Below are 144,179 nucleotides of genomic sequence, written 5' to 3'. Positions count from 1 at the left end.
TTGTCATAATTAGCAAATCCAGGCGATTGAAACAAAAAAACACTGGGGAAGACATTTACATTCCGACCCTGTATTTTCCACCTCTGCTCTCCTCTGAAGCGCGTGATGTCGCGTGCCGCCTGCAATCACGCTTGGCTCACCACAGGCCCGGCTTGCGGAGGGACGAGTCGGCGGAGGGCCCCTCCCCCAGCAGCCTAGCAGGAGGATGCGCGTGCTCTCTGCACGTCTGCCATTTTGTAACAACAACAGCGCCTTAACCTGACGAGCCACCCAGCAGCACCCAGCGGCGCAGCTTCGGTTCTCCACAGCCTAGGTTTTCACCGGTCACAAACGCAGATAGAATCACTGCAGCGAGACATCGCTATCTTCGTACTCGCGTTTTAAACACAGCCAAACAGCCAATATTAAGCTATTTTTCAATGATTTTACATTTTAGCAAGATAGCTAATATCTGCCACGAGGCTAACATACATTTGGAGTTAAAAAGTTACCCAGTGACATTGTTTATGAGAATGTTCCTACACTTTAATTGCAAGATACAGTATAAATCTATAGCAGCATAGCTAAACAACTCTGTGAGAAGATATTGGATAGGCGTAAAAAGTGATTTTAGGATGGTCTCCAGCTCTCTCAAAGGCACATAAAGACAGTAATTCACACCATTTTAAAATCTGTCTGTAGACAGTGCATCTGCAAATCACTTCGTACAGCTTGGCTTTGTCTCACCTGGGATTTGGACTTATAATTCACAGCTGCAGTTCTGCACTAACCAGCACTCCATAATTATGGCCGCAAATTGACAGGCTGAATATTGTGGCAAGTTCTTATCAAGGGCCAGACATGAGTCTGTGGATAATTTTATGGCTGTGTGTATATGTATCTGTGAGTGTGCGCGCGCGCGTGTGTTCGTTCTGTGTTTTTGTGCATCTGCAGAAAGCAGCCATGTGTGAATGCGATAATGTCGCATAAGTGGCTGTGTCCCTGCGATTGATAGTCAGCTCCAGTCCGACCCTGCTGCAGGGGCTCATTACTGAGCAGGAGACACACCCTGTCGGTCTCAGTGACATCATCCAGACGCCAGAGTCAACAGCAGGGAGGACAAAACAGGAGGAGAGCATGCTGGGAGATCACGCGGGCCACACAAGTCTGCCTGCAGCTTGAACTGAAAACCTGGCGCCCATATAACCAAAGAAGCTCACCTTAGCTAAGCAAAGTCCAAGTCAGCCGTCTCAGCAAATCTTAACCATGGCTGTCAGGAATAATCATGTTATCACAACACCAGTTACAAACTCGCTCTGTCAAGCCAGGATTTTCCACTCAACCCATCTGCGTGTTCACATAAAAGGGGCGGGGTTTGTAACGAGGAGCCAATCGCACACAACCATTGCAAGAGCAAGAGCCAAGTATTTCACCACCGAGGAGCGAGTCATTCTCAAGTCGAAATCTGACGAGGTAAAGAAACACCATCGATCAAAAATGCAACAGTTGGCGCTGTCAAGGCTCCAGAGGACTGCTGGAGGAAATCTGCAGACAGTGCCAGTAAGTAAGTAAGGGGTTAATCTCTGCTCCATTCCGCCTCATGGAGCATTTTACCCGCAGTCCAATCAACTCAGATTGCATCATTTCCATGAGAAATGATTTTATGGGATAAGCAATAATTCTCTCCCCCCTTCTAACTGAAAACGCCCAGCTATGCCGGGAGGCCTTGGCAGCAGGTCAGGACTAAATACAAGAAGGTAATTCAAAATGGAGAATGCCTCAAAAGCGTCAGTGTCCACTTCACAACAAAAAGTGAAAATTTGGCATGGCTTTGTGACAAATGCCACCAACTGTGATAGAATAAAATAAGCATAAATCTCTTCACAAAAGTGATTTTCTGCATCAGCCCACAAGTTGTGGTTTTAATGGATGCACTGAAGGAGCTACAGTGATGTAGGGATGAAGGATTGTTTATGTCAGGCTTTCCTTGTCAGTGGGCCTTTGAATCTGCGGCCTGAAGGCAGTAAATTCAAAGATGTTGTACAGTGGGTAAGTCTCATCTTTTAACGTACGGTCCAAAGTTAACTGTTAAGTTGACTAGCTGTGGTCCTCCACAAATGACTTTGCATTATTTGGTTAACAGTACCTTTTATAATACTGTATATGTTTCAATATTATGCACAAGCTGAGTTTCAGAGTCGGTATTGTTTGTAGGCAATAGATAAAAAGCAGGGGGGAGGAAAACTGGTGGTGTCCATAGTCACCCTCTCTCCTGTAGTACTATGTGCCCTGTAGGGTGTAAAATAGTCACTGGCTCTTCTGTAGTACTGTGTGGCCTGTAGGGTGTAAAATAGTCACTGGCTCTCCTGTAGCACAGCGTGGCCTGTAGGATGCAATACAATCACTGGCTTACTTCTCTCTTGAGTTGGTTGCACATGGGAAAAATACTATACTGCTCCTTTTCTACACTGCTTTTCAAGGGCCACCTGAGAAATTCTTCATGCACCTTTCCAATCTAGAGACACATTCATGGCAATGACTCACTGAATGAAAAATATTTCCGATTACAAACACAAAACCATTCTCTCAACAACAAAACTCATGCACATGTCAGTGTATTTTATTGAAATAAAAGTCAACATACACTGAAATTTCAATTTTCAGTATCAAACTTAGTGTTGGCAGAGAAGAAAAACATCAATATTCAATATTCCACCATAAAAAGGGGGAACCAGAATTTTTAAAAAGCAGAAATAGAAAAGATTATAGAAATAATAATGCAGTAAATAAATTTAATGCTGAGAAGCTATTCAGTCATTTATAAAATCATACTGCAAAAGAGCATAAGACTGATTGATCCCTGTCATGCATAAAAATGACGCATGTATAAGTAGTTTTGTCACATGCTTTAAAGTCTTGATTGAAATATTACCACGTATGTTTATGATTACCATCAAAGTCCTTTGGCCTCTTTTGCAAACTGTTTGATTTTGTGCTCTTCTTTATATCAAATACTGTTGCTTTTCCCAAAATACTCTTTAGCAATACTTCTAAGATGTAGAAATGTTGATAGCACCGGTTTTTTACAAAGTGTTTCTGCCTATGTCATCGGTAACAATAAGAAGCCTTAAAAGGTATAATTGCGTACGCTGCTTCAGGATTAATACCCGTTTCAGTTGACTGGTCAGTCCTTAACCCTGAGCCTGGTATCACGGTAGTTTTACTAAGCATGAAATATTCTCCTCATTCCTTATGAATCCGGGTACTTAGTGGATAGCTTTTTTCCAAAATGGCCGGCATTTTTGGGAATGCTATTCTCACGGACCGGGGGGGGGGGGGGGCATCTTACAAGGGCCAACAGGAACCGGCAGAGTCCACTTTCCGTACTTCTCCCGGCTCACGAGAAAAGGTCACATATTTTCCTGAAAACAGAAAATTCCAAACCTTTAATTACAACAGAGAGGCCACCACCGAACATTCTGACGTCAACCTCGGTCACGGAGGTCGATGCAACGTCAATCAGCGGGGCGGAAATGAACGTTTTTTTTTTGACATCGGCGATTCGACGAGCACAAAATGCGGATCTGTTACAGGTGGAAAAGCGGTCGCCCTGTGACTCGATGTCGATCGGCCTTCTAACCGCAACGCAGGTCGGTAAAATAGTTTGGGGGGGCCCGTGCGTAAGCAGCTTAGCTGAGGAGGAAGGCTGAAGCAGGGAGAGCACACGGCCATGCAGTTCTGAACAGTGGAAAATCATACACAAATCAGGGGACAAACACAGCTGAGTACCAGTAGCTGGTAACGCGTAACCTTAGATTTTTGGGTGTACCAATCTTTTTCTATTTAGACAATGGAGGTCCTACCAGATATCATGAAGGTCCTACCCGATATCTCTTTTAGGTCGACCAGTTGTTTGCCTAGGTTCAAGTTTTCATTTTTGGCATTTGTCGGTGTTTACAGTTGTCTACGTATGGGATATTGAAATGTGAACGTATATTTGTCTTTTGTACAAATGTGAACCACTATGAAATGAAGCACCTTCAATAAACGGTATCCGTGAAATCTGCAATGGACAAAATGTGGGGAAGTTGTTCTTTTTGGGTGTACCAATCAAAAACCGGATGTGGCTAGGACACACTGTGCCACTGATAGTGTTGACGGCTGAAATGGCCAATCAGAACTGTAGGTCAGTTGAAGAGAACTCAGACTAGTACAAATCCAGTGACTGAGCTGCAGTCCCCCAGCTGAGCTGCGCAGTCACCCTGCAGACCCCCAACCGAGCTGCGCAGTCACTCTGCAGTCCCTGCGGCTCTCCGGGACCAGGGTTGGGTACCCCTGCTACAACAGCTGCTCAGATTCTCTTTACATTACACTCTGCATACGAGCAATTTGCTGCCTGTAACCTGCAGAGCAGCACTGCCGCTGGAAGTTACCTGGTATCAGGGGAATTGTGGTTCCCGAGTTCTTCAGCACGACCTGCAGGGGGGGCTGCTGAGCTGCCCCCTCCCTCACACACACGGCCACCTCCTCCGCCCTCACCACCCAGTCCATCTTACTGCCCAGGTAGGCCACGCCGCTCACGTGCAGCTCTCTGATGTCATCAGGGAGGAGGGGGGCAAAGGTCAAACAGCTCTTCTGCACCCTGAAACCACAGAGGTATTATGAGGTCACGTTCATTTCACAATTCTAGCTGTACTATATCAATCAATCAGTCAATCAATCAATCAATCAATCTCTGCATTTGTAAAGTGCTGTTTGCCAGCAGTAAGCAGCAAGCGCTTTACAGTTGGTCTGGTGACTAAAAATGTTTTCAAGGCCAGATTAGCCTTATTGCACTATAAGCCTGAACAGTAATATGAACGTGACTGGGTAAACCTTACAGTGCTACGAGCCTGTCAAGGTAGATGCGTCCGGCCAACTTCCAGGGATGTACTTTGATAATAAATCAAGGGTGATTTACTTCTTATGAAGAATCGGATATGCATGGAGTTCCAATTGGAGGCGGCTAGTTCAAACTGGACAAGCTTCTGTCTGACGCGTCAGTGCAGTCACACACAAACCGGTTCAATGCTGTTTTAACCGCTTGCTGGCGATCTGCGCCCTCAGCAATGACTTGCAGGTAGCGGAGAGGCACGTCTCGCCCTCCAGGAGTTTTTTATCCAATCACAGCAAACCTCACCCGCATTCAGACTTCTTTCGCTTCCTTTCTAACTGCTGCGCTGTGAAACCTCTCTGCTGGCCCTCGGAGGCAAGTCAAACTTGGCCGCACCCAGCTTACATAAATTTGCAAAGACAAGAATCAGAAATTGGTTTTTTTTTGGTCGCATTCTTCGGATCAGAAAACATAAGCCACGCGGGCGGGGTTTGCGGTTATTGCATCATACAGTCCGCGGCTGCCCGGAAGTCAATGCCGAGGGCGTCAAAGCGCCTGCGAGCGGCTAAAACCGGCGGGAAGCTTCCCTTCCCCGAAGCTCCGCAGATCACGGGTCTGTCAGGAAGCAAGGTCTGAATCACGCGTCATGTGATCCACCTGGGCAACAGCACTGAGGAGTCATGTGACACGCGAGTCACGCGGCGCACTCTGCCAGACCGGCAGACTGACCTGAAGCCCGTGTACCCAAACAGCACAGCCTGCAGGAAGCCTCCCATTCCGGTCAGGAAGTTTACCGCACCTGAGCCATCTGACACCTCGCTCCACACCTAGAGAGGGGGGTGGGGGGTGGGGGGGGGGGGGGGGTGGGTGGGACAGAGAGAGACAGAGAGGGAGGGAGGGAAAGAAGGAGAAAGAGAGGGAAGAACGCACCATGAGAAGGGTATGAGAAGAATCTCTGGTCACAGAAAGACTTATCTGGCAACAGGAAACGTTAGCAAACTGTTATGGATCTCCCAAAGGAACAGTTTCTTTGCTTTCCGGCTGTGTGTGCGTGTGCGTGTGTGTGCGCATGTGTGTGTGCGTGTGTCTGACCTGGAAGGGACCCTGGATGTTGCTGAAGCACTTGTTGAGCATCTTCTGAGCTTTCCCAGCATCCCCCAGTTCCAGCCATCCCACAGCAAACATGCCCTGCACCACAAACACAGACTGAACACTACCCAACACTGCTACTCAAACATGCCCTGTACCACAAACACAGACTGAACACTACTCAACACTGCTACTCAAACTTGCCATGTACCACAAACAGACTGAACACTACACAACACTGCTACTCAAACATTCCCTGTACCACATACACAGACTGAACACAGCTCAACACTACTACTCAAACATGTCCTGTGTCACATGCATTCAGAGCACTCCATCAAGCACATCCGTCACACACACACACACACACACACACACACACACACACACACACACACACACACACACACACACACACAGTGCGGCGTTCTCACCCATGTCATGGCCGGCCCTTGAGGGCTAGTCACAGCCTCGTACAGTTCCAGATCATTCCGGCGGACCTCTGGGCTCATGGGAAGCCCCAGAGGGTAACCTAGCAACACGGCGTCCGCCTGCTTCACGGGACCACCTGCAGAGAGAGGCCCATCAAGAGTGGGAGTGGCCAAAGGTTCCAGCTCAAGACCCGTTAAGACCCCTCTCTGTGACACACCCCTTATTTACATATTCAAACAAGTGCACGCGCACAGGAACTGTTGCAGCGCTCGTAAAAAGCACATAATTGAATTTGACTGGTGTGAATATTACATACATATAGCATTAATGTATAATATACATATTTATAAAATAGTTTATACACTTACATAATACAGTATACTATGAACCAACAGTTAGTTTCATCCACACACACCTCCCAACCCCTCCTATTATTCACACATGGGTCTAGACCCACTGTTGGGGCTCCTCTGATCTAGAAGATCCACTGCCCAGTGCCTTTGCTTTTTCAAATAAGGCAGAATCCAATGTTGCACATGCATCTCCGCATGCAAAGAAAAACAAGTCATCCAGCACAGTCACAGTGCAGTTTCACATTCAAAACGTTCTGACAAGGGACAATAGACAACAGTGGGACAATAGTCACACAGAAAGGCCAGAAACATGCAGCCACATGTATTCACTCAGAAATAAGTCATAGTGAAACATTCAAATAATTCCTATGAAAAACACTCAGGAAGCATGCAGTCAGCACGCAGAATGTCTTATCTGTGGTAACAGCACATGGGAAGCTGAGAAGCGGAGATAAAACATTTTTTTTTTTTTTTTGAACGAAAGCCAAAAAAAAGGAACAGAGGCGTGCCTTTCTTGTAACCGTCAAACTCGGGGTGGTAGTTGGCCTCGGGGTCGAAGGGGATTTTGATTTTTTCTGCTACCTCCTGCCACTCCGGGGGCACTGGATGTTGGAGGAGGATAGCCAACTCGATGGCGAAAAGGAGGCTGGGGGGGGGATTGAGAGAGGGCGGGAGAGAGAGAGAGAGAAGGAGAAAGAGAGAGATAGCATTTTTCATAATCGCTGTGCTTATAGTACTACTGTGCTATACCTGGATTGCGCTGTCACTCAAACTCTTTCTAAATACAGCAATAATCAATCTATGGGTTTATTCAACAGGGACAGTGTGTAAATCGGCCACAGTCAGACGGGGGGGCTCATTTTCATCTGCAGTCCCTGGGCTACATGATTTGGCCGCGGGAGGAGACCAGAGCACCCGGAGGAAACCCATGCAAAACACGGGGAGAACACGCAAACTCCACACAGAGAGGGCCCAACGCGGGACTCGAACCCAAAACCTCCTTCTTGCGATGAAGCGGTGATGTGCCACCGCGCAGGGCACGCGATACATAGATCCACAGCCGCGCTACGGACATGCTAGGAGCTCGCACAGCCGGCCCTAGACCTTCCATTTTGCTGATGAACAATCATCGTGTCAGAACGGCCAAAATTATGTATTAGCACAAGCTGCATCTCCAACTCCCGTCTTTAACGATACGCTACGTGCTGACGACACTTCTCGCTCCGTGTTCTGCGCGTAGCCTCACATGCTGCGCACGCTCTGCGTGTCCGCGAAGCCGTACGTGCCAGGTACAAAACGAACCTTCGGCTCACCGCTCCCCGTGTCCGCTGACACCGCAGGCTCGGGTGCTCGGGACAGGCACCGTCCGCAGGCGAGGATAGCATTCGCGCGCAGAGCGCAAACGAACAGAAACGGGCTTCGATGGGAAAAGGCGCACTCCTTCGCTGCGATCAGCGATGCGACACATCTTTAAGTCCAAACAAGGATCGCTCCGTATTTACCGAAGGAATGCTGAGCACGCGTTGTACATTTTCCACATGCAGTGCCTCCAGAACGCATTCACCCCTATTGAACTTTTTCACATTTTCTCCTGCCTGCTGTTACAACTTAAAATTAAAAAATACTATTTTTAGATTCCCTTTCAGCAACAAAATGAACACATTTATAATGCAAAATTCAACAACATTTTCTCACAAATTAAAGAAAGCATTTCTGGCTTCCAAATACATTCATTTTCAGGCTTTATTTCTAACATTAATCTGAAGACATCTAAATACCTAATTTCATTTTGACATTATGATGAATTACTTGCAAGAAAAAAACCCATAAGTATATTTTATGAGTAATAGTCAATTAGGGGTGAAAACTTTCTGAAGGCACTATATTTGCTCTATATTTATATTGACAAACAAGATTTAAAAAACTAAATTTTAAAAATGTTGTTGTAAAGAGAAATTATCTTGAGGGCTGCGATCAGTCATCCAACTCCTTAAATATAATCATATTTTCTGGAAGATTCTGGAGGCCTGTTTCAGCTCAGTGACAGTGTTTACTACTTATCCATTTGGTGCACGAGAATGAGATCGGTTTGCGAACCAGCTCACCTGTATTTGGCCACAGTGTTGGTGTAGACGGAGTTGTCAACACTGTAGTAGTACTCATCCGGAGGCATAACCCCTGATACAACACATGCTAGTTAAAACAGCATCATCCCTTTATAAAAATCACATTTATTTCTGCTGCTATAACTCTCTCACTGGATATAGATTTCCATCATTTTAGCAAAGGCCTTTAAAAAAAATGTATTGCAGTTGTGGTCCAGAATTCATTACTTTAATGCGCTTTCTGCTTGCACCGAGACAATGTCATTAGCTAATACGCTTTGGCATTCATCGGCAAATGCAACACTGCTGTAATGTTGATGTACAGATGCTAGTATATATTGCCATGGCGAAACTGCAACTGTGACATCACTGCCTCTGTACCTCTGATGTGGTAACACTGCTCCTCAGCGCTCCATGTAACCCGGGAGACCCAATATTCTGCCACGCCCCATATCACCTCGCTGCCACGCCCTTCTTTGAACATGGCCAAGTCCTACAGCAGGGAGGAGGGAAGGGAGGGGACAGTGAAAAGACAGAGGGAGAAAGAAAGAGAGAGAGGAGACAGCCGGAGAGAGGGATGGAGGGAGAGAGAAAGAGAGAGAGAGAGAGAGGGAGAGAGAATTTCTCAAAAATTGAGGAATGTCTCAAAAACCTGACGTAGTTCTGTCACAAAAACCTGCTGCAGCTCTGTGGAGACCTGGGCCTGGACATTGTCAACTGCAAAACAAGAGGGGCCTTCTTGTGGAGATTATGCCTCCTGGCAACAGCACAGTTGGTGATACGGTCACTGACCTAAATCCATTCTGTTTCAGTGCATTCACAGTCATTCACTGACCACACTGTCTGACCACAGCCAAATTACCTTGTTCCTAAAAAGGACAGGATAGTAACTCGGGCTGTCCAAAATGTAAACTAAATTTTTTAAAAAGCAGCTAAAATTTGAAAACCCAAAACATTTCAAATACGAAAAGTAACAAGGATAAAAAAAAGGATTTGATAAAGAATGCAATGACTTGAGGAAAAATGTTCTAAGGAAAAGACAACTTTCTAATCAAAAGCAAAGAGACCAACAAAATCAAGATTTACACCTTAAGTACTATGAAGAACTAAACCACTGTAAGTACACACAGGTTCTTTCACACCATCTACTGGTGCTTTTTACACCCTACAGACCCTAACTGATAATTATGGTCATCAAAATATTTGGTTGCTTTGTAAATTTTCAAAAAGCATTTCATTCTGTTTGCCACAAATGATTATTTTACAAACTTCTTGAAATTGATGTAGGGGGTAAAATCTATGACATAATAAATAATCAATGTATACAGAAAATAAAAGTGGAGTTACGGTTGGGAACAAGAGAACAGAATTCTTCACTCAGGGGCATGTGACAAAGTCCAACCCTCTTTAATATGTACATCAATGAATTGGCCACAATATTGGAACAATCTTCAGCCCTACTGTCACTTTACATGATAAAGAAATTAAATACCTGATCTGTGCAGGTGAACTGGTTCTGTTGCCACATACAGTAAAAGAACTACAGCAGAACCAAGAGCAGTACTGTCAGACCAGGGCGCTGGCAGTAAATGTAGAAACTCTGGCTGTCCAAAATGTAAACTACATTTTTTAAAAAGCAGCTAAAATTTCTTATTTGAAAACCCAAAACATTTCAAATACGAAAAGTAATAAGGATAAAATAAAAGATTTGATAAAGAACGCAATTACTTGAGGAAAAAATGTTCTAAGGAAAAGACAACTTTCTAATCAAAAGCAAAGAGACCAACAAAATCAAGATTTACACCTTAATTACTATGAAGAACTAAACCACTGTAAGTACACACAGGTTCTTTCACACCATCTACTGGTGCTTTTTACACCCTACAGACCCTAACTGATAATTATGGTCATCAAAATATTTGGTTGCTTTGTAAATTTTCAAAAAGCATTTCATTCTGTTTGCCACAAATGATTATTTTACAAACTTCTTGAAATTGATGTAGGGGGTAAAATCTATGACATAATAAATAATCAATGTATACAGAAAATAAAAGTGGAGTTACAGTTTGGAACAAGAGAACAGAATTCTTCACTCAGGGGCATGTGACAAAGTCCAACCCTCTTTAATATGTACATCAATGAATTGGCCACAATATTGGAACAATATTCAGCCCTACTGTCACTTTACATGATAAAGAAATTAAATACCTGATCTGTGCAGATGAACTGGTTCTGTTGCCACATACAGAAAAAGAACTACAGCAGAACCAAGAGCAGTACTGTCAGACCAGGGCCCTGGCAGTAAATGTAGACACTCTGGCTGTCCAAAATGTAAACTACATTTTTTTAAAAAGCAGCTAAAATTTCTTATTTGAAAACCCAAAACATTTCAAATACGAAAAGTAATAAGGATAAAATAAAAGATTTGATAAAGAACGCAATTACTTGAGGAAAAAATGTTCTAAGGAAAAGACAACTTTCTAATCAAAAGCAAAGAGACCAACAAAATCAAGATTTACACCTTAATTACTATGAAGAACTAAACCACTGTAAGTACACAGGTTCTTTCACACCATCTACTGGTGCTTTTTACACCCTACAGACCCTAACTGATAATTATGGTCATCAAAATATTTGGTTGCTTTGTAAATTTTCAAAAAGCATTTCATTCTGTTTGCCACAAATGATTATTTTACAAACTTCTTGAAATTGATGTAGGGGGTAAAATCTATGACATAATAAATAATCAATGTATACAGAAAATAAAAGTGGAGTTACAGTTTGGAACAAGAGAACAGAATTCTTCACTCAGGGGCATGTGACAAAGTCCAACCCTCTTTAATATGTACATCAATGAATTGGCCACAATATTGGAACAATCTTCAGCCCTACTGTCACTTTACATGATAAAGAAATTAAATACCTGATCTGTGCAGATGAACTGGTTCTGTTGCCACATACAGTAAAAGAACTACAGCAGAACCAAGAGCAGTACTGTCAGACCAGGGCCCTGGCAGTAAATGTAGAACATCCTAGAATAACGATTTTTCCCAAAAGGACTCAGATCTGAGGGCAGTAAATACAGATTTAATTTTAGATCAAACACAGACAGAACATTGTTCTGTGCAGTGTTCAGCTAATGCAGCAGCCCATCCCACTGTCTGTACACAGTAGGTGATTGTCAGCAACTTCAACAGGAGGACGCTGGGAAACCAGTGAAATATAGAGGAACACTTACACAATTTCAGACCATTTGGTTCTGTGCCTTTACAAACAGGTGGCTGCACACATGTGTAAACTTAACCTGAAAGAGTGAACACACCTGTGTGAGATAGAAGTAGTGCTGGAAGGCCATGGTAACATCCCCGTTGATATGGATTTCCTGCTTTCCATATATGTCCTCAGGGCACACCTCTGTTCCAGTCACAGCACTCTCCCAAGGGAACTTCAGCCCCTGTGAAAACATAAACGCACCATTCACTTCCACATCACCGTCTCAGATCGACTATTCTCATTTCCTGGAATCTGTTCTAAGGCCAGTCTTATGCAAGAAGGGCTGGTGTGGGTGCACATTTTTGTTTTAGGCAAGTACTAGGACAGCTGATTCTACTCATCAAGGTCTTGATTTAAAACTATGGTTAGTTAATTAGTTCAATCAGGTGATTTAATGCAGGGCTAATGCAAAAACCTGCACCCACACCAGCCTTTTTTGCATAATATTAGACACCCCCACTTTAGAGAGAGGATACATCTATAAATTGATCAAATTTTGGGCTGACAGGTGAAATCAGTGTGGTCCTAACTGCTAAAAGTGTGGAACTCTAGTCACTGAAACTAAACTTTGTGGAACTCAAAGACCAGTCTGGTGATGAGCTAAACGTGTATTGCCAAAAAAGTGTTAAAATATGGAAGACTTGACCCATTGAATGCAGTCTATATTACGCGGGGGCTGGTGGGGGAGGTTACAGGATCGAGTCTGTAAACCCTTGCAGCAGGCGAACATATGATGCATACCTTGTAGCCTTGCATCTGTGCATTGATTTTGGCGCCCCCTACTGTCTGCACCCTGTATTTCAGCACAGCCTGTGCAAGATTAGGCTGGAAGAGGACGATGCTGGGATACATCCAGGTGTCCTGAGACAGAGAACACAGAGTCACTTTCCCGTCACGTTGCTATGGTCACACCATCCAGCTGACGCCCTCACGGCGTTGCCGAGTCTTCGGAGAGACAGAGGAAATGCCACCTGCTACCTAAGTCTGTCTTATAATCGGACTTAAAATCTTATTTTTTTCCCTCTCAAGTAGAATATTAGCTTGTTTTAAGTGGCTTTTTGCTTGACAAGTGAAACTGCCTTAACATACTGGCAAATCATGAAATGAGTAAAACTGTCTCACCCTCATTGGCAATATTTTTTGTCTTATTTAGCAAAAAAAGTAGTAGAAACAAGATTTAAGTCAAAATATAAGACTAAAATAATTGTTAAGATTAACTTACTTTTTGGCCTTTGTGTTGCGGTAGATTCTGAGCTGAGAGCCTCACTCTGAATAGAGCAAACCCTTCATTCGGTGTACGCGAGAAAACTCCCCTCTATACATTGTTTCATACAACGTTGCTATTTTTTTTTGCAATGCATCTGTGACGTATACCCAAGATCCCCAGTATAGCACCGGCGCAGTTCCCTAGCAGAGCCTCCTGATGTTAAGAGGCAGAAAGGACAGGATTGCAGGAGTTGAGTATCTGGTGTGTCTTTGTAATCTACAATGATTAAAAAAAAGCTGTTATTTTTTTGGCTACTGACCTGGTCCCAGAACACATGGCCCCAGTAGTCCTGCCCCTGCCTCCCATTGGACAGCCCCCCAGGACTGATGCCCCCGAACTGGGAAGGGGCGTCGCGCAGGGGCGGTAGGGCGCTGAGGAGGTAGAACATGCAGCCAATCACGGCGCGGCTGAAGGCGTCGGGGCCGGTGATCTCCACCTTGCTGCCGGCCCACAGCTCCGCCCACGCCTGGCAGTGAGAGGAGCGGAGGTCCCCGCCCTTCATCAGGTCCAGGCCGCGGTCGAAAAAGGCCTCGGCGTTCTGCGCCGTGTCGCCCGCCACCAGGATGAAGCCCCAGCGCGACTGGCTCTGGCCCGCCTGCAGCGTCAGCGACGTCTCCACGGGGATCCAGATCAGGTGCACGCTGGGGCACGGGTCCCCGTGGACCTCCGCCGTTTTGGTCTGCCCCTGGATGTGCCTGCGGAAGGGGTTCAATTCCATCTGTCCGCCATTTTGTTCCTTATATCACCATTATTTTTTTAAATTTACCACTTATTTGATATAGACGGACACGGACATTAAAGGGCAGACGGTCGGCTTCAATTTGAGGGTATTTACATCCTTATCGGGTGATCCATGCAGGAATTACAGCCCTTTTTACATATACCGCCCCATTTCAGGGGCCCAGAAGTAACTGGACAGTTGGCTGCTCAGCTATTTCTTGGCCTTACGTGTGTTGCTGCATCAGTAGTTCATGCACAAGAAAGCTAGCCTTTGGAGTGGAATTTGCATTTGGAGTCTGTTGCTGCTGTCTCTCAATATGAGGACCAAAACAGTGCCGATGCCAGTAAAGCAGGCCATCATGGGGTGGAAAAAATCTGAATAAATCGATGAGAGACACAGCCAAAGCATTGGGTGTCGAAATCAATTATTCGGTATGTGTTAGTACTATCCACAAAGTGAATGCATGTTGTTAGGAGACCACTGGTGCCTAAGAATGGGAGTCAGAATCAGAGTGTGGCAACATCCACGTACTGTACGCACCGTTGCTCAGTAATGACAAATTAAACAGCTCAGATGCTCAGAAGGGATGCTGATCCGCAGCAGTGATACAGGCCTTTCAAGGGTCTACTTTCAGGCCGCTAGTGATGGTCTGTTCCACCCACAAAATTAGCCGCAAGACACCACATGCTAATTACCTAACCTTCTCGTTTCCTAGCAAACCACTCATAACAAATCGCAAACGTGAGACGGTTGGCCCTCACCTCCCACCCCTGTAGTCTGGGGCGGGTTGGAATACGACATCATCGCTGCTGGGCGTGAAGGAGCCCTGCAGCTCTACCGTGATTGGCTCCTCTGTGGTCACCTGACGCACCAGCATCACTTCCATCACCAACATGTTGGAGACGTGGCGGTGGGCGTAGAATGATTGGGTGGCGCTCACGCTGGCTGTAGACACTGTGTGGCTGAATATACCTGAGGTGGAAGCACACACAGCGCAATACAACAAGCGCGGCACAGCGTCACAGAGCGCGACACAGCAGCACAGAGCGCAACACAGAGCGTGGCACAGAGCGCGGCACAGAGCCACAGAGCATGGCACAGAGCCACAGAGCGCGGCACAGAGCCACAGAGCGCGGCACAGAGCGCGACACACAGCGCGACACAGAGCCACAGAGCGCGGCACAGAGCGCGACACACAGCGCGACACAGAGCGCGACGTGGCGTGATATAGCATGACGCAGTGTTACACAGCGCGGAATAGTGTGATCGAATGCAACACAACAGAGAAAGCATGACACCGAAACCTGGTGGAATGAATTTCCTGTTGTGGTCAAGATGGCAGATTCACACAGTGTGATACAGTGTGATTTAGCAGGATACAGTGTACAGTGTGATTTAGGGGAATACAGTGTACAGTGTGATACAGTGTGATTTAGCAGGATACAGAGTACAGTGTGATTTAGGGGAATACAGTGTACAGTGTGATACAGTGTGATTTAGTGGGATACAGCATAGTATCACTCACAGTACAACTGTGGGAATAAGGTCAGGCACAAGCGTACAGAGAGCAGGATGGTGCGTTCATCACAATGGCAGCAACAGAAGCCAACAGCAACACAAAGCAAGCGCAAGACCACGTAAGAGAATCGAACAGTTTACCTGTATGGGTGTCCAGGCTGTAGGCGTGTCTACCTGGCTCCTCCAATTTCAGCCTCACTGCCAATGGGCACGGCAGGTCGGCCCGGTGACATTCCCCTGCCTCCCCATTATAGACCCCGCCCATGTGCATTCTGTCACCAAACACCCTCCAGCCCAGAAGCCCATTGGCCAGTGGAGGCAGAAATCGCTCATCAGAGGGCAGCGTATCAGTGGAGAAGATGTAGGGGTCAGAGGTCATCCTCAAAAAGGCGAAAACTAGAGAAGACATGGTTTACATACATAAATGTTTTTTATAGGGCTATTATTTTTAAACATTTTCAAACATGAGGGAGGGTTCATGAACGCCACAATGGTTGGAGCCACAATTCATTCTCAATCTTCAACTCGATTGAACCAATCAAACGGTTTTACACTTCCACAGCATGACATAAATGATTGAGTCAAATCACCTCCATGCCCAATTTTTGATATCATAAAACCTCACTCTCCCACCAGTGGATTACATGCAAGGAGTTAAATAGCAATTACAGTTTTAGCATTAAATGTAATTAAAATGTAAAAGCTTCGTTTATAATTTGTTCTAGCTGTTATAGGCTATAATAATATAAACGACAAGCTGAAGTGGTAAGTGTTTGTCTTTAGAGTAGCTATCAAGAACAGAGAATTTGTCTGTTTTAGCTGTCTTAACTAAGTCAGGGGTACCTCGCCAAGAAAGGCTATATATTGGGACCTCAATTGAAATATTAAAAATGTAATAATATTGCCAAAAGCTCAATAGGATTCGGACAGTCTTTTTCACTCCAAATTTCTGCACGCCGTCTTATGGATCACGGACAACACAAAGTAAGAATGCCGGAAGCAAAATAGACTTCTAAACTTTTCCATAACACCGAGTAGCTTAGTACGTAGTTCAATTCAAGCCTAATGGTTGCCGCTATACTGTCACAACGGCATAGCGTCTCATCACTGAATTCCCGTCAAACAAAAGAGACAAATCACTTTTCCGTCCGGAAGTAAGTTTTAACAATTCGTGGAACGAATAAATCCACGTAGACAGCGTTTGTAAAACGGAAGGATAAAAAATGAACAATTTTCATCAACTTCAAAATTTATGAAGTACAATTTTCTGAACACATCACTTTAATGTAGAGTCGACGACGTAACTTTTGCTTAGAAAATTCCGACGTAGCCTATTCATTCGCTAATTTTCAAAAACAGAGGATGCAATTACACATAGCATGCATATAAACAACGGAAAAAACCTTAATAGACAGTGAAAATATCTCACAGGCAAAAAAAACAGACAAACAAAAAAGTGCCCCCGACTTGCAGCGCGTTTCGCTCCGGTGGAATGGGAATACAGCTAAGCGCTGCACAACGAAGGCGGAGTTCCACAGGCTGAATGGCGGAGCTAGGAGCAGGCCCTCAGTGGAATTAATACTGAGCCTACACGGAGTCACGTGACAGGCTGGAGTTATACAATTTTACTGAGTAGCGGGCTAGCGGGAGACACATTTTGTAAGACGATACTAAGTAGTAATGCAGCAGAATAATCACTTGTCTGCAGCAAAGAAGTTATGTGCTATTCACAAACGGTGTATTCAGTTTGTCTGATTTGTTTATTTGAAGAAATTCAGCGCGCGTTTATAAGGTTACTCCTGAATCCCAATTTCACTTGCCATGTCATCGCCTTATAATAATTCCAGAAATTGATGGACGGCCATAGGCGTCACAGTGGGGGGAATAATAGAACCAAACGCCCAGGGTCCCAAGGCGGGATGGGGGTGGGGGGTTTAAAAGTTTGCTTTTGTGGGGAAAAACAGGACCCAGCCTGGGCCAGAAGAGCTGGGTGTTCTCCTCACACTGTTGAATACTTCTTCAAAATATACACTTCACAGAGTCTGATGCAACTGGATTTATTGCAGGTAATTCAAAGATAACATGCAAGAACCCGGGCTGATCTGCACCTATCAATACAAAGTGTCTCAAAGCATTCCACAAGACACTTCACAGAAAACACATAAGACGCGCACACACACACACAGACATTCGAGACATACAAGACATACAAGACACACTCCACTCCCCTGGGGCTGAACACTCCCTTTTATCCTATTTTAGCTCCTCCTGTTGTGGAGCTCAAGCTTGGACTGTCCCTCATGCTTACATCATTTTACTTTACTCTTTTCCCACACATCATTGTTTCTCATTTTTCAGACACCATTATTTCCCAATTCTCGGACACCATTATTTATCAGCCCCTTCCTTCCTTATTTTTAAAAAATGATAGTGCTCCTCTCCCACTTGAATCTCCCTCCCCCTTCTATCATAAATCACATTCTGACGACACATTTTCCGGAAAAGGCAGAAGCTTCCGTTAGTTCCACACATATGCTTGTATACAGCTTAATTAGCAGGGCAGAAATTATGTGTGTATTACGTGTTTGTTCTAATCGCACCTATTTTAGTATGAAGCGCTTCCCTGCTGCCGGTTGTTAATCTTATGGCTAAGGTCGACCTTGGTCCACCTGCATCCTTCCTCTTTTGCTAGCCGGATGATACGTCAGGGAGTAGACAGCTGGTGCTCATTAATACATTCCTTTCCCATATACACTGGGCCTGTGCTCTCTAACTACATATCTTTCCCAATGCAATGGGCTTGTGTTTTTTGAGTACATCTATATTTATTTCCCCACATTCCCCCCTTTGGAACTTCTAAGTTCCATATCTATTGTGATTACTTATAAAATAAGCAGTGCAGACAACTTGGTGCAGGAACATAACTTAATGTGGACTAAATTGACCAATACATAGCTTTCACATCAATGCAGAGACTGCGGGGCACCCTATGTGCCGCCTCCTGCACGACAGCCCATGTGGCTAGCCCTTGCGGCACACCCCATGCCTAGCCTAATCCCAACACACATCTTTATATTCCTGCACTAGGACTCTTGCGTTTCTTAGCATTCATTTAATATGTATTTGGTATACGTTGATTAATATGCATTCATGTTACTACGTGAATAGATCACATTTGGCAAACTTTCCCTAAGATCTGTTGTCAGATTCCGTCCGGTCAGACAGCAAAACGCTGTCTCATGACCTTAGCGATCACCAAATGATGACTGTCGCCTGGAGGGAGACCTAACAGCAGAGCAGATCATCGCGTGGAAAACATCCCCTCCCTATTTTGCGGGGAGTGGGTAAAAGCCACACAATGCTCATATCCCTCACAGTTCTTGCCATTTCACCTTGCACACAGGCCAAAGAGATCCAAAGCAATATAACAAGTATAGTCTGCATAACAATCAGTACAACATATTCTCCTTACTGCTAAAATGTTTTCAGCCCACATTGACTCGTTGAGAAGTAAACAATTCAACAGACTCCCTATACGGCCTTTCTGTTGCTTAATATTGCCACTAGCAAACCAGTTTGCCCAGCAGTTGTTGCCCAGTACTCACCCACACAACTGTAGCTGAATATGAGCAGTAAGGCAGAGTGCTGCTCAGGCATGCCCCCGAACATGCATCACGTGACCCCCCTTTCGCACGTGAATGTCGCCTTCTGAGTGCGATGGATTGGATTATGTCTTCGCCGCCTGAATTTTCCTGAATAACACCAACAGGGCAAACCGTGGCCTTTGTTTCACTACGAGGTTCAGTGTGGTCTGATTTTCCTTTTAACTAATACAATATCATGTATACATATTGCGTGTTTATGCCTGAGTACATTAATAATTGGATCAGCCACGGGTTACAGGTGCATACAGTTACATGAGATGGTTAGATGGAGTTCTAACATCATAATTCTGGTTAGTTATTTATTAAATCAGTCAGTCAATTCTACTTGGTTATGTGGGTCTCTTGATAGTAGCCTCTACTTTTGCTTCACTCATATTTTCGTTTTCGGGGCCGTCATCTACTTCCGTCCAGTTTGGCTCTTTGCGAGTCGTAGCCTGGCTCTTTGTATGTTGAGGAGAGGTTGCTAGCACATCACTCAGATACTCTTGCTGCTCTCGATCCTCTTGATTGTCACGCGAGTTGTGCAGTCGGTGTATGTTTCTTCAGCCCAGGTACTTTACGCACCGCAGAGGGTTATCACTGCGGAGAGGTTACTAGAACATTCGATGCACAGTGACTCTGGTCGCTCTTTTCCTCGCAGCGCTGGCGGTCTTTGCTACACACAGAAGGTTCTCCACAGGCGCATCTAGCGTAAGCCTCCCAGAACCCAGGATTGTTCACCAGGCGGGCGACTTGTGGATGGACGTTCCAGCATTCCCAGCCAGCACCTCCTCTCACACCCCATTCGCAAAGAGGGTTTCCATATTGATTGCGATACTTGTTAGGTCCTGTTTGAATGACAGTTACAGCAAAACACCCCACCCCCCTTGCACCGTTGTGCGTCTCATGTAATGGTTAATTTCCTTTTCTTGGGGTCAATTTACCACACCCAACGATGGAGGGGTCATTATTGATTAGCCATACTCCACTTATCTGCATTGGTAATGTCCAGTTGTAACCGGAAATTGCCCAGTGACTGAAGTTACCAACCTTTTGACCAGGGACTGAATTAGTGGAATTACACAACAGGCAAATAACAACACCAACAATACTATCCCTATGATCACCCTTATTTTACCAGAGCCATTTTCCATGTTGACATGTTAAACCAGTCCCACCATGACCACCCCTTAGATTCTCTTCGTGTTTCTAACGTGTTCGTCTCTCAGGTTTTCCCAATGCCTCTAATGCTGTTGTTATGTTACCCCCTCTCCTGTGTGTATTGAAATGACTGTACAACATTCTTCCCCAATCCTTTCACATACCCCCTGTTCCTCAGCTAGCACTGTGTCAAGAAATAGCCTATTCTGTATTGTCATAAACGAAGTGGCATGCAATTGTTCTTTCACCCCAGCTAGGGCCTGAATGGTGTAATTGATAAACTTCTGTTGGTTATACCACAGATGGTTTATTCAATGACTACTCTTGTGTGTTTGTCCCTAGGGAAGCAATGCTGCACCGTAATCTATGGGCGCTTCACTCATTATCTCATGTTCCTCCGGTACTCCCTTCGGCCATCCTGTGTAGGTTACCCACACTCTCTTATCCTCCTCCCACTATATTTCAAACTTGTTGTTGTCCTTGGGAGGTTTGGTGCCTGGAGACAGACGGGCTCTGCTGCAATGCCTAGGAATTTAGTGTTGCTCAGAATTCTAGTTATGCTAGAGAAAACTCTTCTCCCTTCAGTACTTATTCCAGCAATAAGCCTTGACACATATGTTATGTTACTCGGTGACCTGAGGGGTCGACTCATCCCTGCCTTAGGTTGTCTCTTTGCGGAGATCTTACCCGTCATTGGAGCAAGTCACAACACACTCAGTTGTCAACCTCCTTCTGCGATCTGTGGTTCAGATCACAATATCATCATCAGCCATAAGCCCTTGCGTTGCTTCTGGCCATTCCTGTATAATGTTGGGCTCCGATATAACGATTGCAATTGGGGTACCCTTATGAACACATCGGGTGAAAAGGTTAAAAGCACAACTTATTAGCATCACAGCAAAACAGACCATCAAAAGTCCTTACACGATAACAGTACCCATTCCCCCCAGGCCATTTTTCAACCACCTGAACACATCCCAATTCCAAGAAGGAGTTTGATGAATTTCCACTACTTCTAATGGTTCAGCCTTGTCTTTTTATAAAACAGCTACAGAGAACACTGAAGTCACTCAGATACACTGACCCTGACCTTGGTCCAATGAGTAGAAACACGGCAGAACATAACACAAAATAATGAGGCAGTATTTCAGTCGCTGAGACACTATGAACTATTGTTATGGCTGAAATGTCGAATCTTTTCTGTAGTTTAAAAGAAATAGTACAAACTATTTCAAACACCTATCTGGAATTCCAGCATTTTCCTAGCAAGCATATGCAGAGCTAAGACCTGCTGCATTGTGTGGTTGATGAATTTACACCCAGCAATCAGAAATGTTTAAATCCTCTGCATATTTTTATTTATATATATTTTTTTAAATTTGGTGATAGTGATTAAATCGGTAGCTTCGTTTATGTCTTTGATTATTGTCGTTCAATCCACCTCTGTCTTGGGTTCCGTTAATGCCATGAAGGGGGTCTACAGTCAAGGCTAGTCAGCCAAGACCTCCTACAAAGGAAAGTATGACAATCCCCCATGTCAGTAGCAGAACCGGGTGAAATTGAGCTGATTTATTTGAACCTGCAGGCATCATTTAAACTGGAAATAATAAACTATTTGCTCTTAATACAAGTTTATCTGCTCTTAAATGTAACCACCATGTTTTGATAATCCGAACGCATCAAATCCGTTTACTCTTTCTTTGTGAGCAATCCACAAATGACCGTTTTGTCCACTCAAATTGTCACTCTCGTCACTGTCACAGTCACTGTCACCGTCAGTGCCATCCCTAAAAAGGTGTTTTACTTCAACATGGTCTGTATAAAATAAATAGCCGGAAAAGTAATTTGAAAAAGTCAGTACCTTATTTCAAAGGGGCTTTTTGGTTTAATTCTTAATGTAGGCCACCCCAGCTGGCCTTGGCTTGTGTTGCTGCACCCTTGTAATCTGTTTATAATTGCTTGAGGTCGTCTGCTTCTCCGTCTTCTTGGGCCCGTATCTGCAGAGAAACCTAATAATTTTGGTTAGATTCACACAATAATTTTGTTAAAGTATCTTCAATTCACCACACATCGCCACTTCATAGGGACACCTACAAATTAGAAAGGGAAGTTAGTGGATTCTGGCTCAGCTCGTATTAGCTCCAAGTCAACACCCAGTTCCTGTTAAAACAGAGGAAAGATGTTCTGTTAATTTCTAGTCAACCGCTGTAACAGAGAAAAGTTGTGAGCATTCATTTTGTTATATAGCAGCACCTTTTCTTTTCTTTCCATGATCTGTCGTTTTTACTCCATTTACAAAGTATCTCTCAAATCATGTTTACATATTCGTGACCTTCTCAGACACCTGTAGCAAGCTTCTTATCTCCCTTTTGTACCAAAAATTGTTGCAGTTGAAACTTGGCGGGACGCCCAGAACTTTATATATCTGACTCCCTTAGCTCATCCACATATCTTCCTCCTCAAAGGTTGCTCATTCCCAGTATCTTTCTATTTTGCACAATTAGTTACATACATAGTTTTGTTATTAACACATAAAAATACATTTCATATAGTAAAACACAATAAGCAGGTTTGTTTTCTATCACACTTCACTTCATCCTTTTGTTTTTAACAAAACTACTTCCATAGCATGACTTCCTTTTTTTTTCTTTTTTTTTTTTTTTAATGTGAGGTTTTAATTTCATTCTCATCATTCCTCTACTTTTTTTCATCATGCTTCCGGAAGCTGTGATTCAGTGTTCCTACACATAATCTGGTGTAATGCCAAATGAATATCTGCTGCGTTCTATTTCCATACATCTAACATAGGATAAAATTCATTTTGCTTGAGAAAATCACTATTTGTTTTAGATGCATGTTTAACAGAGGAAAATTTATCAGACATTGCAATCATTTCGTATCCTGGTTCTTATTGGGTTCCACACATTTTAAAATATTCCATTTATGACAGAACTCCTCCAAAGTGCGCTCAATTTTTACGGATGTTTGGACTTAATTTAGTCATTTCACCTGACCACGTGGACTACAGAAGATTTTTTTTTTTTTTTTTCTGACAAAATATCAAGGATAGCGTGAGGCATGACAATTTCCACATCTAGTGTTCCTATCAGTGGCAGCGCTTGCCTTAGAGCATCCGTAGCCCCGTCTACTGCCTGTAAGCATGCAGCCTGGATGAAAAATAGGCAACCAGCCGCTGCCGGTCCCCGTGCTGCTGTGTGAGCACCACAGACATATGCCCCCCCAAACCATGAGTGAACAAAGTGAATGGCCACACAGTTTTTGCTTCAAAGTGGCGAATGCCACCTCACAGTTCGACATCCACTCAATTGCATCATGGGGCCCTCCTGCCCCTTGCAATAAATCATTCAGTGGTTATACAATTTTAAAGTAATTTGAAATATGCAACCAACAAAAGTTAAATAATCTCATTATTTTATGTACCCCCAAATGGTGTTTGGGCGACTGCACATGCTTATTGCCTCAGTGTGGTCAGCAGCCAGTTTTTTATTCCCTTGTGAAATTAAATATCCCAAATATACAACTTCCTCTGTGCAATTTGTGCTTTGTGAGGATTACACTTTACCCCTCTGTGGCCAAATGCTGCAGGAGTATCCCAAGGTCCTGCATGTGAGTCTCCTTGTCAGGAGATGAGATAAGCAAATCATCAACATATTGGATCCCCTCAGATTCTAGCCCTGGACATCGAGCCAACACATCAGCCACTGCTCGATTAAACAACATGTGTAAGTTATGGAATCCTTGTCTTAGTTCTGTATTATTTTCACCCACAGTGAAGGTAAACCAAAACTGGCTGTCCAGGTGCACTGGAACAGAGAAAAAACCAAGGCCGCACCCCAATCTCCACAAAGGATTGTGCATTTGTTTTGTTATGCTAGCGTGGTTAAACAATATTATTTATATTCTAGCACATATACTCATATACGTGAAACCTTCAGTAATATAGCCTACTTCCCCTTGTAAGGAACAGCAGTTGTGCTCCTGAACTTCAAACCTTCACACCAATACCATTATTACACATTCCTTTTTTTACAGTGCTGTTGAACTAGTGGGGCCCCTGTTCATATTAACACCCTGTGCAAATTAAATTGTTAGGTCACCTTTGCGCACAAGACAATACACAAGACAACACAACACGTAAGACTGACAAAGCGCTTAAGACTCACAAAACTCACTTCTCATTCACACCAGCGCCGGCGCATACACACATTACTGGCCAGGGTCACCGTCCCGTAGGCTTTTCAGTGACCTACTTTAATTGCCGCTTCCCAGCAATTTGTTAGTACTTGTTGCCGCTTCCCAGCAATTCTCTACTCTACTACTTATTGCCGCTTCTCAGCAATTTTCTACTCTACTACTTGTTAGTAACTGTTGCTGCTTCTCAGCAACCTCTTTTAATTTACTGTTCTTAACCTTCCCCTGCTACACTTCTTTAATACCGATAGAACAATATTTCACACAACACATCACTTTCTGAGCTGCTTTAACGCCAGATGCATCAAACCTCCCACAAACACAGCACAGACAATGATCCAACACACTATCAGGATCTTTAACATACACTCCGGCATATCTCACACTTACGCTTCACTCTTTTCATTCATGCACATAACAGTTATTTCAAACACGCAGCACAAACCCGTAACATTTATCACAAACACATAACATTTAACTCAGACATACAATCACGTCAGACTCTTTTCTCTTACCATAGCTTTTTACTGTAGTTTTTAGATTCTTTGGAGGAGAGGCCTCGCATTTGCTTAGGCCTGGGCGGATATGCACTGCTCTTAGATTCAACCAGTGCATGCAGATTTTATAAATAGGCTCTGCTTACCTCTTTGTTTGGTGGCCAAACGTTGAACCCAAGAGTCAGCAGTTCCGTCCAGGCGTTCAGCTTCCTCGAGCCTCTCCTGGCTGGCTCGCCAATTCAATGTGGGGAAAAACAGGACCCAGCCTGGGCCAGAAGAGCTGGGTGTTCTCCTCACACTGTTGAATACTTCTTCAAAATATACACTTCACAGAGTCTGATGCAACTGGATTTATTGCAGGTAATTCAAAGATAACATGCAAGAACCCGGGCTGATCTGCACATATCAATACAAACTGTCTCAAAGCATTCCACAAGACACTTCACAGAAAACACATAAGACGCACACACACAGAGACAAGACACACACACACACAGACATACAAGACATATTCCACTCCCCTGGGGCCGAACACTCCCTTTTATCCTATTTTAGCTCCTCCTGTTGTGGAGCTCAAGCTTGGACTGTCCCTCATGCTTACATCATTTTACTTTACTCTTTTCCCACACACCATTATTTCCCAATTCTCGGACACCATTATTTATCAGCCCCTTCCTTCCTTATTTTTTAAAAATGATAGTGCTCGTCTCCCACTTGAATCTCCCTCCCCCTTCTATCATAAATCACATATTCTGACAACACATTTTCCGGAAAAGGCAGAAGCTTCCGTTAGTTCCACACATATGCTTGTATACAGCTTAATTAGCAGGGCAGAAATTGTGTGTGTATTACGTGTTTGTTCTAATCGCACCTATTTTAGTATGAAGCGCTTCCCTGCTGCCGGTTGTTAATCTTATGGCTAAGGTCGACCTTGGTCCACCTGCATCCTTCTTCTTTTGCTAGCCGGATGATACGTCAGGGAGTAGACAGCTGGTGCTCATTAATACATTCCTTTCCCATATACACTGGGCCTGTGCTCTCTAACTACGTATCTGTCCCAATGCAATGAGCTTGTGTTTTTTGAGTAAATCTATATTTATTTCCCACACTTTGGTCTACAATTTTAATGTGGTCGACAGAGTCTGCATTTGCATAGGTCTCAGAATTTCGTGCTAAACTGCAGTTGGGGCTAAAGCTGTGGTAAAACGCAGCACTTCGGAACCCGAAATATGTCCGTCGATCGAATATTGGTCCCTCTCCTTTGCGTTAAGATTACCGCTGCTACAGTGGCTCGGATAGGTTTATCCAGGCACCTACAGCATACTGAAATCCACGACTGAAACAAAACTGCAGTGTACCACGGAGCGGGCTTGTTGTCATCACCTTTCGGGTATTAATGCAGTAGCAAATGCATTATTCGCATATTCGGAGCGAGGCTAATTCACATTTAGCCTGCACGTTATGCTATGGCATTTCGCAGACGAAGTGCACGCGTGAATGTTCCGGCAAAGACCAGATTCGTGCGCTATATGCGATGCACCCTGGCAGCGGTCTCAAACATTCGGATCACTGAATCAATTTTGAAAATCTGTAATCACTTATGAACACCACCACGAATGAGCATGCGAATTAAATATTCAAAATGTGTTGAAAGCATAAACGTAATGTCAATTTGTGTTTATTTACAGAGCCTGATTGTCAGAACAAAGCCTTACAATATCAACACAGTAACAAACCAGATACTCCTAGTTACTAATGCAATTAAATAAAATTAGCCCAATTTGCTACACCTTGCGCTGTATTGTGTTATTTTAAACGTATCAGTTCTTTATGGTTAAAGACGAAATTTAGAAAGATGATTTACTTCACCGGAAAGGTTTTTAAAAACAAATAACATTACAGTCCATATTGCACCAATATGGTATAGGCTACTAATCATATAGGTTTAACCCATAACTTTACCTATAGTGCAGCAGTAGCCTATATGTGCACTTGGTTGCGTATTGGCGTCGGCTGAGGTTTGGTGCCAACATATTTTCGTTCCAACCACAATTGCAATCCCATAATTTTAATAAGATGTTAAATTTAACTAATTAAGTGATTTTCATGTTTACTCTCTGAATCAATTGGCTCATAACTGCTGAAATTGTGGACATATGGCCACTGAAACCAACCAATGTATTAGGTAATGAAGAATTCTAAGAAAAAGCTAATCACGAGCCAAACCTGCGTTTGATCGTAAACTGCTTTAAGAATGCTTCCAAGAACATTTAGGCATTCATCGTTTTTTTTCTTAGCTATTTGTTCATGGCTGTTTCCTTATGCAATTCATATGAACAGAATTGAGCATAAAATGTACAAACAGCCACCAATCATAATATCATACACCTGGGATATGCACAAAAAGTAAAGGTCTGCACATTTGTCACGACTCTCATTTTGTTTTGTTTTTTTCGAAGTAACATATTTAAGAACTAAAGTAAAAACAATTTAGGGAAAGTTTTGTGAATAAGGCACAATAAGTTTAAGGAAACATGATGAAAGGTCTTAAACACACTCATATTTAAGAGCATATTGGTTCACCTCAGTCTTCAATTTGATCGATCAGTTAAAACATTTTGTGTCCTCTTTTTATTGAATTGCTTGCAATAAAGCACACTAAGCACAATGTGAACATGCATGGCTATTTCTGACATAATGTATCTTAAGATGGTAAGTAATCTCTCTAAACATGAAAAGCACCTAATTAAGAAAAACATAACAGTTTGTTAAAATTCGGGGGTTGCAACCGTTGGAACGAAAAACGAGCACAGCTACACGGTGGTCCCTCACTACCGAGTTTGGGACCCGTGCCTTGGGCGACGCAAGACCGATTGCGCGCCACCTCCGCAGGGCTGTACACCGGCCACAGTCGGCACTGGCGTGGGCCGGATCCATCATCCATGTATGTTACTTAGACTACTTTTATTTTTCTGAGGGGAATTACACTCGCGTCGCGTAGGCCTACGTGTTTTATACGTGTCTTAAAGTATAGGAATAGAATTGAGTAATAGCTACTGAAAATGCTACATTTTCGATTTAAACTAAAGAAAGACACGTTAACACCAATACCATTCTGCTTATTAATAATAATAATAACAAGCACGACAATAGTAGTAGCCACCGTCATCATCAACATTATTGTTGTGCTCATACAGTGATGACACGATAACATTGTTTTTTATTTTTGTAATTCAGTGTTAAAATTAATTGTCTGCACTCCCAGTTGCCTGATATTGAATGCATCTGCTAATACAGCATTCAGATATGCGGTGTGCTGCATCTTTACTGGGCTTAATGAATCGTGATGAAAACGACACGGTACCCTGCATTTCCGATCACTCATAGATTACCATGTCTAAATTGCATGCTGTTAATCTGTAAAGGTGAGCGGCGTCTGCTGGATGAAGAACGTTTCCATTATTTTTGAAATGTTCCGCGCCCCCTGCCCCTCATTCCCTCAGGCCTTTGAATGAGTGCAATGTTATGGTGCAGGAAGAAATGGGGGTCCTTAAAAGAGGGCTTGAGAATGTATAACTACAACTACGCAACGCAGCGCTTCGCAGCACTAGCTGTAACCCGTATGAGCGCCAAAAACAATCGGCTTTACCGACGCACAACCACAAGATGGCAGGCGGAAACTGCACGCCTGCATCTGGCCGCCTGCCGGAATTGGAGCTGTAAAGCTTGAGAAAAAAGCCGATGCCTCCATCTGGTTTGCCCATATAAGGCCACAGTCCGTCTGCTCCGTCTCCCTCACCCGCTCTCTTTCCCTTCCGCTCAACTCTTCTCAGGCCGAGAAGGTATTTCCAGAGAGAGAAGGGGGCAGAGAGAGAGAGAGAGCGAGAGATAGAGAGAGAAAAGGAGAAAAGAGAGGGGGCAGAGAGAGAGAAAGAGAGAGAGACCTAACCAGCTGTACTGGCCTTATTAGGAGGTTTGGAGAGTATCCACAGCAAAAGGCCAGGTAAACTGTCTCAGCACACTGTCAGACGCATGAACTGACAGGCCAGAAAGATAGAAGGATCCGAAGATATCAGAAGGGATCGTACCATGGCGTCTCTTCATACTTTATGCTCCTGGGTTTGTAGATCTAGACCAGATATCGAGAGAAATGTTCTACATCCTTGCAGCACATAAGAAACATAAACTGTCATGGTAATGTTCACGGACTTGGTGACACTTCCTTCCCATTGGTTTCTATGCTGTTTTTAGCTTCTCTGAAACGACACTATAAATATCTCAGACCTAATGAGCAAACAAAAATGCAAATACAAAGTTAACTGCGTTGGGCCTGTACAGATCCCATTCTTACCTGTTGCGCTCAGTGTTTCGTCTAATCTCACCGCCAGGTCGCCTGTTTATTATGGGATGTGATTTAGCATGTTAAACAGAATGATGGTAACAGCGGAAGACACGCTGTCGATATGCGATCCAATACATGTCACCCTTGGTAACCATAGCATAAACACAAAAAATCAGGTAAGGATCCAAATCGGATTTATGTCGCGTCTACAGGTAGGCAGGTCTGGACGGGATTCCGCCAGTTTTATTTCCGAATATTAAAAAAAATACAGGATACATCTCCTCTCAGCAACATTCTACAGTCACATAGAATCCCGTCATAAGTTTGTGGGAGTCACCAGACAGCCTACGCCGTTGTGGTTCTGGTTGTTTGGTACAATGAGCACAACCAGAAAAATGCGGACTTGCAGAATTGTACATTCGACATGTGAAAAAAACCCACTGCTAACAGATGCCCCTATACATCAGATGTACAGAAATCCCATTTATCAACTTGGCACAACCTCTGATTTCTTGCGTTTAGACAACAATCATGGCATCAACACACATTTGTCAAAAAATCGGACAAATGTCAGGTAAAAATACAAGCGTTTGTGGGGCCTATGAGTAATCACCTTTATGTATGGATGACGTTTATAGCGGGGCTGCTGGGCGGCTCATTTAGTTAAAGTACCGTGTTGTGGTGCAAGGATGTGGATGGAATCCACGCCATGCCAGTGCTGACTGCTCCCGGTTGCTCCGTAGTCAGCACGGTGGCCGGTAGCTCTGTAGGGCGATGCGCAATTGGCAATTGCGTCACCCGGGATGCGGGAGGGCTCAGTCTGTACCATTAGAGGTCGACATTTCATTGCTCTCTAGCGACCCCCGCTGGTCTATTGGTTGCCCCTGGGCTCCACGTCATAACCACATATGAAACAAAATGGCCTTCTTTTGACTCCACTTCGCTGTAGTCTGTGGTGTGAAAATAAGCAGACTGGTTTGGAGGATACCTAAGGGTTTCCACACTCTCCCAAATCAGCAGTGGAGTTCAGTGGCTACAGTTGTAGATAGTTGGAACTTTCCAAATGTATGGTGGGAACTGGACCTGTTTAGCTCCAGGTTAGGGGTCAAATTTATATATATAAAAGAAAATGTTTACATCAAAGGTCATTTTTATATATTTGGGGGGTTTTGAAATTAAAAGTAGGAGCTCATCAGCTCAAAATACTGGTATGTGCTGAAAGAAAGGAATACATTGATTATAATGATTCACAATTCATCAGCCTTTCTATATTTCTGCAACATTAAATGTCTCAGGACCATCGTTAGACAAGGGCCAATAATCAGACACCTGCTTATCTGGATGTGAATGATGTCATCATGTCTTAATCAGCTGACATATTACAGAAAACTATGGTGGAATAAGGTTAAAAGTATAGTTCACCTCCAGGGGTTTTTGTTATTATTTCAGTTTTAGCGACATTGAAATAATATCTAAAATCCCCAGTGGGGTAATTATCCCTGTAAATATGCAAGGATGATTATTACATGTCTGGTGAGAATACAATGCATTTAAAACCGCAACTGGCTTCATGTTTACATGCCACATTCCAGACGTGTTTTTTTATTGGGAGTGAAGTGGGCTTGAACTGGGGTCAAAATAGAGTAAACATTTGGGTAAATGTGTTCTCCGAGTCAGCTTGACTTCTAAATAGATGAATGGGAAAGTGACTTTCTCCTTGGACATGTAGGGTATTGAAGAGGAGCAGGCGATCTCCTGTTCCCTCCTGAGTGTTCTTAGGCCGACCTGCATAAGACTCAAATCTAGGCAGTGAACTCTGTTGACTTACCGTGGGCTCATCCCAATCGCTTGTTTTATCCATCCTTGATTCCTTTTTCTTGTGTCCTTTCCTAGTACGGAAAGCCAAACTTGTTAAAAATACTTGAAACTGACATCTGGAATCATGCGTTGTCAACGTGTCGTTTGCACGTTCTCAATAGTGGGACGGAGTGTGGCACAGTGGGTAAGGAACTGCGCTCGTAACCGAAAGGTCGCAGGTTCGAATCCCGGGTAAGGACACTGCCGTTGTACCCTTGAGCAAGGTACTTAACCTGCGTTGCTTCAGTATATATCCAGCTGTATAAATGGATACAATGTAAAGTGCTATGTAAAAAGTTGTGTAAGTCGCTCTGGATAAGAGCGTCTGCTAAATGCCTATAATGTAATGTAATGTAATGTAATGTAATGTAATGTCAATTTCATGTATATTTGATGCATTTGGCCTTCCATACCCGGAAAGGATGCAAGGAAAGGAAGCAAGGACAGATAAAATAAGTGATTGGGATGAACCCCGGGAGTCTGTAGTCACGGGACACAACTGCTCAGTTAGAGTGTGTCTTTAGCTGGGTAGGTTTCCATGGGTTACCTCTGTATTAGCACCTTCTAGTGACTCACCTGACCTCAGCAGGTTAGTGAAAGATGTGCCTCTCCTCCAATCAGAGCTAGTTCCCCTGCAGTGAACACTGCTCCTCCAATCAGGGCTAGCTATAGTGAACACTGTTCCAGCAATCGGAGCTAGCTGTAGTACACAGTTCTTCCAATCAGGGCATGCTGTACTACACACTTTTCCTCCAATCAGGGCTAGCTCTAGTGCACACTGTTCTTTGAGCCAACTCTTATAATATGTACTTACATAGCATCAAAATGAAAACATACAAGCTTTAGTTCTGAAACCAGTAAGGCTTTCATGAGGAATCATTATGTAACACTAAGAGGGAATGTCCTACAATTTTGTTTTGTCTTTACTGGAACAGACGACCATTTCATATGAAATATACCTGGCTTCTGCCAGCACGGGCCCACTGAGGAGAATTCAGGCCACATGCAGTTCGTCAGCGAGGCTAGGTTCAGCTGCGCGGTTCAGCAGGTGGAGCTGCGCGGTTCAGCAGGTGGAGCTGCGCGGTTCAGCAGGTGGAGCTGCGCGGTTCAGCTGGTCTGCCCTCGCGCAGCCCGGCGGACGCGCGCTAGCCTGCGCTCTCTCTCTCACTGACAGCGCGTCACACAGGCGGACACGTTCCAGACGGGGAAAGAGAAACGGAGACGGAGCGAGACGTCTGCCGCAGACCGTCAGGCTTCTCTCCCCCCTCGTCTGAGCAAAGCAAAAAACACTGAGGGCAGACTGCCCGCTGTCATTTCATAAAATGGCGAATCGATAAAAAGGTAATTATTTTTGTGCCATTCATATCATGAGAAGGCATATTCTGACGAGTGCCACACCTAGCATATTACTAAGTCTCATCGATCGGGGGGCCTGAAAACAGGGTTAAAATCACCTGTGAAACACACATACACACCAGCACACATGCGCACACACACACACACACACATACATATACACACACACACACACCAGCACACATGCGCGCACACACACACACACACCAGCGCGCACACACACACACACGGGAAACTTGAATACAAACACACACAACTTTATTATCAAGTGCTGACATTGGTTTAATATATTATAAAACAACATGTGAGCGACAAGGGTGTGACAATAATAATTATTTAATCTCACGAGATTACTGCTTCAAATGAATAGTAATATTTGTACACATATATATTCATATGCATATATATCCATATACACGTGTTTCCCTGGAAGGAATGGACAATTGCAATGTAAAAAATAAAACAAAAACATCAATACCATAATATCAATAATAACCATTATCATAATAACAACAGTAATTAAAATAATCATTTGCATATTAGTGTCATACAAAACAGCCACTTGTATACTGTGCATTGACCTTTGACCTTCAACCTTTGACTATAGAGGGAGGGGGAATGATTGATTTGCTCCTGTGATGTCACAGGTGGGTGTGGAAGGGTGGAATGGACATTCTTATTGGACTAAGTGTGAGTACGGAGTGTGTATGGGCCTGGACTGCCATGCAGAGTGCATTTGTGATTACACAGATGGGTAGAGTGTGGTTGCGATTGGACAGGTTGGTGGAGTGTGGTGATTGGACAGGTGGGTAGAGTGTGGTTGTGACTGGACAGGTGAGTGAAATATGCTTGTGATCTCACAGATGGGTGGAGTGTGGTTGTGACTGGACAGGTGGGTAGAGTGTGGTTGTGACTGGACAGGTGAGTGAAATGTGCTTCTGATCAAACAAATGGGTGGAGTGTGGTTGTGATTGGACAGGTTGGTGGAGTGGTGATTGGACAGGTGGGTAGAATGTGGTTGTGATTGGACAGGTGAGTGAAATTTGCTAGTGATCACACAGAAGGGTGGAGTGTGGTTGTGATTGGACAGTTAAGAGGTGTGTCAGGTGGGAAAGTACCCTCATGATTGGTCCAGGCTGTACGGGCTTGTGAGATGTGGTCCTTCACATGGAGTGTACTTGTGGTCTAAGGTGTGCTTGTTTGTATGCTCTTGGTTGTGTTTGTATGGTCTCAGGTGTACCAGTGGTCCCCGGTGTCTGTACTTACGGTCACAGGTGTACTTGTGGTCACAGGTGTGTCTGTATGGTCGCAGGGGTGCTTGTGGTCACAGGTGTGTCTGTATGGTCGCAGGGGTGCTTGTGGTCACAGGTGTACCAGCAGTCTCCGGTGTCTGTACTTAGGGTTGCAGATATACTTGTGGTCACAGGTGTGTCTGTATGGTCGCAGGTGTGCTTGTGGTCACAGGTGTGTCTGTCCCTACGGTCGCCGATGTGCTTGTGGTCCTTCACGAGGGAATGTATATGTGTGTGGTCACGGGGCTGTGTGTGCTGTCTCAGGTGTGAATGTGTGGTTGTTCATATGCGTGTTTCTGAGTGCATCTGCGTATATGTGTGTGGGTGAGTGAGTGAGTGTTTGAGTGTGTGTGTCTGTGAGTGAGTGTGTGTGTGTGTGTGTGTGTGGGTGAGTGAGTGAGTGTTTGAGTGTGTGTGTCTGTGAGTGTGTGTGTGTGTGAGAGAGTGAACGTGCGGTTGTGAGTGTGTATTTACAGGTGTACTCTGTATATGGATGCCGCTATGTGTGAGAGAGTGTGTGAGTGTGTGACTGTGTGAGTACGCTCTCAGTACTGGGTCTGTACATGTGTGAGAGAGTGTGTGACTGTGTGAGTACGCCCTCAGTGCTGGGTCTGTACGTGTGAGAGAGTGTGTGTGAGTGTGTGACTGTGTGAGTACGCCCTCAGTGCTGGGCCTGTACGTGTGAGAGAGTGTGTGTGAGTGTGTGACTGTGTGAGTACGCCCTCAGTGCTGGGTCTGTACATGTGTGAGAGAGAGTGTGTGACTATGTGTGAGTACGCCCTCTGTGCTGGGTCTGTACATGTGTGAGAGAGTGTGTGAGTGTGTGACTATGTGTGAGTACGCCCTCAGTGCTGGGCCTGTACGTGTGAGAGAGTGTGTGTGAGTGTGTGACTATGTGTGAGTACGCTCTCAGTGCTGGGCCTGTACGTGTGAGAGAGTGTGTGTGAGTGTGTGACTGTGTGAGTACGCCCTCAGTGCTGGGTCTGTACATGTGTGTGTGAGTGTGTGACTATGTGTGAGTACGCCCTCAGTGCTGGGTCTGTACATGTGTGTGTGAGTGTGTGACTATGTGTGAGTACGCCCTCAGTGCTGGGTCTGTACGTGTGAGAGAGTGTGTGAGTGTGTGACTATGTGTGAGTACGCCCTCAGTGCTGGGTCTGTACATGTGCGTTCTGTCCGTCTCTTCGTTCTCTTTTTTCAGCAGAACGCCGTGAACCTGGAGGCCGGACTGGGTGGCCCTTCCGGACTGTGGACCACAAGACGTGCTGTTGCCACGGCGACCGGCTGCGACAGAGGACCGGGGGAGGTGGGGTGGCGGTGGGGGTGGTGGTGGGGCAGTGTGACATTCTTCCGTTATTCTCTCCTTTCTTTGGCACTAGGTAGGAGCCGGGGGCGCGGAGAGAGGGAGGGAGGCAGAGGAGGGGAACGCTCCCTCTCTCCCCTCCTGCGTTTATTTAGACAGCTTGCTGATGACGCGGATCAGGGCTCCGTTCTCGTCTTTCAGGCGCTGGTTATCAGCCCGCAGGTCACCCAGCACCTGCAGGACCGAGAGCAGACCAGCCATTACCACTTCCTGCCATCTGCAACCATTAACCCATTACTGCTTCCTGCCATCTGCAACCATTAACCCATTATCACTTCCTGCCATCTAAACTATTAACCCATTCCCACTTCCTGTCATCTGCATCCAGTAACCCATTACCGCTTCCTGTCATCTAAACTATTAACCCATTACCACTTCCAGTCATCTGCAGCCATTAACCCATTACCGCTTCCTGTCAGCTGTATCCATTAACCCATGATCACTTCCTGCCATCTGCATCCATTAATAATTACCACTTCCTGTCAGCTGCATCTGCTAACTCATTACCACTTCCTGTCAGCTGCATCTGCTAACCCATTACCACTTCCTGTCATCAAATTGGTGTAGAGTGCTTTATCAGGGGTGCACTGAATAAATTGTGGTACAGTGTTTTATCAAGGGTGCACTGGACAAATTAGGTTACAGTGCTTTATCAAGCGTGCACTGGATGAATTGGGGTAAAGAAAAGCATTATGGGTAACCTTTAGCTCCTCCTCCAGTTCCGCTACACGCCGCTCTAGGATTCGCCGCTCCTGCAGGAAGAGGGAATGTTCAGAAAATGGCTTGGCCAATCATGGTACAGAGATTAGACTGCGAGCCTATCGAGTGCGGCGCTCACCTTCTTCTCCAGCTCCAGGAGGGCGGAGCAGTCGCTGAAGCGCTCCTGTCTCTGTCGGACACAAAGCAGATCATTATTTTACTGTTATCATTGCATCACTTCTTCACAACATCTACTTCCTGCCTTTGTTGGATACACAGCTTATTATTATTGGTAAATGGTAAATGAACTGTATTTATATAGCGCTTTTATCCAAAGGTGTCGTGCTCAGGGACACTTCGACACGCTCAGGGCTGGGGATCGAACCAGCAACCCTCCGACTACCAGACAACCGCTCTAACCTCCTGAGCTATGTCGCCCCATATTCTGTGATTATTATCATCATTTACAAAATTTACTTCACAAGTGAAATAAAAAAAAATCAGGGTGGATCAGTATGCTTCAAATTTCAGCCCGAAGTACAAGTAGCCAGTTGAATCAAAAATGACGGTGGACCTTAGATTGGTTGTTTACTTTTTTTCACCACTTCCGTGTGTATTAGTCCGATGGCTAAGATTAACTTTTCATTCAGTGTTGTGTGCGTGTTTTGTATTGAGTGTGTAGTGTCATGTAAACCGAATTGACCACATGTACTGGTTACTATATGTAGTGCAGTGTTTTTATTTTTTTAAATACATTTTTAGGGCTTTTTCAGATTTATTGGACAGGACAGGAAGAGACGGAAAACATGGGTAGTGAGAGAGAGAGGGAGAGACACGCAACAAGGATCGTGATAAAGGGTTGCGTGGCCAGATTCGAACCGCCGACATCGCAATGAGGACAGTGTTCTACAGGCGATGCCATGAGACACCCCCGTAGTGCAGTGATGAGTGTGTAATGTTCAGTGTGTTTTGTTGAGTGTGTAATGTTCAGTGTGTTGTGTTGAGTGTGTAATGTTGGGTTCTGCGTAGCCTTGTCTAGGTTCATGTGGGTCCGGGGCATGATGCACAGTGGGTGTGTGTTGAGTGTATGGAGTGTTGAGTGTAAGGCCAAACTAAACATATCGGTCGGTCGATAATATCGGTTGACATCGGGCTTCCACAGATATATCTGTACCGGGGGAAGTGCCACCCAAAAAGCACCGATAAACTCTCTCGAAATGTCATTAAAGAAAACTGCATTCATGGACATGGCAGCCATTTTGAATAATAGCCTCACACAGAGGGCGCTACTAAGTCATGTCCCTAATATGGTGTATCAGCATAGAGCGTACATAGGAACAGAAGCGGGCAAAAGAGCTTGCTGCCTATTGAATAACAGTGTGGAAAACCATGGTGATTTAACAACCATAGAAAACGTCATCGGTCAATTTTTTGTGATCATAAATTTCATTACGTGTAGCAGTTTGTGAAACAATGGTTGTTTTGGTCAAGAAGTCTTGAAAAAATATTTATTAAAATGTACATATTTCAATACATATATTTACAATCTGCTTTTTGTGTGAAACGTAACGATCTTTAATTGAGTTTCAGAGTTCAGTTTTATTTTTCCTTCAAATGTAATATTCCCCAGTCATCTTAAAGGGAGCTCCAGTGTTTTTTTCCTCAATATGTGCAGTAAAGTCCTACTTCCGGGACTTCAAAAGCTTAGGTTAGCTGAAGGCGTGCTTGCCTCTCTATTTAAATAAGCATGTTTATGGGTATCAGAGGGTCCATCTCAGTGAACTCTATGGTCTGTTATCATAAAGACACACCTGGGCCAGCACAGTTGCATCACGTGTGACTGCACTGCACAGTTCAAGTGAGTACAGTTTTCTTCCAACTTTAACCAGTAACCAGCGATAGGAGTGCAATCAGTGTGTGTCTGTTATGAAGGGTAGAGAGAAAAAGACAAACTCGCTGGTTGACTCGTTGAGTGTGTACAGTGTTGAATGTGTGCAGTGTTGAATGTGTGTAGTATTTTGTGTGTTGAGTGTGTATAGTGTTGTGTGTAAATGTGTTGCGTGTGTACAGTGTTGTGTGTAAATGTGTTGAGTGTGTGCTGTGCTTGAGCAGACCTGCGTAGCCTTGTCCAGATCCATGCGGGTTTGGGATACTGTGCGCAGGGTGTCCTGAAGCTGGGCCTGCAGCTGCCCGTTCTCCCGAGAGACCTCCTCAAACAGCTGAGAGAGAGAGAGAGAGAGAGAGAGTGCGAGTGGGAGAGACAGAGAGAGAGTGAGAGGGAGGGGGGGGGGCGGAGAGAGAGAGAGACCATGAGGAAATTCACTCACACCAAAGCACTCATTCACAGCAGTACACCACACTTTACAGCAGAACTCCACACTTAACAGCAGTGTACCACAGATATAACTGCAGAATAACCAGACTGCTGTTCCTTCCATGTTCAGTAGTCCTCCAGGACAGCAGGCTATGGTTAGTAACAAGAGTTTCCAGCACAGTATTTGCTTGTGAGAAGGTATAGTAATTGGAATGTTTAACACAATACAAAAGTCGAGCATCTGCTTGATCTATAGTTATATTAAAGACAACGATTTAGCAAAACACCCAATTTTATTTCAATACCCACTCCCCACATTTTACCAGCCCATATATGGTAAAGTCTCCATCAATCCCAATATTCTTTCCAAGAGTTGGATTGCAGTGCATGCACTCTGTGTGCAAGCTTTTTGCAGCCATTTTCAAGTGATTTGCAGCAGTAATTAACTTGGAAAAGAAATACAGCCTTGCTGAGTAATGTGAACTGTATATTTGGCTCTTTTGCTAGGCTTTAAAAGGAAAATGGAGAAAAGGGTGACCCACATTAAACTGTCAAATTTCTGTGAAAACAAAAAATCATTGGGAAAAAATGGGATTTGAGGTTAGCTAACGTTCAGTAATTTATCGTTACATAAGAAATGTGTAAAATGCGTATGCCTCCCATTTCCCAAAAGAAATCCACGGTTCTTTCCTGGTGCAAGTTTTTCCATTTTTGCTGCCTGGTAGCTGAACCTTTTCAGCAAAACAACCAGCTTTGTCAAAAAACACCCGGCACAGAGCTGTGGAATCGATTAAATCTTGCAGTGCGACTTCCATTTGAGGACAGCCGAACCTCTCACCATTCTATACTCTGTTAATATCTGTGAGCACGCTGTACTTTACAGTAGTATACCACAGAAAGTTCTGTAGACTAACCAGTTCACAATTTCCAGAAGTACTCCACAATTTACAATCTGAGCACACTGCAGTTTACAGCAGCATACCACACTTTACAGCAGCAGACTGCATTTTACAGCAGTACATCACACTTCACAGCAGCAGACTGCACTTTACAGCAGTATAGCACAATTTACAGCAACAGACTGCACTTTACAGCAGTATACCACACTTTATAGCAGCAGACTGTACTTTACAGCAGTATAGCACACTTTACAGCAACAGACTGAGCTTTACAGCAATATACCACACTTTATAGCAGTATACTACACAGTTGTTTAATTGTAAATTGTGTAAATAGATTGTTCTGTATTTTTCCCTATTTGTAGTGCATTCATGAGCGACCTCCCACCTCACACCGCAGCCCAAAGCCAAACTTGCATAGAACTGAGTCAGAGGAAGCCTTCTCATATGCGGCTTTGGCACGTGGTCTTCAGGCGCCCGACTGACCAGCAGGGGTCGCTAGAGAGCAATGAAGCGCGGACTCCTGAACCCACCCTCAGCCACGGGCGACACTATCGCCAATTGCTCGTCGCCCTACCGAGCTCACAGTCGGCGCTGGCACACCGTGGGGCTCATCCATGCACCACAGTGCGGCACTTTAATTGAACGGGCCACCCAGCAGTCACCATTGTTATCTCTGCCAGGCGAGAGCCTGGAGGGGATTATGTGTTTGGTTGCGCGCGTGTGTGTGTGTGTTTGTGCGTGTGTTTATGTATCTGTCCGCAGCTAATCTCGCATACTACTGGGCCGATCAGCCTAATACTTGTTGTGCATGCTGGCAGCAGGCCAAGGACATGAATTCTCGAATATTTTGCAAATCGGTCACCGACAAGTATATTATTTGAATTAATTTCCATCATTGTCCATTGAAATACATTGTGTGCTAACTCCTCACTCCTCCTAACCGGTCGGTAGGGGCCGCAAGTGATCAACAACTGCTTCCGTTTGGAATGAAAGCCCAGCGATGTAAAATGTTAATTTCAATGTTAAAACGCCAACAAAATAATCCGCCAACTAACGGGGTACGTTAATGTTTGAATCTGTGGCAATTATTTTGTTGCCATTTTGACATTGAAATTGATATTTTGACATTACTGGTCTTTTTGAATTGTTCCCGTCCAGATGGTTCCTGTCTTGATTTGAAACCTCACTTGGGGTTTTCGACAGACTTATGGTTATACACTTTGTTGTATGTCACTCTGGATAAGAGCGTCTGCCAAATGCCTGTAATGTAATGTAATGAAACGAAAGTGCCAGACTATAACGTCAACGTTAGCTCTGTCTAACACATCGTGGCTGATATGAATGACATTAGCTAACATCTCACCACCTTTAGCGTTACTTCCCTGAATCTGCATTTTTGGGATTTTCAGTGGCACATGGTAAAAACTTGTAATATTGTATTTGTCTGGTTGCATTGATTGTGTAGCCTCTGTTGTTGCATCAGCAAAGCTAACACACCTGGCAGAGACTTGCACTCCACTGAATGCACTCTTCTAGTTCCATTCTGTATTTGAATAACAGGATGGTTCTAACCGCCGACATCTTCCGTGAAGTCCCACTCGCGTAAATATAGGTCATCCTCACTCGGGCTCAAAGGATGTTTTGGTGGGTACTGAAACCTCTCACTTCTTTCGTTAGCGGCACAGACAGACGCGGTGGCAGAGACACTTACCCACAATTACAGCGCAGACCTGCTACGAACAAACAACTCTACACCCACGTGAATGCATGCACTCTCACACACACCCGCTAGTGCACACACATAAACGCACCGCACACACAGACATACAGAGCAAGCGCACACACATTATTGCACATGCACGCACACACACACACACACACACACACACAGAGACACACGCACACACATACATGCAGACACATAGACACAGAGACGCACACACAGACACACGCATACACACACATTCAGATTTGCGCACACACACACAGACACATGCACACACACATACACAGAGACACACACACATACAGGCAGACACAGAGACACACACACACACACACACACACACACACACACACACGCACACGCACACACATACAGGCAGACACAGAGACACGCGCACACACACACACACATTCAGATTCGCGCACACACACAGACACACGCACACACACATACATGCATACCCACAGACACAGAGACACACACACACACATTCAGATTCGCGCACACACACACACACATTCAGATTTACACACACTCATTCAGATTTGCGCACACACACCTTCTTGTAGTCCTTTGTTTCTGATCCTCTGCCGATGATGCGATCATTACAGGACACATCAGACCTGAAGAACATAAAAGCTCAGATCAGACAAGCACATACTAAAGTGAATGAAATGAAAGAGGAAATGGGTTGAGAGAAAGAGTAAATGGGTTGAGTGACAAAGTAATGGGTTGAGTGACAGAGTAATGGGTTGAGGGAAAGAGTAAATGGGTTGAGTGAAAGAGTCATGGTTGAGGGAAAGAGTAATCGGTTGAGAGAAAGAGTAAATGGGTTGAGTGAAAGAGTAATGGGTTGAGTGACAGAGTAATGGGTTGAGTGACAGAGTAATGGGTTGAGTGACAGAGTAATGGGTTGAGTGACAGAGTAAATGGGTTGAGTGAAAGAGTAAATGGGTTGTAGGGCAGACTTACCTGCTGGTGTACCTGTTTGCCTGTGAACAGAGCATACAGACAGCAGTGAGTATCTGAACAAACATGCACACACACACTCACATACACACACACAAGTCAACAAACATGCACACACACACGCACACACACACAAGTACTGTACAGTATACACAAACACACATGCATGTACATGCATATGTATACACACGATCACACGTTTACATACACACAAACGCACATAAACACATACAGTATTCACAGTCACACACACTATCATCTCTCACACACTACTCATACTGTATAACTCACTGAAACCAAACGCCACAAAAAAACGAAGAGACACAAACTCACCTGTCCCCCCGCGACCCCTTCATCCTCCCCGCTCGGTTCGTTATCGTCGCTCTGGAGAACACAGGACATAGAGTGTTGGTCATCGCATCACAAACACAGGACCGTGAGTCTGTTATACACTCAAACTACAGTCAACAGCCACAGCCCAGTCAACGCATCACAAACACAGGACCGTGAGTCTGTTATACACTCAAACTACAGTCAACAGCAACAAGCCGGTCATCACTTCACAAACACAGGACTATGAGTCACGCGCACACGTTCACACTCACACACACACGCACACACTCACACACACGTGCGCACACACACGCACACACACACGCTCACTCACGCTCACTCACACACACACGCACACACACACGTGCACACACACACACACACACACACACACGTGTGTGAGCACGCCACCCTTACCTCTTCGGTCCTGTGAGCTCCTCTCCTGCGAGTCCGCAGCCTCCTCCTCTCCCGGTCCTCTCCGTCCGCAGGCTCAGTACCTCTCCCCTCCGCGGCGGGGGCGCGGGGGGCCCCCGGGGGGCTGGTCAGGCCCAGGAGGTCCGATTTCTGCAGGTTTGCAATTCGGGACCTCCAGCTCACCTCCTGCACACAAACACCACTCATCACTGACACATCATCACATGCTGCGGAGATGACATCATCATCATCACTGACACATCATCGCGTGCTGCGGAGATGACATCATCATCACTGACACATCATCGCGTGCTGCGGAGATAACATCATCACAGACACATCATCACATGCTGCGGAGATGACATCATCATCACTGACACATCATCGCGTGCTGCGGAGATGACATCATCATCACTGACACATCATCGCGTGCTGCGGAGATGACGTCATCATCAGACACATCATCACATGCTGCGGAGATGTCATCGTCACAACAGACACATCATTGTATGCTGTGGAGATGACATCGTCATCACTGACACATCATGCGCTGCAGAGATGACATCACAATCACTAACACATCATCACCTGCCAAGGTGTTAATACCATTTATAGCTCGTTTAAAAGTGTCATGCTGAATTCACCGTCCCGGTGCAAAAAAAGAAAAGAGAACATTTCTCACCCCCTCATCTCCCTTCCTCTGTCTCCCGTCCCTGTCCTCGTCCTCCTTCTTCTTCTCTCTCTCCTTCTGTTCCGTCTTCATCTTCTCAGCCTCTTGCAGGTCTGTGAGCGTCACCCCCTGGTGGAGGGAGGAGGTTTGGATCAAGGCCGAAGCGTAAACAGCGGAGGGGGCGGGGCCTCAGAGGGTAAGCGGCGGCGGCGGTGCGAAGCGGCGGGCCACGGCATTCGCGCGGTACGGCCCCCGCGGGTCTCAGACTCCGTCCTGGGGCACCCCTGGGCGTGCTGGTTTTCGTTCCAACCACGTTCCAACCATTGCGCAATTAAGGTTGCTGAACGCACGTCTACGATCTCTCGTAATTTTACCCTTACGCTTGTAAGCGCAACGCGAGTTTGGCTCATTATCGTTTGCTTTGTTTTTGAATTATCCAACGGTTTAGTTTTCAGTGGCCACGTGTCCACACTTTCACCAATCAGGAGCCTGCTGATTCACCTCAGTCTTTAATTTGATCAGTTGAAATGTAGTTTTTACCTCTCTTTATGTAATTATTTGATATGCAGCACAATGAGAATATGGGACCTTCATTCTTCACGGCATGCATAGCGATTTCAGACGCGATGTGGCTTAAGAGGGTAAATAATCCCTCAAAACATGAAAAGCATAATTAGGAAAAAATTTACAACTTTTGAGAATTCTGGGATTGCAGACGCGGTTGGAACAAAAGACAGCGTTTCACAGGGGTCCCCCAGGACTGAGTCTGAGAAGCACTGGCAGACTACAACTGGCCTGGTGAAAACATTTATTTTTATTTAACCTTCATTTAACCTGGGAAAAACCCCACTGAGATCAAAATCTCCTTTGCAAGGGGGACCTTTGTTACACAAGACAGGAGAAAAACAAGTCACAGACATCAAATAGAGAAAGGGACAGCAGTGAAACTGAAATTGAAGAAACAGTGTTTCATGCTAAGAACATCTCTGTGCAAGCCCACAGTAATGATGAGTAACCACCAGATGTATGTACCAATGACAGGTGTATACGGACAGACTCAAAGGCAGAAGTGTGTGTACTGACGGACGCGCATGTGCGCGTGTGTACGTGTGTGTGCGTGTGCGCTGACTGACGAACGCTGGGATGCGTGCGTGTGTGTGTGTGTGTGCGCTGACTGACGGACGCTGGGGTGTGTGTGTGTGTGTGTGTGCGCTTACTGACAGACGCTGGGGTGCGACGGACGTACCTGAGTGGACCTGCGGGACTGCCGGGCGTGCCGGGAGCGAGCCCTCCGCTGAGCCTCCGCCTCCTCGTCCCGAACCGGGGTCAGGTACGACCTGAGGAATGCACAGACCAGGTTAAACGATCAGGTACGACCTGAGGAATGCACAGACCAGGTTAAACGATTGGGTACGACCTGAGGAATGCACAGACCAGGTTAAACGATTGGGTACGACCTGAGGAATGCACAGACCAGGTTAAACAATCAGGTACGACCTGAGGAATGTGCAGACCAGGTTAAACGATTGGTTACGACCTGAGGAATGCACAGACCAGGTTAAACGATCCCACACGACCTGAGGAACGCACAGACCAGGCTAAGCGATCGGGTATGACCTGAGGAATGTGCAGACCAGGTTAAACGATTGGTTACGACCTGAGGAATGCGCAGACCAGGTTAAACGATTGGGTACGGCCTGAGGAATGCACAGACCAGGTTAAACAATCAGGTACGACCTGAGGAATGTGCAGACCAGGTTAAACGATTGGTTACGACCTGAGGAATGCACAGACCAGGTTAAACGATCCCACACGACCTGAGGAACGCACAGACCAGGCTAAGCGATCGGGTATGACCTGAGGAATGTGCAGACCAGGTTAAACGATTGGTTACGACCTGAGGAATGCGCAGACCAGGTTAAACGATCAGGTCCGAACTGAGGAACGCACAGACCAGGGTAAACGATCAGGTACGACCTGGGTAATGCACAGATCAGGTTAAACGACCCACAGCCGGAGGGCCGGTGTGTATGAAGGCTTTTGTTTCCACCGATTACCCTGGCTAAACAAGTTAATTGGCTGTACACAACAACACTGGTTCACTCATAGATTAGATCACAGTAAAATGTGGGACACAAGAACAGGCTTCAGCTGTCATTCATGCGCTTATCAAGAAAAGTCGCTAAAATGACAGATGGAGTAAATGTTAGGGCTCATTAAGCAATTAAGGCCAAAAGTTAGCATGAAAACCAGAAACAGATGCAGCATTCATTGCCCACCTCTGATGTAAGGCCACTTAAACTGATTCTGAACTGAAATTTCGAAACATCTAAAGGAACCTGATTAGATTGGGGCCGGATTCTGATAATGTAAAGAAAACTGTCAACCAATCAGAGACTCACTTGCGCCTCTGCTTGGATTCCAACTCGCTGGTTGCCGTGGTGACAGAATTTGAGGTGGTCGAGGATTCCGGTTCCTTCTTTTCCAGCTGATCCTGAGCAAGCCTAAGACAAGAAGAGGCACTGCATTTTATGCCTGAGGCGTGTCCAAATGTATGCGCACACAGACTGACACTTCAAGCAACTACATTACCTGGACATTATCTGGACTAATACTGCATATACTGGTACTCCCATTAACCACAACAGAGCTACAATATAGGAAATATTCTTTACACTGTCATTAGTTCTGTTGTACATCTGACCGTCAGTGTGTTAAGCACTTTCAGTGTGTTAATCAGTGTCATTGTGTTAGCAAAATGATACGTTTACACACCGATGTTCTGATCAACAGACTGACACACTCCTGAACACTGATTAGAGCACAGAGTCTGATTAACACGGATTAACACTGAAAAACACGCACATCAACTCTGACTAACTGATTGATTAAAATTCTGTATAAAACACTGAATAACACACACTCTGATTAACACTGATTAACACACACTCTGATTAACACTGATTAACACACACTCTGATTAACACACACACTCTGATTAACACACACTCTGATTAACACTGATTAACACGCATTCTGATGAACACTCTGGTTGGGGGCCACACCTCTGTGATGTGAGGCTGTTGAGGCGGCTGAGAGCAGAAGTGGGTCCCGTGGTTACGGAGGTAACTGCAGGTTCATCTAGTTTCCGTCCGTAAGAGGAGCTGTAAATGCAAACACAGCCGTGAGCACACGCACAGACACACACACACATGCAGACACACACACACACTCACTCACTCACATGCAGGCACACACACACTGACAAGCAGGCACACACACACACCGTAAGATACCACACACTACCAAGCACAGTTTCACAAATGCAAGTAACTAACTCACCTGCGGGTCATGCTGGGGGCTTGGCTTGTCAGATCACTTCCTGTTTGGCTGTTCAGGCGTCGTGTATAGGAGGAGCTACGAGTTAGCCCACTGAGAGGAAGTGGAGAGAGAAATACAGACACACTGAACGTGGAGCCCAGGAACATTGTCTGCCTGTATACCCACACCCACACACACACACCCACTCACACATACATACACACATACAGACACACAAACACACCAACACACCCCCCCACACATGCACATGCACACACCCACACACACACACATTTACACGCGCACACACATACACACACACTCACACACCCGCCTACACGCGCACACACATACACACACTCACACGCACACACCCCTCCACACACACATAGACACACACATAGACACAAGCACACAGACACACACCCACCAACACACACACACAGACACACGTACACACACACCCACCCACCCACACACACACACACACACTGACACATGCCCACGCACACGTGCGCATACACACACCTGCTGGAGAGGTCTGGATTATTAAGGTCTGCAATGGTGAAGAGTCGGCGTGTTGGAGTAGGAGGAACTCGAGCCAACCTTGGCTCCTGAGAGAGAGAGAGAGAGAGAGAGAGAGAAAAGAGAATTATTCCGTAACTGTAACCATGATCCTCCCCCGCTTCCCCAGTATGACAGGCGAGGATAAAATGGCAAATGGCTCGAGCAGGAAAGCTCACTGCTCCACTGGCTGCCAGATACGTGGCCCTGCGCCACCACAAAACATCTTGTGCAGCAGCAACTATCTGAGCACTATCTGAACACTATCTGCAACACTAAACACTACCTGCAATGCTATCTGAATGCTGTCTGCAATGCGGTCTGAACACTATCAGCAAAGCTATCTGAACACTGTCTGCAATGCTGTCTGAACACTGTCTGCAACACTAAACACTATCTGCAAAGCTGTCTGAACACTATCAGCAATGCTATCAAAACACTGTCCTCAATGCTCTGAACACGGTCTGCAATGCTATCTGAACACTGTCTGCAGTGTAATTTAAATGCTATCTGTAATGCTATTTGCAAAGTTACATTAATGCTCTCTGAAATGCTAGTGTCAGTGCCATCTACAATGCTAGCATCAATGCTATCTGCAGTGCTAGTGTCGATGCTCTCTGCAATGCTAGCATCGGTGCTATCTGCAGTGCTAGTGTCGATGCTATTTGCAATGCTAGCATCGGTGCCATCTGCAATGCTAGCATCGGTGCCATCTGCAATGCTAGCATCGGTGCTCTCTGCAATGCTAGCATCGGTGCCATCTGCAATGCTAGCATCGGTGCTATCGGCATCGCTAGTGTCGGTGCTCTCTGCTATGCTATTTCAATGCTATCTGCGGTGCTATCTGTAACGCTGTCTGCAATGCTAGCGTGGGGATGCTAGCGTGTACCTTGGGGTCGGACTCCAGGCTGAGTCTGGGACTGGAGGCCGAGCGCATCATGCCTGCGGCGGACTCGGGGCCCTTGGCCGGCTCAGACCCGGGGGCCAGGGCCCCTGTGGTACTCAGGGCCCCAAAACTCCCCGCCTTACGCAGAGACATCCTACTGGACTCCGGGCCCTCAGGGGCCGGGGGCCTGCCAGGGTCCGACTGCGAGAGAGGAACAGAGAGACAGAAAGACAGAGGGAGAGGAGGGGCAGAAAGAGACCGAGGAGGGAAATGTAGGGGGAAGGGGGGACAATGAGTGAAAGAGAGAAAGAGTAATGGAGAGGGGAGAGAGGGAGTCACCATTCGGTTACCCTTCTTTTTCACTGACATTCTGCTGTCTTCATTCTGATACACATCAACAGGTTAAACACCATTAAACACCAAGACAGAACAGCCTTACAGAACGTTACAGGAAGAACGTTTCAGAAGGATCATTATAACAAGAAGGAGAAAAACAAAGAGAAAGAAGGAGAGCTCCATCGGGGGGGGGGGGGGGGGGTTAGAACCTCCCCCTGAGTAGGTCTAAGGATGCATTACATTACAGGCATTAGCAGATTTTACATTTTGGATTTTATACAGATGGATATATATTGAAGCAATGCAGGTTAAGTACCTTGCTCAAGGGCACAATGGCAGTGTCCAATCTGGGAACCAAACCTGTGACCTATGGGTCACAAGGCCAGCTCCTTACCCAATGTGCCACACAAAGGAAGGCTGAAATGTGTCTCAGATTTCCGGGGTCATATAACCAAATTCCCCAGAAACTACACAAACCCCCTATTCTGTATTCCCCAGTGTCAATGACACGCGTTATCTTGTTCCAAAGCTCCAGTTTGAATAATTATAAAACATTCAAATGTGACAAGTGTGGACCTATGTGCGTCCTGATACACATCAACAGGTTCAACACCACTGACAGAACGGACTCCCAGTGCTTTATGGGTAATTTAGCATGCTTGGTCGGCACCTGTATCAGACTACTCTTTAGCCCTAAGTATTCAATATTAGAACTCTGGTATTTGGTTAGGATGGCCAACTAGAACTTATGCATTGATACTGCTCTTAAACTAATTTGTTTAAGACAATCATTCGCCAGACACTGTTTCTTCAACTCTGGAGGATGCACTTCTGCACCTCCTTTAATGTAATGTACTGTAATGGCATAGGTCCCTCGAGCCTCTAAATCAAACTATAGAATTCTGCACTGCAGCAACCGGATATCTCATTGGCCACTCCCATTTTCCCCATTCCTTACATTATTTTCAAAACAACCTTCCCTCGCTGTCAGGTCACACCCACCTTTTTACCCACAGTTCCTGCTGCGCTGGTTGCCGTGGTGCTGGCAGGGGGGGCGGAGCTGTTGCGCTTGTTGTTCAGGTTGTTGATGATTTCTCGCGTTTTCATTTTTTCTGCGGGAGGAACATTGACCGGCCAGCATTTAATTAATCGCTATCATTTGATAAAAAAGCCAATTAACCAGTCAATTAATCGGTTTTGTTTAAAGAAATAAAAAAAAAACAACAAAAAAAATTCGGTTCACACAGCCATACTAACTGTGCTGTCATTCTACACATCATTCAGCACTGCTAATGCTTCAGCCAATCGGGTTGGGGATGCTGGTCACCTGACTCTCCGTCGCTCTCCGATTCGCTATCCTCCTCGGAGCTCGAGCTGTGGGAGGCCCCGGGTGGCCCCTGGGGGCCCGTCTGTCCCTCCTCTTCCTCCTCGGCAGGGCTGCTCTGCAGGGCGGGGGGGGCGTGGCGCTCCCTCTCGTGAAGGCTGATCTTCTCCTTGCTGCTCATACGAGATATTGAAGTCCTGGGGGGGGAGGGGTGAGGCGGAACAGGGGGCGGGACAGGGGGCGGGGCAGGGCCACAGGCAGCATGCAGGGGCCAGTCAGTGGAGGTGAAGACGCACAGTGCAGCCAACCCGTGAGTGAGCGACCAATCACACACAAACAGTGCTGGTACCGGTCTTTTAAGAGGCGGCGCCGACCAATCAGCTGAGTGTACACGACAGACCCCTCCCACATTCCTTTTAAATGAGCGCTGCCTTCTGGCATCCATGTTTTCCCAGGTTTGCATGTCTGTTCGTTTAGCAAACAAACACGGGAAAATTCTACCTCTCAGGTCTTGCACATAACTGTCCGTCATACCTTTGGGGTGGCACTAAATCATTTAAAGTAAAAAGTGTCTCTGTGACAGTATGAAACAAGTCCAGTCCTGAAGGGCCACTGTGTCTGCTGGTTTTCTGATACCTTTCTGCATTATTAATTTAGGTCACTGATTGGTGAAAGACTCTTTATAGGGTCCAAACTGGGTATTCAATAAAAGGAAACTACAAAACCTGCACACCTTGTGGCTCCCCACGAGTGGAGTTGGTTAAAACACACAGTAATAAATAGTTATTCAAACTAATATTGTTAAGGTTTACGCAGTTTGGTGGTACTTAGAACATGGACAATGGTCCAAGTGAAGGACAGTCGGTCTTCGGGTGGGTTGATACGTGAGGAGTACACCACTCGCTAATGCTATCGCAACACACGTGGGCTACAGCGACAATGTGAGAATGTTTTGTGTGAGCAGATCACGGTGCTGAAAAGCAGTGACATCATCAACACAGCAAACGCCTACAGACTCTACCTTTCGGTAGTGTTGACATGAAGGACAGTAGGGGACACACACACACACACACACACACATACAGACACACACGTGGGGCCTTACCTCCTGGTGCGCACTGGTGCCACGGTGACGGGGGGATTGATTTCGATGATGGGGCTCTGCTTCTGCTTCTCTGTACGCAACTAGAGAAAGAGGAGAGAGAGTGAAAGAGAGAGGGAGTTGGCGGCAGAGAAGGAGGGAGTCAATTATTTGCTTCGAAAGCATTTACGCTATTTTGCTCTTTAGCTAGCTATACGTTAACAAACATGCATTAGCAATGCTGGAACACAAACATTAATCCACATCAGACCATCACATACACAAAACATAACTTGCACAAAGAACAATCTGGCTGCTGTTCTTCTGATCTTGGTTTTATTCGGCCTGTTTCCTGACAAACAAGCTCAAAGGATTCTGGGAGCTGTAGTTCAGTAAGGGCAATGGCACAGAAAATTCCGAATTTAAACAAAATGACACCAAACAAACTCTTAACCCCTCATCTGTAGGCAGTGGGCCAGGATTTGATTGTCAGGTGAAGACCTCCATGCTATTAGCCCAGGTAACCGAGCAGACAGACCCTCTGCTGTGACTTACAGCTTTCTGTTTCTTCATTAGCTCCTCCAGGCTGTCGACCAAATTCTCATCAGCTACGTCCAGGGGGGTCTGTCCCTGAGCAAATAACACATATTTATGTAAGATCAGTGCACATTCAGTATAAGATGAGTGTAAGATCAGACTAAGCTCAGTGTAAGATGAGCATAATATCAGTGTGAGGTCAGTGTATGATCAGTGTAAGATCAGTGTATGATAAGTATAAGATCAGTGTAGGGATCGGTGTATATTGGGCAAAGTGTAAGGATCAGTGTATATTGGGCAGAGTGTAAGAATCAGTGTACATTGGGCAGAATATAAGGATCAGTGTATGATCAGTGTAAGATCAGTGTATATTGGGTGGAGTGTAAGGATCTGTGTATGATCATTATAAGATCAGTGTAAGATCAGTGTACATTGGGAGAAGTGTAAAGATCAGTGTATATTGGGCGGAGTATAAGGATCAGTGTAAATTGGGTGGAGTGGTAGGATCAGTGTACATTGGGCGGAGTATAAGGATCAGTGTAAGATCAGTGTATATCGGGCGGAGTATAAGGATCAGTGTATGATCAGTGTAAGATCAGTGTATATTGGGCGGAGTATAAGGATCAGTGTAAGATCAGTGTATATCAGGCGGAGTATAAGGATCAGTGTATGATCAGTGTAAGATCAGTGTATATTGAGCGGAGTATAAGGATCAGTGCATGATCAGAGTAGGATCAGTGTACATTGGGCGGAGTATAAGGATCAGTGTAAGATCAGTGTATATTGGGCGGAGTGGGCGCTCACCACTTTGTTGACAGCCCCCATGTCGCACATGTTATCGGCCAGCAGGCTGCAGGCCTCCTCCTGACCCCAGTGCGCCGCGGCGTGGAGGGGGGTCCAACCATCACAGTCCCTGCTGTCCACATCTAACCCACACTGCAGCAGCACCCTGAGAGAGAGGGGGGGGAGGGGCGAGGGAGAAAGAGGGGAGAGAAAGAGAGGGACAATATTACATATAAAACTGTTTGTGGTCCAAGCATTTATCACAGGGGTCTAAATCCAAGCTCCAGAAGAACTGAAGAAGGGTTTGCAGCTTCCCATTGTTGCTCAGATCTCCACTGACCAATTAAAGCAGCCGATAACACAGTTAACTTGCCTTGCCAGGTTTCTAAGGTCTAAATGGGTTTGCTTTAGGGTGGAAGGAATAACCAGCAGACCACGCAGCTCACCAGGACCAGGGATGCAGATCTATAGTGCGCCCCCTGGATCTATAGCGAAGAGTTACCCTGTTGCTATCGTTCAAATTTTTTTCCAATTCCTTTTTTTTTCCAGTTGTGAGGAAAGGCTTTAAGCATCATAAAAAATACCAAAACATGGCAGGTTTGTAGATGCCAGTGAGCTACATGCACAGACAGAAAGCTTCGGCTCTCAGATATCAGATTTGTTAAATTCAGATATTTAACAATCGAGACGCCACAAGCTAATTAAATTGCATTCGTTTCTTCATATGCAAAGGAGTTAATTTCATCCACAATGTGGTTTCATATGTAGAGCAGGCTATGCCTTATCCTCATGCAAAATTTGAATTAACTGAAAAACTGTGATGTGATAACATTCACTTCATGACCTGGATGTACTCACTGCCTGAGCTGTACGTACTCACTCTATGACCCGGATGTATTCAATCCATGACCTGGATGTACTCACTTCATGACCTGGATGTTTTCACTCAATGACCTGGATGTAATCACTCCACGACCTGGATGGTCTCACTCCATGACCTGGATGTACTCACTCCACGACCCGGATGTACTCACTTCATGACCTGGATGTAGCCCTTGGCAACTGCCACATGGAGCGCAGTTGCTCCGGTGTTAGGGTGGGGGGTCAGGGTGGCACGCCCACCCAAAACCGCCATGGCGTCCTGCAGCATCACCCTCTCCTCCTCTCGCCTGGCACTGTCCACATCCACAGCTGAGCGAAAGAGAGACAGAGAAATATGGTCAGGAGAAAGAAAGGAAAAAAGTACAGAGGAAAGCTGGACAAGAAGAAAGAAGGAAGGAGAGAAGGACAGGAAAAGTGGGTAAGACAGACAGGGACAGAAGGAGAGGGCAAGAGGCATACATACAGACAGACAGACAGACAGAGAGAAAGGGGCAGGGTGGAGGTCGGTTGGTATGTAAGGGCGTAAGGTCTATGAACACTGCATGGGCCTAATTAGCTATTTAAGCCATTTGGCCACATCCCCTCGGCTTCATGAACGCCTTCATGACCAATTATTTGAGCTAAACTTGCAGCTTAACTGCTCTGTAGTGCGTTTGCTCCCAGGACCGTTACAGTAGCCTCTACCTTGCAGTACAAACGTTAATCACCCTTCAAAAGACATCTCAGCACTATCTCAGTGAGAAAAAAAGATGGACAGTGTAACCGTGCTACTTGGGTAACTTCACTGTCCCCTTCCATACACTGACCAAAAATAAAACATTCAGCCACCCAAAAATGTCATCGCCAAATTTCAGGTTGAGAGTTGTTGAGATGGTTTCTTTAGAGATGTGTGTAGTTCCAGTTAGACATGGACACTAAATTATAACATTAAATGTGTGTAGTTCCAGTCAGACATGGATGCTAAATTATAACATTATGGTAAACCTGATAAGCGCTCACAGAACAGGCACAGAATCATGCCGTTCATCACTACGCCCTCAAAACAATCCAGCACTCTTTCATCTCACCTGTTTAAGCCACGAGAGTGTTAGCTAATAAGGCTCCAAGTTTATAAGGAGTTTGGCAATTAAACACCCTATTCAACGGACATGAGAACAGAATAGGCCATCTAAAGCAGTGGTCACCAACCCTGTTCCTGGAGATCTACCATCCTGTAGGTTTTCATGGCAACCCTATTTTGGCACCCCTAATTCTACTAATTTACAGCTCGACAAAGATCTCTAGCTGTTGAATGAGTTGTGCTTTGTTAGGGTTGGAGTGGAAACCTACGTCCTGATAGATCTCCAGGAACAGGGTTGGCTACCACTGATCTAAAGCACATAGACAACTCAATTTTGTGATGCTGACAGTGTTTGATCTTGTCCCCCTTTGAAGAGGACACGGTGCATTTCAGGGCCAAAGGGGGCGGAGCTTTTCCTCACCCTGCTTCTTGATCTCCTCCTTCAGGAGTCTTGACATCGCGTCCTCCGTGGCCACGTCCAGAGGGAGCTCTCCTTCGCTGTTCACCACCCCCACCCGCGCGCCATGCTCGATCAGGTACCTGCAACGAGGACACAGGCACAAAGGTTCCTACTTCTGCGGTCGGACGCTCACTGAGCATGCTCAGACGGTCAGGGCTCTCACATGGCAGCACTGACTGTAAACTCATTTACAAACACAGGTATACATAATATGCACTACTACACTGCATACAAACATCTGCGTACTGGTATACACTAACCAGCGTAACGTCCAATGATCAAGGTCACTAAACACGAACAGCTACCACACACAACGCATCGATGCTACATGCAATGGCCAACCATTAACCACTGATGTTATGGGCTGCTGGGCGGATTAACCCGTTAAGGCACAGATCCAGTTCCTGCGCACGAAAGGGCCCATAGCCTGGGATCAAATCTCGACCACGCTAGTGCTGAATTAGCGGTAACATCACCCAGGGGTTAAGGAGGGTTCGGTCGGCAGCAATCCGCATTGTGTCGCCCACTAGCAGCCGCCACTGCTCAATTGGATGACGGCGAGTCCGCCTGTCAGGCTGCGCGTGAAATGCCTCCGACTCCTCTCTGCGCGAACCCGACTTTCGAGCCACGACACGGTAGGAAGCGGTGGTTGATGGTTGCCGTTGATGGGAGAGCGCGCACTTGTAAGAAAACACCGACAGTACACATAGACGCTAAGCATTTATTTTACACGCACGCGCGTCAACCATTGACGTTACACGCGCATGCCGACCATTGAGGCTCCACTACGAGCACGACGCACTTAGTGATCTGCAGGAAGCCGCAAGAGGCCGCCGCGTGCAGCGGGGTCCAGCCCTCGTTGTCTCCTCGGTTCACGTCGCTGCCGCTCTCCACCAGGAACTGCACCATCTCCGCATTCTCATCGATGCAGGCCTGCGGAGTAAAGAAAGGGTTAAATACAGTCACTCTCAGGAAAGAAAGGGTTAAGCACAGTACAGTCACTCTTCCCAGACCTGTCTGCAGCATTGAACACGGTCGACCACCAACTACTGATCTCCATGGGCTTTTCTGGGACTGCTCCCTCTTGGTTTGCTTCCAATCAAGCAGATAGGTCCTACCAGGTCACCTGGATGGGGGCTGTCTCTGCATCTCGTTCCCTTGCCCACAGGGATCTGTACTGGGGCCTCTGCTGTTCTCCACTGACACCAAATCTCCAGGCTCAGTCATTATTTTGCATGGCTTCTTTTATCACTGTTCTGCTGATGGCACACAATTCTTCCCTTCTTTCCCTCCCTCTGCCACATAGGCTAATGAGAGAATATCTGCTTGACTGGCTGATATCTCATTGTGGATGGCCAGGCATCACCGGAAGCATAACCTCAACAAGACCGAGCTGCTGTTCATCCCCTACAAGAACTCCCTACTACAGGAGCTCTCAATCACTGTTGATGGGACTATAGTGGCTGCCTCTGGCTCTCTGAAGAACCTGGGGGTGGTCCTGGACGAATAACTGGACCTCATGGAGCACATCAAGGCAATATCACGGTCCTGCAGATTCCTCCAGTACAACATCAGAAGGATTCGACCACACCTGACCACGTGCTCCACCCAGCTCCTCGTCCAGGCCATGGATAATCTCCCGTTCACATTACAGCAACTCCCTTCTCACAAGCCTACCAGCCTGTGTCACACAGCCACTACAACTCATCCGGAACGTGGCTGCCTGACTTGTCTTCAGTCTTCCAAAGTTCTCGCACGTTGCTGCCCTGCTGACGTCACTCCACTGACTGCTGGTCGCTGCCAGGATCAGGTTCAAAGTCCTGACCCTGGCCTACACTGCACCCAACCAGACAGCCCCTTTCGAGCTACAGGATATGATTCAACCCATCACGCCAGCAGGACCACTCCGCTTGGCGGCAGCACGACGACTTACAACTTCCTGCCATCCGGGTGAACGGATCTTGCTAGTCCTGACCACGGCGCTACTCCACCCTAGCTCCCCGGTGGTGGAACTTCCCTCCTGCTCTACAAACCAATCGGCCACGACAGGGCAACCCCCAATCTAGTATCACTTTCATGTAACGCTTGTATCTTCATCTAGCACTTTCGTGTTGCACTTGTTATAGCTCTTTATCTCCTGTAATCATGTCTCACTTCTAGTCAATGGCTTTCCACAACTTGACTTGGCCAGTGCTTACTGTGTGAACTTGGACCTGATGTAAAAGCATCTGCCAAATAAAATGTAACATAACGTAATGTAAGGAAAAGGTTAAATGTGCACAGCAACGCCTTTTTTTGAACTGAAATGCTCAGCCTTCTGTGCCAAATAAACCAGTGACGTGGAGCGATCAGAGAGCTTTGTGCTGTAGTGACCACAACAGTTTCTCTTTTAACTCCGATACCCGATTTTCTGTGGCTTCATTTGAAATGACAGCGGGAATGAGAAATCTAACACAAGCCCTGCCAAACAGAAACGATTGGAGATCACAATCTCTGCGAAGCAACGATCACACTTTTGGCTACAATCGCAAATACCAGTCAGGATCGAGATGACATAAATCCTGCAGATTCACGTAATTTAAACGGACAGAGAATTTAAAAGACAAACTGAATTTACTGCTTGCTGAACATGACAAGCCGAGACGACCGGCATTAAAGATTCAAAAATGGAACGCAATCACTGCGGTGGCCCAATATAACGACCGCAATGACAGCAATGTATTATATGCCATAATAAGTACAGGTCAGGACACGAGTGAACGCTTCATGGGCGGCAATGTAGTTTAATGGATTAGGAACTGGGCTTGTAATATGAAGGTTGCAGGTTCGATTCCTGGATGGGACACTGCCGTTGTACCCTTGAGCAAGGCACTGCACCTGCATTGCTTCAGTACATATCCATCTGTGTAAATGGATGCAATGTAAATGCTGTGTAAGGGTTGTGTACGTCGCCAGCTAATGCCTGTAATGTAATGTAATGTTTCAATGCTACGGCACTGAGTGGAGGCTAAAGCTTGTACAGCACTGAAGGAGCTGGAGGAAACTGCACAGTGACTCAGCTTGTTCCGCGCTGTGCTTTTCAAAGCCATCCTTCATGACGTTGTCCTATTTCATAATGAGAAGGTAGATCTTTCACAGGGAAAGAACTTTGTGTCTCTGTTTTCAAGAGCATGGGGGACAAATAGATTAATGCTGCATGTTCCACGAGGATTGCAGTACTGTGAGCCTGACCAGGTTAACCTTACAGCACTATGAGCCTCACCAGGTTAACCTTACAGTACTATGAGCCTGACCAGAGAAGGCCTGGGGCGAGTGGTGTTTTGGGTACTCTGCCGTTGCCTAAGGATATGCGGACAGACTTTGATTAGTAACGCACTAGAAACGTGTAGGGAAATGGATCTCTGGCAGTAAACACCACCCCAAGGGAGGAGGAGGGTGGGAAAGAGAGGGTCATGTGACGTGCGGCAGAAGGAGGAGATGGACGTGGACTCAAACGAACCAGAGGACAGCCGGAAGAAGAAACACTGCCAGTCAGAGAGGCAAAGGGGCTGTCGCGGAAACGGTCTCCGGCCGGGCGGCTCTCTTTTGAAGATGAGGTCAAGGTGACCTCCTGCTCCGTTATTGGACCGAAGGGAAGGCCACAAGGCCGAGGAACCAAAACGGGCCGTTGGGTTGTGTGGATGGATACACGGTATAGAGATGCACTGGGTATTATGGAAATTCTGGGCCAACGTCAAGAGCACATATTGGCCCATGCAGACACCAGCCTGTTTTACATGACAGTAAAAATGCAAACTGCAACCACGCTTCCACATCCATATGGAAGAAGTGGGTGTATACAGACATGAACCAGCTCACAAAGGGAAAATAAAACCACTTTTAGAAGTGTAAAAATATAGCTCAACTTGGTTACCTTGTCATTGAGCAGAGTCATGAGTTTCGCACTCTCAGGGAAACTCATGTGGCTGTTCTGACGCTGGCTGACCAAGTGTTGAAAGCTCTTTGTCACTCTCTCTCTTGCGTTGAAAGAAATCCCACACAGCTGACATTTTCGGTTAATTTACAGCATCGGCGGGACATGAAATGCGCCTCCTCTCTGCCGCGTGAATGCCGCACTATAATTTCCGTCGGATATGGATTCCAGGTAATCTCGATACCGATAAATCCAATTTAAGCTATTGTCGGGTGATACCGACACCATTTTAAGTTATTGTCGGGTGATACCAATAAGTCAATTTTAAGCTATCAGGACGTTTAGCTCAAAAGACTACGGTTTGCAAAAGAAGAGAGTGATTTGCAATTCAACGTGTAACTGCAAAAGCGCAGTGCTTAAACTAGAGGTAGAGAGATGAGCACAAGATGAATTAGTATCAGGCAACTACGTTAAACCCAGAAACACCTCCCCTGACCGAGATTAATGCCGACATTATTTGATTATACAATAAGTATGAACCATTCACAAATATACACACGTGATTTGTCGCTAACCTGCAAACCGCAAATGCGAAATGGCCTTTGTAAATGTTTACGTCTGCAAATGTACAGCAATGCTCGCAAACACATCTAAAAATAAAAATCAGGATTCAGAAAGAAATAGAGGATTTTACAAGCATGTAATGACTTGCAAATTCTGCTCAACTGTGGTGTTTTACAGATCTTTAAAATATGTGTTTTATTTTATTTGTGAAAGTTCCCAAACATTTACAATGTTTAGAAACATCTCTCACACACACACATCCACACTCACTCACTCCCTTACAAACTCACACTCTCTCTCACACACACACACACACACACACATGCACTCACTCACTCTCTCACTCTCTCACTCTCTCACTCTAATGCCACAGACACTAATCTGACTCTACAGCCCCCCCTGGAGCTGAAGGAGCAGCACTGCTATTGGAGGATGTGCTCTTCTCAGAGGGAGCTGGGAACCGGATCGTTGGCAGGGGCCCAGATGAGATGGGCCGTATGACTGTCCGACTGGCAGTTCCAGAGGCCCCCCCTGTGACATTAAGGCCCCCTCTGGGAGACTGCTGGGAGGATAGCAACGGTTGCCAGATACCTAGGATTTTGTTCCCCCCCAAACATATTCCTTAAAATCCCCCGTCTTTAATGGACTCCCATATAAATCCAATAGGTGCTGGCTTTGTTTGGCTTGTTCCAATAACCAGCTGTTTGATGGGGAGAGACGGGTGTCTGGCTTGCATATGCAGCTAATGCATTCCCTTGCTGCCAAGCTTTCAGCTTTGCAATGTGACAAAAATGAAAAGCATGCTAGAAACAGTAACCACCAAACTAAGCTACTGGTGGACAGTGTGGACAGCTGATTACAAAAGATTTTCCCATTGTTTACACAACAGTGAATTCATGTATTTGTGTATACAGCACACACACACACACACACACACATACATATATATATATATATATATATATATATATACACACACACATATCCAATACCTTTCCCTCATACCACCTTTTAAACCCATCCCCCATTTATTCTGATATATTTTTGAAAGCCCTTACATCTGAGCTCTGTCCCCAATCTGGCAACCCTGTACATATGGCTTTGCTGTTGGACTCTGAAGGATACGGTTCCGGAGGCTTCCGCAGGAGAATGCAGCTGGGATTAAAAGGCTACTCTCATATTCTGGTAAACGATGACAGCCAAGAAGTAAATGGGGAACATTTAATTCCCCCCCCCCTTTCATCCGGTGTAATCGTATCCTACTCGTGATTAATTAACATTTCCCGTAAAGACGGACTTCCTAGACACACAACGCGTACTATCTTCAAAACAAGAACAGAATGAACTCTGCAATCCGCAGCAGGGAGTACAGAGATGATGTTACCAGCGAAGGTACTTTTCAAGTAATAACATACACATTTTATTTCACTTAAAGACGCAGACAGAGACGGCAGTTGCTCCTCTAAATGGTCTTGCAGTCTCACGTGACGTGATGTAAAATCTCATCTGAAGCGTGAAGCGTTATTATGACACTAAGGCTGAATGCACAGCGCATCGAACGCGGATTGAAAGTCGCGTTTAATGGACAACGTTTTGGAAAACGTTTATTGCATTTGAAAAACGCTGAAACGCTCCAATGAGAATCGCCGCCTCGCCGGTCGCGTCACGAGCGGCGACCCGTTGCAACCGCCGTATCGGAAGCCGAGGGAAGCGCTAGCGTCTCGAACGACCTCTGGCCCGCCTCGCGTCAACCTCAGCGTCCAGTTTCGGTTTCCGCGATCCGGCCATTTTGTCATTCGTGAGGAAAAAGTGGACATAAATACCCTTCTCGACAGCAAATGGCACCCGTATGACCCAAAAGAGGCCAAACTGGGTCATTTCGTACCCCGTGACGAACGAGCCGGCTGTCCGCGCTCGTGTTTAAACGTCGAAGCCGTTTTTCGTGAGTAATGAGAGCTTCCCGTCGGCCGCTGGCCGGGCCGGGCCAGGCCGGACCGCCGATCCACGAGCGGACGGCCTCCCGCGCCGCGAAATCCCCGAAGCCCTCTTCCGCGGGGAAGGGACGGCCGAAAGGGGACGAGGAAGGGAGCGGGGGGGGGACGGGGACGGAACGAGGGGGCTGAAGCGGACGGACGAAGAGAGGGCGACGAGGGGAAAAAAAAAAAAACCTAGAGAGAGGAGCGGAGGAACTGCGGACTGAGGGAATGGAAAATTTGGAGTGTATATTTAAACTGGGCTGCCAGGCAACCGCTGAACAACAGGCGAGGCAGGAGGAGGGAGGGAGAGAGAGAGAGAGAGAGAGAGAGACAGAGAGAGAGAGAGAGAAAGAGAGAGAGAGAGAGAGAACAAGGGAGAGAAACGACGACGCGGAAGAAAGAGATGCGATGTGAACCAGGCTGCAGATTCCCTCTTCCCTGGCCGCAGCCAGGTCAAAGGTCAAAGGTCAAAGGTCAAACAGGTGGTTATATTTGGTGGGTCCGCAGAGAGCGAAGAGACAGAGAGAGAGCGCCGCACGTGGTATGGAACCTTGCAGGCCGTGGGAACCCAGCCTTTCCGTGCAGGTTTTCGGGGCCTATCCGCGACACACTTATTTAAGGATGTACCGACCGACTGCGTAGAGAAATCTGCCCGATGTGGAGACCGGTGCTGCGGCTTCAACAAACGCAACTCTGGCCTTAGCCAGCGGGTGGCAGTGACCGTCAGAGTCATCCCGGAAATGAAACTCGCAGCCACCATCTCTTGTAAAAAAAAAAAAAAAAAAAAGGTTCTGTCACAGATAGTTTATTACTGACCAGATATTTAGCTCTGCATTCCCTACATTCATTCTCCGCACTTCCACGTCTGAGCGGTTCTGGTTTCAAAAGGGAGATTTTAGAGCTGATTTGTCAGCAATAAAATCTCTGGAGGGCTTTCTCCATAAAAGCACAGTTTCTCCACCATGCTTTATGCTTTCTTTTAAGGCAAGGACACTCATCAGTGTGTAAAATACCATTTAAAAGTTACAGATTCCATTTTTCATTTTCCAAATCGATTTTACGCAACCACGAGTAAGAGTCTTTGTTCTTTTGGGCACTCGTCCACAATTTTCATGCCTTAATACCACTGTCAATCACCTACCGTTTCCATGACAACATCTTTTAGGTAAGTCCCCTTTGATTTTAGCAATTAGCATAAGAGACAGAGAAGAACATCGCCTTTGGGCATAACAAGAGGAGTCACACACACTTTCACACCCTGACAAACTGAGTTTGCACAGGCACTTCTGCAATGGCGTCTGCGGCCGTTTGCAGATCTTTATTCGGAAAAATTTCACTCCCACGGTGCCTCAGAGCCACGCGAACACGGCGACGCCAAGCGTGCCTTCGATGGCGGGTTCGGTGGGCGGTAGCGCTGGCGGCTAGACTTCGCTCTGTGCCAGATTCCACGCTCAAGAATCAGATTCAGCAGCAATAACCGCCACCCACTGCAAACCACTACCAGTATCACCAGCGGTCACCTGACTACCTCTCAATAGCTCAGGCTATGCTAGGCGTGAGCTGGTTTAGTCCTTGGATGGGAGACTGCTTGGGAAAATCTCATCATTGCTGGTCTTGGCGCTGGTGGACCAGCAGGGGGCGATCTTCCTTTGAACCAAGCAAAATCCAAATCCCTGGTGCAGTGATGGGGATGCTGTGCTGTGCAGCGTGCTGTCCATTGATTGAGACCTTAAATACAGGTTCTGGATCACTGTGGTCAGCAAGGATCCAATTACATTATTTCCAACAGAGTGTTAATTTTGTGGGTGTGTCCTGGTCAAATTCACACAAAACTGACTCTTTACCTCTGTCCAGCACGTCATCTCCCATATCTGATTGGCTGACAAATCCCTTGCATGCCCCACCCACTTTAATTCCCCGGGGCATCACTACCTGGTTAAATAAACATCTGCACCTCTCTTGATAGAAGGGGGCACATAAATCATTGCTAATATCTCATTATTGGTAGCTTGCCTGCAAGGGTGGACCATGCCCATCTAAGCTTCATCCAAAGGTGCTCCCATCCTCCTGTTCCCTAATTATCATTATTATTAGAAGTACTAGTAGGAGTGGTAGGGTCACTAATAATACAAATATGATGCAAATGCATAAAAATAGAAATATGCTTATTATTTCAAGGGCAATCGAAGACTGTTTAACATCAACAAAAATAAAATAAATAAATAAAATATGCATACATGAATTCACTGTTGTGTAAACAATAGTCAAATGTTTTGTAATTAGCTACACTGTCCACCAGTAGCTTAGTTTGGTGGTTACTGTTTCTAGCATGCTTTTCATTTTTGCCACATTGCAAAGCTGAAAGCTTGGCAGCAAGGCAATGCATTAGCTGCATATGCAAGCCAGACACCCGTGCCTCTCCATCAAACAGCTGGTTATTGGAACAAGCCAAAGGGAGCAGGCACCTAGCTGGTCATAAGAGGGCCACTGCAATCAGCTCGTACACACCCGAAAGACTCATCCAGGAAGAACCATCTTAAAAGAAACACCTATTTAAATCCATATTCAAGCTGAAATTCTTCTTTTGTGCAAAGTAATGTTTTGGTCAGTGACCGCGATTGTTTGGCTGAAAATTCTCAAGGGACCGTTCTCAGGAGCATTTTCAAATTTTACAGACATGATAAGTGTTGAGGCCCTCATAAAAGCCCCCTGTTAATCATACCTGGGTCAAATACGTATTTGTTTTGGATTCAAATACTTTCCTGTGCTCTGTTGATCTTGCCTGGTGTGATTGAGCCTGTCAATATAACCAGAAGGCGGGGTTTGTGCTTTTTGAGAGTATTTCATTGGTTCCAATACACCAGACAAGGTCAGTACAGCGTAGAAAAGTATCTGAATCCGAAACAAATACGTATTTGACCCAGGTCTGCTGTTAACAATACAGCAGAGACGAACGCTGTCTCTGCCGCGGGGCAGTGCATTTCATCAGTGAAATCACTTGTCTGTTTCGTGAAGGAGAACGACCGCGACGGAGCTTCCGTGAGAACGTCCCACCTCACCCACGACTCGAGCCGCAGTTTGAGTGAGCGCTCAGGGGATGCTCTCACGGGCGAACGGGTCATTGAGCACCCCTAGCACAGGCCCACGATATCGGGGAGCTCGGGGAACGAGAACAGTGCGGTTTTGGAGGGAAATAAAGGTATCCGTGACAGACGCTAACGGCTATCGCTCTTCCGCCATTCCAGAACAGTCCGATTCTCTCCAGCCGCCACAGAACGATGAATTAAGAGTCATTAGACAGGAAACTGGGATCCCGCGCTTTGCGGGAAACCGCGTTATCAGAGACGCGGTGAGACTGACAGGGCTGCAGGGTCAAACCCTCGGGTCCGGGTCAGTAATGTTTTACCACAGGTTCTGAGACCGCTGGGCGCCCCCCAGCCCTCCTCCACCAGGGCCCGGGACGATGTAGCCGGCCGTCCCGTCCTGACGGTGGCCCTGGGGAGCGATCGGAGCACCGTCACTCCGGCGCTTTCCGTCACATCCGTTGTGCAGGACAGAGCAGGAGCCGGCATTTCCGCGCTACGCGGATCGGAACCAGACGGTGCGCCAGGGGCCAAGAGGCATCTATAAAGCGCTAACATGTGACAACCCCGAAAACTCGCATTGAGGTGTAATAAATGGGCTCATTGAAAACGTATTACTTGGATTTGATTCGATCCTCTCTGCCCTACAAGGGAAAATTGTACATTGAGGGAGGAAAGCTCGCCGAGACGATGCGATTGGTCAGGAAAAAATGGCTAGGTCCTGAAAAGTGGGCGGGGCTTACGGCTGAACTGTGCTGCCTGCTTCAGTCTTACGGTACCGAGGCACGGGCCTAGCGTGCGAGGCTAGGCTCCACGCGGCTCATCTGATTATTTTAGTCTCTGGCACAGCGGCCTCTCCTGTAATCTCCGCTCTACCTCCTCTTTCTCTGACCACCGTGCTCTGGCCTCGCCGTGACTTCCTGTGTCCACTGCAACTCTTCTGACTGGTTCCCCAAAAACATGACAGCAAAATAATAAATGAACTCCAAGAGCTCATTAAACCTTTTCCCTGTCATCCGTGTTCTTAGAAAAAATTGAATGTACTAAGTTCAGCAAAGGACTCGACCAAAACTGAACCAAACACACCTACACTCACCCCAGACACATCAATATATTTTTGACAGAGTTGTTTGACATACAGTTGAACCACTGAGATAGGAAGGGATTAGGAAGGGAGGTCGGTCGTATCTCAGAAACATTCAAAGTGCATCCATTTTTAATGCAATAATTACAGCTTTTAATTGATTTTGCTCAGACCCTTCCTTATATCAAACACTGTCTACTTTCTAGCATTGTATTCCTTAGAGATAGGCCTAGTTCTAACACTTATTTTTGTAAGTCGCTTTGGATAAAGGCATCTGCCAAATCAATGTAAATGTAAATCCAGTATTTCACATTATTGGGCAACGCAAAGTGCAATTAATTCCAGTCACAGTTCCACCTTTTTCCATCAGCGATACGGACCTCAGTAAGACCGAACTGCATACGCTACTGTTCTTCTGGGTTCACACCCGTTTATCCAGGCCAACCCATAACTCAGAGGTTCTATTATACGGCAAATGTTCACCCATGAGTCATCTTTCCCTACCGTTTTCTTCCTGGCTGATCACATCAGACACATCTCCATACTCTCCACATTTCTCAGATTTTAACTGCACTTGCGATGGAGAACAAGGCAACATCAACCACTTGCTTTCCCAGTTTCGTCCCAGCTTTATCTATAAGACGGCATTGGATTTCTTAACTTTTGGTCATCAGTTAGCTTCTGGAAAAAATTAGCGTACCGTAATCAGCATATTACCAGTTTTTTTCACAGCGAACGTAATGACTTCAGTAGTAGTAGGGGCCTTACTACTACTGAAGTCATTACGTTCGCTGTGAAAAAAACTGGTAACACTCCTGCTGTATGCATTTTTATGATTGTCCATACTGCCATTACTTACTCATTGGGAAAAGAATCAGTTTGAAGCTAATTACTGTTATCGCGCTGTGCTTCTCCCTGCATGGGAGTATTCTGCACTAGTCCCAGCAGAAACCATTCAGGTGGGGATAATCACCTAAAATTTTTAATCAGGCATGCTGATCTGTTTATTTACATGTTCCTTTTCCTGGAGCACATCATGCGTGAGCCTGGCCCACATCGCCCTGGTTACTTTCAGGCCGAAATCAAATCCCTAGAAGCAGCACAGGACAGGAAACATCCCGTAAACTACCAAGTATTTGTGGTTGATGTCACATAAACAAGGTCCAAGAACAAGCTTTATGGTATTAGTTCAGAGTGAAAATATGGAAATTCAGGTGACACTGAATTTAATATCTTAAACCGTTCCTGTGATTGCACTAACCAACAGATGTAGCATACTTTAACTGGATAGCTAGCAATGTATTAGCTAACAGCAGGCACCTGTAGATGGCCAGCAGCAGTAGTTTTAGAGAGCTAGCCTTGCTGTGTACCTGCTGCCATTTGATGCTACCTAATGTCACAAGCTGGTTACATAAGCCTGAAGACTAAAGCATCTGATGTGACTTACACAAGTCACATCAACCCCTCAAACTTAAACAGCCAGTTCCAAACTCCCAAGACTCTGTCGACCCTGCACCTTGGTCAAACTGTCACTGCTTCCAGCTCTGACAGCGCGGAACAACAGTAAATATGCAAATATCCAATATGAACAACTGAACAAGAACAGATTTAATCATACATACCATTTTTGGATAAAACAGCTGATGCTGATGCTGTTTTATCCAAAAATTCAACCTAGCCCCCCTCCCCCAAAACCCAAACACACACCACCCAACAGCGCAGACTCTGGCATCGGGGCTGTAACTTCATAGATCAGTGGCTCTAACAGAGATGAAGACAGCTTGTAAAACACAGCCAAAACATCCCGGTATGAATGCTATCCAATGTGCTCCTAGCCACAGACTAAACGTTTGAAGTCACAAACTGCTGTAATGTCTAGGAATCCAAATTTTTTACATCACAGCACGATTTGCATAATTTAAATATCCCTTATTTCACGAAAATAAAACCACATATAATTGTCTGCTGACTATTGCTAAGACTAGCAACTTGGACATTTACTTTTCTACTGTGGACATAATGATGAGCATCAGCAGCTATCAATATCGACCCGGACAGCAACCCCTGTGGTGCTTTTGGGGGTACTGGTGGGGGATATGGGCTTTAGAGCACTGCTGCTCGCGAAGCAAGCTAACTTTCCAGTATAACTCAAATGCATGACATTGCTGATAGTCTGAAGTGACAACAACGTGGCACTTCGGTTGTCTGTTCCAGATTGTTGGCCCTCCACAGCAGGACAACCCGAAGCATTCCCCGAATGTCTAACACAACGATGATGGGGGCGGAATAAAAATGGGGGAATGCTGCAAAAAAAGAGCCCCAACCCCAAACTGCACTTTCCACTAAAGCTACTTCCTCTGACACCAAAAGCAAGCGCTAGATGGTTAGCTGATTTCCTCCGTTTAACTAATTTGTTCTAAAAAAATCGAAAATTTTAAGTCTCCTTCGTGGAATTTCACCCTCCAGCATAGCTATTAATGATAAAGAAACACTGCACAATGAGCTGTTTGTGCAAATCCGTTGCCTGAAAATAATCGGTGGCAATCAAGCTGGCGATGATAAAGTTTGTTCTTTAAGTTAATGTTAAACTGCTAACATTAGCGCGTTCGCTGTATCAGAATACGTACAGCAGCGATGCTGTCAAGTAAAGCAGGTATATAGCTAGCTAACATTAGCACCGAAGCTATCTTCCGTATATCCTCACCTCTACGCCCCGCGAAAATCTCACTCACTTGAGCCCAAGCTTAGCTGACCCAGCCTGTTTCTTTTGCTGGGCGATCAGTGACGGTCTAACTACTTTATATAACAAGTCCTGCACTTTCTTAAAATAGCTGGCTTGCTACACCAATAGCCCAAGTTAGATCACAACTATTGATTTTGGTTGTATTTCTGTAGCGTAAGACAACATTAAAAGTCATCCAGCTAGTTAGGCAACTTTTTAATCTACTTTTCAGATGCCTCATCTAACAACTTTTACAAGTTCGGGCTAGCTAAGCTAGCAGAGTGACGTGTTGCAGTTCGCCGCTGTCATTTTGTTAGCTCGAAAAGGCTAGCGCTAGTTCACGAATCGATATGCCGGAATTACCATTCTTTGCAAGGTATACTGTCAATCTGTCAGCACTTGGGGTCGGCAGCTCAGCTCGAAGAAGAAACAAAAGAACCTGATACGAAGTCATCGCTTCTAACCTGATGCAATGCTGTCAGTCCGTCTATGTTGGCATGGTTGATGTCGGCTCCTTGGCGTAGCAATGCAGCCACCTCCTCCCGGTCTCCGGCCGAGCAGGCAGCCATGAACACAGCGCCCTGGGTGAAGCGAACCCTAGCCCGCCGCCCCTCGTTGCTCGCAGGCCGTTCCCGTATTTCTGGGACTGTTCGGTCAGTTTCGGACCCCATCCATCGCTGGAGCTGGTCATGCCGTCGCTGCCGAGCAGCTTCGGACCGGGAGCGATCATCCGCCGCCATCTTCCTCACTCTCTCCCGGGTAGATGCAACTTCTAGTCGGGGGAGAGTGAAAGAGTGATCCGATGCGCCGAATTTCGCCCCCTGGCGGAAACGGTCTCATACACAAAACGCACGGAACTGTGAGACTAGATACACCCACACACATGCGCGCGCAAAGATAAAACATCCACTGACGCAAATACACTCCCACGTTTCAATATACAGAACAGGCGCTCTTATTCAAGTCTGACGGAGAGCAATACGGTGCATTGGCGCGACGTCCATCAAAAAAACTCACTGGTCACTGTTCATTAACATTTGAATGGTAAGAATACTTTCCCCCTCAGATGCTCTTAGCGGCCTTAAATTGTCCTTGTTTGACCAAAGGGAAGAAAATGTTCGAGAGTTCAGTATGTTGTATTGAATGACATATTCGAACATGAATTATCTGTCTCCAGTTTTTTTTATTAAGAGACATGCTATCCACTGACGCTCCATGTAAATGTGTGATCCACTTGTTACTTACTTGTGGCTTGAAACAATGTTGGGCAAGAGGGATCATTTCTGATGAACTGGAACGACTGCTCTTAATTATTTAATCAAACGCAATCATTTGCATGATCTGATATTTTAGATAAAATTCTCATTGAGTTTGCAAATGACAGCTGCAGACTGTTCGTGTGTCCCTATATGATACATTTCTCTGTGGTATAATCTGAACAGACATTGGTGTATACATCTAATAAGCTGACTGAGCCATGGCTATAGGCGGAAACTGACATCTATGTACACACTAGGGGTGTAATGATACAGCTTGATCATAATACAATACAATAGTGATACTCTGAACAGTAATACGATGCAATACCATTTCTGTTCATTTATAACAATATGATACAATTAATAACAATTCATCACTATGCAATGCTATTAGCTGTGATGTGAATGTGACCATTAGATTGGACAGATCCCCCCAACCCCACTGACACTCAAGAGCTCATTGAAATAACAAGCAATATAACTTTCAAAGTTAACAAGCGTGTTTGTTAACTTCAGTGCCTCAATCTGCATAAATAAAAGTTTGTCATTTAAATTAATGATTCATTGTGATACAGATCGATTCATACATGTCATAATGATGCAGTTGCAGTACCTAAACACACTAAACTAAACCTAAACACACGCACAGGCCCCATTTCTACAAAAAATATTTCAGATATCCAAGTCTGTGATATAAATCCAACAAAGTATTTGTAAAAGTTGAGCATTTTCTTTAGGACTCTAAGGTACCATTCAGTGAATTTTATTTTTATATTGCGGTCAACACCAAGATGTCTCGAGGTATGGAACAGATGTAAAAAAAACAGACAAGCTAGGCATAGTTGAGTCGCTGGCGCACAGATTACATAAAAGCACAGAGGTTACTGTTTTTAAAAGCAGCCGTTGTATCAGCATTTATGGTCCGTGCGCGAAGGCCGTTCTGCAAACAGGAAGAGCGGCGGGCGAAGGATCGCTGCCCAGTTGGCTTGAGGCGACGCCTGGACACCGTCAGTCGTCCCTCGCCTCGCGAGCGCGAGGATCTGACTGGCATGCAAGCTAACCGCTCTGCAATGCAGGAGGACCTCTCCCCGCTCAGCGCCTTATATGTAGCCGCCACCTTGTAATCAATGAGCCGCTTGACTGGCAGCCAGGCCAGTGGTCTTAAAGACAAGCACGCTGTGCTGGTGCCGTCTCCAGATGCATATGTGCCTATACTTTTATTGGTATTAATATACAGTTCTGCCGATGTTTCGGTAGAAACGTGTGAAAGAGGCACGTGGGGGCTGTGGAAACATCCTGCTTCAGGATCCAAAGCCGGGTTTTTGTATCGTAACTAAAATTCGGCTGTTTTTGTTCTTCCGAAGGGGAGCCATTTTGCGATGGGTAGGGCCAATGGCCTGGACCTACATCAGCAGCTCCTGTAATGACACAGGCTATGCTACAGATCAAGCCCTGCAGGTCTAGGCTAACGCAGAATGGACCCAGCATGTATTCTGGGCCAGCTGCTGGATAACTCATCCTGGCAACAAGCAGGTATGAACCAGCCCACACGCTGGCAATGGCAAGTCCACCTGGTTACAACAAGACCAGGTCAAAACATAGTATATGGCTGGACCGGTCGACCAATGGTGTGACTTCATCACTCACTCAGTCACTCAGTCACAGACATTCGCGTTTGTAGGGCTGGCCCCGCTGTTGCAGTCCAGCCAAAAACCTTGGGTAGAGTGACTGAAAGAAAGAGAGAGAGAAAAAGAGATATGATGATGATGATTCACTATTGACACCAAAACTGTGTTGACTGAAAATGGGACCGAGAGAAAAGCAGAGAGAGAGAGAGAGAGAGAGAGAGAGAGAGGAGAGAGACTTTGATACAATGATTTCAATTTCTGGAACATAACTAATTTTGTAAAAAAAAATAAAAAGAAATAAATTTTAAAAAAAACAAAGTTAACTGTAGTTTGGAGTGTACCATCAGTATTCTTCCTAATACATTTAAGCCTCTAATTATACTTTGAGATCATAAAAGAATAATACATTTCATAACACTGTAAAATTGTATCAGCTGCTCTATCAGTAGAACAATACGATTAAATAAAATAAGGTTTAGACGGGTTTACAGTTAATGAAAACCTTTTAGTGCTTTAACTGGATTTCTGGGGACTTTCCCCACTTCCTGCTTGATGGACCGATGACCAAACTGCTACAGGAGTTGAGGGAAAAAAGCCCTCAGTCTGCTGGTCTTCATCCAAGGTCTGCCTGTTTCTGCTGCTGCTTGGAGGCACAGGTTTCATGTTGGTTACCGACCGGAGGACTCGTTTGGATGTTCTTTCTTGCAATTAGACGCCCCCTGCTGGTCTTTGTGTGTGTGTGTGTGTGTGTGTGTGTGTCTGACTGCATTTCTCATAGAACACAGATTTACTTGCCGCGTACATAAAAAAAAAAACACACACCTTGAAACAGATACGTGAAAACGAGCAAACGGACGGAGAAAGCCTGTGAACTAAACACGATCCAGGTAGGGGGGACAAGCCAAAACAGACTTACTGCTGCAGGATGCAGATATATACGGAGAGACTCGGTCGGTTCAAGGGTCAGGTGAACGTGCCATGGCCAACTACTGGGCCCGGTGCAGTCCAGCTTCAAGGCCCAGGCAGGTTGATGCACGGCAGGTTGCCAGGAGACTGGAACAGGCTCCCGTTCGATTGGTCACAACCAAACCATGCCACTGCTGAGGCCTGCTGGCCAACACGACTGACCGTTCCGTCAGCTTTTTGGTGTCTACTGTCTTGTAGGTTTTCACTTCAGCCCTAACAAAGCGCACCGCATTCACCAGCCAGAGATCTCATTGAGCTGCTAATGAGTAGAATTAGGTTTGCCAAATCAGGGTTGAGATGAAAACCTCTAGGATGGTAGATCTCCAGGAACAGGATTGGGCACCCCTGTTCTACATATACTTGCAAGGTGTCAGACTCTCATCCTGCAGGGCCAATGTTTGCTGTTTTGTGGCAGTGTAGGGATTCATTTGCCACTGATTGGCTGAAGATCCCACATGCTTTCCCACATCATTTCCAGGGTTTCAATTGGATGTCGACTGAAACGAAACCTGCAGCCCTCCAGGAACTAAGCTTGGCACCAACCTAACACCATTCATTAGAATTTTCTGCCACTTCAAAAGCTTAGAATTACAGCGTTACATCTGTAGAGGGTATATCGAGCTTTATAATTTTCATAAGAATCCATTACTTCAAGCACGTTTTGTATTGCTTCTGTATTGCTTTTAAAAGAGGAGTTCTGTTAACATGTTTAAAAGAGCATATTCAATAGTTAAAGACTATTCAAAAATTACTTTTGGATAAAACTACAAATTTTACACTATCTGTCTGTGACAACCAAGGACCTTTTTACCTTGTTCAGCAGGCTATTGATTTGAACTGCCCTGTCCAGTGCTGAAGGAATGGTTTGTGGATTCGGCCTGTCGTGTCTAGGAACCGACAGAATTCAAAGTCCAATCATTAATTTGTAGAAAACTACTTCACGAGGGAAAAGACACCACAGCAGCAAGCTCTTCAGAAACGTTAGACTTTATTTGCACATATATATTTTTAATTTTCCATATATATTCAGTTTACATAAGGGTCACTGTAAAAATGTTAGTCTTCTAGTACTTCAATAGCGTTTTATTAGTTTTGGAAAAATATTTGTCTTCTAGCACTTTTACTTGGCAATAACGTTTTGTTAGTTTTGGAAAAATATTTGTCTTCTAGCACTTTTACTTGGCAATAACGTTTTGTTAGTTTTGGAAAAATATTAGTCTTCTAGCACTTTTATTTGGCAATAGTTTTCTGCTAAGTATGGTTTTTTTTAAGCCTTCTGCGTTTGCTTTTTTTCTAGTGGATACTGTGGTTTCTTGCGTTTCCATAAGCTTAGCTGCAACTACTGATATAGGTTTATTGGATTACATATGGATTATATTAGTGTATAGTTATACATGTGATATATTTTTATCATGCAGCATCGAGAGTTTGGAGGAAACAGTCTGATCAACATTGATGGGAATACCCTAACTTTAACATGTGACGTCATCTCAATCATGGGGAGTCTCAAAATTTCCCTACAGGCCTAGTTTGTAGTTCTAAGACCAGTAGCCCCACCGAAGTGTACCAATGTGCCAAGATGGCAACTGCAAAATGACCCCTTTCACAGGCAGCCCAGTGAGAACAAGACGTAATCCCAAAAGCGCTATTTGACAAACCAGCAATAACCTTTCAAATTAGGTAGCTTCTTTCAATCGGTGGTTAATTTAAGTCCTGGAAACCGGGCGTGAAGCAAGTCTTGTAACGCACCCAAAACTAGAAGACTGCAGACCTGAAGTTTGAGATCCCTGAATTTAAAGGCATCAATAATCATGAAATTTAGACGTATCCCTCACTTGTAGGTCACAACACTCCCAGGAGAATTCCGCATAGCTACTGTGACAGCGTTGAAAAACATAAGAAAAAACAGAATTTGTATCTGGAAAATTTATTTGTTTTGTCAGAGGGGTGCCTAGTCGAATAGACCGAATCCCATGTCGTCGTCCGACTCCTCGGACTCCTCCTTCTTCTCTTCTTTCTTCTCCTCTGCAGAAACGGGAAAAGGGGGAGTGAGGGGTTAATCCTGTGTTTGGGGTCGTCGTGCACACGCTATGAGTGTACGCAGTCCATCTGTACACAATTCACCATCGTCACCAAGGGGCGGTTTAACTACAAGTTACTAAACAAATAGCCTCTCTCATATGGCAGAAGTGCATTGCAGAGGTGAAAACCACTGTCACAGGGGCAAAAATACTTTTATTTTCAACTTTTGAGTTTCATAACCGTTCAGTACTCTGAACTTGACCAAGTTCCTCACATCCTTATGGTATAATAAACCCAATCAGAGAGCTCATAACTGTATGGTACAATGAGTCTGACCAGGTTAACATTATGGTCCAATAAGCCTTAAGTAGGCAGTATACTTCGTAAGTAGAACTTTTTTTAGCAAAACGAAGCAATGAGAACAACTGAAGAACAAAAAGATGCAGTGTTGTGTGTTCGTATGGTGCAGTGTGCGACGGCCTCCAGGGAGAACTTTTGGAAAACTTCTTTCTTGTTCTCCGACCTCCCACTCTCAGCTATTGGTCCAAATATCACATGGTTGGTTACGTCATGGTTGAGAGTTCAGAGGGAAGACTTCACATGCCATGTATGGAGAGTCAACGCCAATCTCTCTTCTGTTGAGATGGGAATTCTGTGAGTTCCCGCATGTTTGATGAATGGTGCTACTCGTTTCAGCAAGTCATCAAAACGCCTAGCACACATTCGGAAATAAGAGAAAGTGGACCCCCTTGTCTAAACTCTGCATTTACCAAATGTACAGACAAAACTCTCCATTCTCCGTCCTACTCTGATTTAGAGGGCAAACGCATCATCTCCTTCGCCTTTTTTTCTTCTTTCGCATAGCTAGATAAACTAAAGCCACTTTAAACTGTTTTGTGTTGTGATCTCACATAGCCCTTCTCCTTATACATCCATGGCATGGGCCGTGTGACGGAGGTCTGGGCGAGATTCCAGCCCCGGTTAATAGCTGCCTCGTAATTATTTGTAATTATTCACACCCCAGAGGCGTGGAGTGACTTCATTGAGCACGGCACGGTGTTTTCACTGAGTACACCGACAACAGTGTTCGTGGACATGTTCGCCGGTGGTTCTCAATCCTGAAGTTCCTTCTTCTTACAGAGTATGCTGCCAGTTTTACCCGGTTGACATTGGCACGCGATAAATCTATCCAAATTCTGGGGATGTGCTTTTCTAGTAAAACAATAACTTCTGAGAAAGTTGTGAGCTTGTGTTGGTAAGGTCTCCAATTGGAGGCAAGCAAATCAAAATGGTAAATTCTCGGGTGGAGCATCAGTAAATTTAAAAACTAAACCAAAACTGGCCAAAACCTTCAAGTACCAGAGTGCAGAATCAGGGTGCAGAATGTTTAGCAGAAGATAATCTCACAAATTAATTTCCCTTTCCTGATGGTGTACAGCAGGGCTGCCCAACCCTGTTCCAGGAGATCTACTGTCCTGTAGGTTTTCAGTCCATCCCTAACAAAGCCACACCTCATTCAACAGCTAGAGATTGCATTGTGCTGGTAATTCGTAGCGTTAGGTGTGCCTAATTAGAGCTGCAATGAAAACCGACAGGGCGGGAGGGCTGGGCAACCCTGGTGTAGACACAGGGCACCTGGGGTCAAGACTAAATTTCCAGATAACAGTTTACTTAAGTGTGCAGTAAGAGTGGCTGAAACATTGAGCTTGGTGAGTTTACAGGGTTTTGTGTGTAACGCAGCTCACCAGCAGCAGCGGGTTCGGCTGCAGCGCCCCCTCCTGGAGCGGCAGAGGAAGCGACGGCCACGGCACCTCCGGAGGGCACGCTGGCCAGTTTACCGTAGCCTGTTAGAGAGAGAGAGACCCACGGTTAAACACGCACATAGCAGTTAAACACATGTACTCAGACACAGGAACGAACAAGCGAACGCGCGCGCACGCACACACACACACACACACACACACACACACACAGATACACACACGTGCACTCTCATGCACACGCACGCACTCACGTGCACACAGGCACACTCACGTACACACACACACACACACACACAAAGGGCAGGCTGAGAACACAAACAGCCATGATGCCACACACACCAACTTCAGGCAAAGCTGCAGCTGACCAAAACAAAAGAGTGGGATGCCGAGCTCCCACTCAAATCAGATTCATATTTTTCTTGACTCTCAATGTCATTTGAAGGATTAATGGATGATTTTCACAGATTTTGGGTGCAATCGCCAGGGCTAAACTCCAAGGTAACTGACTCCTGCAAGATGGAAACATTTTGAGGGAAATTACTTCCACCTCACTTTGTGTCTCGTCAAAAAGGCTCACACATCACCCTCTCCAGTGACCGGTGACTTCTGGTCGTACAATTACTTTACAATTAATTTTAGCGGACATCCAATCACCGGCTAAGCTCGAAAGTTGGCAAGAACGATGGATGCACTGTGCTGAAATCTTTCTTTGTATTTATTTGGGCAGTTTTCCCCGGACTGCCAAGGACAGAGGGAATGCTGGGAAGGACCATGCCGTTCTTCCTGCCTCGTTGGCAGGTACAAAATTAATAACTCCAATAATTGATCGATGGACGAATCGCCTGGACTCACCTTGGGCGATCACCTCTTCGACATTCTTGCCACTGAGTTCACTGATCACCTGAGAGAGAGAGAGGGAAAAAAAATCTATCACTCAATCAGCCTAGCAGTACAGTCTCCTTTTCACTATGAAAACATTTACTTATGATCTGCACATGAATAGATGAAATTGCCCTGTAGTGCATGGTATTCGCTGATACACACCCGAAACCACAGCATTTCAGTTTAGTGCTTACAATATATGAAATATATATGAAAATATATATAAAATATACAACATGAAAACTGATTACGTGGTACAGAGAAGGAAATTTGAGAGGCACATTGCTGAATTCGTTTTTCGTAATAACGAGTATGCAGATACAATTACATGGATGTCTACTAAAGACACCTATACTTTCCAGGCAAAGCAGACAGTCAGGTGCAAAGATGCTCAACTCATAACTGGAAATGCGACAGTATGTTAAGATGCATTTATTGGAATTTAAAAACTCATTTAGGGCTTAGGGCTCTAAAGCAAGACAACACACACAAGTAATAACAAGGCAGCTTGTGCAGTGTTATGTTTCCAGAGACTGTTGGTATCAATGAATTGAATTTAACATTTATTCATTTTTTATAAAAATAAACAAACTTTTTTTATTCTGCTGGTACTACTTTCCTTGAGTGCAACCATATCAAGTTGCATGCAATTTAGGAAGTAGTTCCAACAGCAAATAAGAGAATATATTTTTTAAAACAGAGAGGTCATATGCACATAGAACCTCTGAGACCATACAATTGCTGTATTTGAGGTTACTAGAAGTTATATTCTCGATTTAGACAACAATCCCATGAATGCCCTTACAGCCAATGTAAAACCAATGGGTTGTCTTTTTTAATTATCTAAAATATCTCTCAAACACACAAACAGTCTGGGCCAATCAAAAGCATACTCTTAAACTGAGATCTAAAAAACAAACAAACTGAACTATCCCTCGAAAAGCATTAACACATTAGAAATATTTTCGCACGGGAGTAAAATCAATCGCAAGCACCTCAGTTCCCCTACAGTGTAGCACGAAGCGCGTACCTTCTCCAAGCGTGTGTCGTCGGCTTCGATCCCCACGCTCTCCAGGATCTTTTTGATGTCCTTGGCCTGGGGACTGCTGTTGCCACCAAGGGCGGACAGGAGATAGGCAGCTACGTAACGCATCCTACAGAGGGACGGAGAGATGGGGTCACGTATAGAGGTACTGGACATACGCTGCGACTCAAAGACATGACAGACGAAAACAGACAAGAAAATGTCACAACTTGGCCAGATAATTATACAATAAACCGTGTCGTCATCAAACCAAAAATCTAGTTTGTCACTGATGTAAATATAATTCGGCAGGAACTGTTGTGTAATTAAGCGAAATAAGAGGAATATTTATGAATCAGGACGAAAAATTCTGAGCATGAGAATAGCGGCGGGTGCTGCTACCTAAGGGACTTGGCTACATCCAACAGCATTAGCGAGCCAATAACCCAAAATTATCATCAAAAATGCATGGGAGGGAATAATGTTTCTCCAACTGTTTGCAATAAAGCAGTAAGTTATCCCATGTTATTAACAAGCGAACAATATAAATCGCAGTTTAAATTACATTAGCTAGCCGCTAATGTTAGCAACCTCGCAGCCCTTCACTAGCTTTTGCAGTGGTTGGTAGGCCGCCGTTATATCTGTAACACATGGTCGCTAGCCTGGACCATTTAAAAACGCCAAATTACGCTATACTTTAACTTTCGACGGCTGCCTGGCAATATAGCGCGGTTGTAACATCGTATTCCAGTAAAGACAGTAACGCACGGGGTCGTTTAGACAACATTTTATCTGTTTTATTGCTCACTCACTTGACGGAGAAACAATTAAACCGTGCCTCTTGGAAACTCGCGGTGGCAGAAAGGAAGGAACACGGGTTTCCGAAACCGGAAGATGGATCATATGGGCGGGACTACGCCAAGCCTTATCGTTTATTGGTTGAAAAGTACCCAATTCATCCATTGACTACAGTTGCCTATTTTTTTACGGAAACTGACATTGATTCGTAACATAAACTCCATTTTGGCTCTTACATACTGATTGTTATTGCGGAATTAAAATAAAACAGATTTACGTCACATAAAAGCCAAATTACTTCAGGCTGGTTTACTTGTGTTTGGTTAGGGTTAGCGCTTTGTCTGATACAGAAAATTCTATATAAGTAAATGCATGTCGTTAACAAGCCACTGTTTCTTTAAGAGCTGTCCCGCCCTGGGTTGAAAGTTTGGCGGCGCTTCTGACAGGCAATAATAGTTTGTGCTAGCAGCTAACATAGCCGGAGTGAGAGTTTACAAGTTGGAAGCCGGAAAGCTAGTGCAACGAGTTTTAGAAACTAAAGCAATACTATGCGATACAGACACGAAGAACTTACCATGCTGTAGGAAAAACGATAACTGACACGGCCGATGACATCGCTCAAAACCCATGGAAATGATGTAAAGTGTTGCCATTGTCGCTTTTAATGTAAAGACACATCATCAGTTCACTAGCTAATTTAGCCTTAGATCAGTGCCTCACCAGCTTTAGTCTTGTCTTAGCTAACTACCTTAAATGTTTAATGCTTCCAATCTGTTGCATGCTAAGTAGCAGTTTTGCTAGGAAATTCAGGAAAGGTGACATGCACCGGTGTGGGTAACGTTAAACTTGGTTAAAAATGTGTCGCCTTCGCAGGCCAATTAAACTGTTTAACCATCTGTGTATATTAGACAACCATCTGTTTGCTGTATGCTTGACAATGTACATTTTTCAAACATTAGCCACTCAAACCACTTGAATCTCGAGTGTATAACGTGACGTGTTCTCTAGCTGAGATTGTTGACAAATGTCCTCCCCCTCTTTGTCTGTCGCTTTCTCTATTTCTCTCACACGCACAGTCCATCGCACGCTTGCCTCAGGAGTCCTGCGCGTGCGAAAGTTGTGCCAGTCCAGACTTGCCCGTCTGTGCATGTGGAGGCCGCCTGAACGCGCCATGGCGCTGGAGAGAGAAAAGAAGGACAGGAGATGCCGGAGCTTCTCCTTCACCGCGAAGCATCCACAGCACCTTGAAGGCTGAGTGAAGCAAACTATTGCATCTGGTAATAAAAGGCATGGATAAGGAAAGAGAGAGAAGCCTAAAAAAGGAGGGAGGAGAGGAGGATCCGCAAGGGGAACTGGAGAGGTGCGCAGGGAAAGACGGATCGACAGGGTTGCACCACAGCGGAGAGGAACAGTCTGACCTGGGGCGGCAGCACCAAGGGAGAGAGGGAGAGGAACAGGTCAACACAGGGATGAAGGGGAATGAAAGAAAGGGAAAAGAAAAAGAAATGAATGGACGGAAAGAGGGGAGGGTGAAGGAAGGCCAAAGACGGGACGAAGAGAGTATGGAGGACCACGTTGCTGAAGAACCTGCAATTCCATCTCTCTCTGCGTCTTCGTCCCTCTGTCTCGCAGATGCCTGGCCTTCCTCTACGTCTTCCTCCTCCTCCTCTTCCTCACACCCTGCCCGTCCCGTTCCACCCTCCTCCTCCTCTCCCTCCTCCTCTTCTCCGCCCCGTCTCTCGCCTCCCCTCCCTCCCTCAGCGGACGTCTCCGTGGTTCTGGCGGGCACCAGGCTGACGCTGGACGTGTATCTGGGGGGGGCGGGCGTGCTCCCCGCCCTGTGGGAGCGGGCCCCGGAGCGGCTGGGGGGGGTGCAGTTCCTGCGGCTCGGCTCGGAGGACCGCGACGGCCTGGAGGGGGCGCTCACGGTCCTGCCCCGCCTTACGCAACTGCGCTCGCTGGCCATACGAGGTAGGGCGCTCCGCTCTGTCGCACCTGCGGCCTGACACGCTCGTGTCCCGTTGGGAGTCTCTGCCGTAGACTGGCCGACTGGTGCACCGACACATGGACACACTGACTCGAGTGCTTAAATTTGCACTAGTGGCCCATCCACTGACTGACTCCAGTGCATTGATACAGACAGGCTGTCTGAAATCCTGGCTACTTCCTGTATTTAACACACAGGAAGACTGACTCATATGCTTGTGTTGTGTTGGTCATGAACGGATCGTAAATGAATCGGAGTGAATCGGTTCACAGAGTCATGTTAACGCATTCACAAATCCATGTTAACGTATTACAGATATGCGAGCCACAAACATGAAGTACCACATTTTTGGAATATTAAAATAAAATCAAAACAAGCGGTGCAGTGACTCAGTTCTGTTTATAGTGTTTGTGCTAGAGTTCTAGAGATCATTGGTGATCCCACACTTCTCAGCAACGCAACTGTGAAACAATTTTTTTCCAGTTCAGCTTCAAGTCTGAAAAATATAACAAACAAATATTTTTGAAATCTCCAGTAATTAGTTCAGCTTTGACCAAATGCTTTACAAACATTTCAGATGAAATTATGAGATTGTGGTTTGAAGTCCTATCTTGACCACACCAGCCTTGCAAGGCCACTGTAAGGATTCATCAGCTGGCCTTAGGCTGGATAGCTGCACTGATAAACGGTGTTTTAGCGGTATGAGCCACTCAATAGCCACTTATGTAGGACTTAGAAAATAAACCAGGGTAGTTTTAAATATAAACGTGAAATATGGGTATGAGCTTATGAATAATAAATTGGCACTCAGTTGAAGTACCCTGTAGTTTTCATAGATCTAGTGGTACTGTCACAAATTTCTTAAAGTTTCTGTACTAAACATTGGCTTAATGCTTAGGGACCAGTGGTAACGCCCCTCCCCCTCTTCCCTCAGGTCACTGCCTGCCAGATGCTTCGGGCGACCCCCTCCCTGGCCTCCTCTCCTCCCTCCCCCCGTCCCTCTCTTCCCTGACCTCCCTCACCCACCTGGACCTCTCTTTTAACCGCCTCTCCTCCTTCCCGGCCTGCCTGCTCTCCCTGCCCCTCCTCTCCTCTCTCCTCCTCTCCCACAACCTCCTGACGTCCCTGCCCCCCTCGGTGGGCGAGCTGCGCTCCCTGACGTTCCTCTCCCTCCTGGGGAACCAGCTGCAGGCCGTGCCGCCTGGCCTGGGCCAGCTGGAGGCGCTGCGCACCCTGGACCTGTCCCATAACCAGCTGGAGGGCGTGCCCGCCGAGCTGGGCCTGCTGGGGGGCCTGCAGAGCCTGGAGCTCTCACACAACAGGCTGAGAGAGCTGCCCGTCACGCTGGGTAAGGGGCGGGGCTATACTCGGAAGGGGCGGGGTTATGGAGGGGGAGGGGCTGTAATCAGAAGGGGCTGGGTAGGAGGAGTGACGCTTAACAAGTGGGAGGACCTACGCTTGGTAAAGGGGAGACGGGGCACATTCCAATCGCTTATTTTACCTCCTTGCTTCCTTTCCTCACATCCTTTTCTCACTTCCTTTGCTGGGCCAGGAAAGGATGTGAGGACAGAGGAACCAAGGAAACGTGTATTTGGCAAATGGAACGACCTTGCTCAGTCAAGCGTCCGCTTGAAGCCACGTCAGCTGAGACGTGGCAGATGGGGAGAGGTGGATACACAGGTCGATCATTTATTTGTCACGCGTTCCAAAAAAAACACCTCAGCAAAGGTAGCACTCGTGTTTCCTTGCTCAAGCATCCTTCGGGAGTCTCCTAGCTCCTCAGTCAAAGCTCCTTCAAGGAGCATTTAAAGGGTTGGAATGTCCTTAAAGATGGCCGACCGTGATAGATTTCCAGGTCATTCAATGATCGAGGAGAAAAGGAAGCAATTGGAATGTGCCCATAGATGATGCTTGGCTATGGGATGGAGCGATACTTGGAAGGGGTTAGGTGGGGGAGGAGCTATGGTTGCTAAGGGGGAGGGGAGGAGCTATGCTTTCGTAGAGGAGGAGTAATGCTTAGCAACTGGGAGGATTTACACTTGGTTTGGGGATGGCAGGCTGTGGTTGGCTAGGGGTGCAGTGACTAAGCAAAGGGGTGCAGTGATACTTGGGTGGGGGTGGAGCTATGCATACCAAGGGGGAGGGGCTGTACTTAGGCAGGGGGAGAAGGAGGAGTTGTTGTACTGGATGTGTTGTAAGGATGCGATTGCTCTACAGAGAGATGAATGGTAACGTGGAACTAAAACAAAGAGGCCAAATCTGTTTTAAGCTTGTCTGCAGTGTTCAGTGCATCTCTTTCTGTCTCTCTTTCTTTTTCTTTCGCTCTCTCTCTCTTTTCCTTTGTTTCTCTCTCAGGGTCTCTCCTCTCTCTGCGGGAGCTCAGTATCCACAGCAACGACATCCGCTGTATCCCCGCCTGCTTGAAAGACCTGCCCCAGCTGATCAAACTGGACGTACGCAACAACCCCCTGGGAAGACCCCCCACCCCTCCCCCGCTTCCCCTGCCTACCTCAGGTTGGTCAAGATGACCCCCCCCCCCCAACCCCACCCAAGTTTCTCCTGCTATTTTAGAAAGGCCTAATATGACTCATTACACCTGTCAGGCTCAGAATTTTACAATACTATGAACCTGACCAGGTTAATCTTACAGTACTATGAGCCTGACCAGGTTAATCGTACAGTACTATGAGCCTAACAAGGTTAACCTTACAGTACTATGAGCCTGACCAGGTTAACCTTACAGTACTATGAGTCTGACCAGGTTAAACTTACAGTACAATGAGCCTGACCAGGTTAACCTTACAGTACTATGAGTCTGACCAGGTTAACACTGATGTGAGATAAGTCCGCTAGCCCACTAAGATAACTTCCAGGGATGTGCATTGCTGATCATACTTCATTCTGAAAAATGATCACGTATAGGCTGCGGAAGTTTTAGTCAAATTAACCTCCTATAATATAATGCTGGTTTACACTTGGTAGAAATCAAATTGCTGGAAACAAATCTTGAAAACTGTGACTCTAACCCTTTCCAGATACTCTAGGGCAGGGCTGCCCAACCCTGTTCCTGGAGATCTACCATCCTTTAGGTTTTCACTCCGACCCTAAAGCACACCTCATTCAACAGCTAGAGATCTCCTTACGCTGCTAATTCGTAGAATGTGGTGTGCAAAATTAGGGTTGAAATGAAAACCTATAGGAGAGTAGATCTGTTCTATGGACAATGTCTAGTGGTTGAGATCACCACTGTGGAGATTTGTCACTGACCCAAGGTGTGTCATATTTTAGGCCAAAAGGAAACCGAACTTCCAGAGTTGCACCTTGGACCCAAGCAACATTGGTAAATCTCTTTCCTTTCTGCAAATCATTCTTTCACGGCTATATACTGTTTTAAAAATTGCTACAACTGCGGTGCCAATTATGTGTAACAAATTTACATATATCGTTGTTTATTTTCAGCGATACTAATCATATACCTAGTGAGTCAGATTCTGCCGAGCTCTGGATATTACAGATTATTAAAAACGAAAAATGAGCCTTATAGTTTGCTCCAATAGTTTTGACAATCCATTCTGACATCCAACCTAAAAAAGCCAACACAGCTTTGTTAAGCAGTCCACACAATGCCGTACCTGAATCATCAGAATGAGTCATTCAGTTTCCGCAAGGTGACCCAAGGTGTCTTATCTGAGAAGGGGCGGAGTGGGTGTGAGCTTTAGTTCCAGCTCAGCACTAAACCAGACAAACTGTAGTACCTAATCAACTTCAAATTGGTTCAGTCAGGTGGCTTAGGTTAGGTCAGTACTCAAACACAAACCTGGACCCTCACCAGCCCTTTTTGGATAAGATTGGACAGCCCTGGTTTACAGACTTGCAGCCTTGAGCCAACAAGCTCCTTGATTGGTCCTTAACTGCATTATTGGCTGCATTCCTTTGACTGTGCTTAGCGCTGATTACAGCGGTTGGAGTGCCCGCGGTGACCCCTTAAACAAACGCCAGTCCCGGGTCAGTCCTGCTTATCACCTCTGCCTGAATGCAGGAATAACACACAGAGAGGCCCAGGCAGTCCTGTGTGATTTGGGTTTCTCTCTCTCTCTCTTTCTCTCGCTCTATCCCGCTCTCTCTCTCCTTCTCTCCTTCTTCTCGCTCTGTCCCTCTCTGTCTCCCTCTCTCTCTCTCTCTCTCCCTCCCTTTCAACCTCTCTCGCTCTCTCTCTCTCTCCCCCTCCCTCCCTGTCTCCCTTTCTCTCTCTCTGTCCCTCACCCCCTCTCTCTCTCTCTCCCCCTCTCCCTCCCTGTCTCCCTTTCTCTCTCTCTCTCTCCCCCTCTCTCCTTCCCTGTCTCCCTTTCTCTCTCTCTCTCCCCCTCTCTCTCTCTGTCCCTCTCCCAGGTTCTCTGTGAGCGAGACCGGCTGCCACGTGTTCCTGCCCGGGGGGGCGGAGCTTCTCTTCCCCCGGGGGGCCGTGGCGACCACGCGGCGGCTGAAGTGGGCGGAGAAGAGGCCAGACAGGAAGTGGGTGCAGCTCGAGGAACACGACTTCCTCCTGAGCCGGCCGCTGGAACTCCTGCCACACGGCACGGCTTTCCTGGAGGTCAGAGGTCACAGGCTTCAGTGTTGTCAAACGAAAACCGTGGGCTCACTCCGATCACTTATTTCAGCTCCTCGCTTCCTTTCTGAGGACAAAGGAATTGAGGAAACGCGTATTTGGCAAATAGCGGTCAAGAGTCCGTTTGAAGCGTCCTCTGGGAGCATTTCACCGACTGGAATGTCCTTAAAGATGGCGGACCTCGTTCGGGTTTCCAGGGTCAGTCGGGAACCAAGGACACGAGGGCGGATCAAATGAGCGATAGGAATAAGCGCCATGTTTGAGTATGAGAAGTATTAACGCTTAGCACGATAATGGCAATATACAAACGGTACAAAAAATGTGCGCGCGTGACGCGTAGGAGTCCGCGTTGATGAGTCTCCTTGAACCATTGCACCGTTCACGTTGTATATACCCAAAGATAAAGGGAAAGCCGTAAGTCATCAAATAAAGGCGCAATCCATACCAAAACGGTGTATCAGTGATCCTGCTTGCGCTATCTCTGTAAGCATACCACACTGGGTTAACCTTTGTAGCTGAGACACCAACTTGTTCCCCATGACCTCGGCTTTCCAACAATACCGAACATGATTACACTCTATTATAGAGAATATAGTGTTTACATAATGCTGATCCATCGATTGTTTTGCAAACTGAGCCCTGTCTCTTTATCACACCTGCTGACTCCCCGTCAGCGCAGTAAAGTCTGTTTTCCTTCGGGGGTCCGATAAGAAGCACGCTTCCGTAAACCGCCCGGCGAAACTAAAACGGCAGTGCCTCTGTAGAATAAAACGCACGTTTCGACGCTTTTCTACACGACGGCAGACGCATTTACTCATTAACCGTTCCGCCTGTGCGTCCGCAGACAAAAACCGCCCCTTTTTTTTAGGCGTTCCGTCGCTGGCGTCGGGTCTTTTATGACGCGGCGAGAACCATCCCCATCTTGCGTTTGACTTACCGTTAGCGCCCCCCCCCCCCCCCCGTGTCGCAGGAGTCCCAAACTCCAGTCCCGGAGGGCTGTCGTCCCTACTGGTTTTTGTTACTTCCTTTCAGTCATCAGCCAATATAGGCCTCGGAAACAAGGTGTGTACTTAACTCTTAACCAATCAAAGTGCTTAAGTGCCGGAACGCATCAAAAACCAGCAGACACAGCGGCCCTCCTGGATTTGAGTTTGAAATCCCCTTTCTGGGGCTTTGCTTAATCAACAGCTTTTGGTTCTCTGTGATCAACACCCATTGGGAATGTTCTTTGTGACATGGACTTTCAGTAGTTTGTGATGCTTTTGTTTTTGACAATGCAAGATGGGTAGAAAGTACGCTTGTGGTTGCCAGCTGCAGACTGATTGTTCTGCTGGTTAATTTAGAAAGCAGACCTAAAATTAAAATAATGTTACACATTAGTGCTGTACTGTTTGGGGCCCCTAACCCCTCCTTAAATGCTCTCGCTGCTTTTGTTAGTTACTGAGGGAAGCGAATCTGTTTTTTAAAAAGATTTACGAAAGTATGCTTTTCTTATTGCAGAATATTTCTGTCAGTGTAGTGGGGTATGCATCTCTCTCTGCCTCTAACCCTAACTCTCTACCTTAAAGTGACCACACAGCCTATGCTCTCGTTGGGCTTCTCCTCTCTTTCCCAGCCAGTGGAGGTGTGTGTGCCCTACCATCGGTCTCGGAGGGGGGAGGTGGTGGTCCGCCGATTCGACGGCCAGTCCTGGAGCACACTACCAACTGTGACCAGGAGGGGGAGCCAGAGGCACAGCGTCCGGCCAGGAGGACGTCCAGCACGGGTATAGTTTCAGCTCGAACTGTGACTGCACAGAGACAGCTGAATTTCACCTTTAACTATGACTGCACAGAGACAGCTCAATTTCACCATTAACTGTGACTGAACAGTGACACCTGAATTTCACCATTAACTGTGACTGCACAGAGACTGCTGAATTTAAGCATTAACTGACTTGAGACTGCTGGCATGGAAAAAGAGATTCAGAATTAACTGTAGTTAAACTACTCCCCAATACCGAAGACAGGTAATACACACAAGTGTCAAATAAGGAAAAAATTACAGGTAAAAAAAACCCAGTTGCTGAAGAGGACAGGGCCATAATTGTGAGATATATGCCGCTATTTCATTTACAGAAAAATGATCATAGAATGGTGACAAAATTTTATCTAGAATGGAGGCTAGAAATCTAATCATGTGACCTTCCTTCTTCCCCCAGCTGGCCTGCTGCTCGGTGAGGCAGTTCTCCTGGTTTGTGGCAGTCTCTCGTCTGGTGAGGGACAGTTGCTGTGTGTCGCCAGAGGGGGCGCTGTTGGTGTCCCGTGTTGATCCAGGAATCAAACTGACGTTTCCCCCTTTGTCCACCCTCCAGAACCGCACAGTCGTGCTTCAGGTGCGTTCCAGTTTATTTGGCTTTTGATTCTGGACACTTTATAACTTGTAGAGGGAATTGTAGAGGAACATGGGAAATGTATTTCTAGAATAATTGTAATAAATTGTTGTTAATTGATTGTAACTGGATTGATCACCTTCAGTGTTGAGGGTGATAAGTTGTTCAGGTGATGAATTGATGAGTTGTTCTTGTTCAGATGCTTCAGGTGATAAAATGATGTTCAGGTGATGAATTCTTATTCCAGGTGATAAATTGATGTTCAGGTGATGAGTTGTTCATGCTCCAGGTGGTTCAGGTGATAAACACATGTTCAGGTGATGATTTGATGTTCAGGTGATGAGTTGTAATTGCTCCAGGTGCTGCAGGTGATGAGTTAATGTTCAGGGGATGAGTTGTTGATCAAGTGCTGCAGGTGATAAGTTGATGTTCAGGTGATGAGTTAATGTTCAGGTGATGAGTTGTACTTGCTCCAGGTGATCAGTTGATGCTCAGGTGATGAGTTGTTCGTGTTCCAGGTCCTGCAGGTGGAGGTGTCGGAGGTACAGAAGCTGACTGGAGATCCCCAGGCCAGTGTCAGCCCTCTGCTGTGCCTCTCCCAGTCTCCCAGCATGCCCTTCCTGCAGCCAATCAGAGTTCAGGTCCCACTGCCCCCTGGACTCACTGGTACTCCATCTCAGCTAACAAGAATGTGCCTCGATAATAGTCATTACCACTGGGCTGCAATTTAGTGTAACAGTAAAATTTGGAGATTGCAAGTGGAGCATTGCTACTGTACCTTGAGAAAGGCACTCAACATGAATTACTTCTGCAATTGTCCAACTGTATAAACGGATTGACTAGTTAAAGAATAAAAGCTGTGTTAGTCACTTTGGATTTAGCATTTGCTATATGGGTAATATTATTAGTACTGAAGCAGTTCCCTCACCACTGCTCCCACAGCTATTGTTAGCGTGCTGTTTTTAGGATGAACATGCATGTGTTTAGCGTGCACTCTTTGCGCAGGTCACACGGTAGACGTGTCGTGCCTCTACCTGCTGCACGGGGACCAGGCGGCCCAAACCTGGACCGACGTCACCCCCCAGTCCTCTCTCCAAATCACGCACCTCTACGCCATCTTTACTGTGACCCACTTCTCCTGGTATGTGCATATTTAAACATAAGAAATAAGGAAACAGTTATTGGCAGGTTGAGCCGAAATGGAAGAGCATGAAATCTTGTCGTTAAACCGATCGTTGCTGTCAGCCTATGCTAATTTATTTTACCTGATCATGAATGAATTCTGTGACCGATCCATACCAAGTGCAATTTTAATCTGTGCCAATATTTTTGTGCACATCAAATACAAAATTATGCGGCATTATATGGCAAATACATATTTCACGGTGGATTCCTACACGGGTTTGCGAGTTGTCGAGAGCTGGCCTACGGACTGTGCCAATCTAGCCTGCCATCCGGTTTAATAAATCTTTGTCGTTTATAGAACCCACCGTCCTTCTTTTTGTCGAGTCCCGTCTAAAATCATTGTCATCAGCAAACAAAATAAGAATCTTGTATTGGAAATCGATCAGCAGTATCTGTTGCAAGACAACGTGCTGTCTGCGGCTAACAGCGACCTTGCTGAGGACATGTTGAAGCTCCCTAGAGAATGTTTGAGCTGAAACGCCCAGTTAAAGCTGTGCGCTGGCCCGCTGAAGAGATGATTTACTCGTTTTCCCCCAACATTGGACTGTGGACAGACTGAGCCTTCCACCCATTTAGCGTAGCTTCTCCTGCTCATCTTCGATCGGACGCTTTGACGTGCTAGCGGCGCTAACGGTAGCCGCGCGCTGATTGTGATTCGTGTGAAGGTGTATTTGTAAGGAATCCTGTACAGAGAAACCTTATGATGCGTGGCTGTGTAATTAGCTTGTGTGTGTTGCAGGTACTGGCTGTGGTACACAACTAAGCGCAGCGTGAGCGGGGTGGTGAGGAAGGTTTATCACAGGCTTCGGCAGTTCCGGGTGCAGTTCCTGGTCCTGCAGAGGAAGGCCGACCCGATGCAGGTGCTGCTGCAGTGTCTGCCGACGGGCAAGGTACGGCTCCTGGCAAACTGAGGGCTCTGGGACCACTCCGTCACAGTCTGAGGGAGGGTAGGACTGACAGGTCTAGGGCCCTAGAACACCTCTGCCACAGTCTGAGAGAGGGTGTGAGTGACAGGTTAAGGGCCCTAGAACAGGTGTCACAGTCTAAGGGAGGGTAGGAGTGACAGGTCTAGGGCCCTAGAACACCTCTGTCACAAACAGGGAGGGTGTGAGTGACAGGCTTTCTGTGTGAAATGGTGTGTTTGGAAGTTTGTGTTTAAGTGTGAAACTCTTTGTGTGTGTGCATGCGTGTATGCGTGTGTGTGTATGAGTGTCCGAAACAGTGTGTTTGTGGAAGGTCGCGTGTAAGTGTGAAGCTGTGTGCGTGTGTTTGCGTGTAACAGCGCCTCCCTCTGGCCGCAGGTGGACAGCGCGGTGCAGTCTCTCTCTGCCCTGTATGAGGGACCCCAGCCCTCTGACCTGTGTGAGCTGATGGAAGGAGAGCAGTTTTTCGCCGGGTTTGAGAGGGGCATCGACATCAACACAGGTCAGAATGCTCTCCACTGCAAGTGGCAGTACCCCCCTCAGGGGCGAAGTCTGCATTCAGAGATTAAGAAGATTGACAGCTGTGCTTCATGGTCTCTGAGCAGTTCTAAGGTTCTGTTAATATCACATGGCTGTCACATAACATTTAATTGCGGTCGTGGACATTCTGAGCCCAGAAAATATAATTGTTACATGAAAATTGATTATTCATTGAAACATTTCTCACTGCATTTTCAAAATAAATTTCCACAAGAGGGCGCCAGATAGCAATAAGTGTTTTGTGCTATCATGATGGCCATATGAATATATCTATATAACCTGGTCAGGCTCAGTAATGTAAAGTCAACCTGGTCAGGCTCATAGTACTGTAAGGTTAACCTGGTCAGGCTCATAGTACTGTAAGGTTAACCTGGTTAAGCACATAGTACTGTAAGGTTAACCTGGTCAGGCTCATAGTACTGTAAGGTTAACCTGGTCAGGCTCATAGTACTGTAAGGTTAAGCTGGTCAGGCTCATAGTACTGTAAGGTTAAGCTGGTCAGGCTCATAGTACTGTAAGGTTAACCTGGTCAGGCTCATAGTACTGTAAGGTTAAGTTGGTCAGGCTCATAGTACTGTAAGGTTAAGCTGGTCAGGCTCATAGTACTGTAAGGTTAACTTGGTCAGGCTCATAGTACTGTAAGGTTAAGTTGGTCAGGCTCATAGTACTGTAAGGTTAAGCTGGTCAGGCTCATAGTACTGTAAGGTTAACTTGGTCAGGCTCATAGTACTGTAAGGTTAACCTGGTCAGGCTCATAGTGCTGTAAGGTTAAGCTGGTCAGGCTCATAGTACTGTAAGGTTAGGCTGGTCAGGCTCATAGTGCTGTAAGGTTAAGCTGGTCAGGCTCATAGTACTGTAAGGTTAACCTGGTCAGGCTCATAGTACTGTAAGGTTAACCTGGTCAGGCTCATAGTGCTGTAAGGTTAAGCTGGTCAGGCTCATAGTACTGTAAGGTTAGGCTGGTCAGGCTCATAGTACTGTAAGGTTAAGCTGGTCAGGCTACTGTAAGCCCTGGTTTCTGTCCACACAGACCGGCCCGACTGCATTGAAGGACGTCTTTCCTTCGCCTTCTACTCCCACTTGAAGAATCACAAAGAGGTGTACATCTGCCCCAGCCGGGACACGCAGGAGCCCGTGAGAGGGCAGGTAAGTCAAGGGGGGCAATAGAATGGGGGGTAGTGTCTGGCCTGGTAGACAGCGATTATGCATATGAGGAACCGATGGATGTTCGATATTGTACCGTAGCACTGGAAACTGTCCTTATCATTTTGGTCCAGCTGTTGTCACCGTGATGGCTAGCTCTGTTGGGTGCTACGTCACACAGATGCATCATTTTTACATTCACGTCTCTACACACTCTCGTCCTGTCGGCTGCGCGCTGCGTTCTGGGTACTTTCGAAAGTTTTGTGAACGGGTGACGTATACTACTCGCGTAGAGAGGCAGACTGAAAGAGGTTGACTGGTGCTGTCGTCCAGGACACATGTCCGTCGGGGGTTTCCGAATTATCGCCGCGCTCGTTTCGTACGTTCGTTCGCGGCATTGGCTTGCCATTATCCCGGCGGTGGATTTAATCGTTCCGTGCGCCCGAAACGGACAGCCCGGAGCGGCGTTGTTGATGCTAGAAGCTAGAAGCGCTGTTGTCGGGGCTGTTGTCTGGGTTTCCCCGATTGAAATGACTGGGACTGGAGATCACCGCTACACTACGCAGCGGAGAGGATGCAGGGAAAACAGGAACCGTGCGTGTGCCGAGTCTGAACCGTGTGGGATGAACTAGGGCTGCGGGATGTGCCAAACCGCCATCTTTTTATGCGTCATAAAAATAACTGCCGCCATGGGGCATACAAGTCATCTTTCATTTTGTCATTTTAATCAGTCCTGATGGGGGGTTGTGAACAACCAAATGCTTCCGGGGAAAAAAAGCTACACTGATATCCACTGGGGTGGCAGTGTAGTATAGTGGGTAAGGAGCTGGTTTCGTAACCTAAAGGTCACAGGTTTGATTCCCGGGTAGGACACTGCAGTTGTACCCTTGAGCAAGGCATTTACCCTGCATTGCTTCAGTATATATCCAGCTGTATGAACGGATATTATGTAAATGCTGTGTGAAAAGTTGTGTAAGTCGCTCTGGATAAGAGCGTCTGCTAAACGTCTGTAATGTAATTTAATGTAATGACAAGATGGCCAATCAGCAGCAAGGCCTTGCGGCTTCCGTGTAATTGAAAAAGCAAATCACATGATCACATGGAAGCTGCTGATTGGCCGTCTTGTCAACACCCAGTAGATATCAGTGATGAAGTCTTTCCCGAAAACATTTCACATGGCCTCTGACGTTGGTTCTTTGCTACAGCATCGGGTATGACTGAAGAAAAATGGTTATTAAGAAGAACAAAGATTTTATACATCGTGCAGCCCTGTGATAAAGTAGAAATGTGGTCACACAGGCTTGGTCTCTCCCTCCCTCCCTCCCTCCCTCCCTCTCTCCATCCCTCCCTCCCTTCCTGCCTCCCTCCCTCCCTCCCTCCCTTCCTCTCTCCCTCTCTCCCTCCCTCCCTCCCTCCCTCTCTCCATCCCTCCCTTCCCCAGGTTTCATTTTACAGAGGGGAGATGCCCAGTGACATTCCTCCGGAGGTGGCGTGCAAGAGGAAGGGCCACGACAGCAAATGGCTGGCCACCCTGCCCCTGAGACTTCCTGTGAGTGACGAGCGGGGTTCTGGCGCCCGCTCAGCGCCCGCGCGCGCCCTGCCCCGGGCAGCAGGGGGGACGTGGCACAGCGTTTCGTTTTGTTTCGTTTCGTTTCGTTTCATACCATTACGGTTAATTCGCTTAAACTAAGGTGCATAGCTACACGGTGAGATCAGCCTATTTAGAAATGAGGAAGACTCAATCAATGAAGGTGCGTAAAATGCAAATTTGTGTGTTTACATCACTGCAAAGTTGGCAGCATTTCACAGTTCTGGAAGCCCTCTGTTCCCAGAGCGTTTGTATCTTAGGTGCGCACTGCCAGCGCTCTTTCCTTGCCCAATTGAAACGAGTCATGCTAGTGCTAATTTACCCTGTGACCTTGAAGGTGTGGGATCAATGTCACGCTTCTCTTGTTCTTGGTCTGCGCCTAATTTCTACTCGCCTCTCCCTCTTTAATACACACGGTACCCTCTATGTTCCATTAAATTAGTTCAATCATTGAGCTGTTCTCTTACATGATTTGAATTATTAAATCCTGTCTGTACACGTTGTACTCTCTCGCTCTATCGTTCTCTCTCCCTCTCTCTCCCTCCCCCCTCTTTCACCCTCTCTCCCCGCTCCCTCTCTCTCTCCCCTCCTCCTTCTCCCTCTCTCCCTTTGACTCTCCCCCCCTCCCTCTCCCTCTCCCTCTCTCTCCCCCTCAGGGAGCCTCGTCCGACAAGGGCGAGGTGGAGGAGCTGCAGTACCCGCCCCTGAATTTGGGTGACCCTGAAAGTGGCTACCTGACAGAGGCCAACCTCTTGGCGATATCTCTGCAGATTGGACAAGAATGGCGCTCGATTGGCATCAACCTGGGCATCAGCTACCAGGAGCTGGACCGCATTCAGTTCAAACACAGGTACCACACCTGGACCGCATTCAGTTCAAACACAGGTACCACACCTGGACCGCATTCAGTTCAAACACAGGTACCACACCTGGACCGTATTCAGTTCAAACACAGGTACCACACCTGGACCGCATTCAGTTCAAACACAGGTACCACACCTGGACCGCATTCAGTTTAAACACAGGTACCACACCTGGACCGTATTCAGTACAGACACAGGTACCACACCTGGACTACTTTCAGTTCAAACACAGGTACCACACCTGGACCGCATTCAGTTCAAACACAGGTACCACACCTGGACCGCATTCAGTACAGACACAGGTACCACACCTGGACCGCATTCAGTTCAAACACAGGTACCACACCTGGACCGCATTCAGTTCAAACACAGGTACCACACCTGGACCGTATTCAGTACAGACACAGGTACCACACCTGGACCGTATTCAGTACAGACACAGGTACCACACCTGGACCGTATTCAGTACAGACACAGGTACCACACCTGGACCGTATTCCGTACAGACACAGGTACCACACCTGGACCTTATTCCGTACAGACACAGGTACCACACCTGGACCGTATTCTGTACAGACACAGGTACCACACCTGGACCGTATTCAGTACAGACACAGGTACCACACCTGGACGGTATTCAGTACAGACACAGGTACCACACCTGGACGGTATTCCGTACAGACACAGGTACCACACCTGGACGGTATTCAGTACAGCCACAGGTACCACACCTGGACGGTATTCAGTACAGACACAGGTACCACACCTGGACGGTATTCAGTACAGACACAGGTACCGCACCTGGACGGTATTCAGTACAGACACAGGTACTGCACCTGGACCGTATTCAGTACAGACACAGGTACCGCACCTGGACCGTATTCCGTACAGACACAGGTACCGCACCTGGACGGTATTCCGTACAGACACAGGTACCGCACCTGGACCGTATTCAGTACAGACACAGGTACCGCACCTGGACCGTATTCAGTACAGACACAGGTACCGCACCTGGACCGTATTCAGTACAGACACAGGTACCGCACCTGGACCGTATTCAGTACAGACACAGGTACCGCACCTGGACCGTATTCAGTACAGACACAGGTACCGCACCTGGACCGTATTCAGTACAGACACAGGTACCGCACCTGGACCGTATTCAGTACAGACACAGGTACCGCACCTGGACCGTATTCAGTACAGACACAGGTACCGCACCTGGACCGTATTCAGTACAGACACAGGTACCACACCTGGACCGTATTCAGTACAGACACAGGTACCGCAGACTCACACACACTCACGCGCTTGCAGTCTTTGGAGCAGCGGACGGCACTGCGTAAGGGGAGGTGGAGGGAGGAGGAACAGGCCGGGTGTCTGATGCAGGAGGACGGATGGAGGCGAATGCAGGGAGGCGGAGGGAGGAGGAACAGGCCGGGTGTTTGATCCAGGAGGACGGATGGAGGCGAATGCAGGGAGGTGGAGGGAGGAGGAACAGGCCGGGTGTTTGATGCAGGAGGACGGATGGAGGTGAATGCAGGGAGGTGGAGGGAGGAGGAACAGGCCGGGTGTTTGATGCAGGAGGACGGATGGAGGTGAATGCAGGGAGGTGGAGGGAGGAGGAACAGGCCGGGTGTTTGATGCAGGAGGACGGATGGAGGCGAATGCAGGAAGACTGGAGGAGAATCGCTGGGTTTAGTCTCATGCCTGTGAGTCATCACTGCACCATCTGGACCACTGCAGGGGATTAAAGCACAGTCAATCACACGTACTTATGCACACACACATACACACACACAGACGTGCGTGTGTGTGTGTATGTATGGGTGTGGGTGTGTGTTTGTGTATAAGTATGTGTGATAGGACTCATAAACACCCTACAGGACGGCCAAGGAAGCCAACTGCAGTTGATGACAGACAAGTCCTTAAAAAGCTGTGAAGAAAAACCCTAAAAGACTGGTCAGTGTGACATCATCAGCAGTCTCCAGCGGGCAGGGGTGAAAATATCAGAAGCCAGCGCACGCAGAAGAGTTATGGAGAGCAGAATTATAGAGGCTACGCTCCAAGTTGCAAACCTCTCGTCAGCAGCAGGGCCGGATTTAAATTTGCCAAAAAATGAGGCGAGGCGAGCCAGAAGAGTTCTGGAACCACGTTCAGTGGACAGGCGAGGCCGAAATAGACCTTTACCAAAGTGACGGAAAGCTGAAAGTGCGGAGAAGGGAAGGAGCAGCCCATGATCCAAAGCGCCGCCCATTATCTGTGAAATATGGAGGAGGTGGTGCCATGGCTGGGGCGTGTATAGCGGCTTCTAGAACGGGCTCACTCTTCTTTACTGACGATGTGATGGAGGTTGGCAGCAGTGGGAATTCGGAAGTGCACGGACGGATTTTGTCTGGCTGCAGTGTGAACCAAAATTCCTTCAAGCTCATTGGCTGGAGCTTCGTCCTGCAGCAAGACGGTGACCCAAAACACACCGCCTGCACAACCAGAGCATTCATCAGTGGGGGAAAAAGTGGAAAGTTCAGGACTGGCCAAGTCAGTCACTTGATTTAAATCCAATCAAGAGTGCATTTCGCTTGCTGAAGAGGAGACTGAAGACCGAAACCTACTGAAACAAAGATCAGCTGAAAGCAGCTGCAGTGAAGGCCTGCAAAGTTAATTTGAAAGAAGAATTGTTAAGTGATGTCAGTGGGTTGTAGTCTTGATGCAGTTATTGCATTTAAGGGCTATGCAACCACATATTAGACTTTGTTGCTTTGGTTTACTTTTAAGTCGATCCATTAACTTAATTTTGCACAGCTGAAAAAAGGGGGAGCCAACACAAAAACAGCTGTTTCTGTAAAGTAGTAACATACATGCAAATACCATGAAATAAAAACCGTTTGTACTTTTGTCTCGTATTTAATTTTTGATCTCAAATCTAAATGCCTTCAGCATCCTGTAAAAATAACATTTCACTTTACCATTCTCATACTTTTGGAGGGCACTGGAATTGTATCAATAGTAAGAAATATAACCATTGACTTATGCTGTTAAGGTATATACACCCTGAAATCCAGTCATGCTGTAAATATATAAATGCATACACACATTGTAGATTTGTATGAATGAAATGCACGGATGTTTGCAAAATCCATATGGCAATGACCCCGCTCCTCTCTCTCTCCACCAATCAGAGACAACCTGGGAGGCATGGTCCTGGAGATGCTCTTTCACTGGGCCAGGCGGCGCGGAGGGGCGGGGCCGGGGGCGGTGCCGGAGCTGCTGGAGGCCATGAAGAACAGCGGGAGGCAGGACCTGGCGGAGGAGATCGAGGACATCGTTATCCTGGGGAGGACGAAGTACAGGGAGTCGCTGAGGAGGGTGGGGCTGGACCCCGACCCCCCCACCGTTTCCGCGGAGTAGACCGCACCGCCACCGCCCGGTACTGATCCGTCCTGGCCGTACGAGGCTCAGATGGGAATTGTGGGAAATAGATTGGTCATCCCTCTGAAGGACTTGTGTGCAAGCTGGAGGATTTACTTGGACAGGAATCAATGATTAAAGCTGCTTTTATTTCATCCTGGGATATACAGCAGCTAGGACTCCCAAACTGTGGACTGGGAATGAGATGACACATGAAATTAATAACTTAGTGTGTACACTACTTTACACTAATACACCTGCTAAATTCAACACCGCACCTGTTACCTGTACTCTACTAGCCATACAGTATACATGTAGGGGCTTTGACATGTTAAAAATATATTTGAATTCCCTTTGTGAGCATATGTAAGTATGCATTTATACAAGGGTGCGGGTCACATTAAATGTGATTGGTCTTTCTGTGGATTGTGGGCTAGATTCCGCTGGGCTAAAGGACATTGGGACCATTACATGTGCGACCTTTCAGTGCGTGCCTTTAGGAAGCCGTCTGAGCAGGTGGCACCTCGCGATCCTTTAAACAATGCAGCGCATTTACATTCCACCCTCGACATTCTGCGGAAACGCCGACGCGCAATTCCTGCGAGGAGCTTGCCTCCACCTCAACATCACGACCGTTATGCTGCTGACTAAGGCATTCCCCGATCTCACCGATGCTCCCCGCATATGTGGACTGGTCAAATTAAGGAAAACGTGTACGCGGTTTATGCTGTGCGACGTATGCTGCGCGTATGGAACACAGCTTTGTGAACTGCGATCTCAAATTCGACTGCCCCCGTGTGTTAGAGGTATATGAAGGAAGCTGTCTGCCCTCCGGGGATCTGTATGTGAGCCCGGACTAAAACACTGGAAATGTGCAGCTCATATTTTAAAGACGTCTTGATTTTTTTTAATGTTGTAATTGTTGGTTCAGATCTTACTGTTTTCACTGGATCATGTAGATTTTTTAAATGTTCTTGTTTCACATGGAACACAGAATAAAGAGATATTTTGTGGTCGACCAATTTTACGTATTATATATTTCGCTGCAGTATATGTTTTTTTGTATAATATAAATGACATGCAAATTTAATTCACATTATCTCACTATATAGTATGACTCACAGAATTGCCTGTTTATAAACTCTCAAAAGTATGGAAAACATTAAATATAATCTAATTTAATTACTGAATTTTCGATAATTATTGGAGTAAAGGTTCAAAGGGTCTTGGGTCTGATCCACCACACCAAGAAAATCAAAGATTGCAAATGTTTTTTGTCTTTTTGTCAGAATTGATTGAATTGTGTCATCAGTTCACAAAACCAAGGGTTCAGATGTCAAGTGGTTTATTGTCCTTTGGAAAATCACGTGTTATTACTTCATGAGTAAAATCTATGCTGACTGTGCCATACGCTGGCGTCAGCAATATGACGTAAATTCACGTCAGAAAATGATATCTCCTATTTTTTCTTTCAAGGTCAGTACATAAATCTCTCGGGGTGACGTCACGCCCCCCTTCCGTGCACCTCGACTGCATGCGCTTGCCCTTTCCCTGTCTGTAGTGACATAGCACTGCCACCAGAGGACATCCCTTTCTTTTTTTCCTGTATTGTCCTTGCATTCTTCAGCTTCCCTTACGCCAAGCCCTCCCTTTCCCTCCCCTCTCTCCCTCCCTCTCTCACTCCCTCCCAACCGTGAGTCGCTCGCAACCAACACCGGCTGGACAAACTGTTGTCAGCCTGTCAGTGCATATAGCTAGCCAAGACCGCGATAGAGCAAAACGATATAGCCAGCTAGCTAGATCACAAGCAAGATAAAACACGACTCGCATCCAGTACTGCAGGCAAGGTAATGCAATCACTGAAACATAATATTTGTTTTTGTTTGTCATTTTCATACAATGTAAAATATTTGCGTGGAAATGGGTCGTTTAAAATAGCATAATGTTGTCGGTTATCTGATAAGAAATTATTCCAGGATGCAGAAGAGAACTGGTACCTTTAACGGTACTGAGCAAGACATTGCGAGCGTGCTGCCAGGAATGAAGGTAGTGCGAGGTATTTACCGTTATCTTTTACTACCTAGTGTGACGACATACATGGGAAACCCGAGAAGAGAACAACGATAGCGTGATCGCGAGGGAATAACGACTCTTCTGTCGCTGTATCCCGATATAGCTAAGGCTAACTGACCAGGCAGCAGGATAATTTCCCGTTGAGGTTGCAGCGATGGGAAACGGCTAAATCGCTAGGTATGTTCACTCGATGTTACGGCGTTATGTGGCAATTTAGTTTAGCAACTTGATCACAACAGCTGTGAAATATTAACTTAGTAGCCGACTAGAAAATTTAACCAAGCATTTGTAGCTACATCAGTGAAATCCGTTAATTGCATTTTATTGTAGTAACGTTATGTTAAATGGTAGCGAGCTTGCTATGTGTAATGTTAGCTAGCCACCTGGCTAAGATAACCGTTAAGATTTTAACTACCTTGGGCATTTTATTGTTGGAAGCACGTTTTAAGGAAGGAAATACCACCGCTAAATGGGAGAGGATGTTTGCTGGCTTTTATCCTCGGATTAACGGGTCAGCAGGGACCGCTGTGCCTCTGCAGCGGGCTGCCGGGGGCGTAGTAGGTTGTGGTGTAGACACGGTCGGGCGTGCGTGCGGTCTTCCTCGCGCGCGCACGGATGGCCATTTAAATGGGAAAAAAGGCACGTTTCTGTGACCGAATCAATTAATATGCGAGTGGCTGCGTGCGTGTACGTTTGGGTGTGCATGCGTATCTGAAAGGCAGGCCAAGATTAAACAACGACATTGTAGTACCGTTTGCTTGCCGTTGTCAGAGATTGATAAAAAGGTAAAGCAAAGGTAGCGTTTGTTGACATTCAAAATGTATAACGTACTGGTGCTGGTGTTCTGAACTGATGTTCTGCGTTGTATGTGCATTGTTTGATATTGCGTGTCACGAGTCTGAGTTCTGCATTGTATGCTCTTTCTGCATCCTTGACATGGTTACATCCTTGAGATTGGAAGATCTCTCTGAATGAGGACGCCTGCCGGGCAAACAACTGTGTTTTGTGTATTATGTAAACTGTAAATCACAAGTGTGTGTTTTGTTGCAAAAGAAACGGTTTATCACAACTGCGGACACATCACGCATTCATTAAAGTATCTACATTTAATACATTGTCAGATTAATTCATAATGAGCAAATGATAATATGCATACTTTAAATAGATAAGACATCTAGCCTATAAAGTGTTGTAGGTATCGTGTATCTTATAAAATATATTTTTCATAATGACAAAACGTTGGATTTGGGGAAGATTTTTATTTTTATAGTCAGTGAGGACATTCTGACTGTCATACTAAGAATGATGCAGGACTTACAACTGCAGCCGTGCGTGTCAAAGCGAGCTTAAAGGATATTACAATTACTTACTATATTGTTGAATGAGATCGGTTTTTTTTTTCCAAACAACTTCCGTTTTAATTTAGTCTTCAGGAAATAGTGTGTCGTCTTTATGCCATCATGTTGTGTGTTCTAATCCAAGGTAATCTAATTGGAAACATTTTGCGCTCAATGTAGTCTGACAGATAGTGCAGCTGTGCTGTCATTTTATGAATTACAAGCGATGAAGAAACTAATCTTAACCTTGGTTCGCACATAATCTCCTCTCGACCGTTGAAAAATGCCTTTAGGGTGCTTAACTGTCTTGACCTGATCTGACCTTGGTTTAATGCACTTGAATTGACTGTTGGATGTAAGGTGGATATTATAGTAAGATGCTCATAATCGTTTTTCCCGCATGGCTCAAAAGTACGTTATGTATTAAGTGTTCCAGGTTATTTTAGAGTGCATGTGTCTTCCCCTCATGGTAAAACCAGTCTATTTAAGATCACCTGACATAAATCATCAAGAATTATACGTGGTACGCTGGCTTTTCAATAATACAAGTTGTGCTTTTATTTTATATTGTGCAGAATTGGCAGGCTGTATTAAATAGGCTACTATAAGGACAGTCTCACCAAGACTTGAAATTTATGACATGAAATGTTCTTGCTAAATTAATTTTGCTAATGTAAGTTTAATGGAGGCGCAATACTAGTAGTATGTAGCAAATATGCTGTATGTTGCGTAAAATAAAGCATTTTTCAACTTTGGGATTTTTATCTGAAATAAAGCATTTTTCTGCTGCGGTGTCGGGCTTGTTTTGAGCCTAAGCATTATAGTTTTTATGGGCTGGTGCCTTGAATTTATGCTGCTGGAGCACTAATTCTGTCACGTTTAAGCTATTCTTGGTACAAGAGATGATACTTCACAGTCAGCAGTTTTGTTTCCTGAAAAATGAGCACCGCCAGCAGTGTTGACAAAGGGGCCGGCTGTAACGTTTCCCCGACTGTGTTCTTGTGAGATACGAAGAGTGGGACAGGTGAGGAAGAGGAGCTTGTCGCGGGGGAGGCCTCCTGGTGGTCACGACTTCTGACATGCAGCCATACCGCCCCGAAGCTTTGCTCTGGAAGCTGGAGCTAATCGCAGCTGGGAAGGCTGCGTTTTTGCTGCAAGAGGCGCTGGCAGCCCAGTAGGGGGCGCTATTCTCTCTGAACAGAGTCACGGCCGTTCAGCTCAGCCCAAATGTGCTCGTCATTTACCTACGAACTACAGGCTATCAAGCCTGGAGGGTCTCTGCTTCTACTGCATGGCCTAGCAAGCCGTTTCATGCACTGACTCTGTGTAAAGAGATAGGCCTACATCCCAAATTTCACTTTTCACTCATTTCCACATTTGCCACCTGGTTCTACTGGACCATATAGAACACAGTTAAGACAGTGCTGTAGGTTTATGTTGTCTTTTATATGGGATGTTACACTAGAGCCCTGGCTCAATGTCATTAAACGTCCAACAGCACTTACTGCAAAGTGTAGGGGTTACTCCAGCAGTTTTGCAGAATACCCAATCTGACTGCTTCCTAATAACCCCCCAAGTTAACTGGCTCAATAATTCCCTCCCTCCCTCCCCACCTCAGCTGTTGTGCGGGCGAGCGTTCTGGCACAAAATGGCTGCCACGCTTCGCCCGGGTGGGTCTGCACATTGGTGGAGGTTGAGGAGTTTCCTCCCTTGGCTTTGAAGTGCTATGAGATTATGACAGGTGTGTATGTAAACACAGTCTGTTATTACTTCACGTTTAATAAAGCTTGTGATTCTAACAGTGCAGTTCTGTACATTCTATACATGCAGTTCTGTACATACCAAGCCAGCAGAGTTGCAGTCAATTTGATATCAATTCAGGAAATTGATTTAAATTCATCTGCATTTATTGAAAAATCCTCTTTTCTAGGATTCATTATCACAGGCTGCACTTTGGAAATGTAATTTAATTGGTTTAATAACCAACGGCGTTTTAAAAGCATGTGGTTTATAACAAATACGTTCTCTAGGAGAGCTTGCTAGACACCCACTGCATATGCTTTGCAGCGTAGTTTCAGTAACCCATTCCATTTTTTGAAATGTTTTTTCAAAATTCAAAGTTAGTGTTATAGAACTTAATTGCTTTCAGTTACCAGTGGTGATTGTTACATCAGCAGTAGAATGTTCAGTTAAGAACATTCTAATCACATATTTGTGATCTCACGCCATAAAGGGTTAAACTTGGAGTGATAATAAATGCCTTTTAGCGATATTTCAGTAGCTCAAAATGGTAAGGTAAGCTTGTACATTACATCACGTTACATTCATTTGACAGACGCTCTTGACTGGAGTGTCAGTGTAGGTGGATGTAAGTGCTATGTTAGCCTAGCTCATTGTGTAGCTATGAGGCTACCGGTCTACCTACTCTAGCTAAAGAACATTTCGTATCAGGTGGGCCCTACTAGGTATGGAATCCGGCTTGCTGTGTGACTCAAACCCAGCTCAAAGTGTCGGTAGCACTGTACTTTAATTGTATGTACTTCCCATTAATCTCCGTACTGCTAATGCTTACTCTTCCCTTGTTCTTCAAGTCGAAATAATGAGGTCAGCTGTGGCCGTTTTTCTGCACAATCTCCAAAATTGCCTCTCGAGGCTGAAATTTCTTCTCAGTCAGTGCGGTAGAATCACACTAGTGTACCGCCACGGGTCACATGAGAGTATGGGAGAGCGAGAGGACAGACGGGTTGTGGTGGGAGAGGAGGAGAAACGGACAGGCGAGAAGACATCGCTGACTCATCACTTCGCTTTATTCTTTTATTTTTTTCCTCTTTTACACTGAAAGGTCTGCCTGAGCTCTGTCTGCACACGTCAATGTCGACACCGTTTCTTCTTCTCCTCCCATTCTCATTCCATCGTTTATTATCACTCTCCATCTCCCTGCTGTTGCCCCCCCCAACTTCAAAGTGGTTGGTTCCAAATTCTTCAGAGAAATTCTAGTCTGTGCACTTCTCCAAATATATATCTTTCAGCTGACTGCATTGTTTTAGTCTCTTTCGCAATTTAGGATATCAGTTCTTTTTTGTTTTTTTACATTTTAAGTGACTGCAAGAACTGACGAAGCAGAATAAATCAGAGAAGTTCTATGAAGAGTTCCACAGTGCTTTTTTTTGTCACAGCAGTGCTGAGAAAGGCACATTTCTGTTAGAAATAGCACCGAACTGCACCTGGCTTCAGTTCCGTCAAACTGCGCTCACCATGCTGCAGATCAGTTTTCCAGTCATGGTAAAGTCATGGAAAATGAGAAAATTGCCTATAGGCTACATCATGGAAAACAATGAGTTGCCCTGGAATACATCTTTAGTGTAACGTAATAGCGCAAAACCAGGTGCTCCAGTCTGCGAGTGCAATGAACAGATTATCTCTCTGCACTAACCCCCCCCCCCCCCCCCCCGCCGTCTCGCTCTCCCCCTCTCCCGCCCACGGTCCACAACTAAAGTGCCTCCCAACCCCAGGTCCACGACTGACAACCAGCCCCACCCCTGCACACTCTCCACTCTATATGTTGCAGGTGTTCACATAAAATGTCCTGGAAAACAATGTCTTGAAAAGATTTGGAACTCTATTGTAGGCAAACTGCTCCTCCACTAATCTTTGTACAGCAGTGTTATTAAACCTGGCCTATCCTGCGATGTTGCTGCTCTGTTGGCAGTAACGGCACACTTGTAAAGATGCTGCAAATGGCAGCTAGAATTCTGCGTGACCGTTTTCAAGGACCGCGCCGTATGGCAGAAGCCAAACACGTTTTTCTACTCTTGTTGCTCGTCCTTTACGCGGCCGTTCCTGTAAATTCATTTGCTTCCAATGTAGAACAGCCCTTTTTTAGAAATGCTTTTTATGAACTGCCATAAATCTCCAAAACTCGAAGGCCGTTCGTCATGTCGTGCTATTATCTGTTGACTCACGTACTGGTATGGAAGCCATTTTGTTGACTGAATTCTATTTTCTTGTGGCTTTGGAGGTCTCTAATGTGCCGTGAAGAAAGATGTAGGCTACGTTCTCAGTTTGCTGCCGTTCACCAAGCTGACGGAGGATGGACAGTTACGATGGAGAAAACGGACACCGTGCCCCGTGTTCCGGTTCTTTCTGTACCATTCTTCCCGCAAAGAACTGGCATCGAAAAGACAGCTATACGACCGCTATCATGAAAAATTTATCCCTCTGACATCTGGCGGACAAACCTGCTGAGGCAAGAACTAATGTCACGTCTGCTGCTTGTTACAAGCGGTGTTTTTTCCGGACCCCGGGGGCCAGCCTAGAACAGACCGTAACTGCCTGACTGACCTGCTGACCACGTATGGCTAGTACACTGGAGCCCAGTAGGTGTCTTCTGGCAGCTGCAGGAATATTTAGGGAGCAGTAATGTAATTTATGGACAGAAATTCATACACTTCAGTTTCTGGGAGAGATTGTTCCCCCTGGTAGTACCCAGGGTCCGGCTCAGCTAGGCTTGCCTAGCCATATATTGGGAGTAGCGGTTTGGCACGTGTACTCAGTTCAGCTCCATGTGGTTGCAAGACCACCAGTCTGTTGAGGTCTCAGTTCATCTGTTTTTATGGGGGGAGACCACCCTTTTGTGCTGGTTTCAATTTGATATTTTTTTAAATGAGAGAAGCCACCCTTACCAGTCTTAGTTTGAGCGGAGGGGCGGCAGTGTGGTAAAATGGGTAAGGAAGCTAGCTTGAAGCTAAGATGGGCTTAGCTAGCATGCAAATTTTTAATACAGGATCACTGCTGATCTGTAGTGTCACATTTTATAACTAAAGCTCGAAAAAGGAATAAATCTTCCAGTGTCAGGAGCCCTTTTTAAAGCCTCTGCTGACCTGTAAAATGACGACATTGCCACTAAAATGGTGTTCTTACCATGAAAAGATTTTAACTAATCTGAAACTCTGTTTCCAGTCAAATCAACTGTTTGTGCAAATAAACTGCCTTTAGTCTATCAGTCTGTGATTTATCGCTGTCATTTCCTGTTCCTCCATTTCATTAGCTCCTTACAGTACCCTCTGTCTGTCCCAATCATGGATCACATTGCGTCTGGAACTCTGGCCCCTGTCCTAGGGTGTCTAAGTGCACTGAAACACACCCAGAGTTTTTGCGGCATTGAGACAGTATGGTACTGTGTTACAGTGGAGGGCTGGTAGCCCAGTGTGAACAACAGCACGGACACAATTCTGTGTGAATGGGAGGGTAACGAAAATGCATTGAAATATTACAGTGCAGGCTGACTGTTCCCCGCTTTCATGCACATGCACACACACACACACACACACACACACACGCACATACACTCAAACACGCACACATGTACGCACGCATGCACGCACACGCACGCACATACACTCAAACACACACACTCACCCATGTACGCACACATGCAGACGCGAACACGCACGTAATGCAAACACGTAGACACACTCTCCCTTTGAGCACATGCAGCCCAGACTCCAGCTCTCCCCGGGCCGTCCAATCAGAGAGCGGTCCAGTGCACCACCTACTCTGGCTCAGACTTTGAACTGAGAGAGAGAGACAGAAAGGCAAGAGAGAGGGACTGAGATAGAGAAGCAAGGGAAAGGGAGAGTGGGGAAGAGAGATAGAGAGAGGCTAGAGAAGGAGAGACACTGACACAGGAAGGCAGGCTGTGAGACAGAGAGGACAGGTATGTGCATCCCTCCCTACCCCAGGCAGCTGCCTACCTCTCTTTTTCTCTCTCCTTTCCTTTCATGTCATGTCACTGTTCTTGGCTGCCGCTCAAGCTGTACTTTTCACAGCCTCCTATGCACGACGTCTGAAAAGTTATCTTTCAGTAAGAGTGTGGAACACTGGCTTGCATGAACCCTTAATCTGGTGTGTGAGAGCTAAGTTTCTGGAGTGCTTTTCAGTGCACTGAGCACGAGGATCAGATCCCTGACGCAGGACTGCTAGCACACTTAAGCACGAATGGCTTCAAAACAAGCCCCGAGTTCTGAGAACTGGACAGTAAGTCCCAGAGAATGGCTTTATAAGCACTATAAACCGCTGCTAGCTCAGGTCAGCTGGTAATATTTAGAGCACGAATCATGGAAGCCCTAAGCACCTTGTTTTTTTTTATTTATTTATGCTTTTATTTTTATTCGAAATAACTTTTAAGGTTCAATTTACTAAGGTTTTAGCATTCCTGCTAATGGATGAAGGCATTTAGCAAAACCAGTATTTATATGAATTTCATTTGGAGCTTTTTGCAGTGCACTAGCAGCCAGTGCTGCTGAAGTCTCTCAGAGCTGAACTTTGCGAGACTTTGATAGGGGCGACGTAGCTCAGGAGGTAAGAGCGGTTGTCTGGCAGTCGGAGGGTTGCCGGTTCAATCCCCCGCCCTGAGCACGTCGAAGTGTCCCTGAGCAAAACACCTAACCCCTAATTGCTCTGGTGAATGCGAGACATCAATTGTAAAGCGCTTTGGATAAAAGCGCTAGCCTATATAAATGCAGTGCATTTACCATTTACCATTGATCTGATGCTGTTGCTGTAACTTCTGTCTGGCTCTGCGACATTACGTTAAACGCGGGATATAATCCTTCGCTGTATTAGAAAGGGATTATTGGCGTCCCGGCGGTCGGATTGCGGTTTGACCTCGGCTGATGACGGGACGGGAGTTCGCGTGAGGACCAGACCTGGGTCAGATACGTATTTGTTTTTTGATTCAGATACTTTTCTGTGCTCTGTTGATCTTGCCTGGTGCGACTGGGCATGCCTAGAGGACCAGCAAGCGGGGTTTGCGCTTTTTCAGAGTATTTCATTGGTTCCGATACACCAGACAAACTCAATCAAGCGTAGAAAAGTATTTGAATCCAGAACATTTGGCCCAGGTCTGATTAGGACGGATTCATACGTCGGCCTGTTTCAGGACCGCAGCAGTGTGCGCGTAGCGATGATGTCATCGCATGTAGTCTCACCCTTTTATTTACAGATTTTCACCTTTAAACCAGTGAAAAAACTCTTTCCACTTGTCCATCAACAGTTGATTAGCTGAATAATCATGTCACATAAATGCGTTTAATTTTGTTTTTCTTGTATCGTTAATTTTCCTTGTGTCAAAATTTTTTAATCCAGTGACTGCCGAGGACGTAGAGATCCATTCATGTAATGTGTCCAAATTCTGCTGTTGAAACCTTGAAGTGAAATCTTTAAATCACTGGTTCTAAAATTTTTTAATATCGGGGCCCAAATTAGAAATAATTTCTAATATTGGGAGCCAAATTTGAAATGTAAGGCGGAACGATGGTGCAGTGGGTAGCACTGTTGCCTCACAGCAAGGAGTTCCTGGGTTCGAGGCCCGGCCTGGGCCTCTCTGTGTGGAGTTTGCATGTTCTCCCCGTGTCCTAGCGCGTTTCCTCTGGGTTCTTTGGTTCCCTCCCACAGTCCTAAGACTTGCAGGTAGGCTAACTGCAGAATCTGAATTGCCCCTAGGTATGAGTTTGTGAGGTAACGGTGTGTGCCCAGCGATGGACTGGTGAACTGTGCAGGGTGTACTGCTGCCTCTTGCCCAATGCATGGGATAGGCTCCAGCACCTCCCATGACCCTCACCAGGAATAAGTGGGTGAAGATGATGGATGGATGGATGAACCCATTAGAATAGCTTAGTGGACTATAGACTCATACTCCCACAACCCATTTTGGATTTTGACCCATAGTTTAAGAAACACTGCTTTAAATCATTAAACTGGTTTTACTAAAGTCAACTTTGTCTTATTTGCATTCTCTGACACGACTAGAAGAACACGACAACGCAAGAGAAAGCTTAAGGGGTTACTTGCCAGCGTTCAGGTGACTGACACACTTGTTAGTCAAGCAAAGGGAATGAAAAGTTTTATGGTCAGATTTCCGGCCTCTTCCTTTTCCAGGACACCAGGAACCCTCGCTGGAACTTGCTATAGACAGAAAGCCGGCTGTTTGATCTCGAGCCTCTGTAGAATGTAGCAGCTGGCTGTTCTGCGAGGGCTGAGACAGACATTCAGGACTGAGGGAAACTCAGGGAGGTCGAGCCACAATGGGGTCGGACGTGTCAGAGTCCCGGAGCTGTCGCAGATAAGGTTTTACTCACGACGGGTCGCCCCTCGGCCGCTTTAAACACAGGAGTTGGCAAACCCTAGCGGCAGTGAGTGCAGTTAATCAGCACATTCGTTAAGAACCCCGCGAGTCTTTCGTTGAGCCTTGAGGTAGTTTTTTTTAAAGCATCTAAACGTGCTGTCTCTTCTGGCCACATCAACAGCCTAAATGATGAGCTGGTTGACATCTGGATAGAAATTGCACAGTAGAGCATTGATGAAAATTGATGTCTTTAATTCAGACACTCTGAATATTACCAAAACTGAATGTTTTTTTTCTACAAGCTGTGTAGCCACCTCATTGTTTGCCTTCAAACCACCATTGACTGAAGAATATTGAGTTTCCTGTAGGTGGTTGTGAGCCACAATTTCATTGGTTAATATCTATCATACTGCATCCGTTTAGGCTACTTCTCACCAGCCAGTAGAAAACCTTTGGACCCTGAAAGCAGTTTTACTAAGTCCGCTTACAATAAGCAAATCTGGGATTGTTTTTCCTGGACTCACTAGAAAAAAATCAGAAGTCCGGACTCGACTCGTTCGGTCGCAGCTCTCACCCTCACCACCTGTGCCCCCGGTTTCCAAATCACTGAACCCTACCCCCCCCCCCCCCCCACCAACACCACCACCATTGTGTCTGCTCGACAGGTGGTCCCTCGACACCTTGGCGAATGCAGCAGGGATCAGAAAGCACTCAAATCAATGGACATGCTGGTTCAGTCGATGCAGGACTGGCGGAACATCGCTGCTAATTGACAGGTGGCGGAGCTTCCTGACCACGTCTTTGGATCCCTCCTGTGCAGCAGTCCCAGAGAGCCTCAGGGTCTGCCGGTGTTTGTTCATACCGTGAAAACAGTGACCGATGGAGACCCTTAGAAACCAGATTAGGCCCGGTAACTGTGTAATGAACTGCTTTCATCGATCGGTGAAACGCTGAGTAACCCGGCAGACCTAATGAAGACCCGCCAGACCCTGTGGCTCTCCACCACCGGTCTGGTGAGTCAAAAACGTACAAGTCAGTGGAACTGAGGCCCGACAATTAAAAAATGAAAACATTTTTTGACATATAATACTAATACAAGTGTCTCGGATGACCGTAACATGTTGCAGTGAAAATGTTTTCAGAAGTGTAATTTATTTTCATTGAATGGCCCCTGTGGTGTAGGATTCAGTGTGGTTCTCTGAATATGGTTACTGAAATCAGAGACCGGTGTCCCCTACGGGAGATAAGAATGAATTGGCGGATCTTGGGAGGGTGAAGGCTCAAGGTTCAGATTGAGTGTCTCAGATTGCTCTTATCACTGCTGCCCCTGCTATTGCTTTCACAGTCAGGTCTTCCCCACAGAAGGGAGGACATCCTGGTTTGTGGGAGGAGAGATTGAAGATTGGATATCTGAACAGAAACACCAATTCCACTGTTAAGCCAATTTTTTATTTTACAGTTTTGATTGCAATTGACACTTTTTTGAAAATATGTGCATTGACACAGTGGGTCGATTGAAGTGTGCTTAGCTGCAGTTTAAAGTTAACCTCAGGTTTAAATCTCTAGACCACAGAACTACACTGCAACTGGAACATCTAGTACTTATTTCACAGATTTGGATGGGTGTTCCAGTTGCAATGTGGCTCTGTGGTGTAGAGGTTTAAACCTCAGGTTTAAAGTCCAGCTAAGCACGCTGCAATTGACCCTGTTCTTTCGGTTTTAACTTTGCTTTAATGCACCAGATAATATTCCATTTTGCTAGTGCAGAATTTTTTTTGTTTCTTTTTTTGTGAACTTGGCAGCTAAAAGACTGACTTTCTACCCTAAATCACTTTTGCGACAAATTAACTTATTTATTAATTATAAATTAACGGTATATGATTCATCCTTATTTTTATCATCCATATTTGAGTCAAATTAGATAATAGTTACTCTATCAATGTTAATGTTTCTATCAGAGTTGATTTTATATTCAACGTTTTGCATTGAACAAATATAGTCAGGAAGCGCTTGGTGTGGCATTCTCACAAACTTCATTCACAAACGTCTCTAAATAAGCCAACGTTGCCTGGCATCTCCTCAGGTTGATGTTCGGGTTTTTTTAGAAGTAGGCTCACGTTTTACTTGTCAGGGAACTCAGGGAACCATGAATGCAACGGACGTGTTGCCTGGTGTGCTGCATTCATTAAATCTACAGAGAAAACTTGAAAATGGAACTGCCAAAGAAGCAAAGATCCAAACGTGTTGAGAGAAGGAATCATCAAATGTGGCTATTCCAACTGGTGATATAAGTAATATATTTACTAGACATGTTTCACCTTCGTGAATGTCACGTTTTCATTGTCACAACTGCCAAATTACCCGCCATTGACAAACCTCGAAAATCTCCAATGCTGGCAGTAAAGATGTAGCAAGAAGTGCATAGGGCAAACCTTATCAGTTAAGGGTTAATGTTTTAGACACCGTAGCGCGAATCACGGCGACGGCTAGGCCAAAGTCCCGGTTCAGCGCAGCGGCGTTTGAAACGCGACACTCTGTTCCCTGCTCGGGCTGCTCTCCTCGGCGCTGACCTCCGCGTCGTTTCTCAACAGCCACACTGCGTTCTCGCTTTGTCGGCCAATTAGGTGACGGGCCAAGCAAAGCCCAGCAGGTGTCTTTAAGCCAGGAACCGATGGACTCCGCGTTCCCCGGCGGTGGAAAAAGCGCTGCGGCAATATTTGTTTTTCTGGTTAAAAGAGGTCCTGGGTGGCGAGGCGAACGGCGGTGCAAATGAGCCGTGTTTCGCTAATCTGTCGCGCCTGCGTGCGTTTCGCCGGGGCACATCTGCTCTCCTCGCGCCTCCCTCTCTCTGAAATGAGAACGCCGCTTGTGTGTTTATTTTACCGCCGTTTGTCCGTTTAGTTTCGAATTTGAACGTCACGCCTTGTTAAAACAAACCACATATACTCCAGAATGGAGAAACGTAGGCTACGCGAAAATATAGGCTGTTCGTCTCGAAAATACAAAATACCTTCATAGAGATGTGTCTATAAACTAGTCTAAATGGTTTAGAGGTGCTGGATGCTTTGAAGGTGCTATACAGACAACCGACCTGTGTGAACTGAAAATATTATAAATACACAGTAAAATTCTCAGTTTTAAATCAATTTTGGGAGTTCAGAGGACTCGTTAATTCAACTCTAACAGAGTACATACAAGCTGTTAATTTTTCTTAATTAGGTGCTTTTCATGTTTTAGAGCTGGGGTTCCCAGTCTTATCCAGAAAGGGCCAGTGTGGTTGCACACACCTGATTCGACTAATCAAGGTGCTTAGCAATGACTCTAGTGATTGATTAGCAGAATCAGGTGTGTGCACCCACGCTGGCCCTTTCCGGAACCCCAGATCTAAAACATGAAAAGCACCTGATTAAGAAAAATTAACAGCTTGTTAAAATTCTGGGATTGCTGTTGAGGTTTGAATGAAAACCAGCAGACACAGGGGTCCCCCAGGACTGAGTTTGAGAACCACTGTCTTACACGAACTGAGATAACGGTTTTGTGCGTGGTCTTAAAACGGAAAAACGCGGACGCACAGCGCAGACCCGCGTGGAGACGGGAACGTTGTGAGATTAGCGTTTTATAACCCAGCGGCAGTGATGAAGGGGGAGAAAGAGTAATCAGATTTTTCCGAGACCTCACTGTTCTACCCCGTACCGCCAGTGCCGCTGCTCCAACTATAAATAGAAAGACTTACGGATTTATGCTTTTTTTATACTGACTCTCATTTGTGCTTTGGTTTGCTTCATTCAAACATTAGGAGCTTGATGTACTTTAGCACATGGAAAACTAATAAAACAACCAATGATTGCTGCAAAACAAATATCATGACCAATCATGGGTCATGTTATTGGTTGTGTGTGTGCTAAAGGGTTTTGCATGTGCTAAATGTCTTGTAAAATCAGGCCCTAGGGGCATAGGTATATATGGCTACATTTTTAGGGAGAAGGAAAGCCTTGGAAAAAGAATAGGAAAAATGGAAGAAATATACTGGTATTATTGTGTGTGTGTACGATAGTATCTGCCAATTAAGTCCAATATATCAGTATTTCATTTATATATAGGACTAATATATTGAGTGTGTGTGTGATTGCTAATGTATTGACTATGTGACCTCATAGGTAAAAGAAATAGGGGGAAAAAGACCATTTACAGTAAATGAGAGAGCCTTTCAAAAAGCCTTACAGGTGCTTACTTGCTCGTTTGAGTTCCCATTGACCTCACCTGTGCTTTGTCATTCCTTTTCACAGCCACCTTTCTTTTCATCGTGAGACCACAGCAGCGTGGCCCAGAAATACATGGTGAATGTACCGCAGAGACAAAGCTTCCATTTTTCTGAGACAAAGATGGGAGAGGTTAGGCAGGGGTGTATTGTTACGCCCGGATAAAGCGATAGGGAGAAGGAGAGAGGGACAAGGGTAACCGAGAGGAGAGAGGGACAAAGAGACTCTGACATTTGCAGAGAGAGAGAGAGAAAAACTGGCAGAATGTCTTGAATGCACAAATATCTTAGTTCGCCCTCATGGTTTGCTGCAACTGTCCAAACAGAAAGGCCGCGGAGTTTGTGATCGTTGGCCCGTTTCGCTGACGCCAGAGCTGCGGACGTGGGGGGTGAAAGAAGCAGGAGGAGCGGGGGAGGGACGGGCGGAGAGACGACGAGAGAAATCGGCGAGCGATATCGCGCGTCTCCAATTACCTCCCCCTCTCCCGCCCCCGTCGCACAGAAGAACCTCTGTCTCTCATTAGAGCGCTCCGTCTCCTCCCCTCTCTCCCTCAGGCGCAATTAGACAGCGTCTGCCTCTCATTAAAACGTTCCCTCTCTTCCTCTCTCGCACCATCTCCATCCCTCTGTCCTTACTCTCTCTCTCTCTCTCTCTCTCTCTCTCTCTCTCTCTCTCTCTCTCTCTCTCTCTCTCTCTCCCTCCCTCCCTCCCTCCCTCCCTCCCTCTTCCCTCTCTCTCTACCTCCCTCCCTCTTCCCTCTCTCTCTCCCTCCCTCCATCCCTCAGTCCAGGTGAGATTACCTTTACCTGGATTGATTAGACAGAGGAGTTGCAAGGCCAGGCAATGTGCCTCAGTTTGCTTCAATCAAACATTAGGAGCCCGTTTGCCCGAGCGTGCATTCACGTCAGACGGTTTCACGTTTACACCATTCCTGCGTCTGAGTGAGTACTGGCGTCCGCAATCTCGCTCGAATCACCAACGGACAGCTTGCGATTGCCGTAGGGCACGTCTTGCTCTCGAACATTGACACGGTTTCCGCGCAACCGCTGGGTTCAAACAGGGTTGGGGTCAACCGGTCCCGAGCGAGCTGTCGAAACCCCCTGACGTATTGGTTGCGCCCTTTGATCCGGGCGGTCGATAGCGGAGCAATCGATGACCTTTAGACCGAACGAGTTGTCAACAGATAAGGGCTCGGTTCTGTTTAATTAAGGGGTCAGTGCTGCTGAAGGTGAAGACAGCACATTTGGAATACATGTCTGTTTTGAACTGCGTGGTAACTCAGTTGGCCGACGTGTTGCACGCATTGGACAGAAAAAAGAAAACACCAACGCAGAGACATTTAATAGCATGTTGGGCTGCCCCAGCGGCCTGCTGGTTTCAGCGCTGCTCTGTTGATATCCCAAAGCAGCTCATTGCACAGTTAACTCGCCTCATTTGGTATTTTGGGTCCGAACTGGTTGTTGATTATAAGGTGAAACAAACACCCCAGCAGACCCTGCGGCTCTCCAGGACCTGGATTGGGGGCTCCAGCAGACCGTGGCGGTCGCCATGGTACTACCAGTACAGTGTGCGGTTGCCAACGGTACTGCAGGTGCAGTGTGTGGTTGCCACGATACTGCAGGTGCAGTGTGATCAGTTATCATGGCACTAGCCGTACAGTGCATCGGTTGCCATGGTACTGGAGGCACGGCACGTTAGTTACCTTGCTACTGGCGATACAGTGTGCTGGTTGCCATGGCGCCGGCTCGCTGGCGATGCTGCGTGTGAGATGCGGGTTGGAAACTCTGTAAAACCCACGGGAGTGGCAAGGCAACACAGACAATTAAATCGGCGTGAATTAGTATTCAAGTAGGTCAGCGGAGGGAACAACAAGAACATCGAAATCAGGAAAAATAATGAATAAACGAGGAACGAAAATACGATCGTGAAAAATCCCCACGGTCTCCCAAAGCAGCTGACAAACTGCCCGGCCTTCTGGTTAGGCAGAGCTTTGTGTCTCAGCACCGGTGGTGCAATTTCGTCCTCTCCCACCGAAAGCTGAAACCCGGATAAAAATCAGAGAGCGAGTGCTACAAATCCATTTAAGCGAGGAAACCTAAAACCTTAACAACCGAGGGACGGTTCGCGATTGAGCCATCCGGCCGGACGCGTTTAGCCGAGGTCGCTTACAGAAGCGCGGTAAGCGGGCACCGCTAGAGCCAGCGATACGATCGCGCGAGGTCGTGGAAGGTCGGTGTCGTTGCGGATAGAGAGCATTTGGAGGCGTAGTCTGAAAAGGTGGGGTTTTTTTAGACGTTCGCGGATAAGTCGGTTGAATCTGCCTTCCTGACCTTTCGGAGGGGAGGTCGTTTCCCGCCGTCTAGGGGGGGGGGCGAATCGTGCCGCGGAAAAGACGTGCCGTGCTCGGATTTGACCGCGTGGTCGAGCTCTGCTGTGGAGGATGTCGGTGCAGCGGGAGAGTGGGGGGGTGGGGGGGACCTTAAACTTTAAAAAATGAGTTTTGTTTGTTTGAGGGTCAACGTTGTGCGACCGTGCGCGGCGTTCAACAGAAATTGCTGCAGCCGACGCGTTGCGGCTGATGTGTGTGAAACTCGCCGTCCTCTGCAGTCGCTGTGCAGATTATAGGAATAAAGAGTCAATACCGATAAGGCCGTGTGGGAGGAAAGAGAAATATAAAGCGCAACTGTGCTGCAAAGCCCTGCTGCGCTGTGAACTGCCCACACACACACACACACACACTCACTCACCCACACGCAGCACACACACACACCACACACGCAGCACACACACACACTCACACCACACACTCACTCACCCACACGCGCGCACACACACACACACACCCACACACACAAACACACAAACACGTGCGCACACACACCCACACACACACACACACACACCACACACACACACGCAGCACACAAACACCCACCCACACACACACCACACACATGCAGCACACACACAGCACACACACTCATGCAGGGGAACACACACACCACACACGCAGGGAAACACACACACATAGCATCCACATAAACACCTGCACGCACGCACGCACACAGTCACATGCACACACGCAGTCTCTCTCATGCATACACACACTCACACAGTGTCACACACACACACACACACATGCACAAGCTCCTCTTTTCCGTTTGCATGTAAGGGAAATCACTCAATCAGTCAATCAGTCAACCAGTCAATAGCTCAATCAAAACAATTATTTGGGAGGGAGGGGAAAGAGGCGGGGGAATGACTGCGGGGGAGAGGGGGCGGAAGAGAAGGTGCTGGAAACGTTCACAGCACGTTATCCCAATGTTGGCTAACTGCTAAATGTGAGGCAGAGGGAAGGGAAGGAACTTTGAGGCTTACTGATCTTTTCACAGCCAATCAGAAACGTTTTCAAAAAATAGAGCTCATTCATTCGTTGAGACGGAAACCCAATGCAATGCTGACAGAGAGTGGTCTGTTTGGAAGTGGGTAGGGAATTCAGTGAGCTATATTATAGTTTCCCTCTCATATTCACATGCACATACTCAAACACAGCAACATTTTAAATAAGCTATGATAAATTGAATTTTTCTCATAAATATTTGCAATAAACAAAAAATATGTAATGCTAGTATGACTACAGCTGTGGTTTTATTTTAAAAAGCTGCTATTTAAATTATTTTAATATTTGAATGATCTGGGCAGAATTAATTGAGCGTTCAATTTGTTTTTGGCATTTTGGCATCATGTACCACTGACCAGATGGCGTCAGGACTTTCTAAGATCCAGATGGTGTGCTGGGATTTTCTAAGATCTTTGTTGCCAGGTTGCCAAGTATGGAAAATTTTTTAAAAAGCTTAACACCCAAAATGTCATACAGATGCAGAACACAGCAATAGACTGGATAAGAAGGGTGAATCCACTTCCACTGTTTGCTCCCCAGTGCGACTCATTTATTAGCACCAAATATTAGTGTTCTCGAGCCTCTGTCACTGTCAGAATCCGTAGTCTGGAGAAGAGCCAAAATGGCGGGTAGCGTGACTGATTTGACACTTGGTACTGAATTGCACTGGGCAGCAGGCAGTGTGTGGACCCATCCCTCTGAGCTGTGTGGAAACTGCGGCACTCGTAGGGAGCTGTTTGGAAATTTCACAGGTGAAGATTTAGAGGGGGAAGGGGAGAGAGAGGTAGAAAGGAAGTGTTTTGGCAAGGCATTGGGCTTTAGTTGAATGAGAAATAGGGCTTGCCTGAACTCTTCCATTAGGTGTGAATGTGCCTCTGCAAACACACCTGCGATTCTCTCTCTCTCACACACACACACCTACGATTCTCTCTTATGCACACACACACAGGCAATTCTCTCTCTCTCTCTATCACACACACACACACACCTACTATTCTCTCGCTTACGCACACACACCTGCGATTCTCTCTCTCACACACACACACACACCTACGATTCTCTCTTATGCACACACACACAGGCAATTCTCTCTCTCTCTCTATCACACACACACACACACACCTACTATTCTCTCGCTTACGCACACACACCTGCGATTCTCTCTCTCTCACACACACACACACACACCTACGATTCTCTCTCTTACGCACATACACACACACCTGCGATCCTCTCTCACACACACACACACACACACCTACGATTCTCTCTCTTACGCACATACACACACACCTGCGATCCTCTCTCACACACACACACACACACACACCTGCGATTCTCTCTCTCACACGCACACACCGTGGAAATGAGGCAGAACGGAGGAAGGTCCGTTACTGTCCTGAGAACCGCAGAAGTCAGTAAAGTATATTCACCTGTCTCGAATGCGGAGCGTCGGTGAACACACCAGCTCCGTATGCTAAAGAGCCTGCCGCCCTCATTCTCTGAGCTCTCAGCCCCACGAAAGACCGCGGAGCACCGTGGAGGTGTGAACGGGGGAGGGGGGAGGGTGGCAAGAGGGCAGGAAGCAGCTGGGAGCGTGTGATTGGTGCAGAGAGGGGCGGAGGAGAGGAAAGGAGACAGGAATAGCGTGCGATTGGTGCGGAGAGGGGAGGAGGAGAGGACAGGAAACAGGAATAAGGCTTCACTGTGCTGCTGTAACTCGAGCACTGTGGTGCAGAATCACAGGAGCCTTCCCACAATGCTCAGCGGCTGACACCAAATGGTTTATCATTTTAAGTATTAAATAATATATGTTTGGAGTTGAAATAAAGCTCCAAACATATATTAAAATATTTAAAGTCTTAGCAAGGGATTATTATTATGATTATAATAAAAATAATAATAATTATTGTTATTTAGTTACAATAGGTACAGGTGAAAAGGACATTTTTTTTCTTATTTTTGCTCTTTTTACAACTCCGCTCATTTTCCATATAATGGATACGGTTTTACATTGGGTGAGGTGAAATCCTGGATCAGCAGCATCAACACTGCATATAAACACAAACAGCCAGGGAGGGACAGATATAGATGCTGTCAGCAGCGAATGATTGTTAAATGTCTGCGTAGCCCTGCACCGTGACCTACAACTATAATTACTAACGCCACTGCTTCTGACCCAGGCTGGGTCGGTATCTGGCCTAGAGTAGCTCTGGAATGGGCCGACACCTCGAGTCATTGTGGCTATTTTAGAACTGTGATGGAGGCGGGATGAAGACAAGGGAGAGTGTAGCACAGTGGGTAGGGAACTAGACTTGTAACCGAAAGGTAGCAGGTTCGATTCCCGGGTAGGACACTGCCGTTGTACCCTTGAGCAAGGTACTTAACCGAAATTGCTTCAGTATATATCCAGCTGTATAAATGGATACAATGTAAAATGCTATGTAAAAGTTGTGTAAGTCGCTCTGGATAAGAGCGTCTGCTAAATGCCTGTAATGTAATGTAATGAGAGGAAACAACTAGTGAGGGGAGTGGGGGGGGCGGCTTATTTTTGGAATTTGACAGAAATTTGGCCGTTAATCCTTTTTGGAATGTTTTTTTTTTTTTTCAAAATTCTAAGCCAGTGTTCTAGAACTTCACTGCTTTCAAACACCAGTAGTGATTGTGACATCAGCAGTAGAATATTCAGTTACGAACATTCTAATCACATATTTGTGATCTTACACCTTAGAGGGTTGAGTATAACGGTTAGGGAACCGGGATTGTAACTCTAGATGCTGCAGGTTCGATTCCCAGGTGAGGCACGGCCACTGTGCCCTTGAGCAAGATTCTTAACCTGAATCACATCAGCAAATATCCCTTTAAATAGAGTGAGGAAAATAAAATGTGCTCTGTACTCTGGATATGTCCGTAAAATGTGGAAAACTGAAGGTAGGGACTAGGAAGACAAAGCATGACCGGGCATTTCTTCCCTTCTCTCTTTCAGAAATCTCCAAGCGAATCTGGGCGCGGACAGACGACGGGCGAACCGAGTAGCGCGCTAGCACAGTCGCCGACAGACGTCCTCAGAGCAGCGACTGACGGACGCGCCGAGACGCAGACAGACGCACTGACCGAAGGGAGGGGCCCAGATAAATGGCTGACAAGCAGATCAGGTGAGCGCGACGCGCGGGGAGGCGGGAAAAGCCGCCGCAAGAACCGAGCGAAGCATCGCTTGCCTCAGCGCTAGCGCTAGCGAACAGCAAAGGCTTTTATGGGAGGTTGCTACGTTAGAGATAAAATCCCACTTTTATTTTTCTTCCTCTGATCGTTTCTTATTGTCACCTTACTGCCTTCTCTCTCCTTCCTGCCCTCTTACTTTTATTCTTTTCATCTTCCTGTCTGTACTCCTTCCCTCCTCCCCCCCCCCTTCCCTCATTCGTCTCTCTTCCTCTGCTTTCTTCTGTCAGGTACATTTCGATATTTCGTTTCAATGTGCTCTGCGTAATGAACATACGTTTGTATTAGCTGGACTCACACATATCAAGAAATCGTCACACAAATATCACACGTTAGAAGGATGCATCATACAGTAGACACAGGAGAGAAAATGTCTAAGTATAACTAAGAATTAACAACATAAAATACTGAATCAGAAGATCTTAGATAAACAATACAAGCTAATATAATAATAAAAGTGAACCCCCAGCTAACACAAACTGTTTCCAGAAAGTTGGGAAACTTTCCAATTGATTTATGTTCATTTGCTAGGTAATATTTTGGTGAGAACCTTCTCTGTACATGTCTTAGAACATGCCAATTGTGCTTCACAAGCCCTATCAAAATCGCAGAAAAATTTCCAGGCATGTGACATAGAACGCTTCTGGATGTTGTAGGATGTTCCTACAACATCCCTGGAAGGTTAGCATTTAGTCATAAAATACAGCAAGGAGGATGTGTGTAAAATGTACATTTTAAGAATTGTCCAAATTAAAGTCCTAAAATTACGGATTTGTTCACGCTCCTAATATCCCCGAGGAAATGAATGTGAATAACTATCCACAGATGCCACCTTAACTTCATTGGCAAAGCCGAACAAAGCCGTAGTTGTACGTTCCTTGTGACTAAAAGAGCACTTAAGGAACCCCCCAGAAAACTGGACACGTACACACCGGGAACGTTTACCGTAACGTTCCTAACATTCTAGAAACGTTCTGCTAACCAAAACTTGGTCACTGGGTACTCCCCCAGACACACATCCACATCCCCCAAAATGTATTTTCTCAGGGTTAAATCATCTTGTGTTTTATCATCACCTGTCTATTTTTCATTGCTGTATTGGCAATGTACACACATTTTTTATGATATCACTGTACAGCACTTTGAAATTGTTATTCATAAAATGTGTTGCTGTTGTTGTTATTATTATTATATCTGTGGTTCTCCCCTCTCCCCAGTTTGCCTGCCAAGTTGATTAATGGGGGGGTAGCAGGGCTGATTGGGGTCACCTGCGTGTTTCCCATTGACCTGGCCAAGACCCGCCTCCAGAACCAGCAGAATGGCTCCCGGCTCTACACCAGCATGTACGTACCGGACCCAAAAAGCACCGCCACTACTGTGGCTCACTTTCATGGGCTGTCTCAGTCTTGCACTGAATTCTGGGAGATAACCGCCCGCACTGTTGCCTTTCCCGCAGGTCGGACTGCCTTATCAAGACCATTCGGTCGGAGGGCTACTTCGGGATGTACAGAGGTAGGGGCTGGGGCTTGCTTGTGTGGCGCGTCACTCCACATCTGTCTCACAGTGAAGGGTGGTGGTTAAATACTGAACAAAGCTCTACGACTGTCAGAGAGAGAGGCTGTGGAGGCTGGCGGAGATTGGAGTATGATTTACTGTTGCTTGAGCGATTGTTTTTCTCCTTCTCTTCTCTGAGTTCTGCTTACTTTTCTTTCTCTCTTTTTCCCATCCTCTGCTTCTTTTCCCCTTTCTCTTCCTCTATCCTCTATTTCTCTACCTCTTAATCTCTTTCTCCTTCGCTCTGTTTTCTCTGTTTCTTCACATCCCTTCCAATTGCTTCCTTCCTTTTCTCTGTCTTTCTCTCTCCACGTTCTTCCCTCCAGCTTCTCTCCTCTCTCTCTCCTGCTTTCTCAAAATGAAATGGAGCTTCGCTGGCCTGGCAGATGAAAATGTGTTGCCAGGGCAACGCGAGCGATGTCACAAACACAATCTCTGTGTCTCTCAGGGGCTGCGGTGAACCTGACCCTCGTCACCCCAGAGAAAGCCATCAAGCTGGCGGCTAATGACTTCTTCAGGCATCACTTCTCCAAGGACGGGTGAGACACAGCGGAGCACTGTCACACTGACGGACTGATACACACTAGAGCCCTGTCACACTGACGGACTGATACACACTAGAGCCCTGTCACACTGACTGACTGATACACACTAGAGCCCTGTCACACTGACTGACTGATACACACTAGAGCACTGTCACACTGATTGACTGATACACACTAGAGCTGTCACACTGACGGGCTGATACACACTGGAGCCCTGTCACACTGACTGATACACACTGGAGCCCTGTCACACTGACTGATACACACTGGAGCCCTGTCACACTGACTGATACACACTGGAGCCCTGTCACACTGACTGATACACACTAGAGCCCTGTCATACTGACTGATACACACTAGAGCACTGTCACACTGACTGACTGATACACACTAGAGCTGTCACACTGACTGACTGATACACACTAGAGCTGTCACACTGACTGATACACACTGGAGCCCTGTCACACTGACTGACTGATACACACTAGAGCTGTCACACTGACTGACTGATACACACTGGAGCCCTGTCACACTGATTGACTGATACACACTAGAGCCCTGTCACACTGACTGACTGATACACACTAGAGCACTGTCACACTGACTGACTGATACACACTAGAGCTGTCACACTGACGGGCTGATACACACTGGAGCCCTGTCACACTGACTGATACACACTGGAGCCCTGTCACACTGACTGATACACACTAGAGCCCTGTCATACTGACTGATACACACTAGAGCACTGTCACACTGACTGACTGATACACACTAGAGCTGTCACACTGACTGACTGATACACACTAGAGCACTGTCACACTGATTGACTGATACACACTAGAGCTGTCACACTGACAGGCTGATACACACTGGAGCCCTGTCACACTGACTGATACACACTGGAGCCCTGTCACACTGACTGATACACACTGGAGCCCTGTCACACTGACTGATACACACTAGAGCCCTGTCATACTGACTGATACACACTAGAGCCCTGTCATACTGACTGATACACACTAGAGCCCTGTCATACTGACTGATACACACTAGAGCACTGTCACACTGACTGACTGATACACACTAGAGCCCTGTCATACTGACTGATACACACTAGAGCACTGTCACACTGACTGACTGATACACACTAGAGCCCTGTCATACTGACTGATACACACTAGAGCCCTGTCATACTGACTGATACACACTAGAGCACTGTCACACTGACTGACTGATACACACTAGAGCCCTGTCATACTGACTGATACACACTAGAGCACTGTCACACTGACTGACTGATACACACTAGAGCTGTCACACTGACGGGCTGATACACACTGGAGCCCTGTCACACTGACTGACTGATACAGACTAGAGCTCTGTCACACTGACTGACTGATGCGTCTGACTGGCTGATGCTTAACACTCTGACCCCCCCCCCCCCATTGGTTGAATACTGACACACTGGCGTGCGCTGAATTCGTTTGGCCACCCCCCGCTGCCCGACGGTCGTGCCTCAGCACTAATGACGTGTCAGCGCTAAGAGTGGCAGCGCTAACTTGTTTTATTTCTGAGGGGATTAGCGGGGATTGAGGGAGTGGAGACAGAGCTGGCGTTAGGCCTGAACGCTCATCTGCCCGTCACGTCAGCGCCTAGCACCCTTTTAAACATTTGCCGTTTATGTGTCGGTTAGCGGGGTTGCGGGTAGCAGCAAGTTCAAAGTTTAGTAGCTTGCCATCTCAGCTGAACGCTCAACTGGGATGCCACTAAAGCACAAATGAGTTATATGTACAGGCGACATAAGCAGTGTCTGAAAGGCGTTTACTATGGAATTCGTGTTTTATGTTACCATAAATGTTTTGTTAGACTGTGGGCCTGGAAAGGGACTGAAGTGGATCACAAGATAGTGTTACGCGTGGTAAGAGAAATAACTTTGTGTACATTTATTCCCTTTCCAGAGGCTTGAAACGTTCACCGGTTACATGCACTGCAACAGTTACAGTGTTGCCGTTTTGACATTGTGTTGAGAAACATTTCCTATCCATGTTCGAAAGTACATTTGGCTACCGTTTAAGAAGGATTGATTGACAGTAGCCCTGTGATAGATTGGCAGCCTGTCCAGGGTGTGTTCTTGCCTCTCGCCCAATGCACGCTGGGATAGGCTCCAGCACCCCCCGTGACCTTGCCCAGGATAAGCGGGCATAGACAATGGATGGATGGATGATTGACAGTAAAATGTCTCTCGAAACTAAACAGGCTACAGGCTAAGTTTTGCAACCCCTAAGTTAAGTACATCGCAACAGAGCACTCCAAACTTCTTGTCACAGCAAATAAAGGAATTCACATCTTGGATTGATCTCAAATGGTTCTGGAATCTATTAAAGACATAGATCATCTTGATTATTATGGATACTTATTATTAAAGAACATCATTTCTTGTGGTAAGTTTTAACTCCACTGTCATTGTCAAATTCCCACAAAAACTGGCTCTTAATATCTGACCACCCAATCATCTGATTGGCTGCACAATCCCCTGCATTCCTACCCACAGTGCATCACTGTAAAAGATGACAGAATTCTCGGTTGATGCGGCTGGTTAAATGAAGTCATGTAAATGGCACTGAAACAATGGAAGAACTTGTGAACCCTTCATACTGCAGATGTCGACCATGTTTTGAAAGAGTGAATTTGTCTCACGAGGAGTTACAGCACGTTCCACTATATCGGCTTGTGTCGGTATGATTGTTTTGACTTCACTGGAGGTTGAAGAGAACTTCACACATATTGAGGTCTTGTTTAAAAAATTACAAAAATTAAAAATTCCAGCAAAGCGGTGTAGATCCTGTAGAAGCATGATCGAGGACAAGGAGCACTGCAATGCCAGTATCCTGCTTCCTGAAGTTTATCTCAACAAAAATATCAGTTATTTGAACCTGGACCCATTAGTAGAGATGTCAGTTTTCATGTCCTTGGTTTTTTTTTTTTTTTTTTTTGCGCAAGAGACAAAGAGAACAGCCATCAGTCACTACATGCTTGCATTCCTGGAGGAGATAATACTCACGTCCGTATCGTAGGTGCATTGGCTCGGCTTTTCATAAAAAGGCTAAAGACTGATGTCTGAGTTGTCATAAATTACTATTGGTCATCTGGCAGTGATGCAGCTGCCACTTTAATGGTTTTGACACCCCTCCCTCCCTCTCTCCCCCCCCAGTGCTGTCATCTCACATAAATATCAACTGCATTGAACTATTCACTCCAAAACCCTTTAAGAATGTGAAAACAACTCCAGTTACAGTCCATTAATACTGTTAACAGGGACCTGCTGTATTGCTAGCCAAAATAATTGTACCATCCTGTCGCGGATTCCTTCAACTTGCTTTCTAAAAGCCACTTTAGACGCCTTGTAGATATAGACATTTCCAACGCGTTATCTTTCAAGTTTTTTGGCTTGCTTTACTCACGGTTGTGGTGACTTGTTGGGCTTGTACGGATGTCTTGATGTCGAATGGCTCGTGCGGTTAATCAAAATAAATCAAGGTTGTTCCAACACACATTCAACAAAGAAAATAGGCCTTTACAATAATCAAAATCAAATCAAATCAAAAGAGGCAAAACTCAAATAAAATGATAAATTACTTATTTTACTACTTATTCATTACAAACTTAAATTATCTATGTTTACGTTAAACGGTAAACGGTCGAGAACAGTCTCTCGTCGGCGTCTTCCAGCCTCAAATTGCGCACACCTGTATTTATTAAATTGGCTGGAGCGTCGTGGGAATTGTAGTCCTATAATTTTCTATGGCCTATAGAGATCACCACTAGGTGGAAATATTCTTTTGACTATTTACACAAAACAAAACAAAACTGGGTCTAACACATCCTTTTAAAAAATCAACCTTCCCTATCAATCAGAATTGACAAAAACATGTCAGCGAGGTGGACGTACTTCACTGTTCCGTTGGTCAGCCTATGTGAGGAACTGTAATGGGGATGTACACCAGGTGCATCCTGGGAAATTGATGCATCTGATTTGTCTTGACGCATTTAATTTCAACTCACGCCGAAGCGGGTCGCTTTTAAAATGACAGCAACAATGAGCGATCTGACAGGGGGAATGCCATGAAAAGGCGAACAGATGTTGATTTATTAGCCAAAATAAAACAAACTTCATAGAGCTTTACAGACCTGCTCGAAGCAACAACAGCTGACACGTATTAAAAATAAATATGATTAATGCAGTATGATCTGACGTAGAGAGCTCAGGAGAGGTGGAAACAGCGCACATTTTTGTCTGTAAAATACGGGTGCTGGAATATGCATGGATAACCCACATCCGACTGGCACACGGCCTGTGGCAAGCAGGGTTTAACTTCGCAACTCAGTTTCAACCAATGGAATTGTCAGAACAGACCGCACCTGACATCACGATACATTTTTTCTACAGGGCTCTTGTCGGTTTTATGCCATCGGAATGCTAGCCGCGGAAAAGAAAACCCCTTTTTTTCACCGCAGTGTTTTATATTGTAATGTAAAGCTTTGAAAATTAGCGTTTGCTTTGCAGGCTTGGCAGTACTTATGAGACAGTTAGCAGCGTTTGGATGTGCTGTATGTCGTACATGTGGGTGCGCGAGAACAGCGGCACGCTGTTCTATATATAAATGCGTATAACATTACAGCTGTCAATACATTACACGCAAACATTATCCTTGAAGCGGATTACCCATCAACCCCTGCTGCAGGGGCTGCCCAGATAAAGTGGAGTATCCTTGGCGTCTATCAGCATCTCCATGGCAACTAATAGCCCTGGTGTTGAATTATTGAGCCAGTTCCACTTGTGAATTATTAACACACGTTAGAGCAGAATACTCACGTAGTGTGCACGTGTGTGTATGTGTGTGTGTGTATGTGTTAGTGTATGTGTGTGTGTGTGTGCGTGCGCGTGTGGCCAGGTGGGTTTTTCAACACGGTGGCATAGTAATATTTATGTGACAGGTTGGGCTGTGGGCTGTGTTTGGGTTATTTGGCCCGCTGTGATTGTGTGGGGTTGTCATGTTTGCAATTTAGCAATTTTGGAAGAGGGAATTGAGCAAGTGTAGTATATGTTTTTAAGTGTAAAATGTGTGTTTGTGTGTGTATTTCTGTGAGTGCATATTTATGTGCGTGTGTGTATGTGTGTGTGTGAATGCGTGTGTGGAGGTGTTTATATGAGTGTGTATGTGTGTGTGTGTGTGCTTATATGAGTACGTCACCATAAAGGCTACGATATAGACTAAGCTCAGACTGTCCTCGGGACACTGTTATGGTGGAGTTGCCTGTTCACCGTCTCTCAGGCTATGGCACACACACTGTGCAGTCCGTTATGCTGTGGGTCCCTCCTCTAGCTCTGGGGCTAGTAATGCTTAAACTGCAGTGAGTCTTCAGGACTTGATTTTGGGTACATCCAGAATTTTAGCGTTCTTCTTTTGGATATTTATGGGACCCGGCCTAATTCTACCCTACATGCATTATTTGGAGTTTTTCTTTGAACTTAGAGTGCAGGGTTTCTGTTGGATGCGTGTCCCATTTAATGCAGCTGTGTTGAGGGGACCACAAATCTTGCCTGCAAGTTTATTTTGTAAAACCTTCTCTTAATTGCATTCATTATCATGCTAAAGCTCCCTGACGCCCTGATTGTCAGACCGAGGTAGACAGGCATATGCGTGTCCTAGTACTGCCATAGTGTTGCCTAATTTCCTGAGATCTGGTCTTTGTACAGAAGATCATTATGTTTGTCTTCTTCGAGTTGACCGCCAGGGCCCGGGTCAGACAGTACTCCTGTAACAGAGCCAGGTTCTGCTGTAGCCTGTGTTCTGTGGGAAACATCAGAACCAGGTCATCTGTACAGAGACTTAATTGTTGCGCAGGGTGAGACCAGGGGGCTACAGACGGTTCCAGTTGCACCGCTAATTCATTAGTGTAGATATCGAACAATGATGGACTGTGGCCCTGTCTCACATCACGGCCCTGTTTGAACTACTCTGTTCTTCTGTTGCCAGTTCTCACTGTATTGTTTTCTGTGTGCATGTATTCAGGCCTTTCCTTAGGCCTCTTTCACCCCTGCGCCACAGTGTAGACATTTGTAATGCAACCCTTCATGCCTGATGGAGTCAATTAAATAGGCTAAAGTCATTTCTTTCTTTATGCTGGGATACCTATGATACCCATGCACGCTGGGATAGGCTTCTGCACATAACCCCCCCAAGCAACCCCCCCGTGACCCTGATCAGGAATAAGAGAGTATTGATAATGGATGGGCGTTGCTCAGAGCACTTCTTGTTAAGGAAGGTCATTATTATGTAATTAGCTAGTTTGTCTCCATTTTATATATGGGGATATTCCTTGTGGCATTACAGTAGCTGTAACTTGAACTTGAACAACTGAACACTTTGAAGAGTAGTTTTTTTTGTAATGTTTTTTCTAAATTGTAAGTCAGTGTTCTAGAACTCCACTGCGTTCAATTACCAGTAGTGATTGTTACATCAGCATTAGTTCAGTGAAGAGCATTCCAATCTCATATTTGTGATCTCACTCTTAAAGGGTTAAGCACAGCCTTTTGCTGCTTCAGAGCATCTCAATCCCGACGCTGTAATGATGTTTTTCTCTCTGCCATTCTTCTTCCCTCTGTCTCTCCTCTCTCATCACTCACTTTCTCCTCATTACTCATCGCTCTCTCCTCTCTTTCAAATTCACAGTCTAATGGCTTTATCGGCATGACAGGGGCAATATTACGTTGTCAAAGCACTGATAAATTCACAGACCTGACATACAATAAAAGAAGAGAGTAACAGGACGGAATGATTTGAGTCAATAAAATAGCCGTAATGAACTGATGACAGATTATCCTCTCTCTCTGCTCTAACTCTCTATGTCTCTCTTCCTCTGATTTCTCAGTCAGAAGCTGACCTTGCTGAAGGAGATGCTGGCAGGCTGTGGAGCAGGCACATGCCAGGTGAGTGTGGGGGTGGAGCCTCTGCTGTAATGCCCCTCCCATCCGGACCCATCACTCAAACCTGTATCTGGGGTGTTACTTCAAATTCATTAAAACAATATGTAATATATTGTGCACTTATTTAAAAGGAATGTAACATGCAATGTTATTAACACGTGTAATGTGATGCAGTATTTAATGTGTCTCCTTTGTAGCACCGGCAAAAAAAAAATTCACATACAGCAATCACACTTTCATATCAAAACAAGGTCTTTATATGCAGGTGTGATTGTAATGAGGTCTGTTTAACTGTGCGTGTATGTGAATGCATATGGCTTGCTGTACAGCAGATCTCAGATCTTCATAGTATGTATTATATAAAGTAGGACTCCAGAAAAAGTATCATAATTCGCAAAGGCACTTAAGGCTGGGCAATGTGGTCGGAGACGATCAATGCTTGCATTGATTCTTAGGGGACTGATCTTGCAAGGAATACGGCCCGATGGGAGTTCATCCTTACCGGAACTGATGCTGCTGTGGCCTTTTGACTGGAACTAGCTCTGTCCTCACAGAGCAGCGCTAACCAAACCCTGTTCCTGGAGATCGGCCGTCCTGCAGGTTTTCACTCCAACCCTAACAAAGCACGCTTCATTCAACAGCTAGAGATCTGGCTGAGCTACTAATTAGTAGAGTCAGGTGCACTTTGTTAGGGTTGGAATGAAAACCTACAGGACGGTGGATCTCCAGGAACAGGGTTGGTTACGGTTTTGCGGTTTTGACAACCGGGCAAATGATCGTGACTGCGGCCTGGCTGCCCGCCGAGCTCGTCACGCGACAGCGACCCCCGCTGGTCGATCGGGTGCCCGTGGAGTGCATGTTAAAGCCGCATATGAAAGGTCTTCCTCTGACTCCACTCTGCGAGCGTAGCTGGAGTCTGGGGCGTGAAAAGAAGCTGACTCAGCCTCATGTTGGGTGCCAATATTTACAGAATTTTAAATAGTGTATTAATTAATCATACGGTGACATGGGATTTTTTACATATTTTGAACTTTGATTTTCCCATATATATTGTATATGTAGATTATGTACACAAACCGGGGTATAATGTATATTGTTTTACACTATCTTTGATGAAAAAGTACTTTGAGCCCAAACTGTTTTTACTGAGGGTGTATATATTTTGTTTAACATATACTGACATAGAGTCTATAAACAGATCGAAGCCAAATAACAGTTTGACTAAAACTACATATTATATGGATTTAGCCTTTTGATTTCTTGCCAGAATAATAATCCATTCTTAATACTGGATGTTTTCCAAGTCAAGCAGTAGATGGCAATTATTTTTTTTTCCCTCTTATTCAAGGCGGCTGTGATCCTCCAGCTGCCACCCAGTGGCATGTGTGGGTATTGCATCCTGAGTTTGCGAGCCGGTATATTCTGCTGCTCGCGCTACCCTAGCTTCGAACACCTGCACTGCTAGACCGACTGAAAAGCTTTGAAACTGCAGAGCCCCAGGTTCTTCTATTTAAACCCGTAGGCAGATCGCTGTTAATTTAGCATTCAGAGATTTAAAGTATGTTTTTCAAAAATGTTTTCGACCACATTCACGACTGCACATTTCATATTGTGAAGGACCCTCTAGGCGATATTTTACTGGATCCAGTAGGTGATATTGTGATATTATACTGGACCTTGTAGATGATATTGTGATATTATTCTGGATCTTGTAGATGATATTACAGCACTCTAAACTCAAAAATTCCCCTGACTAACTGGTTACCTAGGTTACCAACCGCAACCTTCTGTATCTAAATAAAAGGAGGAAGGAATGGCATGGCCGACCGTCTGGCTTGTGTGTGACAGTATATTTTCCATCTCCTTTGTGCATTCTCAGCTGTCCTTCGTCTTATTTTTGTCCACTGTACCTTTTTCAGGATTCATGTAAAACCAGCGCCGTTTCCGCTAACTTCGCGCAAAGCGTTTCCTCTGTCCAAGCGCTTCTTCGTCGCCGTGTTTAACTTACTGGGAGGAATCGCTCGTCACACACACCTATGACCTTCTGTCCTCCTGTCCCTGACCACAGGTGATAGTCACCACTCCCATGGAGATGCTGAAAATCCAGCTACAGGACGCCGGGCGAATTGGTGAGAGGGGCTAGGGTTGAAAGGGTGCGAGTCTAGGCTGAGCACAGCCACTTCCATTAGGAGACGGGGAGATGCTGCCCCCGGTGGTTGCGTTGAGAGTAGCGCATGGGAAATTCCTCGCTTATGAATGTTGTTTCAGACAATTATTTGGCCCAGGTTTGGTGTGTCCGTGGTGTTTGTGCTTCTGTGTGTCTGTGGAACATTTTGACTGTATTGGCCAGGTTCTCTGTGTCTGTCTCTCTGTGTTTGTCCTTTTTGGTGATGTTGTTTGGGCGATGGTGTGCCGTCAGTGTATCTTGGTGATGTTGTTTGGGCGATGGTGTGCCGTCAGTGTATCTTGGTGATGTTGTAGTGTCTGTGTATCTTGGTGATGTTGTAGTGTCTGTGTATCTTGGTGATGGTGTGGTGTCTGTGTATCTTGGTGATGTTGTAGTGTCTGTGTATCTTGGTGATGTTGTAGTGTCTGTGTATCTTGGTGATGGTGTGGTGTCTGTGTATCTTGGTGATGTTGTAGTGTCTGTGTATCTTGGTGATGGTGTGGTGTCTGTGTATCTTGGTGATGGTGTGGTGTCTGTGTATCTTGGTGATGTTGTAGTGTCTGTGTATCTTGGTGATGTTGTAGTGTCTGTGTATCTTGGTGATGGTGTGGTGTCTGTGTATCTTGGTGATGTTGTAGTGTCTGTGTATCTTGGTGATGTTGTAGTGTCTGTGTATCTTGGTGATGGTGTGGTGTCTGTGTATCTTGGTGATGTTGTAGTGTCTGTGTATCTTGGTGATGTTGTAGTGTCTGTGTATCTTGGTGATGGTGTGGTGTCTGTGTATCTTGGTGATGTTGTAGTGTCTGTGTATCTTGGTGATGTTGTAGTGTCTGTGTATCTTGGTGATGGTGTGGTGTCTGTGTATCTTGGTGATGTTGTAGTGTCTGTGTATCTTGGTGATGTTGTAGTGTCTGTGTATCTTGGTGATGGTGTGGTGTCTGATGTTATTGGTATGATGTCGCCCCCTAGCGGCCCAGCGGAAGCTGATGCCGGAGGCCGTGAGCTCAGGCCCCGCGGCCCCAGTGGAGATGAAGTCCCCCACCGCCATGCAGCTGACCCGGGACCTGCTGAGGAGCAAGGGAATCGCAGGGTTGTACAAGGGCCTGGGGGCCACACTGCTCAGGTACGATACCCTGTACCCCTGGGGTACAGCACTCAGAACAGGCTGTACATGGGCCTGGGGGCCACACTGCTCAGGTACGATACCCTGTACCCCTGGGGTACAGCACTCAGAACAGGCTGTACATGGGCCTGGGGGACACACTGCTTAGGTACGGTACCCTGTACCCCTGGGGTACAGCACTCAGAACAGGCTCTACAAGGGCTAGGAATGGGCATGAGCACTCGAGCACCTGAGTGCTCAAAAGACGAGGAATGCTCGAGCTCTATACAGTCCTCACTAAAAAGTTCCTTGAAAGCAAATTCTCATGAACAAACATGTTTAGTTTCATTCTTTATTTTTACATGGCAGCTTTAATGATGTTAGTTTCAGAAAGCCTTGCACCGCACTCTAGTTATTTCAGCAGGTGTTGTGGCTTTAAAGTGGTGGAGATTTAAACATTATCAGCCAGTACAGCTTGTTAGTATAGCTTGTTACCGGCATTATGTATATCATACAGACTTCTTTACTTGTCTTTACCAGCTTGTTAATAATTTTGGAGGCCACGGTGGCTCTCTCTGTCTCTCTCTCTCTCTCTCTCTCTCTCTCCCACCCCTGCAGGGATGTGCCATTCTCTATAATCTACTTCCCTCTCTTTGCCAACTTGAACAACCTGGGCCGGCGGGGGTCGGAGGGCAACGCCCCCTTCTACGTGTCCTTCGCCTCAGGCTGCATCGCCGGCAGCACTGCCGCTGTGGCCGTCAACCCTGTGGACGGTGAGAATAACACACACGCACGCGCACGCACACACACACACGCGCACGCACGTGCACGCACGAAAGCACGCACGCATTCTGGGATTGCCGTTGAGGTTGGAATGAAAACCAGCAGACACAGGGGTCCCCCAGGACCGAGTTTGAGAGCCACCGGTGTACAGCGATCACTGCGGCCCCGTGCCGATCCACACTGGCTGGCGCCCCCCCCCCTTTCCGCGGCGCCGCGAGCGCTGGAAATCGGGAGAGGGGGGAGGGGGGGAGGCGTGAGAGAGAGCGAGAGAGAGAGAGAGAGAAGCGAGCGGAGCGGTGCAGCGGGGACGCGGGCGTGCGTTTGGCGTGTCCGTGTGCTCCCGGCGCTGCGGGCTGACCACCCGCGCGGCTCGTGACGTTAATCTGAGGGTTTACGCCTTCTTAATCCAGATGGATTTGTGCGCCCGCGGCTAATCAGCATGGCTTGATGCTGTTTAACTGTGCGGTTGCATATGCTGGCCGCTAATCCGCGTAGCTGTATGTGTTAATGCATGTGGTGCGTGTGTTTAATGTGAATACGGCTGTTCTGTTACAGTGATAAAGACCAGACTACAGTCTCTGACAAGGGGAAGCCAAGAGGACACTTACTCAGGAGTGACCGACTGCATCAGGTAACATTTCCTCCCCGCACACACACACACACACACACACACACACCAACGCACACACGGGCACAGCAGACAGACACTCACACACACACACACACACGCACACACGTACACACATACATACAATTAAAGTGTTATTAACAACTTATAGACCAGGGCGTCCAACCCTGTCTTTTGATATCTTTATAATCATTCAAAACATTTTTAAATTCTGCTGTAATTCTTCAAGAAAATTTACTTTAATAGGGTCATATATCATCTCTGGCATAATGTGGCATTAATAGGGTAAATCTTAACTCCTCAGACACTCATTAAGAGCAATTGAGGCATTAATTAAGAACTAACAATTCATGAGTCACAATCAGGGTTAGAAATGAATACCAGCAATCAAAAGTTTATAACAGCTGACAGTTATAATAATATATTAATGTGGCGAGAAATCTTGTGCAGTGTGTGGGGATGTAACAACCGCGTTCTTCGTGAAGCCCTGTTACCGTGACAACCCTTCTCCCCCCGTAACACAGGAAGATCCTCCAGCGGGAGGGTCCCTCCGCCTTCCTGAAGGGGGCGTACTGCCGCGCCCTGGTCATCGCGCCCCTCTTCGGCATCGCCCAGGTCATCTACTTCTTGGGCGTCGGCGAGTACCTGCTCGACTTACTGCCAAAACGGAAGGACTAGCGCCCCCCCGCAGGACGAGGCGTGTGTGCGCGTGCGCATTTGGACCCGGCAAGTTGAGGACCAGCTGACAGCTGTGTAGCAGTGTTTTTTTCTGAATGTCGTACTTTTTCTTTCTTTTTTTTTTTTTTTGCAGTGGTGCAGTGAAATGATTTTTTTCTTTTCCTTCTTTTTTTTTTGTTGTTGCGAAACTGCCTGGGTTGAGTCTGGATTCCCAGCCAGCTGCCTGGCAACCCTTAATCTCAGCCGACTGATTGGTCGCTTTCAAATTGCAAAAAAAATATGCACATCAAGTCTTGGATGACTTCTGCAGCACCTGTTTATATATGCTCAGATTCTGAGGACCAATGCTTAAATGCTGTCAGTGTAATTGCGTGAACGCAGTTAAACTCAATGCTGTCAGTGTTAATGCTTAAACACAGTTAAATTCAACACTGTCAGTGTAATTGCTAAAACCCAGTTTAACTCTGCACTGTCAGTGTGAATACTTTACTATTAAATTCAACAATGACAGTGCAAATGTTTAAACTCAGCATAACCCAACATGTTGAATGCTTAAACTCAAACTCAGCACTGTCAGTGTAAATGCCTAAACTGAAACTCAACACTCAGTGTGAGTGCTTAAACTCGGTTAAACTCAACACAGTACGTAAAAGTACTTTAACTGAAACTCAACACTGTCCGTGTAAATGCTTAAACTTAAACTATACACTGTCAGTGTAAATATGTTAACTCAAACAGAACACTGTCAGTATAAACAATTGGACTCAATTAAACTCAGCACTGACAGTGTAAACAATTAGACTCAATTAAACTTAGCACTGTCAGTATAAACGATTAGACTCAATTAAACTTAGCACTGTCAGTATAACTGATGAGACTCAATTGAACTCAGCACTGTCAGTGTAAAATGGTAAACTCAAACAAACTCAACACTGTAAGTGTAAAATGGTAACCTCAAAAAAACTCAACACTGACAGCTGTAACAAGGCAAACCCAACCAATTAAACTGAAATGTTAGCCACTCAATTAAACACAAAACTGTCAGTACAAATAGGTATTTTCAATAACATTAAATGCTGTCAGTGCACATGGTTAAACTCGCCTAAATGGAACATTTTCATTAAGCAGTTCATTTCAATCAAACAAAATACTGTCAGTATAAATGACTAAACTCAAAATGAATGAATTGAAAAATTCAGTGTAACTGGAGAAACTCAAACGAATACTGTCATTGCCCCCAAGGAATTAGACCACTGTGATGTCATCAATGATGTCACTGTGGTGTCACAATACACATACACGCATGCCTAGTCCGAGTTTGGCTCCCCTATGCCAGACTGTTGCAGTCCTGGGTCCAAACTCGGTGGGCCGTAAATGCTCTTGCTAAAAGAACTAGCCATCAGCCCTTCAAAACAGTAAACTCTGCTGTTGCTCTTTACACTTGCGTGTAATGCTTATCCTTAAATAAAATTAAAAAAACCCAACTGAGAAATGTAATTTCTTATGAAATTGTTTGGGTTGTAGAAAAATGCCAGGCTTAGGGTCCACCGCTGAGCTTTTTTAACCAGATCTGGATTCCCCTAAAGTTGGGGAACACCAAAGAAATATCATTGAAAGGAAAATGAAGGGCATATCCAATCCGTTGAGAGCCCGTGTGGATGCCCTATGTTCTGGAAACTTCTCTTCACCCCCCCAACCCCAACCCCAACCCCAACCCTACAGACATTCCATAATCAGCTCATCCAAAACGCACCCCAAAAATGTTGAGAAAGCTGGAATTGATCCAGAGTCTGGATTTCTGGATCTGCTCAGCTGGGATCAAGATGAATTTTGCTGCGTTATGATTTTCTCATATCCTCCTTATTCCTGAAATTTCAAAAAGGAAATCAAATCCTGTTTTGCAATTTACAATCAGAGGTGAGAGCAAAGTGTATTTATTTATCGATCGAAATTCCTTTCTATATATCTATATTATATATATATATATATATATATATATAAATTTGTATTTATCATTTTACTGCATCTGTGTCCAGCTAACTGTACTGTATATATGCAAAGACAATATGAATTTTATGTTGTATTATATTTTATTGTTCTTTTTTTTTTTTTTTTACATGATGGCTTATTTGCACACCTACCTCTCCCGATTCCTGTCTCTCTTGTCATCGTAGTGGTGTTGTGCTGTCGTAATGTTGCAAACGGAAGTGCTGGAGTTGTTTTTTTTTCCAGTTCTGGGGATTGAAATATACTACTAAAATATGCGAAAAGGGTGAGATTAGACTTGGTATGCAACTGGGAGTGATCACAGTTTTGCTCTACGATGATTGTACAGACCAACTCCCCATAGGGGGTGCTATCTCGAGATACATTGTTTGCACGGGATGTGTTTACTGCACTGTCCTGTCTTCTCGTGACCAAACTGCATTCAGGATTACCTGCGGAATTGCTGGTTTCCTATGAAATATTCACGTTAGAATAGCTACACCGCATCTGCCGTATGATTGGTTGTTGCTGTTGCCGGGGAAACCCAACGGCGTATAAGCAATCAGCTGTACAGCTCATGTTAGTCGCTGCCTTTCTCAAAGGAGGAAGGACCTCACGAAAGCTTGCTTTTGTTTCGTCTGCAAAGAGTTTGGGATTACAGGGTTCTCACGTTTGTCAACGATGACTTATTACATAAGAGCGGACCTTGCTTTGTCACTGCAGCTGAAGAGGTGAATCACAGAAAACAAAACATTACATGGATGCAATATGGGGCAGTTTCGTAATATCCTGAACTGAAAATCTCTATCTATATTACCTGCATCTAAAATCATTCATCGTCAGGAGGAACATCAGTAAATAACCAGTTTATCCAGACTTCAGATGAGCAGGTTTTCAGATTTTAGCCGCGATGGGCGTTTCTGCCTTCGTTCCGTCACATTTCTTTCTGGGCACAGCGAGCAGGAAAGAAACAAACTTAAGTTCTCACTCACAAAGGTATGAGGTTTACACTGGTTTCTTATTGTCCACTTTCTGACTCCGGTTTCCAGTGACGCGATGAATGATGGGAAAATGTGTTTTAAGAACTCCACCTTTGCACAGAGTTACTTGTGTTGAATCCAGGGAGGGAGCTGCTCCAATTGGTCAGACCAAGAAACATGTGGGCGAGTTAAAGTTACCTTGTGTCCACAGTGAAGTAGTGCCTGAATAGTGTGAACATTTAAAGGCAACCGCCACGGGGAGGACAAGACCTCAGAATGGAGACAGTGGTAAATGAAGAATATCTCTCATTTGGTTCAAAAGCCTCTTGCTTTTGTTATTTGCTTTGCAAGGTCTGAGGCCTTTGTTTACAGACACAATTGAGCGATGCACTAAGGGATTGCGGTTTCTCTGTTTGCCTTTTCTACGGGCTGCTGATTGTTCTCCTTATGCAGCGGTGTGGTTTTTGACGGTCGTTTGCTTTGACTGACAACCAATGTTGCATCGAATCATAGCGCATTGCTCCATTTTGTTTATAATCAAAGGCCACAGACTTTTTCAAAGCAAATAGCTGAACGAGAACCAAATGATAATTAATCATTGGTCTGCATTTTGAGTTCATATTTCTTTCCCCCACAGTGAAGGTTCCCCTTTAAATGACCAACCCCTTGACCTCTATGTGATCCTAGCTGGATATTTTTAATTTGTTTGTTATTGTTATTGTTTTGGTTTTTCTTTTTTATTTCTGGATCATTCCACCTGCAGACTCATCTCATGTTGTTGTCATTGGTCTCTTTGCTTATCGTCGTTGTTCTTATTAGCGTTCTTGCGATTGTGGCTCTTAACCTTGAAACGTGTCTATTTGTTTTTATCAGCTGTGAAATTTGAACAGACTCTGTGAAGCTGGCCGTGTGTATCTGTGCGTTGGGTGAGTGCGTCCGAGTTCGGCCGGTGCTGTGTACGTATCTGTGTTAAGCGCTGATGTGGACGCTAGGCTAAGAGAGAAGTTAATTCCTTTAGCTGTCAGTCACTCCCATTTCACTTCTTCCTGTCATTCTGTCCTCTGGTCTGTCTGTCCGTCTGGCACCTCTTTCTCGCTACCAGGACAGACAGACATCGGAGTGATTTAAACACCAAAAAAAAAACTACTTTATCACCGTCAAAGAAGCACAAAGAATTATTTCACACAAGACGAAACACACTGAAGGTGTCCCAGTTAGAAATGTACAAGTAGGACCCCCTACTGAGACGACACAGCAACGCAATATTCAGGAACTGAATGATGTTTCTAGTGTACCACAGCTAAGAATCCAATTTTCTACGAAATCTCAATATTTCTATTTTAGATTTATGACAGAGCAATACATTTGTAGATGCTGCAGTGCCATAATTATGCACTCTTGCTGAATTTACCATGAAGGTCACATGGTTTATTTCATGTGTATGCAGGTAGTGACTTGACTGCACATCGTGGAGACTGATCTTGTGCATTTTAGCTGGGCACTTTTTCTGTACACTATCTATATTCAATACAAATCTATATATGTTGCCTACTTATTTCCAAATAACACTTGATCAGAGAATGTAACTTCAAATATTAAGACCAATGTAAGTTTAGTTAGGTAAGTGAGATTAGTTAGTTTAGCTAGTCGATTAGTTAGTTTTATTAGATTAGATAGAGGTTTTACCTGTCGCTCCTGAACTGCAGCTCTCTGTCTCCGCTGCCTCACAGCGATGTCGGGTTAGCACGTTAGCGGGTTAGCACGTTAGCAGGGTTAGCAAGTCACACGTAATGCAAGACTGACAGCGTGGTGCCTGAATGCGCCCACTACACGTCTCCCGCGAAGCGCACTAATGCACGCACACAAGTCCGGATCATTCTGATCCTCCCCACAACCCCCACCCCCAATCCTAATCCCAATCCCAATCCCAATCTGAACCTGGGAAACATTCTTTATGCGGAGCCTTTGTTCTGTTCCTCCAAGAGGAGTTGTGCTTCAAAGCACTTAAAAAAAAACAAACAAACAAAAACACCCCATCTCACCCTCCACCCCTCTCTCTCTCCTTCTATTTCAAGTGTGTATACGTGCGTGTGTTTGTACACAGCAGAGGGGGTTTGTGAATAAGTGTGTGTATCTGAAACATAAATTTAAAGAAAAATTCTGCAATTGTCGTGTTGTTGTTTACCATGTGAATAAAAACAAATACACTAAAAAGTGGCATTTCCTTGACACAGATTGTTGTCCAATAAAAACAAAATGATTGTGCTGTTTGTCGGACTGTATTTTTTCTCAGAACTGCTCGTAAAGGAAGTGCCTTCATCGTCTGCTGAAAGATTTGGCCCCTGTCCAAAGGCTTAGTCCACATAAAACGGTAAAATAAAGAAGTGATTTGCGCTTCGAGATTTTAAGATGCATCATAAGATGCAACTTTGGAAAGCATCAGATTGAGCACAAAGGTGTCAGTGGCCGTTTGCAAAGTTTGCCTTGAGTGACCGCACTAACAAAATCATTTCAGAGACTTAAGGCAAGGGTGAGCTTGATGGCTACCCTCAAAAGAATCCTTACAGCTGCAAAGCATGGGGATTGTGGGATACTGGGGTTCCTTTTGGAAAAGGTTGGCTCAGAAGTAGAGGGGATGATGGCAGTAAGCCTATCATAAGGGCCATGTAGACTAAAGGTTACCCCTGATGACAATAGTAATGTTATCATAAGGGCCATGTAGAGTGAAGGTTACACCTGATGACAGCAGTAATGTTATCATAAGGGCCATTTAGAGTAAAGGTTACCCCTGATGACAGCAGTAATGTTATCATAAGGGCCATGTAGAGTAAAGGTTTCCCCTGATGACAGCAGTAATGTCATCATACGGGCCATGTACAGTAAAGGTTACCCCTGATGACAGCAGTAATGTTATCATAAAGGCCATGTACAGTAAAGGTTACCCCTGATGACAGCAGTAATGTTATCATAAAGGCCATGTAGAGTAAAGGTTATCCCTGATGACAACAGTAATGTTAGTAATGGAGTAGATCTCTGCCCTGGCCCTGGGGAGATGCAGGGTTGGCTGGATTTTGTTTTTGCCCTAAAAATCAAAAAACTCGTTCAAACCGAAGAAACCAGGTGAGGCGAGCTAACGGCTGATTAAACTGATGAACTTATCGCTGAGCTACCAGTTAAACCCAGACTTTTGGGACACTGGGAGCAGAGTTTGGGACTGTGGGGTGAGAGGTGATATTCAGGGACTGTCCTGGGATATGCATATAATTCATATTTACTATCTTAACCAGCCATTAAAGTTATCATCTGGTGTAGCTTTGCTATGATCAAGGATGCCAGTATACACTAGCGTGTATTTTATTCCAAAATACAGAACACCTCCCGAAAAATGTACTATATCTATGAAGTAAAGTCAAATTGTAGGTGCATTGCAGATGGCATAAACTAAAAGTACAGTCCCCTCCAAAACTATTGGAACAGCAAGTTCAATTCCTTTGTTTTTGCTATACACTGAAGACAATTGAGTTTGAGGTCAAAAGATGTACATGAGATGACAGATCCAAATTTCAGCATTTATTTCCTGGTATTTTTATCTAGATTTGTTAAACAACTTAGAACATATCACCTTTTGTATCAGACAACCCAATTTTTAGGTGAGCAAAATATTGGAACATGTGACTGACAGGTGTTTCTTGTTTCCCAGATGTGTCCTGTTAGATTGATTGGTTAAACAATAAATAGTTCTGAAAGTCTGCTCTTGGTTTTAGCCTTGGGTTTTGCCTGCGAAAACTGCATTTGTGTTATAAAAGATAAACTAACATGAAGACCAGACAGCTGTCTTTGGGAGAAAAGCAAGCTTAGAAAAGAGGGAAAATCGATCAGAGCCATTGCACAAGCATTGGAGATAGCTTGTACGACAACCTGGAATGTCCTGAAAAAGAAAGAAACCACTGGCGTACTGAGCAACAGATATCAAACAGGTCGACCAAGGAAAACAACAGCAGTTGATGACAGAAACATTGTGAAAGCTGTGAAGAAAAACCTCAAAACATCAGTCAGTGACATCACAAACAATCTCCACAGGACAGGGGTGAAGGTATCTCAATCAACTGTTCGAAGAAGACTTAGAGAGCAGCAATATAGAGGCTATACCACAAGACGCAAACCACTCATCAGTAGTAAGAATCGGAAGCGAGATTACAATTTGCAAAGAAGTACAGAGATGAGCCACAAAAGTTCTGGAACAAAGTTTTATGGACTGATGAGACCAAGATTAACCTCTACCAAAGTGATGGAAAGGCCAAAGTGTGGAGAAAGAAGGGATTTGCTCATGATCCAAAACATATAAGCTCATCTGTGAAGCACGGTGGAGGAAGTGTCATGGCTTGGGCTTGCATGGCTGCTTCTGGAGTGGGCTCACTAATCTTTATTGATGATGTAACTCATGATGGTAGCAGCAGGATGAATTCAGAAGTCTACAAAAACATTCTGTCTGCCAACTTACGGAGAAATGCGTCCAAACTAATTGGGAGGAACTTCATCATGCAGCAAGACAAAACACAAAACACACTGCCAACACAACAAAGGATTTCATTAGGGAGAAAAAGTGGAAGGTTTTAGACTGGCCAAGTCAATCACCAGACCTTAACCCAATTGAGCATGCATTTCACCTCCTGAAGAGGAGATTGAAGGGAACCCCCCCCCCCCCCCAAACAAACAACAACTGAAACTAGGCTGCAGTAAAAGCCTGGAAAAGCATCACAAAAGAAGAATGCAACAGTTTGGTGATGTCAATGGGTTGCAGGCTTGATGCAGTTATTGCAAGCAAGAGATATGCTACCAAATATTAAATGTTATTTGCTTTCATTTACTTAAATACTCTTTGTTCCAATACTTTTTCTCACCTAAAAATTGGGTGGTCTGATACATACCAAAGGTGCTATGTTCTAAGTAGTTTAACACATCTAGGTGTAAATACCAGGAAATAAAAGCTGAAATTCTGAACTCTTATCTCATGTTCATCTTTTTATCTCAACCCCAAATGTATTCAGTGTACTGCAAAAACAAAGGAATTGGCCTTGCTGTTCCAATACTTTTGGAGGGGACTGTATTTACTTAAGAAATATATACTATAGAAGCTATATACTTAAATAAATGCTTCAAGCTGTTAATAACACTAATATCACCACTCCACTGTACAATGAGTGCAGAAATTAAATGAGAGTAAATAAGGAAACAAAGTATGCTTTTTATTTTTAAAAATGTTTTGTATGAAATTGGGTTTGCTTTATTCATTTTCAGGCAGGGAAGTTGGGGGGGGGGGGTGGTTGGGGGGGTGAGATACATTCTCAATCTCTGGTAAAAAGGAAGCAAGGGAAATGCAATTCAGGTACACATTCAGACACATGATCAACTTCAAAATCTTTGCCTTAACCTCTATATGTATTTACCATAATACCTGATAAATATAACACATTCAGGATTTTCTAGATTGTTCCAAATGGGGTTTTGGTTGGTTAGACTACAATAACTGAACACAAGGCTTGTCAGGATAATTTATATAATGCTGACAGTTATGCAAAAAAGGTTGTTTTGGGGAAAGTACCAGGGCGATACTCACAGTCACACAGGAAGCACAGGCAGTGGTCAGTGTGTAACCACGCCTTCTGTCGACCGTGATTCTTCAAAATAAGACCCCAAAAAAAAAAAAAAAAAAAAACAGAAATTTAACAGCAATATTCAGATTTGCTTGACAGATCACCATGTCGTTTCCCGGTACTTTTGCTACTTAAGACACACTTCCCTTTTCCATTGTCTTTTCAGGGGACAAGTGTTTTTAGGCAGGCTGAATACAAATTCTCCCTCCTTTAAACCCATTTTTTTAAAACCCATTGATGATAAGCATATTAATACAATTAATAACACTCATTAAAAATATAAATATGCATTCATGAATGATTAAACATTTTCATAAGCATTCAAATCCACATTCATGCCTCTTAGCCATTTCTTCAAATTGCAGTAACACAGAGAATTGTTTTTGCTCTCTTTCCAAAAGCTCTGAAAATGAACTTGTTGGGGTTAAAGATGACAGAATCATCTGCACTGTAAAAAAAGATATATTTTACGGAGAATTACTGGCAATTGGGTTGTTAGAACTATATAGGAACTCACGTACCCTATAAATAATGGTAACAATATGTTAAGCATGCGGCAACAGGGCGCATCTAACACATATAAACCATGTTACGATGTTTCACCGTCAATAATAATGCGTTTATTTACATTTCGGCTATTTTCGCTATCTTACAGACTTTACCGTAAAATTCGCTGACATTTTTACAGTGACAGCGTGGTCCCAGGGGGTGTAACTTTTCAGCTGATGCTCTGGGTGCCAGCAGTGGGACGTGCGGGTCTGCTTTTGGCTTCCCAGCAGCCATTGCAGTATTCATTCAGGATGCTTTGCTGCCAGTTCCAGCTCGTCATGAGCTTAATAAAAGCAGAGTTTGCTTTATATAACACAGCGTGTCATTGCTGTTATCCTTTTTCAGGGTGAGAGCCAAAATGGAGCTTGGCTGCTGCACAGTAGCCTTAATTCGCAAGCCTTTTGTTTTGTGCCAACAGTAACATTTCTCTCTGTCTTTTACTCGCCATACACACAGACACACACACACACACAATAATTTGTGTTCATAAATGCATTTCATAAATACATTTGGCAATATGCATTTTAAAGGGCCATGGTAGATATGTGCAACGTTTATTACACAAATCTTTTTTTGAAGGCATTGATTTTGAAATATTGAAAACTGTGCACACAACAAAGCAATGATAATAGCAAATGCACAGAGGACAGTCGCAAAACAACCATTCCAGATAGAGTCATGCATGAGAACATTTTAAGAAAAATCTGCAATCACCAAAATAAATAAATAAAAATTAAGTATTAATGTCAGTATGAAACTTCAACTGGTTTTGGAACCAAGTCACCCTTTCTTTATGGGTCTGTCATCATCGTGTCACCATGTACCTGAGGAAGTATGGGTCACTGACCACCAATCACTTGTGTACTAACGCAGCACTAAAACATAACGCAATTTCAGTAAAAGATTAAGTCTGGCAAATGCTACTGATGAATGAGAGGGTAAATCAACCCCTAGAAAATTCATAGATTCACTCAGTTACCATTTGAATTCATGCAACTTGAAAAAAAAAAAAAAGTCAAATGAGTGACATCGCAGAGTTCACTACATCTTCCATAATGCCTATCTATTCCACCCAATCAGAGGAGAGGAAGTGTCCGACTCTCTCCTTTGCGTGTGGTTGTGATTAGCATTAGTGTTTGATTCGTGAATGAGAATGACTGGCTAGGTAAGGCTTTTCCTGTCCACTGATTAGAGACGACAGTGTTGTGCCTGGGTAAAGGACCGAGGCTTACAACAATCATTAGAACATGTAAAGG

General features: G+C 45.7%; 5 protein-coding genes and 1 long non-coding RNA gene across 14 annotated transcripts in view; 2 read left to right on the top strand and 4 right to left on the bottom strand.

Moving 5' to 3' along the window:
* Positions 1-25,467, bottom strand: part of LOC118215148 — a 25,763-nt gene extending 296 nt beyond the window's left edge. Inside the window, exons 1-4 of one of the 3 annotated variants that reach the window (XR_004762780.1) lie at positions 25,271-25,467; positions 22,277-22,424; positions 17,785-21,260; positions 16,362-16,367 (exon numbers count right to left, since the gene is read on the bottom strand). This is a non-coding gene — a long non-coding RNA (uncharacterized LOC118215148). Of the gene's footprint in view, positions 1-16,361; positions 16,368-17,784; positions 21,261-22,276; positions 22,505-25,270 lie in introns of those variants that run through there. The other 2 variants (XR_004762781.1, XR_004762779.1) reach the window with 2 other exon arrangements.
* On the bottom strand, positions 2,579-17,193 carry pgghg (protein-glucosylgalactosylhydroxylysine glucosidase). Of its 3 annotated transcripts, none has more exons than XM_035395592.1 (14): positions 17,040-17,193; positions 15,752-16,006; positions 14,854-15,064; positions 13,631-14,066; positions 12,846-12,965; positions 12,154-12,285; positions 9,213-9,324; positions 8,832-8,904; positions 7,236-7,372; positions 6,376-6,509; positions 5,945-6,040; positions 5,582-5,679; positions 4,413-4,621; positions 2,579-3,401 (listed from the first exon to the last, which is right to left on the bottom strand). In XM_035395592.1, exons 2-14 carry the CDS (start codon positions 15,987-15,989, stop codon positions 3,325-3,327), a joined length of 2,073 nt encoding a protein of 690 aa, XP_035251483.1. In that variant the 5' UTR covers positions 15,990-16,006; positions 17,040-17,193; the 3' UTR covers positions 2,579-3,324. The 3 variants fall into 3 exon arrangements, with proteins under 3 accessions (XP_035251483.1, XP_035251482.1, XP_035251481.1); XM_035395591.1 differs by having other exon boundaries at positions 14,854-15,037; positions 17,040-17,168; XM_035395590.1 differs by having other exon boundaries at positions 17,014-17,144.
* A 7,453-nt stretch (positions 25,468-32,920) lies between the features above and the next one.
* zmp:0000001167 (protein phosphatase 1 regulatory subunit 12A) lies at positions 32,921-68,811 on the bottom strand. 2 transcript variants are annotated; one of them, XM_035396252.1, is made up of 24 exons: positions 68,402-68,811; positions 55,398-55,528; positions 54,557-54,675; positions 53,228-53,384; positions 52,215-52,359; positions 51,429-51,503; positions 50,898-50,977; positions 49,796-49,965; positions 49,471-49,580; positions 48,136-48,333; positions 47,211-47,296; positions 46,704-46,793; positions 46,427-46,525; positions 45,764-45,865; positions 44,608-44,698; positions 43,374-43,490; positions 42,695-42,877; positions 42,278-42,328; positions 41,948-41,967; positions 41,535-41,598; positions 38,148-38,252; positions 36,173-36,223; positions 36,036-36,086; positions 32,921-35,508 (listed from the first exon to the last, which is right to left on the bottom strand). In XM_035396252.1, the coding sequence occupies exons 1-24, from the start codon at positions 68,675-68,677 to the stop codon at positions 35,422-35,424; spliced, it is 2,658 nt and encodes an 885-aa protein (XP_035252143.1). In that variant the 5' UTR covers positions 68,678-68,811; the 3' UTR covers positions 32,921-35,421. The 2 variants fall into 2 exon arrangements, with proteins under 2 accessions (XP_035252143.1, XP_035252141.1); XM_035396250.1 differs by having other exon boundaries at positions 49,796-49,989; positions 68,402-68,810.
* A 4,887-nt stretch (positions 68,812-73,698) lies between these two features.
* LOC118215442 (60S acidic ribosomal protein P2-like) lies at positions 73,699-78,376 on the bottom strand. The gene is made up of 5 exons (XM_035396256.1): positions 78,294-78,376; positions 77,488-77,611; positions 76,428-76,476; positions 75,558-75,656; positions 73,699-73,815 (listed from the first exon to the last, which is right to left on the bottom strand). Exons 2-5 carry the CDS (start codon positions 77,608-77,610, stop codon positions 73,742-73,744), a joined length of 345 nt encoding a protein of 114 aa, XP_035252147.1. The 5' UTR covers position 77,611; positions 78,294-78,376; the 3' UTR covers positions 73,699-73,741.
* A 147-nt stretch (positions 78,377-78,523) lies between these two features.
* On the top strand, positions 78,524-97,924 carry pidd1 (p53-induced death domain protein 1). Of its 2 annotated transcripts, XM_035396249.1 has the most exons (17): positions 78,524-78,917; positions 79,356-80,250; positions 81,201-81,614; positions 82,622-82,780; positions 83,555-83,606; positions 84,656-84,857; positions 86,488-86,637; positions 87,073-87,126; positions 87,226-87,246; positions 87,762-87,909; positions 88,249-88,384; positions 89,168-89,318; positions 89,730-89,853; positions 90,922-91,037; positions 92,476-92,583; positions 93,279-93,472; positions 96,665-97,924. In XM_035396249.1, exons 2-17 carry the CDS (start codon positions 79,569-79,571, stop codon positions 96,891-96,893), a joined length of 2,940 nt encoding a protein of 979 aa, XP_035252140.1. In that variant the 5' UTR covers positions 78,524-78,917; positions 79,356-79,568; the 3' UTR covers positions 96,894-97,924. The 2 variants fall into 2 exon arrangements, with proteins under 2 accessions (XP_035252140.1, XP_035252139.1); XM_035396248.1 differs by having other exon boundaries at positions 78,525-78,917; positions 87,073-87,246.
* Positions 97,925-98,577: 653 nt separating this feature from the next.
* slc25a22a (solute carrier family 25 member 22a) lies at positions 98,578-138,985 on the top strand. 3 transcript variants are annotated; one of them, XM_035396255.1, is made up of 12 exons: positions 98,578-98,740; positions 98,978-99,143; positions 119,074-119,242; positions 120,524-120,649; positions 120,763-120,818; positions 121,309-121,399; positions 128,342-128,399; positions 130,465-130,525; positions 131,533-131,686; positions 132,284-132,438; positions 133,004-133,079; positions 133,601-138,985. In XM_035396255.1, exons 3-12 carry the CDS (start codon positions 119,223-119,225, stop codon positions 133,752-133,754), a joined length of 951 nt encoding a protein of 316 aa, XP_035252146.1. In that variant the 5' UTR covers positions 98,578-98,740; positions 98,978-99,143; positions 119,074-119,222; the 3' UTR covers positions 133,755-138,985. The 3 variants fall into 3 exon arrangements, with proteins under 3 accessions (XP_035252146.1, XP_035252144.1, XP_035252145.1); XM_035396253.1 differs by lacking the exon at positions 98,978-99,143; XM_035396254.1 differs by lacking the exons at positions 98,578-98,740; positions 98,978-99,143 and adding an exon at positions 105,901-106,019.
* Positions 138,986-144,179: the final 5,194 nt, after the last annotated feature.

Source organism: Anguilla anguilla, chromosome 16 (genome assembly GCF_013347855.1).
Source record: "Anguilla anguilla isolate fAngAng1 chromosome 16, fAngAng1.pri, whole genome shotgun sequence".
NCBI classification, from domain to species: domain Eukaryota; kingdom Metazoa; phylum Chordata; class Actinopteri; order Anguilliformes; family Anguillidae; genus Anguilla; species Anguilla anguilla.
Note: the sequence above shows the minus strand (reverse complement) of the source record. Positions and strands in the feature narration are given on the sequence as shown.

Bases quoted from the DNA above. Each gene is read 5' to 3' on its own strand.
- pgghg (XM_035395592.1), bottom strand. From the start codon at position 15,989: ATGACCTCTGACCCCTACATCTTCTCCACTGATACGCTGCCCTCTGAT. The intron at 6,510-7,235 runs GCACGCCTCTGT...CTCTCTCTGCAG, and splicing joins GTTTGACGGTTACAAGAAAG to GTGGTCCCGTGAAGCAGGCG. The intron at 3,402-4,412 runs GTAACTTCCAGC...TTCTGTTTTCAG, and splicing joins CACAATTCCCCTGATACCAG to GAAAATATGTGACCTTTTCT.
- zmp:0000001167 (XM_035396250.1), bottom strand. From the start codon at position 68,677: ATGGCGGCGGATGATCGCTCCCGGTCCGAAGCTGCTCGGCAGCGACGG. The intron at 49,990-50,897 runs GTAAGGCCCCAC...CTCCCCCCCCAG, and splicing joins GCACCAGTGCGCACCAGGAG to GACTTCAATATCTCGTATGA. The intron at 48,334-49,470 runs GTGGGTGTGACC...CCTCTCTCGCAG, and splicing joins CAGGAACTGTGGGTAAAAAG to TCGGACCCTGGCAGGCCCCC.
- LOC118215442 (XM_035396256.1), bottom strand. From the start codon at position 77,610: ATGCGTTACGTAGCTGCCTATCTCCTGTCCGCCCTTGGTGGCAACAGC. The intron at 76,477-77,487 runs GTACGCGCTTCG...TCTCTCTCTCAG, and splicing joins ACGACACACGCTTGGAGAAG to GTGATCAGTGAACTCAGTGG. The intron at 75,657-76,427 runs GTGAGTCCAGGC...TCTCTCTAACAG, and splicing joins CGAAGAGGTGATCGCCCAAG to GCTACGGTAAACTGGCCAGC.
- pidd1 (XM_035396248.1), top strand. From the start codon at position 79,569: ATGGATAAGGAAAGAGAGAGAAGCCTAAAAAAGGAGGGAGGAGAGGAG. The intron at 87,910-88,248 runs GTACTCCATCTC...CTCTTTGCGCAG, and splicing joins ACTGCCCCCTGGACTCACTG to GTCACACGGTAGACGTGTCG. The intron at 92,584-93,278 runs GTGAGTGACGAG...TCTCCCCCTCAG, and splicing joins CCCTGCCCCTGAGACTTCCT to GGAGCCTCGTCCGACAAGGG.
- slc25a22a (XM_035396253.1), top strand. From the start codon at position 119,223: ATGGCTGACAAGCAGATCAG. The intron at 120,819-121,308 runs GTAGGGGCTGGG...TGTGTCTCTCAG, and splicing joins CTACTTCGGGATGTACAGAG to GGGCTGCGGTGAACCTGACC. The intron at 133,080-133,600 runs GTAACATTTCCT...CCCGTAACACAG, and splicing joins GGAGTGACCGACTGCATCAG to GAAGATCCTCCAGCGGGAGG.